The sequence below is a fragment of the Gadus macrocephalus genome, chromosome 23 (assembly GCF_031168955.1).
Source record: "Gadus macrocephalus chromosome 23, ASM3116895v1".
NCBI classification, from domain to species: Eukaryota; Metazoa; Chordata; class Actinopteri; order Gadiformes; family Gadidae; genus Gadus; species Gadus macrocephalus.
In genome coordinates this window covers 6034441-6159440 of record NC_082404.1, presented here as the reverse complement: position 1 = coordinate 6159440, position 125000 = coordinate 6034441, and the positions used below count along the sequence as shown (strand labels likewise).

General features: G+C 42.3%; 4 protein-coding genes and 3 long non-coding RNA genes across 15 annotated transcripts; 1 reads left to right on the top strand and 6 right to left on the bottom strand.

Annotated features, from left to right (window-relative positions):
* Positions 1–880: 880 nt before the first annotated feature.
* Positions 881–2812, bottom strand: LOC132452871 (uncharacterized). The gene is made up of 5 exons (XR_009524530.1): positions 2638–2812; positions 2283–2323; positions 1670–2072; positions 1304–1487; positions 881–1202 (listed from the first exon to the last, which is right to left on the bottom strand). It is a non-coding gene; the product is annotated as an uncharacterized LOC132452871 (long non-coding RNA).
* Positions 2813–10026: 7214 nt separating this feature from the next.
* On the bottom strand, positions 10027–18667 carry LOC132452860 (toll-like receptor 13). 2 transcript variants are annotated; one of them, XM_060045687.1, is made up of 4 exons: positions 18329–18667; positions 14590–17206; positions 12543–12660; positions 10027–11038 (listed from the first exon to the last, which is right to left on the bottom strand). In XM_060045687.1, the coding sequence occupies exons 2-4, from the start codon at positions 17075–17077 to the stop codon at positions 10777–10779; spliced, it is 2868 nt and encodes a 955-aa protein (XP_059901670.1). In that variant the 5' UTR covers positions 17078–17206; positions 18329–18667; the 3' UTR covers positions 10027–10776. The 2 variants fall into 2 exon arrangements, with proteins under 2 accessions (XP_059901670.1, XP_059901669.1); XM_060045686.1 differs by lacking the exon at positions 18329–18667 and adding an exon at positions 17907–18232.
* Positions 18668–34363: 15696 nt separating this feature from the next.
* On the bottom strand, positions 34364–36526 carry LOC132452873 (uncharacterized). Its single transcript, XR_009524534.1, has 4 exons — positions 36272–36526; positions 34723–34977; positions 34515–34605; positions 34364–34437 (listed from the first exon to the last, which is right to left on the bottom strand). It is a non-coding gene; the product is annotated as an uncharacterized LOC132452873 (long non-coding RNA).
* Positions 36527–41889: 5363 nt separating this feature from the next.
* LOC132452868 (B-cell receptor CD22-like) lies at positions 41890–50592 on the bottom strand. 2 transcript variants are annotated; one of them, XM_060045702.1, is made up of 7 exons: positions 49845–50592; positions 48612–48872; positions 48137–48391; positions 47463–47556; positions 47320–47380; positions 43114–43349; positions 41890–43004 (listed from the first exon to the last, which is right to left on the bottom strand). In XM_060045702.1, the coding sequence occupies exons 1-7, from the start codon at positions 49897–49899 to the stop codon at positions 42944–42946; spliced, it is 1023 nt and encodes a 340-aa protein (XP_059901685.1). In that variant the 5' UTR covers positions 49900–50592; the 3' UTR covers positions 41890–42943. The 2 variants fall into 2 exon arrangements, with proteins under 2 accessions (XP_059901685.1, XP_059901686.1); XM_060045703.1 differs by lacking the exons at positions 41890–43004; positions 43114–43349 and adding an exon at positions 45941–46459.
* A 3587-nt stretch (positions 50593–54179) lies between these two features.
* On the bottom strand, positions 54180–60868 carry LOC132452872 (uncharacterized). Of its 3 annotated transcripts, none has more exons than XR_009524533.1 (8): positions 60494–60868; positions 59308–59670; positions 57400–57604; positions 56983–57243; positions 56311–56774; positions 56198–56258; positions 54464–54700; positions 54180–54357 (listed from the first exon to the last, which is right to left on the bottom strand). It is a non-coding gene; the product is annotated as an uncharacterized LOC132452872 (long non-coding RNA). The 3 variants fall into 3 exon arrangements; XR_009524532.1 differs by having other exon boundaries at positions 56520–56774; XR_009524531.1 differs by having other exon boundaries at positions 56198–56774.
* Positions 60869–68142: 7274 nt separating this feature from the next.
* On the top strand, positions 68143–115318 carry LOC132452857 (toll-like receptor 13). Of its 4 annotated transcripts, none has more exons than XM_060045681.1 (5): positions 68144–68392; positions 72697–75307; positions 78029–78146; positions 80513–80777; positions 114726–115318. In XM_060045681.1, the coding sequence occupies exons 2-5, from the start codon at positions 72817–72819 to the stop codon at positions 114729–114731; spliced, it is 2880 nt and encodes a 959-aa protein (XP_059901664.1). In that variant the 5' UTR covers positions 68144–68392; positions 72697–72816; the 3' UTR covers positions 114732–115318. The 4 variants fall into 4 exon arrangements, with proteins under 4 accessions (XP_059901666.1, XP_059901664.1, XP_059901665.1 ...); XM_060045682.1 differs by lacking the exon at positions 68144–68392 and adding an exon at positions 70369–70487; XM_060045683.1 differs by lacking the exon at positions 114726–115318 and having other exon boundaries at positions 68143–68392; positions 80513–80783.
* On the bottom strand, positions 85439–121494 carry LOC132452867 (B-cell receptor CD22-like). Of its 2 annotated transcripts, XM_060045699.1 has the most exons (9): positions 120789–121494; positions 99213–99319; positions 92761–93141; positions 92310–92525; positions 90315–90569; positions 90145–90235; positions 89989–90049; positions 88230–88465; positions 85439–88120 (listed from the first exon to the last, which is right to left on the bottom strand). In XM_060045699.1, exons 2-9 carry the CDS (start codon positions 99265–99267, stop codon positions 88060–88062), a joined length of 1356 nt encoding a protein of 451 aa, XP_059901682.1. In that variant the 5' UTR covers positions 99268–99319; positions 120789–121494; the 3' UTR covers positions 85439–88059. The 2 variants fall into 2 exon arrangements, with proteins under 2 accessions (XP_059901682.1, XP_059901683.1); XM_060045700.1 differs by having other exon boundaries at positions 92310–93141.
* Between the last annotated feature and the right edge of the window lie 3506 nt (positions 121495–125000).

Sequence of the window (125000 nt, the reverse complement as noted above, 5' to 3'; positions counted from 1 at the left end):
CTCTCTCTCTCTCTCTCTCTCAAAACCTCCCCTTCTCTCCACGCAACAGCCCCGTGATTCCGCGAGGTGCATGCAGGTCCGTGGCACTGATGACGCTCTCGCAAAGGATGGAAAAGTCACCACCGAGAGGACCACTTCAGCATCCCCGGTGTCTTCCCTCTCTCTCTTCTCCCCCCCCCCCTCCACTAGCAAGGAGCGAGAGTGAGAGTGTGAGGTACGATTAAATCGAGCACGCGCCCCGTGGGTGGTACTCCGCGGGAGCGTGTTTCCCCTCGTGAGTAGAAGGCGGAATAAAAAAGTACACTAATGCACCACACTGAAAAAATTCTATAGTTTACTATAGTAAATAAACTATAGTATACCCTATATATACTATAGTAAATATTGTTGTGTTTTTGAACCTTACTATAGTAGTTTTACTACAGTAAACTATAGTATACTACAGAAAATTCTATAGTTTACTATAGTAAATAAACTATAGTATACCCTATATATACTATAGTAAATATTGTAGTGTTTTTGAACCTTACTATAGTAGTTTTACTACAGTAAACTATAGTATACTACAGAAAACTGCAGTTTTATTACTACAGTATACCACATATATACTACTACAGTAAACTATAGTATACTACAGAAAACTGCAGTTTTATTGCTACAGTATACCACATATATACTACTACAGTAAACTATAGTATACTACAGAAAACTGCAGTTTTATTACTACAGTATACTACATTATATACTACTACAGTTTACTTCCTAAACTACAATCTACTGAAGTAAATTACAGAACTTTTATTATACTTTTATTTTACTATAGAATACTACAATTACGATACCATAGTACTATAGATACTGCATTACAATAACTGCATTATGCAGTATTTTGTTGTTCTTTTAACTATGTCATTGTACTTTACCTAATGGATATTTTCAACTGCATCACTTTTTGTTGTTGCCATTTTTAACCATAGTGCTGTAACAATAATTCACTGCACATAAATTAGGCTTACAACCACCATTAACACAGTGTTTTCTACAGACTGCTAAAATACAAAAAAAATAGAACAAAAGTTTAACTTTCTTTAAACAGTTGATAATTTATTGTTTCTGAAATTTGGCAGCATTGTTTAGCTTTTGTCGTATAAATGCTTTTATGTTCGTATCAGTTACGTAGGTGAACTTCAACTTTGCAGCATCTGTGGGAATACACACACACACACAAACACATACACGAAAGATGAGCATGAGAATGAGGGTATCACTCAACCAACATCTTTTCTCATTTCTATATACCTACTTGTTATTTCAACAAGGTCCTGTTTGGCTAGGCCAGGTTTTCCTTCTGTGCAGCTGCTGGATGACTGGCCAGTCACTGAATGGCCTGCCATATATTTCCTGGTATACATCCCATGTAGGAGATCATTTATGAACTTCTGGGGGCTTTGGAAGGAGCAGCGCTCCACAAGTCCTTTTGGAATGACCTTTAATGCAAGTAGATAACATTACCACAAATCTACTTCAACATACAGCAGACTAGCGTCTTACCTCAATGATATATATATGCATTTAGATTAACCAAGTGTACGGCTGATGCATGTAGAAAAACAGTGCAACTGAAACTAAGTAACTTAACCTATACAAATAAAGTCAAACCGATTCTTACAGAGTGGCCCAGGGCCTCTGTTGCTGTTGCTGATGATTGACCTGGTGCTGGTGATGGGTCTTCTGTTGCTGGTGGTGGAACTGCTGTTGGTGCTGGTGATAGTGTTGGTTCTGGTCTTGGTCTTGGTCTTGGTGTTGGTGTTGGTATTGGTGTTGTCGTTGGTCTTGGTGCTGAGCGAAGAAACTCCTCCATCTTCTGCAAAACGTCTGGTAGCACTGAGCAAAGGATTCATAATAGCCTTTTAGCTAACATGTAAAACAGAAAAACCCTTGCGTAAAAAAAAAACTAAGTTTTCAACAATAGCATTACATTTCAATGTTGCTATTTTTGCCTTGAGAGAATCATTTTCCCTCTGCAGCCTGTCGTTGTTCTCCCTCAACAGCTCACAAGATGGGTGATGGCACTGAAAATAAAAATTCCATTAAAAAAACCAAACTGACTCGCATACACCTGGGCAAATACAGAAGCCAGTTAGAGGGTACAAAGCTTAAAGCTGATAGATTACAGGAAAATATTGCTGTATCTATCCCTATACTATAGAGTTAGGAAATAAAAACTTTAATTGTAGGTAGAACATTAAGTGCAGACAGTTTATTGCATTAGTGGATCTTACTTCATTCCTGGTTTCATTAATTGAGTTCAGCTGACATGATCCTATGACAAACAGAAGATGTACATGGAGTTAAGGGTTACATCAAGACTGTACAACAGAGGTCAGCAGGGGGGATGAGCCTGAGCGAGTAGACAATGCAGGCGGAACAGGAGATGACTACTCAAATCAAATCTTGTTAATATGCTTAATAAGTTGACAGAAAGCAAAAAGTCAAAATGATCTGACAGCAGGCCAGTTGGCGACCCCATGGTGTACAATATGACAGACAACATTAGGCTACATCACATTACAATAATTCACTGATGTTAAGAAGCACTTCCATACGGTGAATATTTGTACATCACTGCACCAATACCTTGCTTTTCCAGTTCCATTAAGACGTTAAGACCTGTGTTTTTTCTCTTCTTCTTCTTCTTACATTGACTTAACTGAGGATCCTTTAAATCATAATGAAGTTTAGTTTTTCAACGATTTTAATTTAACTCATCCACAAGGCCTATAGATGACATTTCTGTAATAAAACTTTAGTTACCTACCAGCGATACTACGTCGTCGTCGTCGTCGTCGTCAGAATATCGACCACTTCAGTTTCTTCCTTTTCCCCTTCCCTTTCTCCTCCGGGCTCGACAGTTTGTCTCCACCATCAAGATAATGCCTCCTCTTGCAAACCAACTCCTCTCTCCTTTCTGTCAAAATTATGACGTTTTCATAATGTGTGTTTAAAATGCTAGTATTATTTTGGGGAAAATAAAGTTTCTCTCTATAAATCCAGGCCGGGCACCCCACACTACCCCCCCACTTCCCGCGCCTCACATTATAGGCCGCGAGCTAGGGGGCCTTACCGTGCCTTACCGTTGCGAGCTTAACAATTAACGTTTTTGAAATGAAAACGTTTACCATTATATTTGAAATATTACCATATGTATGTAGTTATGCACATATTTTATATAAACATAGTCAAAGGAGAAAAAAACTTGTGTTCCTAAGTTGGTACCAAAACTGACTGATATAATCCGTCCTGGACATGACACAATCCTTCCCTTGTTTGGCCAATTAACTTTATACGTTACAAAAGGATCTTCCCCTACCACCCATGATATTTCGCCTCTGTCCACAGCCCCTTCATCCGGAAAGTCAAATAGTGCATATTTTGCCATTTTCTTTATTTTTTCCGTAGCAAACTCACGACTAAAACTCACGACTCGACTGTCAAATATTCAACGGACGTCTCATGCGCTGCGAATGCGTAGCATATTACAACCGCATTCGCAGCGCGTGAGACGCTCGCGGGTTTACAGTTGTCTTTTTCAGTTGTTCAGTTGTTGTTTTCAGTTTACATTTGTCTGCATTGACAGTCGTCTAACTGCAAAATGTCACGAAATTATAAACGATATTTGTCCGATTTTTCTATACCTGTGCCAAAAACTACAAGATGGTACAGAAGTCAATTGAGAACAGAGGAACGGCCAGCAAGTTTGACCGAGGAGGTAAGAAAAACTGGAATAAGAGCGCTTCCTTGGGACACTTTGTCGAAGTAATTCCCTACAGCTAGGCTAACCTCTATTTGTCCACTGGATTCCAGATTGATTCAAGGCCTTCATTTGAAGCTGAATTCTCTGATGACGGAGACCTTGACGATCAAATGAATACATGAATACTCCTCCAGGATCATATCCAAAAAGCTGATCTTTTGCATGCTTCCTCTTGTCTTACGCGTTTTGTTGTCGAGGTACAAGAGCTTTATGGAAAATGTTATGTATCTTATAATGTTCACTGCTTAACCCATTTTAGCAACGTAGTTGACATGTGGGGTCCGCTGTGGGCCAACTCTTCATTTGTTTATGAAGACACAATTGGCACTCTTCTTGAAATGTTCAATGGTACACAGGCAGTCCCTGAACACATTTTTAAGAGATTTTTTAACACAAAAACACTAATGCACCACACTGAATTATTCAACAATGCCAGTGATGATGTCTGTGATCTTTTCAACAAACTAGTTAACAAAGACAATACAGTGTTAAAATCATACAAAGTAGGTAGTGGTGCTCGGGTTGTCGGGAATTACACAACAAGAGTAATTACAGCGGGGGAGTCCATTCTCTTTGGAAATTATATAGAGGCCAGTGTCAAAGAATTCAAGAGATGTTTCATCCACCACACTTTATACACCACTGAAATGTATGCAGCAAATTTTAAACGCAATAATTCTTGTGTGGCTCTAAAAAACGGAGAGCATGGTAGCATTAAATCCATACTACTTTGTAAGCTCAATTGTGGTTGCTTATCAGCATGCAAGTGTGAAGAGGTGTACCTACAAATTTTTAGATTCAAAAAGGATTCCAGACAATTAAGAATCTATGATGATTTCGCTAAGGTGAATACTGCTAAGCAATTGTGAAGTTCAGAAAGACCCATGAAATACTTCTTTGCAAACCTAATGATATTTTGTGCAAATGCTTTTGCTACGTACACGATGAGTCAATTATTCTTATCAAGATGCCTGTATTAGAAAATGTTTAAAGTTAGTAAGGCTTCAATTGTACTCTCTTTCATTGTTATTATATTCTGGCTGTTGTAGCCTATGCATGTTGTGCATTATGTTTTATATTTATGTGTGGTTTATGTTTCTAAAATAAAATCTCCACATAATACAAATATTTGGCTTATGTTTCACATATTCATTTTAGGACAAATTACAGAATAATGAAAATATATATTAAAAAAAGTATATTATAGTTAACTATAGTAATCTATACTGTACTACACTTTGTAGTGACTTACTATAGTATTTACCATAGTACACTACAATGTCTGGAAAATTACTATAGTAAATCCCACACTATATTGTAGTATATTATAGTATACTATAGTAATATATAGTATACTGTAGTAAACTATAGTATTCTTTCCCCTGGGTGGTCTTCCTCCATAAATGGATTCATTTTGACAATCAATGTAAACCGAGGTTGATCAATGCAGCAGCTGAGCACTTTGCTAACGTCTTTCCCAACGTAACGTAACGTCCTCCCCCCCCCCCCCACACTCACACACATTGGAAAATGATTAACAAAAATCATAAATTTAATCCAAGTAAACGTGTGGCTGAGGGGGCGCCCTCGGATGATAATGTTTTATAAACATGTTTTATTTCGCTTGTTGTTCCAATTCTATGATTGGTGGAAATTATGTTGTGCTCTTGTCCTGCACTTTAGCATTAAAAAAGTAATAAAAATTAAGGGCGCCACTAGAGGGAGCCCCCCCAACTCCTTTGTCGCCTTTCGCTTATAGCAATCACCGGCCTGTGTGTGTGTGTGTGTGTGTGTGTGTGTGTGTGTGTATGTGTGTATGTGTGTGTGTGTGTGTGTGTGTGTGTGTGTGTGAGAGTGTGAGTGTCTGAGTGTCTGAGTGTCTGAGTGTCTGAGTGAGTGAGTGAGTGAGTGAGTGAGTGAGTGAGTGAGTGAGTGAGTGAGTGAGTGAGTGAGTGTCTGAGTGAGTGAGTGAGTGAGTGAGTGAGTGAGTGAGTGAGTGAGTGAGTGAGTGAGTGAGTGAGTGTCTGAGTGTGTGAGTGAGTGAGTGAGTGAGTGAGTGAGTGAGTGAGTGAGTGAGTGAGTGAGTGTGTGAGTGAGTGTGTGAGTGTAAGGTATAAGGTGCCAATCTTATTGGCAATGGTCCAGCAGGGCCCAGTTTCCCGATAACGATGGATCTTCGCTCGTACGATCATTCTTAAGATGGATCTTTCGAACCATCGTTAATTTCTTTGGAGCGTTTCCCGAAACTCCTCTTAACATGAACGCGCATTCGCTGCACTCACGACGTTCGTAGGATTGTACCTGTCCACTGACATGGTGCTGAAACGGGCTATGACGCAGGGGGAGACGCAGGAATGACGCAGGAAAATGGGGTTAAAAAGGGTTAAAATATCTCCCTATCAAGGCCAACCGCAGAGTAGCCTACGAAAAGAATAGATTGCAATAATATGAATGCTAAAGATATTAAAACACAATTGATTAGGCCTAGGCCGACATATATATCAGTCCTAATCCTGAACACACTGTGAATACATTTATTCACGGCATTTCCCCCCCTGAAATAATTCCATATTACAAAAATCCAAAATAGCTTGTGTGACAACTATATTTATCTTAATGTGCTGATTTTTTAAACATATATTTTGCGCAGCAATTGAGAGCCGACTTTATCTGATTCCGCATAAGGTTGCATTGATTGGCTCTCTAGTAGGCCTATAGAATATTTTTAGACATTAAAAATGCAACGTTCCATTCATACATTATCATTCAAACGCGGCTATTGCTGACCCGATTAGGAGAGCTTGGTCTAGATTATGCCCATATTGTTGGGCAGGATGAAGTAGGCTATAGAAAGGATTCGAGTTATGATTCCATCTCTGTGGGGGTCTCTTAAAGTTGTTGACGGTGGGGGGAGACCGTACCGCCCTTGCGCTGAATTTTGCCGGGGGGGATATAGGACGTAAATATGGGCAATTATGACACGGCTCTTCTCAATGCCATGTTACACTCCGTTCACTTGCATGGGCCCTTCACAACAACGCCAGCATCTTCGGTTGCTAAGCAACGTCAACGTCTTTGGCTAACTATTTCTCTGCTGATCAACACTACGTATGGTAAGTTGGTACCAAATAAATTGTAAAAAAACACCTTGTGAAGTTATTTTTCCGATTGGCATGTAGCCGCTCATTATCGAAAATAAGCCCCTTCAGGTTGGAAGCACATCCGTTTCGCGTCGGTGTCCGGTTCGCCCTGTCTGGGCTTATTTTCCCGATAATGACCGGCGTTCTATTATCCCACTTAACGTCAATATAACTCTGCATGTGTAAGGGAAAATAGCTTTATTTGTAATTACAATATTATGCTGCTGTATTTTCAGAGACCCCCACAGATAGCCTATTTGAGTTTGCTGCTTTCATGGGAGCCAGACCTCTCTCGGAGCTCAGTTCCTACTGGCTCCCACCTAACTCGAACCCTGGCTATAGGTCTTTCTAGACTGCCGAGCCGGTTCGGTCGCAGCTTGGCACGCCCGGCGATTTCACCTTCTTATCTCAAGTTTCCTGTGTAAAACCGAGGGGGTCAAATCCCCTGTTCGTCACGGCGCGGGGTTTCTTGGTTCACTGGGGAAGGCGGGGCTGTGCACGGAGTCTCTGACCTCTTTAGAATAATTTGTATTATTGCATACTCCCGAATGTTTTCATTTTTTATGAATGAATACACCCGCATGCAATAATGAGTTCACTCTATAGTAGGCTAACAATAACCTTAGCGTGCATTAATGCATTAATTAGCGTGCATCGACCCCGAGTCGATCTGGCAGCCGAGTCAATCCGACACCCACACCGGCGGTGAATTATTTTTTCCTTCTGCCGGGGCTTACTACTTTCCCGATATTGACCTGCTGAAAGTTTTTTTAAATTTGTTAAATAAAATAACATCATTACACAGTTACATAAAATAAGCTAATCAGCAAAGCAAAGCCATGATTTAAACGGTGATCTGCTGGTTTCAGCGTCCATAGCAACCATCATAGCGACCATGTTATTATATTTCTGTCGAGACCTGAAATATTCCTCATCATATCTATCAAACCAAACATCCTTCACATTCACCAAGCGAAGATTATGAAAGTAAAAGGCACACTTTTAATGGAGTAACTATACTAAAATATCATATTTTCCACCCAGAATAAAAAGTATTTCCGCCATCATCCCAGAAAAATATCCTAAAAACTATCACATAAGAAAGATGCTCACAGCGTCTATTGGTGCCGTAGTCAGGTTAATACAGGAGTAGTCTCGCAAAGCCAGACCAAACTACAGCAAGTAGAATGGTCTGGAGCCACGCTACCTCGAGCCGTCTATCCGTGGGGAAACTGGGCGGGCCTGTTTTTATTTCTTTAAACCAATCACAATCGTCTAGGGCGGGGCTAAGCCCGGGAAGCAGTAGCGGTGTCCATGCAAAATAGAACATCTTTCTTCCTCAGCAAATGCTGTAAGCAAATCTTTTGCAGTTCTTTGCAATTTTCGACGGAAAGAGCCAAACATGCCAACTTTACAGCGTCGTCAAAGTCCTCTTCAAAACTCGCCATACTGCCTAGTTTCCGAGTTTGAGGGGGAGCACAATACGGGAACGCCAGCAACCGGAAGGGGAGGAGTCGCGGCCAAATCCGACGCTAGGCAATAGACGCTGTCCACTTACGTTCAGCCAGACTAATACAGGAGTGAATGGGCTGCTGGAGCACCCGCTCTAAACGTCAAACATCGCCAGGGATGGCATTACATTGTAGTAACCATTACATGGTTAGTTCCTATGTTGTAGGTAGGACCTAAACCAACTTAAGACTGTGCCTGAAATCCTCACCCAGATTTCTGACCTGGCCAAAAGAATTGTATTGTCTGCAGTGTGGAATGAAGCACTGATTTCGTTTACAACTTTAATAAGGGCGAAGTGCTGTGAAGAGGTCGAAATCCTTATTGGAAGATTTCATTGCAACCAATTGAAGCCAGGAAGTGAAGTTGCTGGGGGACAACTTTCTCAATGCTTTAACTTATGACAGGTAGATTTGATATTGGTCTGTAGTTGTTAATAATAGAGGCATCTAGGCTCCACTTTTTTATATAATATGTATAAACTATAACATCAATACTAAGGTTCTTTCCTCAACTTCCCTCCCTCTCCATCCTCCCTCTCTCCTCACAGTAACGACCTCGTTCTTACTTGACATCATCATTTTTTAATTTTAAATTTGATGATGTGACGTGGTAGCAATATTAACCATTTTTCTACCGTACACGCACACGCTGCCTGTGCATTGACACAGCCACAGAACATTTATGTTTAGTTCATGAGCTAATGTATATATAATATTTCATAGTTTTTAAGGAATTCTACTTTTAAATACCACTTTTTTTACCATGGGAGTCAATGGGAGGACGGCGGAACCGTTTAAGACATAGGCCTAACTAAATCAAATTTCAACCATTCATCTTCGTTCAAACCATTAAAAAAATCGACACTTGTATCTTCAATAATGTCCAATTTCGATATCATTTAAACTTTAATCAGAATCACAGTTTTAGTTTCGTACCGGCTTTGTTTTCAGTTTGTCTCATTGATTTACGTTGACGCTGGAGCATGAGGACGTTCAACAGTGTTGCCAAATTTGGCGTTTTTTCCCGCTGGATTGGGCTACTTTTGTAGGACGTTCAGGCGGTGTTGCCAGATGGGCGGTTTTTCCCACTCTATTGAGCAAATTTTAATCACACATAGCTTTTCTCTTAACACACACACACACACACACACACACACACACACACACACACACACACACACACACACACACACACACACACACACACACACACACACACACACACACACACACACACACACACGGCAATACATTTGACCTTTCAGATTCTTCAGTTCAATTCATTTTAAATTTCTGCATTTTTAGCAATACTTCGCGCTTTTCATTCAGCTGTCACTTTATTTGTTTCCAACCATTTACATGTTCTTAAATGGTGTGCATGTTTACATTGTTTATTCCATTTGGCTTTTGAACTTTTGTTCAAATCCCTTCACTTGATTTAAGCCATGTTTCTTTATGTCTTCATCTATGTGGCTGTATTAAAAAATATATATTTTCAACCTCACTTTATACTACAGCACTTACCACATTTTCTGCAGGAAATTCATTTTCTGGTTATTAATTATCCATCATAAAACTTGATTCTTATACAAACCATTCGATTAATATAAACTTTTATCAATGATGCTATATACATGGCAGCCCTCTAGGGGTCACTACACAGCAATGTGCACGGGCAAAGTCAGGCTTAGAAATACTCAACTTTTTACAGATGGTAAAGTTGCAGTCTTTGATTTGTGTTTTGGAAATGATGATAGTTTCCTCTTTTAAGTAAGGCCTTGATACAATAATAAGCTATAGAGTTACGCAAAAAAAACAAGTGATAACATTGTTTGGTACACAGACAAGTGTCACGGACAGGCTTTGCACACCAGATCTGTAACATATCTTGGTGGAATACAGAATGCTTAGAGAACTTCACTCTTGTCATAGTGATGGTGGTCTACATACCTTTGCATGCTAATGATTGGTAAGCACTTGAGCTAATTAGCTCATCGATTGCGATTCAGAACTCCCACCCTGAAGGAGTCTTCATTGTCGAAGACAATGAAGATTTCATCAGAAGTAGAAATGCCCAACCGCACACATTGGAACACATAAGACAATGTTTACACAAATGTCGGCAATGCATACAAATACAAATCAACACCAGAGGTACCCATTAACCAGATTAAGAAGGTATTTTACAATACACCAAAAACGAACAAAGCTGGCAAGGAGAACTATTTCACTTTCCCTCCAAATACAGACCTCGGATGCCTCTAGTATAATCCCCCCCCCCCCCTCCCTCCCCCCAGCATTTCTAAACCTTTTACTGGTCTTGTCTCTCTCCAGTGGGTCCGTCCTCCACGGTGAGCCGTAGATGCTCACCCATTGGGTGCTCCTGGGTGTCCAGGGCCTGCCGGAGCTTCTCCCAGAACAGGTCTGGGTGTGCGTCTGCGCGGGACCAGCTCAGGTAGGTTTTTCTCTTCAGGAGCCTCCTCATGCGGTAGTACGGAGACAGCTGCTGCATGGGTATGTCCTCCAGAAACACCAGGATCAGCACGTCCTTCTGCTCGTCAAACAGACGGAAGCTGGGGAATGGAAACAGGGAGAGTTGTTTTTTCCTGTATGTGAGCTGATTAACCTTCAGGGGAAGGTTGGCCTGGGCTCATGCCCCTATGAAGACCTCATTGTGCCCCTGGGCACCCACCCTCACCCAGCACCACACCAACCATACCTAGTATCCACATGGTTGCATTGGTCCTTGAGTAGAAATACTTTCTGACTATACCCAAGTACTTGACTTGAATATATTTGTTGACACATTTTCAACTTGGTAAATTGTCTATGCATTGATGTAGCCAATCATTGATCAGCAAGTCAGTTATGAGAAAATAACCACGTGGCGATGTGGTGATTTAATCGTTTAACCTCCTGTGGTTATTTTAGATTACATACATGTTGTAGACAATTGGGTGCCCTGCTCAAACAGGGTAAATGCAGGACTCTTTTCACAGACAGCACAGGCACCATGGGCAGTCAATCAGACACATTGCGGGAAGATAAGTTACAGCATCATTGTTTTGGCCACTTGTCCTTATGCACTGTATTATTGCCATACCATATTTTTCCTTATCCAAACTAACTTGGTTGGCCGGTTGCAAACATCTGGCTTAGGCCACGTTTATACATAGCAGGGTATTTAGAGAAACAAATATTTCCCCCCCTTCGTTTTCAAAAATAACATCTTGCACACATCGTTTTCAAAAAAGTTGTTATTTACCTCAACCCGCATAAATACGCTGTCTAGCGCCATTATAACTATGCCAAACCTATGGGCGGCAGTGTAGGGAGAAGGATAAAGCCATGCAAGCTAATCAGAATCCTCTGAATCAACAACAACGAATAACACGAGGGACTTCCTGTTCCTTTCAAACAACAGTTTAATTCATTTTTCACAATTTAACGTCCCTCCATACTTCATTATAATTTGAAAATTCGTCCCAGCCTTTATACCACAGATACTATAGGGTCTATAGCATCTAACTGCGTTTTCTGATTACAGTTTAATGCAACAGTAAGCTGACAACATTGCTAAATAACACCGCAACTGCAAATTAACCACACAGAGATAACCAAATTTTCTTTTTGAGATTATTCTGCGAGCCATCCGCCGTGTTGACAAACAAATAATCCCCCTAAATGGCGCAAGGTTCGTTCGTGTGGACAGACAGCGGGTACTCACATGACGTTAAGCATTTTCTGGCGCATAATGTGACGCTTGAGAACCTAAAACCCTGTTTCTCCCAGTTGACATGACAGCACATAACCGGCGTTATCAGAAATCTGGGATTTCGTGAAAATGAGACCGCGTGGAAATATCAGAGTTTTCCCTTCGTGTAAACGGTGGGAAAACGTAGTGGTTAGAGCGTTATAGCATGTCTGTAAATGTGTCATTTAGGCTTTGGTCTGTTGCACTTTACATTTTGAGGCAGGATGTATGAGGGTCATAGAATAATCCGAAGAAGTACACATCTGAAGCTGAATTAATGATCAACCATATTCTGGTCATGCATGTAAACTCCGGGTTCTTACCTGGCAACCTGGATCTCTCTGGAGCACCATTCACTCTCCAGGTAATCAGCACTGACCACACAGATGGTTTTCCGGCTGCCATAGATGGCGTCTGTTATGTTTTCCATGATTGGTTTACCTGAAAAGCATTGGTCAGTCAAAATACATGAAAATTGCATACAAGTAAAACAACAAACAAATGTAGCTTTGTTACGTCACAACGCTACAGAATGAAGGGCTAACATCAATAATAATTTATAAGGCAAAATAACATGAATAAACTTCTTAATTGCGACAATTCCATCCACTATCCATTACGTTCTTCTGAAAAGTTATTGTGCTGTCACTCTCTCGGAGCTAGAAATCCTATGAATTAGTAGGCCATGATCGCATGGCCCCGAAATACATTAATTATATCAATTTCAATAATTTAGATTAGTCCTTATTCGCAACTCTGTATAGAATATATACATATACATATATATATATATATATATATATATATATATATATATACTTATATAGCTTTTCCAGACACGTGGGTCCATTCTCACACCAGCCAAACTGATCTTAGTGGACTAAGACCAGTTGGCTATTCAGGCATCTCAGGTCCAGCAGTCCGACCGTTATAGCAGAGCATCTTGGGTGAGACGGCACAGAGTCTGGGCCAGAATCAAACTATCTAGATACGCCCTGCTTCCTCTTTCGTTATGGTTATGAAATTCTACCGAGTTTGTGTTGGTCACTCGCCTACAGATCCCCACCTCATGAAACATGATTAAATTAAACAAATGAATCGAAAGAAAGAGAAACGCATCTTTTAGAGCTAATCAGATTTACGATATATATAAAAAGTCTGACTAGAGACAAGTGAGTCACTCAATGTTAGCCATCTTTGACCCATTCATTAGCTTAGATGCTAACGCATCTGTTTTGTTTAACACTTGAGTTCTGAGGCCAACAACACTGATTTTAAATTATAAAAAAATAATTGAGCTAAGTAGATATAATGAAACCAGATTGCATTCATGATATGAGTGAGTTTTAAGTGATTTTCATAGCAGTTTTTTCTGTCGCTTGTTTCATGTGTCCCGTCCTCTGCATTTTAGCTGCTCAGTTGTTAGACCAAGTGCCCATCATACGGGCGCCTCTGTACGATGCCATTCCATGTTGTGAATCTCAAACACAACAAGTGTTGAACAGCCATTTCCATTGATTTGATATTAGAACTATTTCGTATTTCTTTGACATGTTTTACAGTCTGAATACTAAACTCTTAACACATTTTCTTGCTTTGAAGATTAACCTATATTATTGTTTCTCATGTTGTTAAGGCACAATTTGCTATTTATATTATTTATCTATACAACCCATAATATTTTGTGTATCAAAGATTTATTTTTCTTATTTTGAAACTTACCATTGCTTATAGCTTTCTAGTTTTATGTTGCATTCATATATGTTCTTGCCCAATCATCTGTGTATAGGTCACAAATTTAAGAGACAGACAAAAAACATTGATATATAAAATTTAAAACCTACCAACAAATTAAGCAAATGCAGAAACCGTTGCTGTAAATTGAAACAAAACATGCAAGGACTAGGCACTGTGCCTCAAGTCTCTGTGTACATGATTATGTCTTTGTAAATTGCTCCTGCAATACCACGCAAATACTTGTCTTTTGCCTTCAATGTGTTTGTCATACACAATGTTAGAAAGGCTCAAACACAATTTAATAATCTGCACGTGTGCGGATTCAAACTAAATCAGTTGCAATTTAGTCTGTTTAGCGGCACATTGGATTTTTTTTATATTTCACATGGGGAAGAGATGAGTGTGAATAAGCAGGATATAATCAGTGGGCATTAGACAGGATTCGAAAAGAAATTATATTTTGATTCAAAGCCAAGATTAAAAAAAAACTCATTCTGAGCCAGGAAAATCCCCCTACTAAATTCATGAGCATATCTAATAGCATATCCACTGGCATGTACAATATATGAAATAGTGTAGGCTAGCATGCATGCTAATGGCAGTGAAGAGGATGTTCAGGATAGGGCTCCTCACCTGGCTGGAAGTCTCGGTGGTGCAGACACAGTGTCCAGCCCTGCTCGTCCTCCAGCTTGGGCAGCAGCTCCCCCAGCACCCAGCCCTCGTCGTTTGCGTTGTAGGAGACGAAGGCGTCGTATTGATGAGCACGCTTGTTCTTGTGCTTTGAGTTGTAGAGGAACGCCAGCATGAGGTAGTACCCGTAGACCAGATGCCATTGTAGGAAATGGTGGGTGAAGGCGACTGCTATGGTCATGATGACCGCGCATGCCGTGGAAATATAACAGATGAAGTCTGTGTCTACTTTACAAGAATGGACATCAAACTGCAACAGTTTTTTTCCTTTGAGTTCTGGAGGGTAGTTGCATTCAAAGTTGTACGCATCAAACACTTGTGTTTGCTTGTTCATGATTACCCATTTGAGGAACCATGCGTTGTCACAGTTACAGGTGAAGCTATTACCCTGCATATTCAGGTAATTAAGTGCTGACAGAGACAGTATCACTTGCTCTCTAATCACAGAAAAAGAATTATTCCCCACCTGCAAGAACTCCAGCTCCGAGAAGTTAGCATGGAGCAGAAAATCTAGAGACCTCAGGTTTATATGTGAAATGTAAAGACTTTTTAGTTTTTGAATTGGGGAAAACAAATTGTCTGGAATGTCTGTTAAATAATTACCAGACAAATCAATCTTATTCAAATTAGGAGTATCGATGAAGGTGAGTGGGTGCAGGGATGTAAGCTTGTTACCCTTGATATTGAGTACCGAGAGATTTTTCAGGCCTTTCAGAAAGTTTTGAGGGAGGTTGAACCTATGGTGTCTGCGTTGAGATGAAATGAGCAATGTATCCAGGTTGGAAAGCTCAGCAAATGGTGGATAATCAATAGGCTCTTCCGATTCATATATAATGTGATTGCTCATCAAATTCAATGTCTTTAAAGCTTTCAAGTCACCAAAAGTCCCGTTTGTAATTTCAGTTATTTCATTTGATTCGAGATTAAGATATGTAAGACTGGACAGTCCAAAAAAAGTCCCATTTTTAAGTTGTTCTAATTTATTCCCCTGTAATGACAGATTCTGGAGGTTATCCAGAGCTTTAAATTCTCCATAATCTAGAACAGCGAGTTGATTGTTAAATAAAGTAAGCACTTCAAGATTTGGCATGTCTTTTTTGAAGGTGCTGTTTAAGTGACTAATACGGCTGTTTTGCAACATTAATATCTTTAAATTGACCAAATCTTTGGAAACACAATTGTTGAGAGCCAAAAGAGGATTATTGTTTAGATGGAGAATTATGAGACGGGTCATATTGGCAAAATCATCACAGTCAAGGCCATTGATGTTATTGGAGCTGAGATCCAGTGTTGAGATTCTGGTGTTCCTTATGGCATAGGGGACCGATGTTAGACGGTTAGACTTTATGATTAAAACTTTAAGCTGCCAAAGAGATTGAAACGAATTGTCAGAGATTTTAGTCATCTCATTTTTCCCTAAATCCAAAAAATACAGATTAGTACACAGGTTCAGCATGTCTGAACCTAGAACTTTGATGCCGTTATTTCGTATTTCCAAAGTGCTCAGCGATGGGTTTTTGCAGGAAAAATCAATGAGATCCCGCAGGTTGTTATTCATATGGTTCAACCTCAGATACCTCAGTGAGGAGTTAATTGTCCCTAGAACTTCCTGCAGTTCATGTAATGAGGAGCGAACCGCACTGATATCTAGTTTGGACACACCACTAAGGTACGATGTGTCATTCACTTCCCAGACGATACCATTCTTTAAACCATCCTCAAGGTTCAAGCTTGTGAGGTTGGGAAATATATCTGCAGTGAGCCTAAAGGCCATAAGCTCATTTTTAGACAAATCAAGTGTAACAAGCTCTGTAGACTTATTTGATAGCTCCCATGAATGAAAAGTGGAAATGTGGTTTGCTGTAATGTACAGGGTTTGTAAATGTGGTGTATGATGTAAGATATTTCCTAAGTTGCGCAGTTTGTTATGGCCTAGGTCCAAAAACCTAAGTTTGCTCAGAGACTTGAAAGAGGCCGGTGCTATTGTGTCGATGTTATTGAAAGTCAGACTCAATTCTGTGAGATTGACTAAGCCATCAAACATACCCTCCTCTAGCTTACAAAGCATATTGTTGTTTATAATCAATACCTCTAGAGACATTTGAACCACAAAAGTGCCAGATTCAATCTTGGAGATCAAGTTGTGTCTCAGGTCTAAGCGCAACAGATTTGATAAATTTGCCAAAGGTGTTTTATTTAGTATAGAAATTCTGTTTTGAGACAGGTCTATTATTGTGACTCTTGCTGGAATGTCCTTTGGAAATACTTTGAAACTGTTCTTCTGACAAATGGCCTGTGTGTTCAGTGTGACCAAGCAGTTCTTCAGCACGTAGCCAGTAGTGGGACAAAAATAACTGTTCAAAAATAAATATAATATTCCAAATGAACAGAAAAAAAATCCCCTTAATGGCATAGCAATTATCGTTTCCATTCCAGCACACAAAGAAATTTGTTGAATTTGGTAATTTCCAAGACAATGGATCTCAAGTCCTACAAAGGGGATCTTTGGTTCCGTTCGTTAATTTCTTTCAGTCCAGGTTAAAACAGCCACTCCCAAAAACTGTCAAATAGACACACAAAGATAAACAGAGAACTTTCATTACAATCTGGTATCGAAACCACTTTTCTGAGTACATGTCTAATTTGCTTCACACTTATCTGTTAGCCCTGATGATAACAGATAAGATGCATAGACTTTTCATGTCCGGGTCGTGGTCTTCCCTTGAACAAACTAAAACAAGATTTATCTTGTTTTAGTTTGTTCAAGGGAATAATGCCTTGAGTCCCATTAATTCAGCTTGGTGCTTTGCTTACGGAGATGGTCCAGAACTAGAGAACTCAACCACATGAGAGGTCAGATCAAGATCAAAGCAGCAGTTAATAGGCCTTCTCTACATTATTTTTAGTCAGCTAGTATGCCTACTTTATATATTTATTCAGGCAGTTAGAAGGCCTCATTTATCTAAAGTGACTTTCAGGTGAGGCTGAGAACCATTCAAGCATGAAATTAATATTGACACAATTCCAAAATGTGACATGTTGCACAACACAAATGTTGCAAAGTTTTTTTAAAGAACAACTGAACTCTACATTCTATGATTTGATTTAATTTCAGACAAATAGCTCCTTTACAATCAATATAGGAATAACACATACTTGAAATGGTAATATATTAATTGCCTTTTTGCAGAAAAATAGTGTACTTGAGTTTTAGCTATATTGTAGTGAAACAAGTGGGTTATATTAAGTTGAATACTTACTGTAGATATTTCTATGATTACAAAAAAAGGGACAATCCAAATTCCACAAAGACAAATGTTTCTCAATGTGGTCTCCTTCCCGATGCGTATTGTAAATCAAAATAATGTGTTACTGAAAAGCTGGTTGGAAATGGCCTTTTTGTGTTGATGACGAAGCAAAAGGAAGTGGACAAATGATGTAAGAAAAGGGGAATTTTCAGGGAACTGACACTATCTTTTTTCCTAAATAAAATACTATAAATGACAATGTCTATATGCAACCAGGATCAATACAATGAACTCATCATCCTTGATGATTAAACTCATTGATTTAAATGATTGATGATTAATCGAATTTGTTGTTTTGTTATGGACATTTTATTTATTAATGTTAAACATAACACTCCTCTATAATGACATAAAAACAAACAATTCTAACTTACCAGTCCGCATTTGTTTGTAAGGCCCATGTGGGTAGTATATGGGCAATAAAACGGGCCCTGTATGGGATAACCACGGTTTCGATAATGGCTCCATGTCAATGGCCAATCTGGCCTTCATGCAGGACTCAACTGGCTGTTAGGTGGGGCCTAAGTAGGCCACATACATGTCAGGTGTTTGTGAAATCTGAACCCAAAAGCTTCAAATTCAAATGTATTGGAAGCAGAGCAAGGCTTCAGCTCAAACAATAACAGAAATCGACCCGTTTCTCAAGAGGAAATGCAAGAACACAAAATGTGCAAAGAACTGTCTTTGACAAAAACAGGAACAAAAACCAAACAAGGAAGAGCCAGGTCAGCGTTCCAAAGACAAGTTGGCAGGCAAAAACAGGAAAGAGATGACTAACTAGGCGAGATAAGAAACAGCATAAAACAACCTGACAAGGGGGCACTAACAATACAGGGGATACATTGTCTGAGTAGTAACCACACAAAGAGGAACATTTACACAGGAAAAAAGGCAGGAAACAGACAAAGGCAGGATGTACAGGTGAGAGGTGGAATCAGAGGCACGACAAACAGGCACATGGTGGACCAAAAACACAGAAAATCCAGCAGGACGCCAAAGAGTCAATGGGCCCTATTTTAACGGTCTGAAACGCAAGTGGGAAGCGCAAAGCGCAAGTAGCTTTGTGGGCGGTTCTACGGCGCTATCGCTATTTTACAGGCGGATAAATGACACTTGTGTCGCGGCGCAAGTGTCAAAAGGGTTGGTCTGAAGCAGCCTAGTTACCTGTAGGTGTGGTTTGGGCGTAACATCCAACAAACCAATGAGAGTGCCAGCTCCCATCCCCTTTAAGAGCCATGAGCGCATTTGAATCGGACGAGTTGATATTTTTCGTCTGCAGTCTCCGATGAGACAGATGCACATGAATTTCAAACTGCAAATGGCTCAGTTTATTGCCAAATAATATGGCCTAATCCACACATGGAATAAGGGGTTTTCTTCCACAACTTCAGAAATACTGAGTCCTCAAATAAATTTCGGCAAAGAAACGTATATGATATAACATATGATACGCGGTAACTGTGGTTCTATTTAATGATATACGCAATACATTATAAACATTGTTTCTTATCAGTATTGTATGCTATCCTAATATGCATGTGTCCCCGCGGTAATAGACATTGATTGTATAATGCGTTACGTGTTTAGTTTGCGTGTTTTTAACAGAGCACACACGCACGCCCGCATTCATTCATTCTTTTTAACACTCACTCGCGGTAAAACAATGTTTTTCACAATCAAATACTCATCAATCCTAAAAGTTATGGGCATGTAGGCCTACACGATGTCTCTGTCAAGAAAATATGTGTTTGCTGTACGGTGTTTGCAGATGCATTGATTTAAAAGTACAACTTATTACCGCTGCATCAGCTGTTCTTTCCCAAATAATTTACCAAGAATGTGCGGCTAGGTAGATGGGAGAAGCAAAGTGTATGCGTGAGGTGCACAAGCAATCCGTATGCATCGCATGCGCATGTATGCATGCGCCCTTAAAATAGCATCTGAACAACGCGCCACTGACTTTAAACCAGGTATTTCCTGGTCAGTAGCGCAATGGTATTCAGAAACGGCAAAATACCGTTTGCGCCAGAACACGCCTCCTCCTTCCGCCGAACCGCCCCTTGGGGCGCATGATCAATCCCTAATTTACCGGCGAGTGGCGGTTGTGGGAAAAGAACGCTCTGCGCCAGTTGTAAACTAGCAACGACACATGCGCCAGTGACTAAGTCACTTGCGCCGGATGCAAGATAGGGCCCAATGAGTCCAAAACAGAGGTGCTGACATACAAAAGCCACCGGGGTCCCATCTTTAAGCTTCATGTCCCATTCCCACTTGTTACATGTTGCATGTTGGCTGGGAGCTATTGTTTGCCCAGTTTTTGTTTTGCTGTTTAAGAGAGAATATGACCTAAAACAAATTGTTTGACATTGTTAAGATACGTCATTATTATTCAGGTTGACGTGTGGCAAGGGGGAATGGTGAGGGGTACAACAGTTTAGATCTAAAGGTAGGCATACAAGTGCCTGGTTTAAGAGGTAGCCGTGCTTTTAGTTTGTGCTAAGCATTGTTCACAATAACCCTTTCTCTAGATCTTCGGCGAAGCTCACGTCTCGGACTCATAGTCGTATTTACATAAACATTACACATTTATTTTCCTTTATTTTACCATCTTCATGGTAGCATTGCCGATATGAATAATGAACGGGAACAAGTTACCGATAACACCAAGTCTATTCCTCCATTTGAGCAATTGAAATGGGGCCATTATTGAACCTGTGGACAATCCAATGAAGGGTCCGTTTTTCAGCCCACATACGGCCCATATGTTACAGTGAACAAACAAATCACAGTTTTCAATAATCTGAAACCATGGATGACAGCTGAGGTGAGGACACTGCTGAAAGCCCGAGACTTAGCCTTCAAGGCTGGCGACCAGGACCAGTACAGGATGGCAAGAGCAAACCTGAGGAGAGGGATCAAAGCAGCCAAAGTGGACTACAAGAGGAAGGTGGAGAACCATCTGGCTGACAACAACCCGAGGAAAGTGTGGCAGGGTCTACAACACCTGACGAACTACAAGGGCACCCCTTCGGATGCAGTAACTGCCAACACTTCGCTGGTGGAAGAACTGAGTAACTTTTTCACCCGTTTTGAAGTTCAAAAACCCCACCTTGCTCCTGCTCCTCCTCTGTCCTCCCAGCCCCTGAGCACCCACCAGCTTGAGCTGCAGGAACATCAGGTGAGAAGAGTCCTGAAGGCCGTAAACCCACACAAGGCAGCAGGACCAGACGGAGTACTGGGAAAAGTACTGAAGGCCTGCGCGGACCAACTGTCAGGGGTCCTAACAAGGATATTCAACACCTCTCTGGAACAGGCTATGGTCCCACCCTGCCTCAAAGCAGCCACCATTGTCCCAGTTCCAAAGAAATCCACCATAGGCAGCCTAAATGACTATAGACCAGTGGCACTAACATCTGTCGTCATGAAGTGCTTCGAGAAGCTCGTCCTCCCCCACCTCAAGTCCTGCATCCCTCAAAACTTTGACCAGCATCAGTTTGCTTATAAAGCAAACAGGTCGACAGCTGATGCAATCGCCACTGTCCACCACACTGGAGCAAGTCACCTGGAAAAACAGGGGAATTATGTCAGGATGCTTTTTGTTGACTTTAGTTCGGCGTTTAACACAATCTTGCCGAACATTCTCATCAGGAAGCTGACTGACCTGGATTTCCTTGCCCCAACCTGTAAATGGATTTACAGCTTCCTGACGGACCGTCCACAGACAGTGAGGATGGGGACACAAACATCTTCCACCCTGACACTCAGCACGGGCTCCCCTCAGGGCTGTGTGCTGAGCCCCTTCCTGTATTCTCTTTACACGCATGACTGCGTCCCCGCCCATCACTCCAATGTCATCGTCAAATTTGCGGATGACCAACGGTGACGAGACAGCATACAGGGAGGAAGGTGTGGTACGCAAACTGCACAGCCAAAGACAGGAAAACCCTGCAGGGGGTTATTAAGACGGCAGGAAAAATCATCGGCTGCCCCCTGCCCTCCCTGGAGAACATTACCACCTCCCGGGGGCTGAATAGGGCAAAAAGAATTATGAGTGACCCATCACACCCCGGCCATGGCTTCTTCCAACTCCTCCCTTCGGGTAGGAGATACAGGTCCCTTGGGAGCCGGACAAAAAGGCTGAGGAATACCTTCTACCCCTGGGCAATTCGTCTACTTAACGCCTGACCCCCCCCCCCCAATGGACATGTGAAATCCTCTACCATATTTATTTATTTAAAAAAAAGACACTTATATGTTATGACTGCATATTTATATTTATTGTGCCTATTGCTGTTGTTTGTGTTTGTATTTTTGCACTGTTTTATTTTGCACTATGGGTAGTGAGCACCACCCCCTATTTCATTGTACAAGTTTGCACAATGACAATAAAGTATGAATCTGAATATGGGCCCCACATTGGCCCAGTTGGTCTGGAACTGTAGAGAATGTTCAGTAAAGGTTTCAATCTGCATTGTGTTGACTGGCCACTGTAGAAATGCACTTATTAAAACCCCCTTCTAGAGTTGTCATCGCTGTACTTGTTATTTCCCCAAAAATTAAAACAACAGTATCATGCGTTGCACGATTAAAGCATCTTCATTATAACCATTTTAAAATGGCGCAACACCTACCACTATCTACTTTATTGCATGATTGTGTCTCTGTATTTTGTTTCTTTGTTCTTTGTTACCCAATTCCTTTAGCAATATTTTGTGGTATATGTGGTAAACAAATTTTCCCTTATTGTAAGTATGTTTATCTTTTAATTTATGGAATTATATGGGAGAGCTATGTTTAACATTCATAAATAAAATTGAATCAAACCAGAATATAAAGATCCATATCCAAAAATGTGAATAAATGTGTGCAAGGTTTGTCTTGTTGAACTGAACTGTTGCAAGATGGTTGAGGGTCATCATATTACTCTTGGTCCTAGGTTCCTTCAACATGCTCAAATTTAGGATTGACAAAGAACTATTTTCAGAAATAAGGAAAATTAATTAGTATTTAAACATGACGAGTATAAGACACTTAGGGCCCTATTTTAACGGTCTGAAACGCAAGTGGAAAGCGCAAAGCGCAAGTAGCTTTGTGGGCGGTTCTACGGCGCTATCGCTATTTTACAGGCGGATAAATGACACTTGCGTCGCGGCGCAAGTGTCAAAAGGGTTGGTCTGAAGCAGCCTAATTACCCGTAGGTGTGGTTTGGGCGTAACGTCCAACAAACCAATGAGAGTGCCAGCACCCATCCCCTTTAAGAGCCATGAGCGCATTTGAATCGGACGAGTTGATATTTTGACAGCGCGTCTGCAGTCTCCGATGAGACAGATGCACATGAATTTCAAACTGCAAATGGCTCAGTTTATTGAAAAATAATATGGCCTAATTCACACATGGAATAAGGGGTTTTCTTCCACAACTTCAGAAATACTGAGTCCTCAAATAAATTTCGCCAAAGAAAACGTAAATAATATAACATATGATATGCGGTAACTGATCTATTTAATGAAATACGCAATACATTATAAACATTGTTTCTTATCAGTATTGTATGCTATCCTAATATGCATGTGTCTCCGCGGTAATAGACATTGCCATTGATTGTATTATGCGTTACGTGTTTAGTTTGCGTGTGTTTAAACAGAGCACACACGCGCGCCCGCATTCATTCATTCTTTTTAACACTCACTCGCGGTAAAACAATGTTTTTCACGATCAAATACTCATCAATCCTAAAAGTTATGGGCATGTAGGCCTATACGATGTCTGTGTCAAGAAAATATGTGTTTGCTGTACGGTGTTTGCAGATGCATTGATTTAAAAGTACAACTTATTACCGCTGCATCAGCTGTTCTTTCCCAAATAATTTACCAAGAATGTGCGGCTAGGTAGATGAGAGAAGCAAAGTGTATGCGCGAGGTGCACAAGCAATCCGTATGCATCGCATGCGCATGTAGGCTATGCATCCGCCCTTAAAATAGCATCTGAACAACGCACCACTGACTTTAAACCAGGTATTTCCTGGTCAGTAGCGCAATGGTATTCAGCAACGGCAAAATAGCATTTGCGCCAGAACACGCCTCCTCCTTCCGCCGAACCGCCCCTTGGGGCGCATGATCAATCCCTAATTTACCGGCGAGTGGCGCTGGTGGGAAAAGAACGCTCTGCGCCAGTTGTAAACTAGCAACGACACATGCGCCAGTGACTAAGTCACTTGCGCCGGATGCAAGATAGGGCCCTTAAACTTCCAGAATTAACTCAGCATTTAGAAAGATATTTTAAAAGTTTTAAAACAATATGGAACAAATATTAGTATAAATAGATACATTATTGAAACCACTGTGAAAAGTAAGAAGGGGGTTGGGGATTAAAATTAAACTAAGGTATTCCCCGGACTGAGATATCTTATCTTGAGGGGTTTAATTCATAGACACGGCCAATTTTAGGGCCGGAAATAATTGAAACTATCATGTTATGTAATTTGGACCAACGCTATTAGACAATGTGAACTGAGACCGGGTTAAGAATAGCGTTTCTTTTGGTACCAGCTATCACCAGCAGAGGGCAGTGTAAACACAAGGGAACCCCCGTCAGTTGAGTCAAAGGTCCCATGGCATGCTACTTTATGGATGCTTTTATATAGCTGCTAGTGGGCTCCTAATATAGATGTTCAAGAAATTCAGCCATGGTGCAGAATTACAGCCACTACGAGCCAGTCCCACAATGAGCTTACCACAAACGTGCCGTTTTTTAGAGGCGGGTCAAGGTGGGGGGTGGGGGTGCGGCCCTAAGCAGTTTGCGGCGGAGTCCTAAAGCTCTATATCTAAATAATATCATGATATCTATATCATCTAAAATATATATTCACGGCCAAAAGCTGTGTGCGCCTCCAGATGATATTATGAATCTCATCCGACTGCGTCGGGTTCTCCAACGTCTCCGACTTCCACATCAATCTGAAGTAGACTGAACCACGACATGGAGAAAGGGATTGTTGCCCGCGATTGTCTCCCGCCAGAGCCCTGCTACCCACTGCCAAGGCAGCACCGGCAGCGGTGCGGGCAAAGCAGAGAAAGGGAAAGTAACATGTCCCCGTATGACGACATACTGGGAAAATTCCAAATCGGTGAGTCTGAGCCTTTCTTTTTCGAAGGCAGAGCAGAATACCTAGCGCTTGTTTTACACCTAACGCCATTTTTAGCTATGGGGAACATAGGCAGGCTAGGGGAACTCATATTAATGTTAGAAAACCTCATAAAGGGATTTTTCATGCCATGGGACCTTTAACCGATCAAAAAAGAACATAGAACCTAAGATCAATCGTGCCAAATACACAGTACTCCTCTAGGGTGCACTACATAGCAATGTGAGCTTTCTTGCGGCATTCGCGTAGGCACGTCCCCTTTTGGTCGTAGTAGCTTTCCCGTTTCTCATGGCTAGTCATTGTTATTGTTAGTTTCATTAGCCTCTTTAGCAAACCAGCTCGATAACAAACAACACAACTTTACATTGTATTGCACACAGAAAGACTGTAAAATGCATAATTTGTTGACCGGCATAAAGTAGCAATGTAATCAAGTGTTTAAGAGTATTTAAAATCTACATTACAATGACCAACGTGATGCAAATACAAAGAATATAATTCTCTTAAAGGGCACAGCCATTTTTGTTGACGAGTAGTACGGTCGGCCTCACTGAACTCGCTCTACTTTCAGAATAGTGAGCATGACCGACCAAAAGGGGCCGTGCCTCAGTGAAATGCCGCAAGAAAGCTGGGAAATTTGCAACTTCTGACTTGCACGTAACGGCGTACCATCCACATGGATTACATCATTAGTCAAGGGTAAAGATAATGCCAGACTATAGTGGCAAACACATGTGAGGCGCGTTTTTTTATTTTTTACTGCTCGTGGCCCCCCCCATGTGATTTGGCGCCCCCCACAAATATGGCGCCCCGGGCGGCTGCCTGGTTTGCCTGTGCCTAAAACTGCCACTGGGTATAAAGGCCTATTCAGATACCTCACGTCATTAAGGAGCAGTTATGGGTTGGACCTCTTACTCTACCAATAAGGAGGTGAGGTAAAACATACACCATCTAGTGGTAGCAGCCCGAAGCCCAGCGAGTAACACATTCAATTCCCTGTTGAATGTTTTAAGAATAGAAAACAAATTTAATTCAGAAATAACAATGACAATAGCTTAGAAACCGCCTAGATAAAATAATAAGACCTTAAACCGAAAAGGGGATACAGTTGTTTGGTACACAAATGTCAGGGACAGGCTTTTCACATCCCATCTGGAAAATATCATGGTGAAATACAGGCCCACCCATACACCTAGGGAACTGCACCATTGTTATAGTGATGGTGCTCAACATACCTTTGCATGATAATGCTGGGTAAGCACTAGAGCTAAAACACTCTTGTCTCATTAGCACTATTGGCAAATAACAGAACTCCCACCCTGAAGCAGTCTTCACCTCATTGTCGCAGGGTACTTGAGTCAGACAAACCTCAGGTCAGTTGTCCTCTGATTTCATCAGAAGTTGAAATGCCCAACCGGGGTTCAAAACACATGAGACAATGTTTACACCAGTGTCGACAATGCATACAAATACAAATCAACACCTGCTGCACCCATTTAACCCGAAAAATAAGTTGTTTCGCAATACAGCGTATAATGAGAGTTTATAAAGTGGCGAAGTCACGCCCCTTCCGGTAGAGTACATGGAACCTATGAGATTGAAAATTATGAATGGGTTTCAATGGAGAAAAAGTGATCATTTTCTGGTCCCAGTCTTATTAATATGCCCCGGATTACACATATGTTGTTTCTGGATTTAAATGATAATTTTTCATGCCAAGAGTTTGACCGTTTATTGTGCAATTGTTCAGTTAAAAGCTGTAGAGAAAACACAATGAGAAAGACTACACGGCTCGTATGTGAAAAATTATCATTTAAATCCACAAACAACATATATGTAGTCCAGGGCATATTAAGGCCCCGTCCACACAAAGCCGAAACAGGCAAAACCGTTACGGTTTCGATCTATCCGGTTTCGGAGTATCTCCGTAAAGACAGAGTCAAGCGAAACCGGGTAGATCTGTAGAAACGCTGTAGTACACATTCCAGGCCCATAAGAGGCGCTGCTTCTGCTACGGAAATCCAGAAGAAAAATAAATAAGAAGAGGAGGCGAGCATGCGCATAAAGGCTGAGACTCCGCGGGCTCAACAGTCATTGGCTAGAGGGTCGAGGGGTGGGGCGATGACGTCATGGTTTGCGGTTTCTGTCGGTTTCAGGCGTCAACACAAATCCACGTGTGTGTGTGTTGACGGTGGTTTCAAATCTACCCGGTTTCGTTTTGGATTCGTGTTGACGCCTGAAACCGACTGAAACCGTAAACCATGACGTAATCGCCCCACCCCTCGACCCTCTAGCCAATGACTGTTAAGCCCGCGGAGTCACAACAAAAAAAAACTCACAACAAAAAAGATGATGGCGGACTACAGGCTTGTAATCGCTCTGCAGCAGATCATGTCCCTTGTCGGGTTGCTAAGCCATTATTTATTGAGACTGTTGACTGATTGTTCGTTTGTGTTGTTAGTGGTTCGGGGGGCAGCCTTTATGCGCATGCTCGCCTCTTCTTATTTAATCTTCTTCTGGATTTCTGTAGCAGAAGCAGCGCCCCTTATGGGCCTGGCATGTGTACTACAGCGTTTCTACAGATCTACCCGGTTTCGCTTGACTCCGTCTTTACGGAGATACTCCGAAACCGGATAGATCGAAACCGGAACGGTTTCGGCTTCGTGTGGACGGGGCCTAAGACTGGGACCAGAAAATAATGACTTTCTCTCCATTGAAACCGATTCATATTTTTCGATCTCATAGGTCCCATGGGCTCTACCGGAAGGGGCATGACTCCCCCACTCAGTGGCGGACTCAGACTGTTTGAAGGGCAGGGGCGAAGAAATAAAAAGGGCACATTCTGGACAACATGGGGCCCCACCAGCGGACACAGTGGCATTTCTAACTTGTTTTGATCCCCCAACGGAGCCTTAAAGGCAGCGCTGCCTGGAAGGTCCTATCCCCTAACCTTAGCAAGCGCTGCCTTGAAGGTCCCATTCAGTGCACTTGTTACATCTCCATGTAGCACTTAAAAGAATAGTTGGGGTCATAATTTAAACGGGGGGTCTGGGGGTCCTCCCCCAGAAAAAATTTGCTTCAAAGACACTTTTTCCCCTTATTCTAGCGACTTTATAAACACCAAAATGAGTTGTTCACGTCATTGTGCACTTTCACATTTTAGCCAAAGAAAGGAGGATGCCTTACTGCTTTCATCTTTACTAACATTAAAGTAAAAATTAGACCGGAGAAAATTCAATGTGCCGCTACCATACAGTCTTTGACCGCTGACAGCCAGCTACGGAAACATTTAAGGAAGTTTTCCTTCATGTTGAGCTGATAGCTGACCATTATAGTCTCTCTTGCATGAAATGACCTACACTTGAATGATCTTGAACGCTCAGAAAATGTATATACATTTTAAACGGATTATACAAACGTTTTTCTAACTTGGCATCTCATTGCGCTTTTCCACTATGGGTACTGACATACTCTTTTGCTTTTGCTTCGTTATCCAGTGGAGATTTAAGTACCACTCGAATGCCTCGCATTCCCCGTTCGTCAGCAACCAAAGAGAGGAACGTCTGCACCTCAATAGCTAACCACAACATGTCTTTTTCGGTTTGCCATATTCTTGCTCCAGAGGGCACATCATCATCATCAGGGGCAACCTAGGGCACTCATTAATTTTCGTTCACGTGTAAAGGGCAGCCAATAAGGCACTTTCTCTCATTTTCACCACCATAGAGGGCACTTAAGCACACTTTTTCAACCATGGGGGCACCAGACGGGCAGAAGGGCACTAGAAGGGCACCAGACGGGCAGAAGAGCACTAGAAGGGCACGATAAGGACCAGACGAGCAGAAGGGCACTATCAGGGCACTAGAAGGGCACTGGAAGGGCACTAGAAGGACCAGACGGGCAGAAGGGCACTATCAGGGTACTAGAAGGGCACTAGAAGGGCACTAGAAGGGCACTAGAAGGACCAGACGGGCAGAAGGGCACTATCAGGGTACTAGAAGGGCACTAGAAGGGCACTGGAAGGGCACTAGAAGGACCAGACAGGCAGAAGGGCACTATCAGGGTACTAGAAGGGCACCAGACGGGCAGAAGGACACTATCAGGGTACTAAAGGGGGCACTAAAAGGGCACCAGACGGGCAGAAGGGGACTATAAGGGCACTCATTAAGGCACGTCATTGAATTTTCTTGTCCTAGAGGGCACATCATCATAATTTATTGTATGAAGGAGGGCCCTAGCGGGCACCTAATCATGTTTTGCACGTGAAAAGGGCAGCCAATAAGGCATTTCCTCTCGTTTTCGACACTCTTGAAGGGCACTTTAGCGCGCTTTTTCAACCATTGAGCCACGAGGGGGGGCGGTCATTTCGGGAGAAACCTCTTGTCCCGCTAGAAGGGCAGAGGACTACAACACACTTTTGGTGGCTGATTTTTCCACCAATAAGGAATCAGAGGGGCCGGGAGATCGCGTACTGAGGGGGAATGAGGGGGACGGGAGACCGACAGGTGGGCGGGGCATCGAGCGCAATGCACTGTGGTAGTTGGAGGTTTTCTTACTTTGAGCCAGAGAGACCATGAAAACACTCTTTCTGCCTTTTTTCAATTTTTTCTTCACATTCATAATACATTGAATTACTTAATTCATAAAACCTTCATATTCCCACCGGTGAAGTATCTCTTTAAAGTTAAAAGTGAGTGTTACGACTACCTCAGGCTGGCTCAGAAAATAAAAAGTCTGCATTTGAATGACACATAAGCAAAAAACACTACTGTAGGCCTACTTATGAACTATACAACATATCTCCTATTTAGAGCCACATACCCCAAAATCTATTCATTCAGTATACAATTGTTCTGTTTGGGTCTGACTGGGTGTGGTTGAACTTTTCTTTTTAAAATGTAGAAAGTTATAAACAGAGGCAATTCTAGGTAATTCTATGCAATAATCGAAGTATCTAAGTACATCCTGGTAACCAGCAGGAGGGATAGATGAAGTAGAGCTAAATCCACCAGAGCAACAGGCCCTGGATAAGATGTGGCCTCGTTGGGGCCATCACAAGTGGAACGTACAAAATCAAGTAAATAAGTCAAATAAACTCAAGTGTCATCAGATCATGTACAGTGGTGGCAAGTATTCAGTACAGGTTATTAAGCGCCATATGATGCAGCTGGTGCAACTGGTTCAATATCTGAGGTTTTTTTTGACGGCGCTGTACAATGCTGAGGTTTCTGCCGTCTCTGTCTGGTCACTCTCTCTGAAAATAAGACAGAACTTCAGTCAACCTGTCAAGCAGATCCATTGGGTTGATAAAGTCCCAAAAAGTAGTTTCTATTTCCTCTTTAGAAAAACCAAGAGAAGCTTACCCAGGGACCGCATTGGGTCTCTTACTTTTGACCACAGAGTAAAAGACTGCCTCTGCCTGTTCTGATTGGACACGAGAGCCAGCCAAATAACGAGGTGCTTTCTGGTTCTCTGGGAGAGAGGTGTGGATGCTGGCACAGTGAAGGTCCTCCTGCTCTTCTATTGGTTCTCTCTGTGCTCCAGGAGCCAACCGATTTGTCAGAGAAACAGGAAGTTGCTGATGGAGAGCGAGGACAGAAGAGAAGATTTAGAAAACACTTTACACTTCCTGAACACAGTCCTGAAGGTCATGTGTTCTGGTTAATCTCTAGAGACCCTTGGTGGTGACTAGCAGTCCCCCCATGCAGGCTGCTGTAGGCCTTACTTCAAGACCTTCCTGCAAGGTTTCCTCTAACCGCTGAGCTCCTAAAAACGTTTTATCTTTGAACAACATATTAATTTGCTTCTATTAAACAATATTAGGAATCATTAGAATGGATCACATTAGCGCATTAAAGTATACTGTATTATCTCATATATCATTGACATATCAAATATAAAAAAGGGCTAAGAATAGACCCCTGCGGGATCCCACAATTAAACTCTCTGACATCTGATACTATCTTTATTAACTTGCACACCATCATCTATCCATCAAACAGGATTTAAAACACTCTATTGATGTGTCACTTAGCCTTAAAGGGGACATATTATGAAGACCACACTCTTCCTGGGATTTGGGGGGTTGTTTTGGGTCTCTGGTGCTCCCACACGCATGCAAACTTTGAAAAAAGTTCATACATGATTTTTTGAGTAAGATATGCATTTCTGAAAGTACCCCGCCTACAGGGTGCCATGCCGTAATTCCGACACCTCATTGTTCCGACGTCTCAATGGTCCGAAATATTTCCCATTAGATCGACATGCCACTATGCTGACGGTTCAATGTTACGAAAACTGAACCTATTGTTCCGAAGGGCCGTTTGTCCGATAAGTCAAACAAGAGGCACATATAGGCCGACGGTTCAATACGCCGAATGGGCCTACATATAAAGAGTTTTATACCTCTCTCTCTCTCTGTGACCACGGGCCAGCGGGGGGAGTGGGGAGGAGGGGAATCGTGCTGAATCTTCCTGCAGCACGGAACAGGCAAACGGCCCTAGTGTGAGTGGCCCTTAGTGTCCTCCGCAGGCTCAAAACCTGGCTCCGGTCCACAATGTCTCAAAACAGACTCAACCATGTTGCTGTCTGTCATGTCCTTCAGGATAGACTTGACTTACTGGACACAAAGTCAATTTGCAAGCAATTTGTGGCTGCAAATGACAACAGGAGAAAACATTTTGGCTCTTTTGCCTAGGCCAGTGTTTTTCAACCTTTTGTGTGCCACGGCACGTTTGACACTGTTGGATAACACTACAGTGCTATCTAGCTTTTATTTGTATCAAAACTACACAGTAATTGATATTTGTCAGTTCAGTTTACCTTTACCTTCACACACCAATTAGTTAGTGGAAATGTGGAAGAATATCACACACTCAAGAGTAAAAACAAGTTGGTGTATATGTTAAAATTCTTGATCCTGTTTTTCCCTTTAACCTTAACCTTTGCCTGTGTCTGTTCATTGAGGCATAAGATACAACTAAGAAAAGAAAAGGTATTCAGAAAATACAAATTCAAATTTAGATCAATATTCTTCGGATGTTATTTATCAGTCTACAAAACTGTATGATTAGGCCTGCAATTAAAGAATTGATTTGATATGTATCAGTTCAATACTGCCATTCAAAATGTGTTTTCCTTTACAAATGTATCTTTTAAGACGAATAAAATACATTTGTGAATGTTTTGCAGTGTAGTCCATTTATGACATATTTCTGTTCTAACCATTAATGGATCTGTCAGGTTTCCGATATGTGTCCCCTCCAATGTTAAACTCGTTCCTACGCCCCTGGTTCAGACTATAAACATTGTGAATCTGCACAAACCCTCCATACATAGAACCGTGGCGCCCTCTACTGTAATAGGCCGGTACTATACAACAATTCGGTTCATATATTTGTAAATCTGACTCTGAAAAAGTCAGTGCCTCACTTGCAACGGACCTCACCGCACGTCTCTGGTTCCTACCTCTCTGTCGTTTGCGGAGACCTCCGGCGGCGGAGCAGCGGCAGGGGTCCAGCCGGAGGAGTCCGCATACGACCGAGAGGTCGGAACAATGGAGCGTCGGAGAAATGACATGGACCCGAAGTGAAATGACAGCTGTCCCGCAAACGGCAACAATCCCTTTCTCATCCCGTATCCATCTTGACTTCAGAATCAAAGCCAAAGTTACTTTCCCTTCTCCACCATGGTCGAGATAACCCCCACTACGAGTCTTTGTTGTGGATGTAGCCTACCGAGAGTCGGAGAACCCGACGCAGTCTTTAAGATTCATAATATCTGAGAATATCCCCTTCAGTTCGGTCGCGGCGGAATTAATGAATAAAGATCGTTTACACGTCAGAAGAAAAAATATCGTTTATTTTGACTGATGTGACCTAAGTTATGCTACTACTTTACAACCTCGTTGATGACCGACATTTAGGAAAACATGTACTTTTAATTCAGCCTTGGATGAAATCGAAGCATAGTGTGTACTGAATGCATGTTGATGATAGGGGGTTTCACTTTATATGGGGTTATGGCATGACACCGGCTTCCTCCATCTTCTGCTTCACCTTATTAAATAAATCGCTGTTTCACGTTTTCCGACGTCGACAACCATTAAACATATAAAGAGATAATTAAATATTTATATATATATAAAGAAATAGGCATTGTTTATATGTCTATGGCGACAACAACACGAATACCGTCTCCTTCTACTTCCGGCTCAAGTCCCCCGGCCGCATCCGACGCGGGTTTACATGCAGGTAGAAACCGGGCTATGTTCGAGTTATCTAGTGCCGCTTTTCCACTGCATGGTACCAGCTCGACACGACTCGACACGACTCGACTCAGCTCGCATTTTTTGCGTTTCCACCGCGGTACCATGGTATCTGGTACCTGAAGTGGCTGCTTTTTCTAGTACCGCCTCGCTCTAGGTTCCAAGCGAGCTGAGCCGATGCTAAAAGGTGACGTCGGCAGACGGCCGGCGACTGATTGGCCAGAGAGTGTGACGAAGTCACGAGAGCGACATGGCAACCATGCTGGTAACATCCATAGCAGCGCCGCAGCCAACATGTTCCACTTCTCCAACTTCTTCAACATGCCAGCTAATAATAGTAATGTGATCGATGTCCTCCATTGTTGTTATGTGGGTTCTGTCCATGTGTGGGTTGCGTATGTGTTGTTTGCGTCGCGTACACAAATACGTCACTGCCCTTTCGCGCAGCCGACCCCGCCCACGTCCAGGAGGTACTATTTGCGGTGGAAAAGCACCCGTGCTGCTACCGTGTCGAGTCGTGTCGTGTCGAGTCGTGTCGAGTCGAGCTACATGTGCGGTGGAAAAGCGGCATTAGTGTTCTTATCCGATCTCGCTTGTCCATTCATGTACCGATTTTGGTCCGAAGTAGATCGGGTAAAGGTGTTACATTACATACATTTTAAAGGTCTGGTTGAGGTCTTATTCGTTTCTTTATCCGATAATGACTCTGCATGTAAACGCACTGACTGTCACAACATAGTACACCTGACCAATCCTGCTACCTTAATGTGTGAATTAAGCTATCTTAACAACAATTCATGAAACATTATACAGATGTTTCCCTGTTCCAGCAGCACTTTCAGGATTTTCGAGGTGCCATAATGAGCAAGTGATCTCTAATAGTAGAAAACTTACTAAGAAAACAACTAAAAGTGTCTTGTGTGTTCTTGTGTTGTTGCCTCAGGTAATTTCCTTTATGTGTCTTAGTAAAGGAATAGGATGGGTTAGTAATATAAGGCTTCCTGTGTCTCACCTCCTCCACGGTATCTGGCCTTCCTCCCTGTCCACATTCTTTTCTGGAGGCCCTCTTTCTTCTGGAGAAGAGAACAGAGAGATGAAATAACAGGAGAATATAAGGAATGGAAAACGAGAAAGAGTGAGAATATCTCACCTCATCAAGAGGAAGACGATGAGGAGTATGGTGACCACAAAGACACCAATGGTTGTTACAGCTACCATTGCTATATGCGATGATGATATCACTGGAAAATAGTCAGTGGATTACAAACACTGTAATACAAACTCTAACATAAATAGGCCATTGTTTAACTGGGTGCCTGTGACCGGAAGGTGTGGGTGTCTTTTAAATGAACAATTACCTTTAATAAACAAAAAGGTGGAATAAGTAAGTCCGATTGCATTATGAGCTTGGCAGTAATAGTTTCCTCCATGCTCAGATGTGATATTAGTGATGGTGTAGTTCTGTCCTGATTCTTTCACTGAGTCTTCATGTTCCCTGAACCAGGTGTAGTTAGCTGCTGGGTTGGCATCACTGCTGCAGCTCAGAGTCACTGAACTGCCCCACTCTATTTCACCAGAGGGACTCACGGTCACTGAGGGGGTCTTTGGAAAGTCTGTAATGAAAATGATCAATTTTCATCCTTAAAAGGCACCCAGTGCAACTTTCGAGGCTTAAAAATAAACATTCAATTTCTAGTCTTTTTTACACGTAGTAAGTTTCAATAACTCCATACCATTACATACCGACATTTAAGCAGCAAAGATGAGACGTCGTTGTGTGGTGAGAACTGATAGAAAATCGTAAACAACAACAATCGCCAGTGGGGAGAAGCCATTTTTCCATTGACTGGAAGCCTGCTTTATTTATTGTAGGTTACAAAAAATAAAGAAAATGGCGGCATTGTTGTTATCGATTTTGTATCAGTTCTCACCACACAACAACGTCTCATCTTTGCTGCTTAAATGTCGGTATGTAATGGTATGGAGTTATTGAAACTTATTACGTGTAAAAAAGACTAGAAATTGAATGTTTATTTTTAAGCCTCGAAAGTTGCACTGGGTGCCTTTAAGTTATGAAACTGTGTAAAGCAGTCGTTCTCAAACTGTGTTACGATGCGCTATTTAGTGGTCGGCAGAGATATTTCCGTTTTTTTTTTTTATAAAATTCAAAACATAATATCAAAATACTAGTAAAAATGAAAATACATTCACTTTGAGATCATTAAAAAGGGAGTTTGAAATATGTTTTTCCTTTAGACGATTACAAGCTAAACTGAGGGAAAGATATAAGTGCTTTAATTATGAATGGTTCAAAAACACTGTGATCGTGGGTCCAAGCGGGAATTATTTGGAAGTTAACTGCAGACAGAAGGAGAACATTAAAAAACTGTAAAAAAAAATATGAGAGTGAACAAAGCACAGCAGGTATGTGGTGGAACGTGGTCGTGTTCTTAGAAATGAATCCATGAAACCATCGCATCTCACGTCATCCTACAACCGAACACGCAGCCTTCTCAATAGTCTTATTTTAGAATAATTAGGCTTTTTCAAAAAAGGTTGTTTGTATACAACCGTTAAATGTGCCCCCTGTGTGAGCTGTGCGTAGCTGAATAGGGCGGCAGGCCTACAGTACTGTATTTTGTTATATTTTATAACATCGCTCATAATCGTTGTACTCTGGGATACTAATGTTTGCTGAGGTGGTGCCCGGAATGAAAAGTCTGAGAACCACTGTGGTATGGCATGCAACTGTGATGCCAGTATGATACAGAATAACGTTTACATTAATAAAATATATTACTTATTAATGAGTAATATTTTTTTACAGGCATACAGCAATACAGGAATACCAGCTAAATATTCGGATACAGGTAAGATTTTTCCATATTGGACAGATTTTGAACTCACACTGGACATCCATGAATATTGAGTTAGAGCTCAGTTGTCCATATTTGTTCTCTGCGTGACAGCGGTACGTTCCTCTGTCTTCAGGGCGGACTGAGGGGAAGGTATGAGGTTGACTTGGTTCCCAGAGCAGAGGTTGGTTGTTCTTGAACCAGGTGTAGTTAGCTGCTGGGTTGGCATCACTGCTGCAGCTCAGAGTCACTGAACTGCCCTCCTCTATTTCACCAGAGGGACTTGAATACACAGATGTGTGTTGAGGCCCATCTGGAGACAAATAGAGACATGTTAAAAGTGCATGCAAACTTATATTCATCGCTGATTAATGATAATGAAAATCACAATGTCGAGAAGTTTTGGGGTTTATTGCACGATGAATTTACTGATAACGAATGTGGACTCAAGATTCAATAAAGATTAAATCAGATTTTGTCCATAGCTCAATCAAAACTAGACAGTATTATTGTCCAAAGTCTGAAAACAGGATGCTTCCAAAGACGAGCTGTGGTCCCTGGTTAATTTCAGTGAATAAACTTCATTCAACTTGAACCAGGTGGAGTTAGCTGCCGAGTTCAGCTCAGAGTCACTGAACTGCCCTCCTCTATTTCACCAGAGGGACTCACTTTACATTTCAGTCATTATATAAAATAGCGGCAATGTGGATCCCTGTACCAATAAAGCAGGGAATGTGTGTGTGTGTGTGTGTGTGTGTGTGTGTGTGTACGTATGTCTCTCTAGGACCGTTCATCAAATTTACTTCACACTTGGCTTGTGTACTGCTGAGAGCAGAGGAAGTGCAGTGTTGGCTTATTTGGACACACGACACGACTTGGAACTGCATTAGCGGGGCGGGGCTTCAGGGCACTGCAGTTCCCCTGGTCACTTGGATGCTGGATACACAACCGTTATATTAGTCTAACAATAATTAGAAGAGTCTCTGTATGTCTGCATGTCATTTGATCTACTTCACATGGCGCGGCGGGCGTTTTACTGTGAACACAGGAAGTGCCGAGTGTGAAGTTTTTTAAAGGAGAGACTCTCGAGAAAGTTGCAAGCAGCAATACAGGAGGCCAAGCCATCGGCCCCTCTTGGACAGGGCACGTTTTGAATGGACTCTGCACTCGTAGTTGATGGTAACATGTAGATCTGTACCCTGAAAGGTCCATTACATCTGGTATCATGTCAATTTACCGTGGAATGGACTTACACACTAAAGGAGAGCGGAGTTCGTATCCTTCAACAGCACAAGAGAAGCTGTCTCCAGACTGAATGTAGGCCCTGTAGTTTACTCCCTGTCCTACATTCTGTCCATTCCTGAACCAGAGGTAGGGAGGGTCACCAGCTAGACCACATATACTGTGACACTCCAACTCTGCCCTGGTAGGATCGGTAGGGTGAGGAAAGGACACCTTCACCTGGAGATCTGGGAGGGCGAACAAACAGACACACACACACACTCATTGGTCATCGAGATCTCGGTGTAACAACAAGCTACTCACAATTATTCAATAACAATAATTAAGATAACACAAACTTTCTAGACCCCACAGTCAGTCACACACACACACACACACACACACACACACACACACACACACACACACACACACACACACACACACACACACACACACACACACACACACACACACACACACAATCCAAGTTTACCTGTTACAGATAACGTCACTCCAGGGTCACCAGTATATTCCCCACCTGCTTGATTTGTTGTGAACCTAAACTTGTAGACAGCAGAGTCACTCTGTCTCAGGTCTTTGATTCTCAGCGTACATGTTCCATGACATCCGGACCTGATACATCTGACCGATCCACAGCTGTATTCAAAACGACCTGTGTAGTCTGCATCGTGTTCCAGATCAACTGGCTGCTTGTTGGATGCTTTAGTATACCACAGTGTTCTGACTGGGTTAGGGGCAGGGCGGTACTGTACGTTGTCAGGGTATTCATAAGTGCAGCTGAGGTAAACCATTTCTCCCCTTAAAGCGCAGACATTACTAGATGAGTACGTAACTCTCCAGTCACCATTACCCTGAAGAACTGTGAAAAAACAAAGACATCTCAATGAGAATGAACAAGACACAGAGGTTCACCTGATGAACAGACCCGAAGATACATAAAGAAATGGAGGCTGATGGGTGGAGATGGAAACTATAGATACATGCTGACCACTGAGCTGTGAGAGGAACGTTCCAGAACATCATGTGACACTAGTGTAGTAGCCAGGGGAGGCTCAAGTTCAACCTCCCCCTGAAATACAAATGTGTACACGACACTAACTGAACAACATACACTAACAGTTAATGAATTATGCTAGTGTAGGCTGCTAGGCTGTGTTTAGTGACTATAGGCCTTGTTATTTCTTAGATGTGGAGACAAGGAATGTAGAGTAGAGGAGGAGAGGAGAGGAGACAAGGAAAGTATTGGAGACATGGAGAGGAAGTGGAATTAGTGGCGAGGAGACAAGGAAAGGAGAGGAGAAGAGGAAAAGTAAAGAGGAAATTAGCAGAGCCAAGGAGGAAGAGATGAAACAAATAGAGGAAAAGAAAGGAGAGGAGACATGAAGGTGAGAGAAGAAAAGGAGAGGAGAGGAAAGCAGGAGATCTATCTATATGCCATGTCTACATCATAATGTATGAAATAAATACGGGAAAACTTTTGACATTGATCTTTCTTCAAAAAGTGTAAAAATAACTAAATTAACCAAATGATGTTGTCCGTAGTTACTGTTTGTAATCTCAAATGCAAATATATATTCATTCAAATACGAAATGTGAGTATTGTGATGTAAAAACCAACACCGTTTATTCAAGAGGCTGTATACAACTTACAAGTAAAGTGGTCATTTCCAATGTCTTATGAACCATAACTGAAATTTACTTTTACTATACTATTATTCTATCTTCAACGTTCAACTAAATGTTAAAATTATAATTGAACCAACCTGGTCCTGACAGAAGGAAAGTTAGAAATCCTCTTGCAGCTGATCTTAAATTCATAGCGAGTCCTATCCTCTCTCACTCTGTTGTTCTGGGGACTTCTGCAGGTCAAAAACACGATAAAAAAGTGAAGAAGGGAAGACTCAATTAATTAGATTAGTTAACTATATAAGTAAAAGTTAAAAGTTACTTGATAGGAGGAAGCCGGTCTGACTTCTAGTCTGTGGTTCCAGTTCATGCAGTGAGCTGAACAGAAACCAGAAACATTGAAAGTCCTCCTTCCTCTTTAAACCATGATTTGCAGAAGAAGTAACAGCGTGTGAACTACTGGGCCTATCGTATAATAGGTGAGACCGAGAGAAGCCGAGAAGGACGTCTGTCGCCGGGTTCAAGAAGCAGTTCGACAGACGACTGCGTTAGTCTACCACAGGCTAGACTTTTTGGAGGGAAGACACCTGGAGGGCATTGGTCCCTCCCTGGCCAGTTAGTGCCGGTTTAAAACTCTGTCATCAATAGAAGACAAGTGTGTTCCACTGTCGATTGGGTGTAACAATCAACATCACTGCCGCCGAGTCTCTTTCATTCTTCAAACAGGCTGAAAAGAGAGGAGGATGTCAAACACCAATGGGAAGCAGAAGGATATTCAAGACATCAGGAGTCTCATTGAAAAACATGTTTGAAGGAGTGAAAACATTCTTGGAATTCTCACAAGGGGAATTAGATGAAAAGCAAGATAAGCATTGAAATGGTGTTTGGTTTCATGAAGAGGGTTGATGAGCTAGAACGACAGAATAAGGATAACGACAAAAAAATCGTAATCATGGAGGGCAGGATCAATGATCTAAAGCAGTACTCCAGAATAAACTACACAGTAGTGATAGGGTTGAAAACAAAGCCCCAGTCCAGGGCCGGCCCTGTTCACCTGGGGGCCCTAAACAGGATCATTTTGGGGCCCTGCTTTGTGGTTGATAGAGTAATTTTGCCACAGAGAACAAGGAACTGTATGCATTCATAACCCTTACGTTTTTTATCCGTACCTCTTTTAACGTGATTAGTCACAATTATTTTACTACTTATTAAGTATACTCACTGAAATAGTCAAAGTAAAGCATACACACTTCATATTCGTCAAGCTTGACATACATAATATTGATTCTCAAAATGAAGAGGTCTAAGCACTCTGGTGTGCAGGGACGAAAGCGCAAAAAAGAAGAAAGAAAACCCAGTAAAGGGGTAAGAGACCTCAGCCATTATAGTTTTAACGTCATGGTCTGTCTGTTTCCTTGTCTTGTTTTGGTGTGTTTCCTGTTTTACTTTGGTATCTGTCTTGTTTCTCCCCATGTACTGTCAAGTTTCCCTCCTGTGTGATTACTGCTCCCTCCCCTAATGTGTTTCAGCTGTTACTCGTTGTTTGCCCTGTGTTTGGTATTTAAGCCCTTGTCTTTCCTTTGTTCCTTGTCGGATCATTGTAGTTCGTGGTGAGTTGTGTCCTGTGTGTGTTCCCTGCGTTACCCATGTCCTCGGTGTTCCTTGCCTTTTGCGTTAATAAATTATCCTTTACCCAAACTGTCTGCTATTGGGTCCTAGCTGCCTGCCTGCCACCCGCTAACCGTGACATTCAAACTAAATAGTATTGTGCTTCACCTAATATTGCTGCCACTCAGCTATCGCTAGCTAGCGACTTATCCTATTTTTCTAGCTTGCTACGTGTTACTAGCAAACATAACTTCACTAATAACCTACATGAATTGTAAATGTAAAATGACCAGTGTTTTTTTATTTGGCCAGATGCACTCAGGCAATAATTGCAGAGCCCGGCACCTGCAGGAGAAAGGACACCTGATCCTTCATGTTCACCTCTCTCTGAACTTTAGTGAAACTATTACTATTGTTGCTGTTTTTACCATTAGGAAGTCTAGACGAGTCAAATTCTAATGCTATTCAATTTGGTGAATAGAAATGCCAGATACAATACATTCTTTGTAGCATTTTTGTATGTGCAATTTATTAGACTTGATCCTTTTTGCTTATTTATTAAGTTAATTTCATGTAATATATTCTTGAGCATCTTTAATTTATGTATGGAGGTTGTTTATGTATGAATTTATGTTATTGAAAAGAAAATGTTCTGAAACTTTTTCGTTTGTTGCATCACATATTGTTTAATTGCAACGTAGTATAGTAGAGCTATAAGTGGGTGAAAAAAATGCTAAGCAAAGTAAAGGTCAATCAGTTAATGTGTCTTCAGTGATGCTTAGTAAAGTAAAGTCAATTAACAGGGCAACGCTCCGCTCGCTATGGGGGGGGGGGGGGCAAAACTCAATCTCGTCTAGGGCTACCAAAGGGCTAGGACAGCCCTGGGGGAGAGAAGTTATGGAACGCATTACCAGATGAATTAAAACACAATAGGAATGTCTTAAAAAATTAAAAAAGGTTAAAAGACGTGACACTAAATACTTACAGACATTAAGTAGTATCACTCTTTGAGAATTTGGATAATGGTAATGATGAACATTGTTATTCTCATTATGGTTCTCATCATTATTTAGGACATTATCCATCTAATGGTGGAAGTGTACTGGATATAAGCCTTGACCCTTATGGGTATATATAGGTGTGTATGTATGTATGTATTAACAGTTTACTTATGATCTATTGGTAGTTATAACGGAGAGTTATTATAAAGTGTTACCAGCTCAGGAATGAAAAGATCCCATTTGAATGAAATAGAACCAAACAACACACCTATTTAAAGCCGCATGCCCCCCAAATCCCTTGTTTACTTGAAAACACTCCTGTTTGGGTCTCACTAATAGTCCTTTCTCACATGAACTCCGGGTCATCCCCGGAGAATCGGGCCAGGAGATGATCCGGAGTGGCCCCTTCACACATACAACACACAGCCGGATATAAGCCCCATCAGACATGTTCACACATATCGGAGATACTCTGTATACCTTCGGCGAGGGCTGGCACCTGGGTAGAGCATGTAGGAGGCAGCATGTGATGCATTAAGTATTCAGCAGTAGTTGCAGTGTTTAATGAACAGCACATTGAAGATCGTGGGTGAGGCTTCCAACCCAGTAATGCTGACTCTTTTTGCGGTGATATATACATTGCATTTATTTACATATCCGCATGTCAACAGAAGAGTGGAAAGTAGAACGCAAAATACAGGCAAGAAAAGAGAATTAGATGTTATTAGATGGAGGAAATTCTATGTAAATAATAACATGCAATAACGTTATAGTGCAGGCAGGAGATGGCTAAGATGGTTAGCTAATCAACCAAGACAGGTATAGTCCCTAAAGACCTCCCCTAACAGGTGCAGTTAATTTAGGTAACCCGAAGGTGCTACCGTTAAGACCGCCCCTCACAGGTGCAGTACACCCTGGTAACCAGCAGGTGGTACCGTTAAGACCTCCCCTCACAGGTGCAGTACATTCAGGTACCCAGCAGGTGGGAGTGATGAAGCAGAGCTACATCCACCACAGCAAGAGGCCCTGGATAAGATGTGGCCTCGCTGGGGCCATCACAAGTGGAACATACACAATCCAGTAAATAAGTCAAAATAAATTCAAAAGTCATCAGATCATGTATTAACAGTGGTGGCAAGTATATGCAGCCAGCATATTGTTCTGTTAAACTAAATGGATGAGACACACAATCTAACTAGACTCACTATTTAAATCCTGCTGCCACAACTGGTTCAATCTCCGGGTTATTTTTTGACGGTGCTATACAACTCTGAGGTTTCTGCTGCCTCCGTCTGCTCACGCTCTCTGAAAAGAAGACAGTACTTCAGTGACCCTGTAAAGCAGATCCATTCGGTTGATAAGGTCCCAAAACGTAGAGTCTATTTCCTCTTTAGAAATACAGAGAGAAGCTTACCCAGGGACAGTGTTGGGTCTCTTAATGTTGACCACAGAGTAAAGGACTGCATCTGTCTGGTCTGATTTGAGACGAAAGCCAGCCAACCAGCGAGGCATTTCCTGGTTCTCTGAGAGAGAGGTGTGGATGCTGGGATAATGAAGATTATCCTGCTCTTCTATTGGTTCTCTCTGTGCTGCAGGAGCCAAGCGATTGGTCAAAGCTAAGATGTTTTCATACTCAGCAACAGAAGGTGGCTGATGGAGAGTCAGGACAGAAGAGAACATTTAGAAAACACTTTACACTTCCGGAAGACAGACCTGAAGGTCATGCGTTTCTGGTTCATTTAGAGACTCTCGTGATGAATAGTGGTCCCACCATGCAGGCTGCTGTAGGCCTCACTTCAAGTCCTTGAAGTGAGCTAAACCTACAATGGTTTAGCTCCTAAAACCGTTCCTCGCTTCTTTCAAATAATACTAGCCATCAGTATTTCAATTCACCAATCTTTTCATTATATTCACTGGCAGATGGCACTGACACTGCAAGTTTGTCTTCTAGATCTCACCCTACTTCTCACTCTTTTGAAATCTTCACCTTGATAAATCTCTTAAATCCCAGACTGATAATGAATTAAACAGAAGTTTGTGTTCTCAGATGACCCCACCATAACATAGTGTCATGTGCTATGGCAATATTCCCGCAATGTAATTATACAAACAAGACTGCCGACCATGGGGCACTGGTTGGGTTTGGTTTGATTTCATGTTACAAAACATAAAACAGCTGAAAGTTTATCACCTCATATATATCATTGACCTATATCAAATCTAAAACAGAGCCAATAATATATCCCTGTGGGATCCCACAAGTCAACTCTCTGAAATCCAGTCTTGGGCAAGTAACTTTAAAAAATAAATAAGTTACAGCTAATAGTTACTTCTCCCGAAAATTACTCAGTTACAAATTATAAAAGTTACTAGTTACTGTGGTAACTAGTAGCTATTGCGTAAATCCTCAAATGTGTCAAAGAATTTGGACCCCACCTCCACCCTCCTTTAACGGAATTTAAAATACATTTGTATGTTGAATTATTCTCTTTTGGATTATTTGGGTTTGCCAATCCTGTTTCTCATTGACTCACTTGTGTCATTATGTGTCAGACTATGGGCCCTATCTTGCATCCGGCGCAATTGACTTAATCACTAGCGCATGTGTCGTTGCTAGTTTGCAACTGCCGCAGAGCGTTCTTTTCCCTCCTGCGCCACGCGTCGGTAAATTAGGGAATGATCTTGCGCCCCAAGGGGCGGTTGGGCGAAAGGAAGGCGTGTTCTGGCGCAAACGTACCCTGGTGCTATTTTGACGTTTCAGAAACCACTTGCGCCACAAACTAGGAAATACCTGGTTTAAAGTCAGTGGCGCGTTGTTCAGATGCTATTTTAAGGACGCATGCCCAATGTTGCTTGTGCACCTCGCGCATACACTTTGCTTCTCTCATCTACCTAGCCACACATTCTTGGTAAATTATTTGGGAAAGAACAGCTGATACAGTGGTAATAATTTGTACTTTTAAATCAATGCATCTGCAAACACCGTACAGCAAACACATATTTTCTTGACACAGACATCGTGTACATGCCCATAACTTTTAGGATTGATGGGTATTTGATCGTGAGAAAACATTGTTTTACCGCGAGTGTTAAAAAGAATGAATGAATGCGGGCGCGCGTGTGTGTATGTGTGTCCATCTGTTTAAACACACGCAAACTAAACACATAACGCAATACAGTCCATGGCAATGTATATTAACGGGGGGACACATGCATACTAGGAACACAAGTCGATAACGATAATGCATACAATACTGATAAGAAACAATGTTTATAATGTATTGCGTACATCATTAAATAGAACCACAGTTACCGCATATCATATGTTATATCATATACGTTTTCTTTGCCGAAATTTATTTGACGACTCAGCATTTCTGAAGTTATGGAAGAAAACCTTATTCCATGTATGAATTAGGCCATATTATTTGGCCATAAACTAAGCCATTTGCAGTTTGAAATTCCTGTGCATCTGTCTCATCGGAGACTGCAGTCGCGCTGTCAAAATATCAACTCGTCAGATTCAAAAATGTGAGCACCTCTCATAATACGTTAATGTTTGTCTTCCTCTATATAGATCCCCTAAGGGTTGTATGGCTGTATGGTTATATGTCTTATGTTTTAATGTTTTAATGGAGCCAGTCCTATGGCATTATGTTTTATTATTGTATATCAATTGCTGTGTGATTTAATATGTTATTTTATTTTCAGCCACCATGTGCCTAGTATAACATCTTGCCAAAGGACTACAGTTGAAAATTAGCCTGCTGGCTAACACTGGCGCATTTACAGAAATGTTAATCAATGTGTACTGTCCTTTAAATAAATGAATAAATACAAATACAAAATACAAATGCGCTCATGGCTCTTAAAGGGGATGGGAGATGGCACTCTCATTGGTTTGTTGCCCGTTACGCCCAAACCACACCTACGGGTAATTATGCTACTTCAGACCAACCCTTTTTAGATATGCGCAAGGCGCAAGTAATTTTTCGCAAAATCGCTGTAGAACCGCCCACAAAGTTACTTGCGCTTGGTGCTTCTCACTTGCGTTTCAGACCGTTAAAATAGGGCCCTATGCGTGCTTTCGAACATGTGTTAACAACACCCGCCCAACTCTACATCTGATTGGCTTACCATGAAATTTGACTCTACCTCAGCCCATCTTAATCATTAATGTGTTTGTCTCGTGCCCACTAACCAAAGAAAAACAGTAAAGATAGAGAGAGATCTTGATGGTCTAATGAAAAAGACAGCTTAAATTACAGTAATGCACCAAATTTTTTGGAAGTAACGGTAACAGCGTAATAATGATGGGAAGAGTAGTCAAGAAAGGAATGCCTTTAGTAACACCATTATTTTTAACTATGTTATTCCCATCACTGCTGACATCTTATACTATCTCTACTACCTTGCACACCATCATCTATCCGTCAAACAGGATTTAACTCAGATTTAATGTTGGACTTAGCCTTAAACATTCTAAGTGAATCAGCAAAATGATGCGGCCCACTGTATCAGAAGCCTTCTGTAGGTCTAAAAGGGCCATTCCAGTGGGATTGCTTTGAGCAGTGATTTCCGTACTGTCCCAATCCGCCTAGCAGGAAGTCCATCTAGGACAATGGCCTTGTCTAGGCTCATTGAGCGTAACAAGCTGGCAAGTTCATTATCAGCTGTTTCACCCAGCTCAAAGCCTTTTCTTCTGTCCTGGTAGAAACTCTCAATGCCAGAGTGTTCATATTTGTGGCTTATGGGCAACTCTGAGACAAAGGGAAAACCGCATTAGTGAAGAAAAGTGATGAGCCACCATTGTAATATTTACATTTATCGGGAGATGTCAGGGTGTGGTAAGCAGTAAACCTGCTCTACCTCTGAGCTACTGCGACCCGAAACTAATCCTGCCCCCTTAATGTGTGAATTTCTCAATCTTTTGGGGAGCTCTTCAAGGAACATTATACTGATTTTTCTTTGTTCCTGCAGCTCTTTTTTTTTTTTTAATGGGGCCAAAAGTGATCTCTGATGCTAACGCTAAAAAATATGCTTTATCTGTACACAACAGTGTTGGCTCGTTAATCAGTTGTTGAACTCAAACAACTGAATGAACTTCACAAGGGCAACTACCAGAGAGCTTGCTGGAGTTTTCACATTTGTAACAAAATCCCCAGGTAAGATACACAAGCTTCCTGTAAGAACATTAGGATCGCTAAGTAAGATAAACTCTTCCTGTTAAAATACATTATGACTGCAGCAATCGGACTCTTACCACTTTTATAAGTCAGTGTGTTTGGGAGCTGTTTAGAACACTCATACTGTTTGGGAGGTCTATATCAAACTCCTACTAAAATAGGATTTGTTTAAAGCTGCAAAATGTAAATATATGTTTTATCCAGTTCAGAATTGTCCAAACTAGGCAGAGGGTTTAACTTCACATTATTTATGAAAGAAACAGACACTAGGATGTACAGTCTCTTCTGACATCAGGTCTTGAGCAACAGAGGATGACACTTACAAAGAAATAACGAGAAGTTTCTTGTGTGGTCTTGTGTTGTGGCCTCAGGTAAGTTCCTCTGTGTGTCTTAGTAAAGGATGGGTTAGTAATAAATGGCTTCCTGTTCCTCACCTCCTCCACGGTATCTGGCCTTCCTCCCTGTCCACATGCTTTTCTAGAGGCCCTCTTTCTTCTGGAGAAGAGAACAGAGAGATGAAGAAGCAACCAGAGGAGAGAAGGAATTTGAAATGAGAAACAGAGAGAGAATATCTCACCTCATCCAGAGGAAGATGATGAGGTGTATGGTCACCACGAAGACACCAATGGATGCTACAGCTACTATTGCTTTCTGTGATGATGAGGATGTCACTGGAATATAGTCAGTGGATTACAAACACTGATAACAAACTGCAACATAAATTGTCCAATGTTTAACTGTGTGACTGTCTGGAAGGTGTCTGTGCCTTTTAAATGAACACTTACTGAAATCAGTAAGTGTTCAATCAGTAACCCCATCCTGAAATCACTGCACTGGCTCCCTGTCCCACTCAGAATTGAGTACAAGGTCTCCCTCCTCACCCACCAGTGCCTTCTCGGACTTGCCCCCCTCTACCTTCAGGAACTCCTCACCCCCCCCGACAACCTCACGTACACTCCGTTCAGGATCCACTCACACCCTCCAAACCCGACATACGAAGCTGTGCACCATGGGTGATCGGGCCTTTTCTGCTGCTGCCCCTAGACTATGGAACGCCCTCCCTGACCACCTGAGGGCTCCACAGACTACAGCTCTTTTTAAACGGAACCTCAAAACCCATCTCTTTAAAAGAGCATTTAGCTAAACTTTCTTTGAGGTTCCCCCTTTTAATAGTTTTTTTTCTCTGAAGCACTTTGAGATTCTTGAATATAAAGTGCATTATAAATAAAATGTATTATTATTATTACTTACCTTTAATAAACAAAAAGGTGGAATTATGCTGTCCAATTGCGTTATGAGCTTGGCAGTAATAGTTTCCTCCAAGATCCGAAATGATGAAAGTGAAAGTGTAGTTCTGTCCTGATAACTTCACAGAGATGTCATGTTCCTTGAACCAGGTATAGTTAGCTGCTGGGTTAGCATTACTGCTGCAGCTCAGAGTCACTGAACTGCCCTCCTCTAATTCACCTGAGGGACTCACGGTCACTGTCGGGGAATTTGGAGCGTCTGTAATGCACCCAAATGATCAATATTCATCCTCAAGTTACGAAACTGTGTATAGCATACAACTGCAATGCCATTATAATACAGCATACTGTTTAAACTAACAAAATACAATAGTTATTACTGAGTAATAGTGTTTTACAGGCATACAGCAATACAGGAACATCAGCTAAATATTCGGATAAGCAAAGATGTTTACATATTAGACAGATTTTCAACTCACAGTGGACATCCATGAATATCGAGTTAGAGCTCTGATGTCCATATTTGTTCTCTGCATGACAGTGGTACGTTCCTCTGTCTTCAGGGTGGACTGAGGGGAAGGTATGAGGTTGACTTGGTTCCCAGAGCAGAGGTTGGTTGTTCTTGAACCAGGTGTACTTAGCTGCTGGGTTGGCATCAATGCTGCAACTCAGAGTCACTGAACTGCCCTCCTCTATTTCAGCAGAGGGACTTGAATACACATATGTGTGTTGAGGCCCATCTGGAGACACATAGAAAGATGTAAAAACAGCATGAACATTTTTATTCATCACAGATTATTGATAACGAAAATCACAAAATGGAGAAGTTTTGGGGTTCATTGCACAATGAATTCACTGGTGACTAATTTGGACAAGATTCAATAAAGATCAAACTAGATGTTTTCCATAGCTCAGTCTAAATTAGACAGTTTAATTGTCCATAGTCTGTAGACAGGATACTTCGAAAGACGAACTGTGGTCCCTGGTTAATTTCAGGGAATATTAAAAAAAACAATATCGTGAGTGTGTATGCCCGCTATAGGTCAAGTTGAGGATAAAGGTGTGCCGAAATGAGGACTGGAGAACGAGGGGTTCCGGTGCTTGCGCATACCGTCATTGACCACAAACGCAAACGCAAACATGAACGTGAAGCCTGGCGTGATCCTGAACTAACAATACAGAATAGTTTCATACCTTTTACCTTTTTAACAAGGTAAAAGGTAAAGGTAGAGCAGAGAGCAGACAAGGAAACCAGAGGAGACAAGAAGATGAGAGAAGACAAGGAGAGGAGAGGTAAGCAGGAGATAGGAGAGAGGACAGGAAATGGCATGCCGTGTCTACAATTACATTGAAAAGTAATTCCAACATCACAGCAGAAGATCGATATGTGTCTGAATCATCATTTACAGAATAAATAGGGGAAAACTGTGGCTTTTGACATTTATCTTTTTTCAAAAAGGGTTAAAGTAACTAAATTAACTCTCCGATGTTGTAAATATCGGTTTGCAGAGGAACACGGAAACGGTCAACAAATCTCAGATGCAAATATATATTCATTCAAATATGAAATACGAGTATTGTGATCTTAAAATCAGTTCAGTGAAGTGGTATTTTCCAATGACTAATGAACAATAACTGAAAAATACTTTTATATTTACACTATACTATTATTCTATCTTCAACATAAATCTTCACAATGTAAATTAACCAACCTTGTACTGACAGAAGGAAAGCTAGAAATTCTCTTGCTGCTGATGTTAAATTCATAGTGAGTCCACAAAATAAAACACATCTGCAGGTCGAAAACACGATTAAAAAGTTGATAGAAGGAAAACTCTATGAATTTGATTAGATAACAATATAAATAACAGTAAAGCGTTACTGTAGAGGAGGAAGCTGGTCTGACTTCAAATCTGTGGTTCCATTTCCTGCAGTGAGCTGAACAGACACCAAACAACATTGACAGACTTCCTTCCTCTTCCCTCCTTGATTCGCAGCAGAATGAACAGAAGGGAACTACAGGGCCTATCGTAGAAAAACGTTATTTTATTCTTATATTTTATCTTCAGCTATTTTATTATCTTTTTGTTAATCTTCTGTCCTTCTTCTCCTTACTCTCACACACGAAGGCAGGCAGGTTAACATACGCACACACAAACACAGACAGACAGACAGACACACACACGCACACACACACACACACACACACATACCATAGTGTTTCATATATTCCCCATTAGTATAGTCTGGTTCAATTCATATAACTTTATTTTTCCATTAGGAACTATATATGTGGAGGAGCAGCAGGGTGTATCCATACTCAACAGTACATACAATAAACAAACACATGCACACACGCACACACACCATCAGCCCACACTAGACATGGTAGATAAAAAAAAATCCTTGCTAAGCCTAGTGAATAAATAGTAGTAACTCCATAGTGGAGGATAAATAAATAAAGAACAAAAAAAGATTAAAGACTAAAGGTACGGCCACACTGAACGCGTTACGTGCGTAACGCTTGATCATTGTGTCACAAAAATGGTTCGACGCACCTAATGGTGCGGCCACACTGAACGCGTTACGCGGATTATGTGAGTAACGCGCCTAACCTGACGCTTGTTCATTGTGTGTCACAAAAATGGTTCAACCCGCCTTGCACGGAAGCACATGGCGGACATCTTACTCTTTATTCTGGGTTGAAATAGTAACATAGAAACGCCATTAAAAGTGTTTATGTAAACATTTTTTGCGAGAAATGTGCATTTTACTTTCATAAGGTTTGCACGCTAAATGTGAAGGATGTTTGGTTTGATAGTTATGACGAAGGGAAGGTAGAGGGGGCCTTACGGAAGTCTATTATTAGTTATTTTGTTTTGGTGATGTTGAGATCAAGGCAGTTCCGCCTGCACCAGTCTGGTGGCCAGCTCAGACTCTAACTGATCTGATGAGGTGGTATTGTCCATATAAAGAATACTTGTATGTATGTATGTAATGTCTGTGTTTGTGCTTCTGCAGTCGTTGGTGTAGACTCTACACCAACGACTGTCTATTATCTATAGTATATATAGATAATAGATTTATTGTGTACAGTTGAGGGGTAATCAGCTCAGACTCTATTGTTTAGAAATTTGAGGAGGAAGCTAATCGTTTCCAGTTCATCATGCAGTAAACTGAGCCAAATAAATGGAAAGAACAAACAAAGAAAAGGCATCAGAATTAACATAATGCCTGGGAACTAAGTCAAAAAAGTTCATATAATATATATACTTGTACGTTCATGCAAACAGACTAGTAATCATTTGTTTGTACCTGACATGTTTCGACCACTTCCTGCAGTCTTCTTAAGAAGCGTCAGCTGTTGCATGAACATACAAGTTAATGCCTGGAAACTACTGTGACTAGAACATTCAACAACATGTTTGTGGTTATACTACGTGCACCATAGTGTTTCATAGTTTCCTCTTAGGTCTAGTCTGGTAACTTGAGTCTTACCTCTCATAGGGTTGCTGTCCCCAGGGTGTGGTACAGCACAATTCTAATGGTTTATTCTTTTACAAAAAATGTTTGTAACCCTAACCCATTTAATTTTTTGTCTGTTTATTATTGCATACCTAAACCCAACTTAATGTAGAAGTGTGTTATGACTAGGCCTGCCTCAGGCAAACATGACCATAGATGGAGACAACACAGTAATGTATCTGAATAAGTCGATGAAGTGAGTTTTTTTATTGATAATGTAAGCATCACGCAAGATCCAATGTGATTGGCTACTTTCATATTCACGTCATCAATTGATTAATTGATTAATTAATTGATTAATTGATGTCTGTGGCATGTGCCACCGCGAACACTGACATACCATGGAATATGGTATTAAAAACAGTGTTACCCACTCCACAGTACACCCGAGGTAAATCAATTATAACGCCAGACTATAGATTTAAATGTCTGTGTTGATAGAATAATGTTAGAAATAAAACTAACCTTGCATCGCATGAATCATCGAGGGACTACTTTCTCAGCAGAAGCGGAATTTTACTATGCGCCGGTTGGTTTTGTAACCGAATCACGACACAAGAACGTAAACAGAGAAGCGTGGGACAGAAGCGCAATTGAACGACTAGGCAACATGGTGGTTCAGTGTGCTTTTAGAAATTGTAGAAATATACGCTACAGATGGGCACCACAAAGTTTCCACCAATTTCCAGTGCGAGATCCAGAAAGGACTCAACTGTGGCTTGTTGCTACTGGCTTGGACATCAAAACACCGGCTCGTACATGTACGGTTCGTTGGATACAACAAATTCCTCATAATCGTCTTCAAAAGCAGATGCATCGCTAAGTCCTCCAAACGTGGCCATATCTTGTTAATTGAATACGCTAATAGAATTCCTTCGTTCACTGTACTCTGCGTTTGTAGCAATGACAGCGGCAGGTAAACAAACTAGAGCCGGTAACCTAGGTATCAGTCCGCCGCTGCCGTAGCCTACTACCATGGAGCCTACTACAAGGAATATAACACTGCTGCTGTGACCCAGCAATTCCCTCAAAATGCAATGCAATGCAGGGTTGGTTTTATTTCTAACATTATTCTATAAACAGACATTTAAATTTATAGTCTGTCGTTATAATTGATTTACCTCGGGTGTACTGTGGAGTGGGTAACACTGTTTTTAATAGCAGGCTAGCATTGCCCGTTGACGTGCGCTAGCCTAGCACGAGCGAACTCTGCAACTAGAAGGACTGAATGAAATGTGTTGAAAACTGTCTCCAGTGATAAAGAATACCAAAGCTCACTTGGGAATCAGGCCCTATGTCCAAAATTCCGAACTACCCCTTTAAACTAGGTAACATGGTAACTATGGTAACACAGAAGGGCCAAAACACAACTCACTCAAGTAAATGCCATTATCAACCACTAGTCGTCTAGAGCAAAAACAAATTGTGGGGGCAGAACAAACAGACATTGCTACATACAGTCAAATAATGTAATAATAATTAAATTGGTTCTCAAATATCTGTTGTGTTAGCTTCTCATACATAGCTTCGGTGGCACATTTTAGAGAAATTAATCAGAGAAGGAGGAGACATTGGACATAAAATAATACAATTTCTGCTTGGGCTCATACTTCTCAGATTTGTCTCATGAAAGTTTCAGACTGGTCACACATGCTTCTCTCTGCAATAACCACGACCTGACTGAGATCATTAATATACATATTCATCTCTTGATCTCTTGTCAAGCTCTGACTTATATAACCAAGACATGAATGAGATCAGGGGAATTCAATGATGAAATCTACTGTTTATCCTACTTCTCAAACATTGATACAATACAGTGTTTCCCACAGACCAAGGACCAATGTGTGGTGCGCGGGGGGGGGGGGGGGGGGTGGCGGCGCAGCATGGCGGCGCAGGCGCAGCACGGCGACGCGGCCGTCAGTGAGTGTGCATGTAACTCCGCGTTTACATGCGGACACATCTGATTCGCATAGATGTGGAAGGACAGCTCAATCGGAAAAGTATCATATATACACGCCTCAATCGGTTCGGAATACAATTCTATGCGGAATAGAATAGGTGGTGTAGTCCGCTATAAATACTTCCGATTAGTTTGGGGTTTAACTTGGAGCAGCTGCAGTAGTTCGCAATTGGTCCACTCCGTCTGTACTTTAATGCACACCGAACATTACCGCTGTCAAGGAAATTGGATTTATTGCCTGATTCACGTCTTTGATATTATCACTCCGTAGTAGTTACAGTAGTCCGGTAACTTATCAACCCCAGCGTGTCCGGTTGCTAAGCGACGGGTGACATCGGTGGGTTCATGTGTTAGCATCGTCGCTCTCGCTCCGTGTGTGTGTGTGTGTGTGAATGACAGGGAGAACGAGTGCTATGCAGAGATGAATGGACGGAACGATTTTTTGATTTCCAAATCGCGTTATTGAGAAAAAAAAAGACAGAATCAATTCGTGGCGCTCGATGTTGATTCTGTGGCGCCGCGCCACACAATGGTCTATGTATGGGAAACACTGCAATAAAAATCTCAATTCAGTCCAGGTAATAAAGTCCAATAGGATATTCAGCCAGCGTATTGTCCTGTTAAACTATCTAGTCCCACAATTTAAATCTTTCTGCCACAACTGGTTCAATCTCTGGGGTGCTTTTTGAAGGTGCTGTACAACCCTGAGGTTTGTGCTGCCTCTGTCTGGTCACACTCTCTGAAAAGAAGAAAGAACTTCAGTCGCCCTGTGAAACAGACTGATTGATGAAGTCCCACATCGTCGATTATGTTGCCTCTTTAGAAATACCAAGAGAAGCTTACCCACGGACAGCGTTGGGTCGTTTAATTTTTGACCTCAGAGTAAAAGACTGCATCTGTCTGGTCTGATTGGGGACGAGAGCCAACCCAACAGCGAGGCACTTCCTGGTTCTCTGAGACAGAGTGGTGGATGATCGCATAGTGAAGGTCATCCTGCACTTCTATTGGTTCTCTCTGTGCTGCAGGAACCATTCGATTGTTCAAATCTGAGAGGTTTTCATACACGGGACCAGGAAGTGGCTATCGGGGAGTGAGGTCAGAAGAGAATGTTTAGAAAACACCTAACACTTCTTGAAGACAGTCCTGAAAGTCATGTATTTCTGGTTCATCTGAAATCCTTGGTGGTTACTAGTGGTTCCACCATGCAGGTCTCTGTAGGCCTCACTTAAAGTCATTCCTGCAAGGTTTCCTCCGACCGTTGAGCACTTAAAACAGTTTTATCTTTGAACAACATCAACTTCTTTGAAACAAAATTACACAGCATTACCTCCACTCTCCAATCTTCTCTTTCAGCTCACTTGCAGAAGTCTCACCAGAACCCAGTTTGTCCTGTAGATCTCACCCTAGATCTCACCCTAGATCTCACCTTTTTGGCAAACGTCACCTTATCAAGTATTTACTCTTATATCCAAGACTGATAATTAATTAAACTAAAGTTTTGTTTTGCAGATGATCACACCATAACAAAGTGTCAGGTTTCAACAAAGTGAAAGCATACAAACAATACAAATGATGAAGGAGCACGTTGATGATGATATAGCTTTCATCATCAACGCTATGGTATAGCTTTGTTTTGTACCATGTTTGATCCATCAACGTTTTGTATTTGCTACTACTAATCTTTTAAAAGTTTCAAATGTTGTCAGAGAACTGTCAAAAATCTGCTTGGTAATCAATTTTGCTGTCTGCCATTAAATCCTAATCTGTAAGAATCGATTTTACCAAATAGGATTAAACAGCAGACAGCAAAATTGATTACCAGAGAGATTCTCCCTTCCAGGATTGGACGGTCGAAAGAAATTAGCAGGTGACCACAAACGCCAACATTTTAAAACACATATTTTGACTTTATCCGATACCATCATATCATGATCTAGAAATTATGCTTTATCAACAATGTTGGCTCCTAAATCAGTTGATAAACCGAAACAACTGATTGACCTCAGGGCATTTCCAACGTGTGTCTAAGGCCCCGTTCACACGAAGCCGATTTCATGGCGAAACCGCAAAGGTCTTGTACGGTTCGGCCTTCCGTACACACGAAGCCGGCGAATCTGCTGACCGAAAAACCGCAAACTTCTGAAACCACCCTCGGAGGTAGTTTCAAATCTACCCGGTTTCGTTTTGGATTCGTGTGTACGCCTGAAACCGACTGAAACCGCAAACCATGACGTCATCGCCCCACCCCTCGACCTCCTAGCCAATAGCTCTTAAGCCCGCGTTGTCTCAGAAATCACATGCGAGCATGCGCATAAGGGCAGCCTTTATACGCATGCTCGCCTCTTCTTCTTATTTAATTTCTTCTGGATTTCTGTACCAGAAGCAGCGCCCCTTATGGGCCTGGAATGTGTACTACAGCGTTTCTACAGATCTACCCGGTTTCGCTTGGCTTCGTCTTTACGGAGATACTTCGAAACCGGATAGATCGAAACCGTAACGGTTTTGCCCGTTTCGGCTTCGTGTGAACGGGGCCTTAGTTAAGGATGGGTTTGTAATAAATGACTTCCTGTGTCTCACCTCCTCAACGGTATATGGCCTTTCTCCCTGTCTACATGATTTTCTGGAGGCCCTCTTTCTTCTGGAGAAGAGAACAGAGATGAAGAGGCAATAGGGGAATTTAAATATTTCACCTCATCCAGAAGACGAGGAGGAGTAGGGTGGCCAGTAAGACACCAATCGTTGTTACAGCTACAATTGTTGTCTCTGATAATACGGATATCACAAGAACATATGAGAATTATTTCAAACACTAATAACACACTGCAGTATAAGTAGCACAATGTTTAACTATATTCTTTTGACGGTATGGAAGCTGTGTGTGCCTTAAATAAATCATTACCTTTAATGAGCAAAAAAGTGGAATTATGATGTCCAATTGCATTATGAGCTTGGCAGTAATAGTTTCCTCCAAGCTCAGATGTGATATTAATGATGGTGTAGTTCTGTCCTAATTCCTTCACTGAGTCTTGATGTTCCTTGAACCAGGTATAGTTAGCTGCTGGGTTGGCATCACTGCTGCAGCTTAGTGTCACTGATCTGCCAACCTCCATTTCACCAGTTGGAAACCGGGTCACTGAGGGGGTCTTTGGAGCATCTGTCATGAACACAAAATAAAAATGTATCCATCCTAAAGTTATGAGACCGAGTTTAGCAGCAACCGCAATGCCAGTATGATAAGTTAGTCAGTGTTGTTTACAGGGCCAGCAGTAATACATGAATATGTAGTAATCATGCATTACTGTGAGGTATGAAGTTCTACATTTTAAAGTAATTTTTACATATAATTCAGATATTGAACTCACACTGGACATCAAAGAATAGCGAATGAGAGCTCATATGTCCATATTGGTTCTCTGCGTGACAGAGGTATGTTCCTCTGTCTTCAGGGCGGACCGAGGGGAAGGTATGAGGTTGATTTGTTTCCCAGAGCAGAGGTTGGTTGTTCTTGAACCAGGTGTAGTTAGCTGCAGGGTTTGCATCACGGCTGCAGTTCATAGTCACTGAACTGCCCTCCCCTATTTCAGCAGAGGGACTCGCAGTCAATGAGGGGGTCTTCGGAGCGTCTGTTGACAGTTGCATCACATTAATTACATAAAATACCGGCAGTTTGGGTCCATTCATAGTAATTCAACATGTAGTTCATACACTCATGTAATTCATACATATACTGATGGAATTTCCAATACATCTGGCAACATGTCAGTTTGGAGTGGACTTACACACTGAAGGAGATCGGAGATCGGATCCTTCAACGGCACATGAGAAGCAGTCTCCAGACTGAATGTAGACCCTGTATTTCATTCCCTGTCCTACATTATGTCCATTTCTGAACCAGATGTAGGGAGTGTCACTAGCTAGATCACACATACTGCTCTGCCCTGGTAGGATCAGTTGGGTAAGGAAAGGACACCTTCACCTGGAGGTCTGGGTGTGAGAACAAATGACACACAATTATAAAATAAACAAAGGTAACAAACACATAGGGCCCTATCTTGCATCCGGCGCAATTGACTTACTCACTGGCGCATGTGTCGTTGCTAGTTTGCAACTGGCGCAGAGCGTTCTTTTGCCTCCTGTGCCATGCGTCGGTAAATTAGGGAATGATCTTGCGCCCCAAGGGGCGGCACGGCGAAGGAGGAGGCGTGTTCTGCTGCAAACGTTCCCTGGTGCTATTTTGCAGTTCAGAAACCACTTGCGCCACAAATCAGGAAACACCTGGTTTAAAGTCAGTGGCGCGTTGTTCAGATGCTAAGGGCGCATGCATAATGTTGCTTTTGCACCTCGCGCATACCCTTTGCTTCTCTCATCTACCTAGCCACACATTCTTGGTAAATTATTTGGGAAAGAACAGCTGATACAGTGGTAATAAGTTGTACTTTTAAATCAATGCATCTGCAAACACCGTACAGCAAACACATATTTTCTTGACACAGACATCATGTACATGCCCATAACTTTTAGGATTGATGAGTATTTGATCGTGAGAAAACATTGTTTTACTGCGAGTGAGTGTTAAAAAGAATGAATGAATGCGGGTGCGCATGTGTAACACACCCACGCGCGCGCGTGCGTGCGTGTGTTTGTGTGCATCCATCTGCTTAAACACACGCAAACTAAACACGTAACGCATAATACAGTCCATGGCAATGTATATTAACGGGGGGACACATGCATATTAGGAACACAAGTCGATAACGATAATGCATACAATACTGATAAGAAACAATCTTTATAATGTATTGCATACATCATTAAATAGAACCACAGTTACCACATATCATATGTTATATCATATACGTTTCTTTGCCGAAATTTATTTGAGGACTCAGTATTTCTGAAGTTGAGGAAGAAAACCTTATTCCATGTGTGAATTAGGCCATATTATTTGGCCATTAACTGAGACATTTGCAGTTTGAAATTCATGTGCATCTGTCTCATCGGAGACTGCATACGCGCTGTCAAAATACGGCATCAACTCGTCAGATTCAAATGCGCTCATGGCTCTTAAAGGGGACGGGAGCTGGCACTCTCATTGGTTTATTGCACGTTATGCCCAAACCACACCTACGGGTAATTAGGCTATTTCAGACCAACCCTTTTTAGATATGCACCGGGCGCAAGAGTCATCTTTCGCGCCGGTAAACTAGCGACATCGCCGTAGAACCACCCACAAAGCTACTTGCGCTTGGCGCTTCTCACTTGTGTTTCAGACCGTTAAAATAGGGCCCATAGACTGGAACTGTCAGGGCCCTCTAAGATATTCTATATATATTCTTATCTTTTTAATTTATTCTATATTTTACAATCAACACATAAGCAACTTAATGTTTCTACCCTTCGAAAGGGATAGATTGCTATTGCTGGACTAGCATATTATTGTTTTAGAGCTGGAATTGTCGTAGCTTACTTTTGCAGTGCTATAGAGAGAGAGCACACAGTAAGATAACCCAGTGGTCTCCTCTTTTCGCGATGGGGAAGGGGGTCAGAGGGGCAAGGTTCACGGTCCTCTGCACAAAAACACGCAGATTTTCACACGCATGCATACACACACTTTATGCACACACACACCAGCACACACACACACACACACACGCACACAGACATTCACTAGACTCATCATAGTTTACCTGTTACAGATAACGTCACTCCAGGGTCACCAGTATATTCCCCACCTGGTTGGTTTGTTGTGAACCTAACCTTGTAGACAGCAGAGTCACTCTGTCTCAGATCTTTGATTCTCAGGGTACATGTTCCATGACATCTGGACCGGGTACATCTGTCCTCTCTACAGCTGGACTCAACACGACCTGTATAGTCTGCATTGTGTTCTAGATCAACTAGCTGCTTGTTGGATAATTTCGTAAACCACAGTGTATTATCTGTGGTAGGCTGGTGCTGTACATAACTGCGGAGGTAAACCATTGCTCCCCTTAAAGCGCAGACATTACTAGATGAGTACGTAACTCTCCAGTCACCATTACCCTGAAGTGCTGTGAAAAAACAAAGACATCTCATTGAGAATAAACAAGACACAGAGATTCACCTGATGAACAGAGCAGAAGATACATAAAGAGATGGAGGCTGGTGGGTGGGGATGGAAACTACAGATACATGCTGACCACTGAGCTGTTACAGGAATGTTCCAGAACATCATAATATTTTTCTTTTCAAATAAGTTTTGGTATTAAGTAAAAATACTTTTTATATTTTGGAAGGAGGAGAGGAAAGGAGACAAATAGAGGAGAGAAGTCAAGGAGAGGAGAGGAGAGGAGGCATAAAAGAGGAGATAAGACAAGGAGAATAGAGGGTAGAAGGAGAGAGGAGAGAGAACAGGAGATGTCATGCAGTGTCTACCATACAACTGAATCAGAATTCCAACATTTCAGCAGAAGATTGATATGCCATTTCTAAATCATGATGCATGTGATTCATGGGAGAAAAGCTGTAGCTTTAGCAACTATGTTTTCCAAAAAAGAAAAAAATAACCCTTTGATCTTGTAAATAGTTCAGGTCTGCCTAGCAACAAGCAAAGGGGCAAAAATATAAAATGCAGATATATATTCTGTAAAATAATTCACAGTGTACTGTGATCCAAAACCAGTGCAGTACTTACCCTACGATAGGCTTTTTATAACTTGAAGTTAAGTGGTACTTTCCAATGACTAATGAACCATAACTGAATAAAGTGGAGTGTTCTCCAAGTTAGTGGACTGTTTAACCAAACACATCGTTAATCTAGAGGGTGATTCTTTAATGTTCTATTTACTATCAAATGATAGTAAATATCTTCAACATGCTGTAAATAACCCTAACCCTCGAACCCTAACCTGTTCTGAAAACAAGGCTGGGGTTCCAGGTCATCTTAAAGCTGGCTGAACAACCCAAAATAATATGAAAGACTTCTTTCCTCTTTATAGAATCAAATTTGTAGACCACAGTGAACGGTCCCTTCTGTCCTTCTGCTTCCTACTCACACCCACACACAGGCAGGCAAACACACACACACACTCATAAACACACACACACACACACACACACACACACACACACACACACACACTCATAAACACACACACACACACACACACACACACACACACACACACACACACACACACACACACACACACACACACACACACACACACACACACACACACACACACACACACACACACACACACACACACCATTTAGTCCAGTCTGGTAAATTGTTACTTACTTTTCATACGGTTGAACACATGAGCTGTGATTAACTTTTTTTCAAATAGCATAGGCAAAAGTAGCATAGATTAATTATAATACTTGTAAGGTGTAGTTTTTAGCTCTAATTGAGACACACCAACAAATGCATATTTTATCAGTCCCGGAATGTGCTTTTTTCAAATTCTTTTTTGTCTTTGTTTTACTCTGAAGACTTATTTCCTTAGTTTTGTGTAAACTCAATTTTATCATTATTTATTCCCTAATGTCCTGTTTGTAATAGGAAGTCAAGTCCATCTTATTGTATAGCTCATGAACAAATTCCATCTCAAAAGGGCTTTTTAGATCGAGTGCTACGAACCCCCTGAGCAGCGTGAATTGCAGAATTGAAAACATCATAGCTTTTTATTAACTTGGAAGCTCAATCTGTACATTTTTCAACAGAACTAACCATTTAAAGGCCCACTATGCAACTTTTTTAGCCAAAATTACATTAAGTATGCAGGTTGAGAGTTATGCTGATGGTTCTGCATCCATTTCTGGGTCGATTGGTGGGTGTGTCATTTACCCATGTCGCCTCTCCAGTGAAAAAGCGCATATGCAACTTGCTCTGTTCGGACCAACACAATCCGGATGTGACGCAGCGGAAGTATCCTCGAAAATGTAGTCAGATTGTAGTTTCGAAAATACTTTACGGCACAGACACACACCCAAACATGGCACTGGCTAGATATAAACAGCCAGTTGCGAGGCAATTGTTGCATTCATCATGGATCAATCGACTGATGAGGGACCCAAGAGGCGACCGTCGGTGGAACAAAAGAAGAATGGACCAGAAAAGAGATCAGACACGAGTGAAAGGGGAACTATGCAACTTTTTTGGCTTGATTTACCTTAATATAACAGGCTAAGAGTCATTGCGATGGTTCTATTATACATTTTTGTTCGATTGTTCGTTGTTTCGACTCACCCTTGCGCATCTTGGCGGAGAAAAGGAATATGTTTCTGCCGGCGACCCGCCGCCCACTCTCGCGGGAGTCTCGGGTCTCGCGAAGTAGGCGCAGACCCCCAAACACGGAACCGGCTCGATATAAACACAAGTCACTAGGGGATTGTTATATTCATCATAGATCAGCCGACTAAAAAGAGACAGAGAAACCCAATGTCGGAGGAACAGAAGAAGAGAAAAGGGAGACTGACCGGCAGAGAGGCCAGACACGAGTAAACGTTGGGCAAGCTTTTCAGGAATAGCGTGAACTGAAAGAAAAAGAAGACTGCAAATCAGACGCCGACTCGGCCGTGTTGCTTTTGAAATTGAAAGTACCCTTGGGTGGCCTTTGTCTTCGTGGTATTCTTGATGTTGATAGTCTCTGTACAAATGTGTTTGCTCAACCATTTTGTTGTGAGCCCTGTAAAAATTGTTTTCTCGACCGTTTTGTTGTGAGCCCTGTATGTTTCTAGCTTGCTTGGTTGCAACCATATAAACACCTTTGTTTCCATGGGTGTTTTGCTGTTCGTCTGTCTCGTCCCCCAGATACAGACTGAATCCCCGAATCCAGGTTCTTGTTTATTTCGATTATTATGTTGGCCAAACCTCTTACACTGATTGTTCTGTTCAACCTTAGATAAAACATTTCTAATCTAGGATATAAATTCTCCCCGCCAACTATAAAAAAGGATGGATTTATGTTTATTGCAAAACAAATACACCCTTTTAAAAATGTATAACCTTGCCTACACTTTATGAACATCTACTTCGGACATGGCTGCACGCATTCGCCGGCTTCTTTGAAAACAAATGCACATGGCCCGCGTAGAAGTGCATGGGGAAGGGTCGTCAACGAGTTGTTACGACAGTGTTGTGAAATATCTACTACGAAGCTGTAGGGGGCGCTGTGTAGAGAAATGTGCGTGCCAAAACCAAGAAAACAGCGAAGAAATTATTTTTCACTTTTTTTTTTACGGGGGGGGGCGCATGCCCCCGGACCCCCCTAGCGTTGCTGGGATACCATCTCACAGGACCACTGCACTGCTCCAAAAATATATAGGGGAAATACCGTTTGTTATATTTATATTCCGTCAGTTCTCTTTAGAGAACCCGTTTTTTTATTTTAACTGACAACTTCCTTTCACTTCCTCATTTAGTCCCCAAAAAACAGACATTAAAAATAAATTATTTAAAGAAGCTATTGTCTCCTATATGTTCACACCGAGAAAGAAGCCACATCGAGAAACGAAACATCGTCTGGTGAGATTTGGATTGATGGGTTTTCTGAAATAAATAACAGTAGTTTTACAATACAGCTAAAAGTGCAATCCATTATCTTTCTGCAATCAGGGAATGAACAAATTAACATTTTAATCATGGGTTCATGTTGTTCCATTTCTATCACAGTTGGGCATGCTTTTCTTTCTTTTTTTTTTTACCAAGTATTTACTTGTTAGGATTGGGAATTTTTAGGCTATAGCATAGACTTCAGTACAGGCTACCAGTGGAAAAAAAGACGAGTGATATAGTTTGCATCTTAAATATCAGATGAAGACGAAGGAGATACATATACAGCTGTATATTTATTGAAATATTGAATTACATTTATGTTATCATATTTTGTATTCATATATGACGATGTGTCTATATGCAACCAGGATTTAACACAATTCGCCTATTGAAGATTAATCTGTTTATTCTGATTTGTTGTTTTATTATGGACATTTTATTACATTTTTAACACAGCTTTCGCTACGAGACATTTCCTCTCTGGTAGAGTCGTGGAGGAAGTCTGAGGCTTTCGGATCTACTCTTGGTAACATGGCGCTGCGATGCGTGGTCAGGTTTTAAGCAGTGCTGGAAGTTATAGCATGGCTGTATGGCAGTACCGGTGTCTCATTGGAAACATAACCTATTTAAAGGACAATTCCGGTCTGAAAATGGATTTGGGATATGTTTGGCATGATAACGAGTTGGAACGTTAGTATTGGAGCACAAAAAACGCATATAGACACATTCTTCAGTTGGCTGTTTTTAGCCGATTCTATCAAAACGCTATAAACTTGGAACGATAAGGGCATGTGTTTAGGTAAAAACTATGTATATTGTGTGTATAAAATGTCATTTTTTGATAAACATTCTGTACACTTACAATGTTATCAATGCTTCTTTTTATATTTTAAGACCGGGCTATAAGTATCGGGCTACTTATAGCCTTTCAAGTCGTTTAAAATTACGATTAAGTCTTTACCATAACAAATGCCCCCATCGTTCCAAATTTATAGCGTTTTGGTAGAATCGGCTAAAACAGCCACCTTAAGAATGCGTCTATACACACTTTTTGGCTCCAAACGAACATTTCAACTCATTATCATACTAAACATATAGCAGATCCATTTTACACCGGATTTGTCCTTTAAGTCTCAATGAAGAGACATTGCTTTGAATGTATGTGGGATACTTCAAATGATTAACGTGGTTTTTACATTATGAAAGTTAAAAAATAATTGCACCGCAGCACCATTGTTAATCACGAACATGCTAAGAAATGCACTATGGTAGATGACTGAAACCATCTAAGAAAATAAAAAAGAGGTTCCAACCCTATTGGATAGCAACGCAAGCTCCATGATTGACCTCAGTGCTGCCTTTGGCACACTTGACTACAGCAGTATTAATCATCGTGAACACAATGTTGGCATCAAAGCTTCTACTCTTCCCTGGTTACGATCTTGTCTTACAAATTGAACAGTATTTTTTCTCTTTCAATCAGAATCAAACCACTGCAACCTAAGCTTTGGTATACCTAATTCAAAATCCCGTCTGTTTTAGCGTGTACCGGTGACTGAGCCCGGATGCCTGGTCTGTTTGGGTGACTGTGACTGGAGGCCTGAGCCCTGTTTCAGGTAGCTGGTTTAACATACTCTGAGTTTAATCCTGCGCTCTGAGTTGGTTGACTAAGGCCCCATTTACACAAAGGGAAAACGCAGATATTTCCACGCGGTTTGGCCTCTCATTTACACGAAAACGCTGTTTTTGTCACAGAAAACGATCATTTCTAAAAACTCCGGCCAAAGTGGAGATTTCTGAAAACGCCGGTTACGTGTTGTCGTGTCAACGGGGGGAAACAGTAGCCTGGTTCTACCAGACTCTCGTACTTCACTTCATTTCATTTCATTTGTACAGAGAGTCTGGACCTAATCAATTGACAAACGTTAACTCACTTGAAGGCGGGTGTCTGTTGAAGTTTAAAATGATTGGATCTGCCCAGTGCCACTCTGGATCTGCCATAACCAATCGCTAACGTTTGGTTGTGACGCATGTCATGCGCCGGGAATCACGCGCAGGTTGTAGGCTACACAAACCAAACACCTTGCGCGTCTGCACGAAAATGTCCGTCAACGACAGCTGCAGGTTTTGTTCGTCGAATTTAATTTATCAGGGAAAAATTGCACATTGTAAATCAACTACCGACCTACAACAACAACTCAAACTGGCGTACGACTTTATCGTCATTGTTCTCAGACACGCCCTCTGTTCGCTGATTGGCGGCCGCTGTGGCGGCACCAGAAAACCAAATTACATACAGCAGGTCCAGACCTAGTACTGAAGGGAAATTCAAATTGAGCGGAAGTACTTAGGCGGGCGGAGCCAGGCTAGGGAAACAGGGTTTTAGGTTCTGAAGCGTCACATTATGCGCCAGGAAATGCTTAACGTCATATGAGCGCCCTATGTTTACAGTTTGTTTGTTACAGGAAGACGCTCGTGTTATTCGTTGTTGTTGATTCTGCGTATTCTGATTGGCTTGCATGGCTTTAATTGCGCTCAACGGCGTATTTATGCGTTTTGATGTAAACAACAACTTTTTTGAAAACGATAGTGTGCACAATGGTATTTTTGAAAACGGAGGGGGGGGAAATATTCGTTTCAATAAATACCCTGCTACGTATAAACGTGGCCTAAGAGTTCAGGGTTGAAAAGCAAATCTGTGTTTTCGGTTTCAGAACAGGTGATCAGCGTTGGGTTAATCAACTCTGAGTGTGTTCACTCTGGGTTGAGGGCGTGCCTGTTGACTATAAAGAGCCATCATCATTGGATCTCTGATAACATGATCAAACATGGACCAAAAGCGTAGATCCACTTACCTTTCCCCCACGGAATTGGAAACGGTGTGTGTGTGTGTGTGTGTGTGTGTGTGTGTGTGTGTGTGTGTGTGTGTGTGTGTGTGTGTGTGTGTGTGTGTGTGTGTGTGTGTGTGTGTGTAATCCACTCAATGCTCCACCGCACTGAGGAATTCATACAGTGGTCAAGATTGGAGGTAAAACACACCAAATGTGCTGCGTTCTATGAGAGGAGGAGCGGTGGAAATCGAGCCAAATCCGACAGACCCCCGTCCTTCACAATAATGCAGAACCCAATCCGCGTCTACTCAAGGCATGAAACATACCCATATCTAGGCCATAAATTCAATGTCGCTGGCGACTGGGAAGAACAGGTCAAAGAGCTGACTAATGACTACACTGTCAGACTCAACCTCATCGATTCATCCCCCCTCCCAATTCTAATGAAACTCCAGGCAATCAGAGAAGTCGCTCTCTCAAAAATCCAACACCTGTTTGCAAACATCCATATACCTCAGAACATTCTCACAGAGATGACAAACAAGACGGTGAGCCTGGTGAGGAAATGGCTTGGCTTAAACACCCACTCGACCCGTGACATCATCTTCCAAGCCCGCGGAGATGGAGGTCCCAGACATTGAGTGGGTCTACACCGCCACCAGAACCAACCACCTCCTCAAGATGCTCAACTGCGACGACGTGACTGTCCGGGAAATGGCCCGTGAATCACTCCTCCTGCATATGCAGCGACGCAAAATCCCACCTGCGAAGGAGAATGAGCGGCAATTCCTCGGATTCAAAATAAAAGATAATGGATAACTGGACATCATAATTGCAGGCTTGCAGTTATGATGGATCATAACTGCATAACTGCAGGTCAGACTGGATGGATCTCAATGACCTGTGCCACCGCTCAGGAATAAATCTGAAGTGGGCGGGGCCCGATGCTACACCTGTTGCACTGAACTCTGTTGTCATGGACCCGCTCATCAATGTATGCGCGACCTGTGAACAGGAAGATGGGCAACACGAGCTGTCAATCAAAACAGCGAGAGCCACAATGCTAAGAATGAAAGTAGAGAGTGCACAGCATTGGACTAGCTTAAGCCTGCAGGGCAAACTGGCACTGCTACCCTTTGCAAACCACTCTGTGTCCCACTCTATCCTCTCAAACACGACCATTGGAGAGGACGTCCTTATCTTTTGCATTAAGGCCCGCTTACAGGTATTGCCAACGAAATACAACCTGGCAATCTGGTATCCGTCACAACACAACCCACACTGCATCCTACATCCCACCCCAGACAATAAAGAGACAATCCAAATTCCCCAAAAACAAATGTTTCTCAATGTAGTCTCCTTCCTGATGCGTATGGCAACTCACATAATGTGTTTTTGCCAAAAGCTGGTTTGCAATGGCTTTTTTTGTGTGATATATTGGGCTATAAATGAGGAAGCAAAAGGGTGTAGTCAAATTAAGTAAGAAAAGGGTAATTATCTAAAGGGAACTGACACTACATATCGTTTCATATAGATGAATTTCTTTATGCAACCAGGATTCAACAAAATAACCTCATCATCCTTGAAGGTTAAACACGTTGATGATAAACGGGCCCTGTTTGGGAATGTCCACGCCGGGTTCGAAAATGGCCCCAATGATAACTGCCCACATGGGTGTTATACTTGGTGTTATAGGTAACTTATTCCCAAAACGTATTCCTGTGTGTTTACTTTAGAGTACAGGCTCCATTCTGTTTCTGCTCTCTACACAACCTGTGGACAGTCCCTTATAGGGCCCGTTTTTGTTTTTCAGATCCTACCAGGGTCTTTTCTGCCTTGCATTCTTAAAATTAGTTTCTTGACTTGCAGCAGTTATAGGTCCGTGGTAAGTCAGCTACTCTGATCATGGGAAAGCCACAACGTTAAAGTGACTGCAGTACAGAGCGGGTGGGATGCACGGGGCGGATCATTCTGCACATGCATTAATTGCGTTAACAAAAAAAAACTTAAACTTAAAGCATGCCCCCGGTGCGTTTGACAGTTAACATGGGGGCTGAGAAGGTGGTCTAAATAAATGATTGCGCTGAAAAACGATAGGGCCCGTTTATCATCAACGTGTTTAACCTTCAAGGATGATGAGGTTATTTTGTTGAATCCTGGTTGCATAAAGAAATTCATCTATATGAAACGATATGTAGTGTCAGTTCCCTTTAGATAATTACCCTTTTCTTACTTAATTTGACTACACCCTTTTGCTTCCTCATTTATAGCCCAATATATCACACAAAAAAAGCCATTGCAAACCAGCTTTTGGCAAAAACACATTATGCGAGTTGCCATACGCATCAGGAAGGAGACTACATCGAGAAACATTTGTTTTTGCGGAATTTGGATTGTTGGGTATGTAAGTGTTTAACTTAATCAAACTTTGGTTTGCACGAAAAGCTTTGTTTCACTACAATATAGTTAAAACTCTAGCATAACATACTATTCTGCAAAAGGGAAATTAACATATTAACATTTCAATCCTATGTTTAGTTTGGACTATATTGTTACAAATTTATCATGAAAATTTAAAGGCTTTTATAATGACGATTATAATCATCATTATAAGAAACCGTTGGAGAGGAGAGATCTGGGGTCTCATTTATAAAACCGTGCGCGGGATCGTTACTAAAAGTGTACGTACACCCAAAAGCCAAGTTTTGCGTGCGCCAAAAAATATTCAGACTTATAAAACCCTGCGTACGCACACCGTACGCAATCTTTGCTTTATAAATCACAGAGTGCCTACAAGTGTGCGCAGCTGAATCAGCTTTCCGCCCTGTACACGCCCCTTTTTAACCATAAATGGTCAATGCAAATGACCTCATGGATGCGATCTGCATATAAAACAGACTCAGATGCAAGTACTATGTCTTGTCGGAAACAATGGCAGAAGGACTCAGAAAAGCAAAAAAGCGAAATTTCACGGAGGTCGAAGTGGAGACACTTGTGGGTGTGTTGGAGGCCCGAAAAGTAGTTTTGTTCGGAGGTCACGGGATTGGGATCGCCAACAACAAAGAGCAGAGTGAGTGGCAACATGTTGCTGCAACAGTTAACTCTGTCAGTAGCACGGAGCGCACAGTCCCAGAATTAAAGTGGTATGACATAAAGGTACATATTTTATGTACAAATAAATTGTTATGGTCCCTAAAGACCCTCTCCCTCCGAATCCTGCCATTTGCATGGTCCGCCAGCAGTGCCATATGGTGCAGCATTACCACGGCGCTCACCTCTGTATTTATAGGGTTACGGTAATAAGACTGACCGAGAACACCTTGGATAATCAGTTTGTAGTCACCCACGTCAAATGTTCTTGAACATAACCCCTTTTTAAAGCCTGATTTGTCATGAAAAGCATCAAGAGTAACGGACAACGATTGTGATGAGGAGTGTGGCTTGGTTTTCCACACTTGGGATTTAATTGACATTTGATTATGCGTTTACAGTGTCACATAAAAATATTATGTTATTGACACATGTTGGACAGATGCTTTATTCCATGCAGTCGCGCCGTCAGTGGACTGTATGGAGTGACGGGATTAAATATAGAGATTTTTTATTTTATTTATATTCTAAGGAGATGTTTCTGGAGTTATAACTGAGAAATAACGCAGTTGACTTAAATTATTCTGATTACATAGATTTAACGCATGATACGGGTTGAAATTAAATTTATGAAGGGCGATGATAAAACATAATCGTTCTTCTCACTCTACAATGCTTCTGTCTGACTTCAGTTCACCACCACACCATCTGTGTCGCCAATTCTCCTTTTCCTCCAAACCATGCGTACGCATGGGTCAGAGTTTGCTTAGGGCTGCTCACATTCTCCCGTCAAGTTGGTTTTTTATAGATCACAACCTTGGCGTGGAAAGTCACGTACGGCAATTTCAGCCCCGTTTTGTGCGTACGCAACGGTTATAAATGAGACCCCAGACCAGTTGAAAATCATATATTTATTTATATATATATATATATATATATGTGCGGTCAAGCGATTAAAATATTTAATCGCAGCATTGTCATAGTTAACTCGCGCTTAACCGCAATTTTTTTGTTTTGTTTACACAAGGACGCTTGCGGGTAAAAACGACAAAATATTTGATCGGAAGTGCCTTTCGTTTAGATGGTGATGCCGTTTTTGGGGCCTAAAAACGCAAAAAAGCTGAAACCACCCTCCAGTGTGGAAAACTTGCTCCGCCGTAGCGTTTCCGTCTACACTGCCAAGACGCAAATCTCTGCTCAGATCTGATCACGCCTTTAGATGATTACCATTTTCTTACTTAATTTGACGACACCCTTTTGCTTCCTAATTTATAACCCAATATATCACACAAAAAAAGCCATTGCAAACCAGCTTTTGCCAATAACACATTATGTGAGTTGCCATACGCATCAGGAAGAAGACCACATCGAGAAACATTTGTTTTTGCGGAATTTGGATTGTTGGGTATGTAAGTGTTTAACTTAATCAAACTTTGGTTTGCACGAAAAGTTTTGTTTCACTACAATATAGTTAAAACTCTAGCATAACATACTTTTCTGCAAAAGGGAAATGAACATATTAACATTTCAATCCTATGTTGAGTTTGGACTATATTGTTACAAATTTATCATGAAAATTTAAAGGCTTTTATAATGACGATTATAATCATCATTATAAGAAACCGTTGGAGAGGAGAGATCAGACCAGTTGAAAATCATATATTTATTTATATATATATATATATATATATATGTGCGGTCAAGCGATTAAAATATTTAATCATGATTAATCGCATCATTGTCATAGTTAACTCGCGATTAACCGCAATTAATCGTTTTGTTTTTTTTGGTTTACAAAAGGACGCTTGCGGGTAAAAACGACAAAATATTTGATCGGAAGTGCCTTTCGTTTAGATGGTGATGCCATTATTGGGGCCTAAAAACGCAAAAAAACTGAAACCACCCTCCAGTATTATTTGATTATTCCCATGCGTCGGACCTTCAAGCTGCTCTGGCTGCTCTAATAAAATTACAGGAGTCTTTCCACGAAATGTACAGGATATGTACAGATAGTATTACTGAACAGAGAAGGATCTTTTTTGGTTTTCGCGGCGCGGATAAGAGAAGCAGGAAGATTCTACGCATGCGCTCAGACATGGCATGCATACCCAATCGAATTACACACACTTTTGCGTCACCGTATGCACGCAGATTTCCTCCCGAAAACGCTTGTCTAAACGCGGATTAAAAAGTGAAGACGCAACGCCACTTTTGCGTCTTCTGTTCAGACCATCATCATGTAAACGTAGCCTAAATATCCCTTGATTTCGTGCTGCTAGCATTTTAGTGAGATCAGAGAGTGTTGAGAAGGACAGTAATAGAATATATTTGGTAGAAAACGTTTGACCAATGAGGAAACACTTTCCTTGCGCACAGCTTATGTTTACATGACAACCGAGCCAAGATGCAGGAACAACAGTCGAAGTATGTATGGTAAACTGCAAATTTAGCTCAAAGGTGCGTGCTTGTAGATTAGACATGCAGTCTAACATACTTTCATGCTTTACATGGTTATAAAACGTACTGTATGTATCCCAGATCCTTTAACATAGAGGAAGGTAAAAGCATCTTTAACTCTGCTCTATTGTTTTATACTACCATTTTATATCTGCCCATTTCGCACCTTGCACTCCAAACCGTCCTTTGAATTGGTAACCCTCTCCTGTAGGGTATTCTTTCTCAAGGTTTCTTCCCTCTGGGTTTGGGGAGTTCCTTTCTTTCATTCTAGATATTTTTATACGTTTCATAATTATTTTTTTTTGATGAATGTCCCTCTCTCTCTTCTCTCTCTCGTTTTGTTCTGTGGAGCACGAAAATTGTCTGGGAAACGCTTCCATTCAAAATGCGTTGGTTTGCATTTTGTTTTGTGGAGCACAAATAATTTGTTTGTTATTGAGGAGGTCTGTGTAAAAAATCGGAAATATTGACACATACAGTATATAACTAGAGGGTGCACTGTACTGTCTGCGCACACCCCAACTGAAGCCCACCCCCCCCCCCCTCCCTCTCTCTCTCTCTCCTGAGAAACGCTCCCATTCAAAATACATGGGTTGACATTTCGTTCTGTGTAGCACGAAAAAGTCAGAGAAACGCTCCCATTTAGAATGCATTGGTTTACATTTTGTTCTGTGTATAACGAAACAAGTCGGACAATCGTGCTCTGGGACACGATTCAATAGATCGTGTGATACCGAGTTGTAGCCTGGCTACAAACCGGCATCTGGCTATTGCCAGACCAAGCTCAATCGTAGTAAGCACGTTGGTCTGGGGAGGCTGCTTTCATTTTCTTCAGCACAAGAGGCGTGATCGACGGGCCTATAATGAATCTGTACACAATTGGCTGCCTGCCGTCGCTTCCCTGTCATCATTGTGTTAAACCAGCCAATAGTGCACCAGGGGGAAAAGCCAGCTTGGTGATTGGCTCCCACAAAAGCGTATCAGAAGCAGAAAGAATTGCTCTTCTCATCTGCAGGGCGAATTCATATCGCCGGTAGAATGGGCTGGGGGAACCCATTCTAACCGGGTTGGATATAAGACGCATGTTTTAATTCCAGAATATCGAAAGCAGATTGTAATGACCGCTGTCTGTGTACCTTTGTGTGTCTGTTTGACAGATTTTTCGGATCCCTCGGACTGAAAGAAATAAACGAACAAAATCAAAGATCCACTTGGTAGGACTGGAGATCCATTGCCTTGGAAATGACCAACATTAAGAAAGTTCTTTGTGTGCTGGAATGAAAACGGAAATGGCGATGCCAATAAGGGGAATTAGTTTGTGTTCATTTGGAATATTATGTTTCCTTTTGAATCTGAACAGTTTTATTTCTCCAGCTGCTGGTTACAGGCTGAAGGATTGCAGGGTCACAAGGACCACACAGGCCATCTGTCAGAAGAATAGTTTTAATGCATTTCCAAAGGACATTCCACTAATAGTCACAAGTATAGACCTGTCTCAAAACAAAATTTCTGAACTAAATAATGCAGATTTGAAAGATTTACCAAATCTGTTGCGCTTAAACCTGAAACGCAACTCTATCTCCATAATTGAATCTGGCACTTTTGTTGTTCAAATGTCTCTAGAGGTGTTGAATTTAAACAGCAATAGGCTTTGTAAGCTAGAGGAGGGTATGTTTGATGGCTTAGTCAATCTCACAGAATTGCGTCTGTCTTTCAATAACATCCAAACATTAGCACCGGCCTCTTTCAAGTCTCTGAGCAAGCTTACATTTTTGGACCTAGGCCATAACAAACTGCGGAACTTAGCGAACATCTTTAATCATACACCACATTTACAAATCCTGAACATTCCAGCAAACAAAATTAGCAATTTTCATTCATGGGAGCTGTCAAATACGTCTACAGAACTTGTTTCACTTGATTTGTCTCAAAATCAGCTTATGGTCTTTAGCCTCACTGCACATATCTTTCCCAACCTCAAATTATTGAACCTTGATGGTGGTATGAAGAATGGTATCGTCTGGGAGGTGAACAACACATCGTACCTTAGTGGCGTGTCCAACCTAGATATCAGTGGGGTTCACTCCTCCTTAGGACTTCAGGAAGTTCTAGAGACATTTAACTCCTCACTGATGTATCTGAAGTTAAACCATATGAATAACAACCTGCGGGTTCTCATCAATATTTCCTGCAAAATCCCATCGCTGACCTCTCTTGAAGTCCGAAATAACCGCATCAAAGTTATTAGATCAGACATGCTGCACTTGTGTACTAATCTTAACATATTGGACTTGGCGAAAAATGAGATAACTGACATCTCTGACAATTCATTTCAATCTCTTAGGAAGCTTAACATTTTAATATTGAAGTCTAACCGTCTAACATCGGTCCCCTATGCCATAAGGAAAACTGAAATCTCAAAACTGGATCTCAGCTTCAATAACATCAATGTTCTTGGCTGTTATGATTTGGCCAATATGACCTGTCTCAGAATTCTTCAGCTAAATCATAATCATCTCTTGAATCTAAAGGACTGTGTTTTCAAAGATTTGGTCAATTTAAAGCACTTATGGTTGCAAAACAACAACATTTATCAATTAAACGGTGCCTTCCAAAAAAACATGCCAAAACTCCAAGTGCTTTACTTGTTTAACAATCAACTCATAGATCTAGATCAGGGAGAATTTAAAGATTTGAATTCCCTCAAGATGCTGTCATTACAAGGAAATAAATTAAAAAAACTTAAAAAGGGGAATTTTAATGGATTGTCCAATCTTACAAATCTTAATCTTGAATCAAATGAAATAGATGAAATTCACAACGGTACTTTTATTGACTTGAAAGCTTTGCAGAAATTGAATTTGATGACCAATCACCTTAAATATACATCGGAAAAGCCTATGGAATATCCACCATTTGCTGAGCTTTCACAACTGGAATCATTGCTTATTTCAGCTCAACGCAGGCGACTTAAGAGCGCCCTACATCAAAACTTTCTCAAAGGCCTGACAAATCTTTCGGTACTCAATATCAGAAGTATGCAACTTACATCCCTACACCCACTCACCTTCAACTATACTCCTAATTTGAATAAGCTTTATATGAGCTCAAATGATTTCACAGACCTTCCAGACAATTTATTTTCCCCGATTCAAAAACTTAAAAGTCTTTACATTTCACGGTTAAACCTGAGGTCTCTCGATTTTCTGCTCCTTGCTAACCTCAAAGAGCTGGAGTTCTTGCAGGTGAGGAAGAATGCATTTTCTGTGATTAGAGAACCAGTGATGCAGTCTCTGCCAGCACTTGTATACCTGGATATGCAGGGTAATAGCTTCACCTGTAACTGTGACAACGCATGGTTCCTCAAATGGGTTAAAAACAACAAGCAAACACAAGTATATGATGCGGACAACTTTGAATGCAACTACCCTCCAGACCTCAAAGGAAAAAAACTTTTGGAGATTGACGTTGAATCCTGTACAGTAGACATAGGCTACATCTGTTATATTTCCACGGCATGCACGGTCATCATGACCATAGCAGTCTCCTACACCCACCATTTCCTACAATGGCATCTGGTCTACGGGTACAACCTCATGCTGGCATTCCTCTACAACTCAAAGCACAAGGACAAGCGTGCTCATCAATACGACGCCTTCGTCTCCTACAACGCAAACGACGAGAGCTGGGTGCTGGGGGAGCTGCTGCCCAAGCTGGAGGACGAGCAGGGCTGGAGACTGTGTCTGCACCACCGAGACTTCCAGCCAGGTGAGGAGCCCTATCCTGAACACCCTCTGCACCTCCATTAGCATACATGGTAGCCTACACTATTTCATATATCGTACATGCCAGTGGATATGCTATTAGATGTAGTGGCGGCTGGTGATCAAAAATGATGGTGGGGCACAGTAATAGACAGGGGGTGTGTGGTTATCCCCCCCAATAAAAAAAATTGAATTCAACAGATTTGATTTCCTGTATTCTGGTGCATTTTGGGGATGGCCACTACCTATTTACCTACTATTCATTCAGATTCATAGCCTACATCCTGACTTTCAGGGCCTGGACAAGCTTACACTGCATATACAGACCTACTTTATGGCAATTCCACCAGCCATTGCTATTTGACCCATTGTTGTTATTCTGATATTGAGACAAATCATGATCACTGTCCTATAGCGTCAATCTTTAGAAAGTTTGCAAAAAAGAAATTCAATTAGGTGCATTTCTATCAAGTGGTTGGAGCGGAAAACTACACACATTCCAGGGCTTGTCGTATCATTTTGATAACATCCTCTCTTAGGTTCTGATATATTGTGGAATTGCGTTGTTTTCCATCTAAAATAATGTTTTTTTCTTTGATGAGAGCAAGGAAAAGTTTTGCCTCTTCAGCGGTCCACATGTATCTATTATTATCGCAGCCTTTATAACACTGATACTCCAGGGTCTATAGCATATAACCACGTTGTCTGATTACAGTTTAATTCATTTTTAACAATTTACCAGCTCTCGTTTTGAAGGCTGGACAGACAATTGACTGGAATTACATCGTAGGTGTCCATATATCAGGGATTAATGGACACGGTTTAATGAAAGGATATGCAAACATAGACATCCTATATCATATATATAGATGATATAGGATGTCTATGTATACAAATGCTTAAAATATATACAAGTTGTCGTCGGCAGGGTTGCTATGGCCGGTCGTTATGCGGAAATCTGAAGGACGTTGTCAGTCCTGTTTGTTCAATGTTCGCTACATCACAGCTGTTTCGAAAAGTGTGTTTCCATCTCCCATTTTGAGCATTTACTCTCTTTCGCATTCCTCAAAAACCAACTCAAGTGAGCGGATAAACTTTTTTGCGAATTAGAGGATTTTTGTTAGAATTTTTGTGTTTCCATCACCGTTTACTGAATCGATACCTCAAAATTTGCAAAAAATCAGGGGGATGGAAGTGCAGCTAATGTCTACTTCAAATGCATTTAGAAATATGGGACAGTTGCTTCATTTTGTTTAAAATGAAGCCGAAAGACTATATTTATATGTAACTTACTTGCTCCTTTAAATTGCTCCTTTATTGCATTGGTGGCATTGGTGGACAGGTCAATTGACTGGTCCATACTATCAAAACCACAAATAAAATAACAAGACAAATGAATCCTATCATCCTTCCTCCCACTTCTTTTCCTCCCATTCTTCATCCTTAAATTCTTGCCTCTCCCCATCACATTTATCCATTTCAAAATCTCATTCCTGACTTGATGCCGTTTTTCGCCCTGTAAGAGTAGGAGTGGTCTGTGTAACCTGTCTGTGTAACCTGTCCAACTAGAGGATTGTGGGGCTTTGTATCTTGTCTCCTGTCAACTGGTTATGATCTACTCACTCGCACTCTTCTGTAGGTCCAATATAAAAAATGGAATGTGGCGCAAAACAGGGTTCTAATTTGAACAGATTTATTTTGAATCCGCACTACTCACAGATTATTATATTATCATATATATACCCTTTCTGACATTGTGTATTTGACCTATTTGTATTCATTCCAAGGCTGCTCTGGCTTTATATTTATAATTTCTTTGCAGATTGAAAGACAACCGCATTGCATTGTGTAGTTCAATGCAGGAGCAGTTTCAAAAGAAAGATAATCTTATTTTTTTGTACCAACAGCGACGGCTCCTGCATTTTCTTAGTTTGTTGGTAGGTTTTATATTTTATGAATCTTTCTCACAAACTTGTGACCTATACACGGATAATTGGGCAAGAACTTACATTCATGAAATATAAAACTATAAGCAATGGTTAGTTTGAACACATTCAAAGTAAATCTCTTAGATTCACAGAATATTATGATTTGTTGAAATATAAATAATTTAAACGACATTTTGCATTATTCACATGAAAACCAATTTTATACGTATATTTTTAACTCATTATCAAAGCACGAAAATGTCAGTTTAGTGTTTAGACCGTCATTATATCTAGTTTTATCCACATATATTTTTAATCAGTGGTTTTGGCTCCAGAAGAAAAATGCTTACAGAACAGAAGGGCTAATGACAGTAACAATGTTACAGTCGTTAGCATGTAAACTATGGTTAAAAAATGGCTAACACTGACTGACTCAGTGGTCTCACTAATCAGACTTTTTACTTATATTGTAAGTCTGATGGAAGACGAGATCAAGAACGGTGTGTTTCACTTTCTTTAGATTAATTTGTTTCAACCAATCGTGTTGCTTGAGGAAGCATTTGGTTTCTGGCCAAGGCTCTGTGCTGTCTCATCCAAGAAGCTCTGAAAAAAAAGTCGCTCTGCTGGATCTGAGCTAACTGACTAACCTACCTGATCTTAAGCAACGGCCGTTTGGCTATTGTGAGAATGGACCCACATGGCTGGAAAAGCTAAATATATTATAACAGAGTTTAGACAATGTATAATAATAATATAAAATAATGAATAATGTATTGTAAATAACCAATGCTTTTCAGGCAAACCAATCATGGAAAACATTACAGACTCCATCTATGGCAGCCGGAAAACCATCTGTGTGGTCAGTCGCGATTACCTTCAGAGTGAATGGTGCTCCAGAGAGATCCAGGTGGCAAGGTAAGAACCCGGAGTTTACATGCATCCATTGCCCCAGTTTACATGCATAGGGAGTGGTTTAGGGCACTCCCGGCTTATTTCTGACCAATTGGGGTATCTTTGTCGCGACTGGTTTTGGGAATCCATATTGGCTATGAATCACAGGTACTTCAAATGCAACACCTTTGGTGGAGAAATGTAGGAAGGCGGGGGGAGAAGAATATTGCTTCAAAATCTTTTTTTCTGCTCTCTCTTTGTAACTCTCAAATCATATTTACACCAGCTTTAAAGGGCAACTTCACCCATTTCACATAAGCTTTGTATTTTTAGAACCCCCCGCATATTTTTGAATGGTCTAGCATCATTTCCTTATTTTCTGGAGAGACTGGAGAGATCCGTATCGATCTCCAACACTTCCTGTTTTTTATGACGCAATATGACGATTTTTGCGTACAAGAAAACAGGAAGTGTAAGAGGGGATGATTCTCGTACGACTACAACCACTAGTCCCACCCCCCTCTAGGGGGTGGGACCCACTGACGCTACAGACCTATTAGAGCAGTGCCAGTGGGTGGGACTTCACCAGCAGAAACTAACATCCACAGCGTCTGAAGCTAAGATAACAGAGGCTGTTGATAAAACTGAAGTACATTGGCGGAGGGTACTGGATCTGACATAGAAGATGGCTCCATGCAAAAGTTCACCATTTCGAAAGAAATACAAACGAGGGCTACCGTATTTTCCGCACTATACGGCACACCGGATTATCAAGCGCACCTTCAATGAATGGCCTATTTTAGAACTGTTTTCATGTATAGGGCGCACCGGATTATAAGGCGCATAGAATAGAAGATACTGCAGTCAAACGTTTGACTGGGGTTGCGTTATGCATCGACTAGACCGAGCTGTGCTAAAGGGAATGTCAACAAAACAGTCAGATAAAGTCAAACTTTATTAAGCGTTCTGACAACTCCGGTCACTCCCATGGTAACGATGTTCAAACGTTAATGTGCATATTAACAATATCTGATCAATATCAATATCTCTTAACAATAAGCTCACTTTTTCAGTTCATTCCCCGTCTACGAATCCCTCGAATTCTTGTGTGTCCGAATTGAACAGTTGGGCGAGTACGGCATCCAACATGCCCGGATCCCTCTCGTCATTATCCGAGTCAGTGTCGCTGCTGTTGCCTGGCAGTTCAGTGATTATTCCTGCCTTCGTGAAAGCTTAGACCACAGTTGAGACTGTTATATCAGCCCAGGCATCCACGATCCATTGGCAGATAGTGGCGTAAGTCGCCTGGCGCCGTCTCCTCGTCTTGGTGACGTGTGTTCGCCTTCTTGGCCCCGTCCACACAAAGCCGATTTTTTGGGTGAAACCGCATAAAAAAACGCTTTTGGTGGACACGGGCTACTACCTGTGGCTGCGCTGGATTTAGGAGTCCGAGGTAGGAAACCCAAACGCAATAATCGGGTTAAATAACACACCAGACACACTGTGTCTGGTGTGTTTCCAGCATTCGTAGTGTTGATCAGCAGATAGTCCACCAAGACGTTGAGGTTGCTTAGCAACCAGAGACGCTGTCCATGCAAGTGAATGGAGCGTTCCCTCTTCGTCATAACTATCAAACCAAACATCCTTCACATTCAACGAGCGAACATTATGAAATTAAAATGCACATTTCTCGCTAAAAATGTTTACATAAACGCATTTAATTGCGTAACTATGTTACTATTTCCACCCAGAATAAAGAAAGATGTCGGCCGTATGCTTCTGTGCAAGCGTCACTACTCTAGTGACGTCGGTTCAAGCTCCACGCTGATTTGTTCCATTAGTAGATGGAACAAGGAGGTGTCCGATAGGCGGAGATGATCAGCGGGAGTGGCCGCCAGCGAAGCTGCGCATGGTGGGAGTTGTTGTCTTCAATCCACAAGCGCCAAAAAGTCACTTTCTGCCTTTTCTCGGTCAAGACTGCGCCAAATTAGAATTTTATTTTATTATTCGACTACATATAGGACCCAATTTCAATACATATTCATGCCTCCACCGGTGAAATGCTCCTTTAAGGCCTCAGTAGTGAGGTAAACCCATCGGGCATCTGGCACTCTATTACACTAGCAGTCCAATTCAACAGTGGAAACATGCTCCCTGCTACAGCACTCAGCTCCATTAAAGTCCAGATGATCAGAAGGAATACTTGAGTATGGTAAGCAAGTATGGACCAATACAACCATGTGGATGCTAGGTATGGTTGATGCAGTGTTGGGTGAGGGTGGGTGCCCAGGGGTACAATGAGGTCTTCATAGGGGCATGAGCCCAGGCCAACCTTCCCCTGAAGGTTAATCCGCTCACATTCAACCATTCTCCCTGTTTCCATTCCCCAGCTTCCGTCTGTTTGACGAGCAGAAGGACGTGCTGATCCTGGTGTTTCTGGAGGACATACCCATGCAGCAGCTGTCTCCATACTACCGCATGAGGAGGCTCCTGAAGAGAAAAACCTACCTGAGCTGGTCCCGCGCAGAGGCACACCCAAACCTGTTCTGGGAGAAGCTCCGGCAGGCCCTGGAGACACGGGAGCACCCAATGGGAGAGCATCTACGGCTCACCGTGGAGGACGGCCCCCCTGGAGAGAGACAAGACCAGTCAAAAGTTTAGAAATGCTTTGGGGGGGGAGTGAAACAGTTCCCCTTGCTGGCTTTGTTAGTTTAAACTCATTATTGGCTGTGTCTTCTTATTCTGGTTATTTGTACATCTGGTGTTTTTTTTTGTATTTGTATGCATTGTGATTCTGGATCCATCGGTCGCACCAAACTATGGAAAACTAAAGGCATTTATTTACTTTGGATGTTTTCAAATTATTTAGAGATTATTAACCTGTTGTATAACGATATTGACACTATGTCATTCTGGATGGTGAGGGGGGGGGGGGGACTTCTCAGAAGTCCACTGTCATCTCCACAGTCTTCTTGTGGTTTAACACCAGGTGGTGCTGACTGCACCAATGGACCAGCTGTACCATCTCCTGTCTGTAGACTCATCACCATCCTGGATCAAACCAATGACGGTGGAGTCATCTGCAAATTTCCGACGTTTAACCGACGGGTTCTTTGAGGTGTAGTCATTAGTGTAGACGGAGAAGCGCAGCGGGGAGAGGACACACTCCTGTGGGGCGCCAGTGCTGATGACCGGCTATTGGATGAGATGCTCCCCAGACTGACATGATGCTGCCTGTCAATCAGGAAGCTGATGATCCACTGAAAGGTGGTGGCAGGCACTGCAAACTGGGTGAGCTACTGATGAAGGATTTCAGGGATGATGGTGTTGAACGCCGAGCTGAAGTCCACCAACAGGATCCTGCCATACGTCCCTGGGTGGTCGAGGTGGTGCAGTATGTACTGCAGTCCAGTGGCGGCTGGTGGTATTTAAAGTGAGGGAGGAAGGACTGCGCACTTGGTTGCCATTGGCCTGCTTGCACTGTTGGTGTATGGCGGCATAAGAATGTGAGACTCAAGTTGTTTCAGGGTTTTTTGGTGAACTACAAAATAGTAGGGAGGGATAGTTATGTGAATAAAATTGATACAAAGCCACCAGTGGCATCATTGTTATTTGAAAGCTGGTGGGCAGCATGTCTTTGAAATGGACTACAAGGGCAGAAGGAAAGGATGCAAAGCCTATTAGTCAAATCAGGCCTACTCTTGATTTGTAAAAGTAAAAAGAAAAATCTGGGCATATTGTTGCCCTCAATGACTGAAGTTACTGGTTTTAATTTAGCTATGTTTATTTTCAGTTACAATTGTTTTAAGAAAGGATTCAAGACAAAAAGTGATGCCATTTAAAATGCTTCATGCTCTGAATCATTCACCCTTTCGACACCCTTTCCACAATATCAAACAGAACGGTCTGAGTATCAAACTAGTAAAAGAACAAGAACATAATTTCAAACAACCTGATCTATAGCATGGTGCCTAGCAAGGAAAGCAGCATAGCAGCACCAACATGATCTTGACACTTGTCTTGTCATTTGGTTGCCCTATCAATATTTTTCACATCAGTGAAACCATGAACAGCCCACGTTGGAGATTTGCAATTATTCACTCATAGCAAACGGGGCCAGCAATACAGTCGATTGCTAGTAATGCTACCAGTAAGCCATGAGTACCTAGAAAACCATGTAGCACCCACAACATTGACGTTGCCATTACTTTAGGTGATCTCGATTTTGGGAAATGGTCTACCTTTTTCTTTGGTCGCTAACTTAGCAATGTAACTCAATGAAAATGCGTTGTGTAATAAAATATGAACAATGTCCAGTGTTTCCAATGTTTCCATTGCACACTTTATTCGCAAATGTTAGAATCTCGCTATCGTCCAGATGATTTCACCTGCTTTGCGTCTCTCCTTACGCCAGCCTTCCGAGTTGCACGTTTGACGTCACTTCCGGTCTCGGAGCATTCATAACGTTCCTGTTTGTCTTTGTGATTGTGTCATGAAATTGGGGGGGCGTGTCTACGTTCCCCGGGTCCTACGTTCCCCGGGTCCTACTTTCCCCGGGTCCTACTTTCCCCGGGTCCTACGTTCCCCGGGTCCTATGATCCCCGGGTCCATGATCCCCTCTTTGTATGAGACTGGGGAACATAGGACCCTTTTTTTTTTAAAAAGGGTGCTATGTTCCCCGGTCTGTTACTTTTTCCACCATTACTGCCAAATTCCGGCCAAGATAACCACCATTGCATGTCTTTCCCTTTTGTGGAAGAGGGAGAGACGTCGGAGAACCCGACGCAGTCTATTCACAATATTGTAATGACCACGGAAGAGGCAGTGAATGAAGTATTGATTAGACAGAGATGTATTATATAGGCCTACTTAATAAACCGTTGGAACACACAAGGCCGGAAACCATAGCAACGCCGGTAAACAAACCCCGAGAAGCTCAATCCCTCCGAGAGCTCCCCGCGCTACGGACATCCGGAAGCGCACAGAGCTAGCTTTTTCTGCTCACTGTTAGAGGAAACCCAAATCAACGGCAACGGAAATCCCGGTCAGATCCATCCATCGTGTGTGTGTGTGTGTGTGTGTGTGTGTGTGTCAGCGGGTGGTTTTTAAAGAGAGGGAGGAAGGAGTGCTCGCTTGGTTGCCATTGGCCTGCTTGCACTGTTAATGGCGGATGGTTGGCATTAGTGAGACTCAAGTTGTTTCAGGGTGTTTTGGTGAACTACAAAATAGAAGGGAGGGATAATTATGTGAATTGAAACATCCGGATCCGGCCTGCGAGGGAATATTTACTGGCCCTTTTAGTGGAATCCTATAGGTAATTAAAAAGGTTTGGCTGTCATACAAAATATTGTATAACAGTCAATGTTTAACATATTTACCTTCAATGGGCAAAAACTGTTGGTTTATTTTTATTAATCCCCTTCGAGAATATGTGTGGAGAGGGATGGGTCTAGGGCGGGCTATATTTTCGCGTTTCTCCTTTGTTGAGCGCATTTTATTTGCCTTTGAAAAGATTTGCATGCGCAATAAACCATACAAAGAAATGGGTATATACTCTGGGCTAAGTCCCGGAGATTTCAGAAACCTAGAAACGCCCCTGCCCCTTTCCACACAAATTCTCGAAGGCGATCAATAAAAATAAACAAACAGTTTTTGGCTGGATCTCTCTGTGTGTGTGTGTGTGTGTGTGTGTGTGTGTGTGTGTGTGTGTGTGTGTGTGTGTGTGTGTGTGTGTGTGTGTGTGTGTGTGTGTGTGTGTGTGTGTGTGTGTGCGTGCGCGCGAGACGTCAACCTCGTCAATCCAAGTATTGTTCATGATGGAATAAAGTTCAACGGGAGCATTAGTGCCAGGCAGACGCACGGCAAATCATGCATTTATTTTTGTCTTGTAATCTCCCCGCTTCTGAAATGAGCGAACATCTCCGCCCAGCACTCGTCCGCCCAGTGGACGAGCGCTTTCCACTGTGCAGATTAAATCGTGCAGTAGTCCATTGTGTCATTATCCCTGCTGCGTATGCCCTTACACATTGTTGAAATCACATGCTGGATGCTTTAATCTTTCGATGTGCTTTATAGTTAACGATCGGGCTATAATAACACCACGATGGCTATGTAATCGTGGTCTTAACAAAAGGGGACGCATTCATAGTGGATGGTGGGAAACCAGGACATTTTAGCATCCCAACAGGCTTTTGTTGGGACTCGGGACATGCAACTCATAATCGGGACTGTCACCAATCACCAATGACGAATGTCAGTGTAGGACACTACAGCGCATGAAACTAAGAAATAATCATATTAATTAATTAAAGTACAATGATAATAGTAGGCTAATGCAATATATATTAATGAGCTCATGTCGGAATGGCGGGACGTTTGGAAAAAAGTATAGTATCGGCACTCTGACCATGGAAAAATAAATTGTCGGAGTGGTGGGACGTTTGAAAACAATGTGCCGCCACTACGACAATTAGACGTCAATGTCGGAGTGGGGGTATGTCTGAATGGAAGGCGGTCCCCACAGAAATGGAGTTTACAGCTGAAACATGCACCTGCAAGGACTGGGGGGATGGGATTTTGGTCCCAATAAGTATTATTTTCATTTTGTTGATTAATCAGCATTTTCAGATATGCTGATTAATGATGTTACTATTAATTTCTGAATCGACACTGGTGCACGTAAGCAGCATTTTCAAGTCCTGGTGGAGAGCATGTTTGCAAAGGCAAATTTCGGACTGATTGTGCGAGAAATGGACAGAAATACATCTGGGTATATGTGATGACTGGCCCATTCATAAACAACCTGCTTGGAGGAGACACAGCAACCAAAATTGGGCTAGTGCACAGAGTGAATGGAGTTGAAACATTTGAGGATGTGTTTGGAGAAATTTGACTTTTGACTGTGACCCAGTGATAATAGAGCTGCAGCCAGATGCTAGGCCTTACAGTATCGCCACACCACGCCGTATACCTTTTCCCAACCTGCCCCAAGTGGAAGAGGAACTGAAACGCATGCAGTCCTTAGGCTTCATTGAAGAGGTTAAAGAGGTTACAGACTGGTGTGCGCCGATGGTGCCGGTGATTAAAAAGAACACGAAACCGAGAATCTGTCTGGACCTAACTAAGCTTAACAAGGCTGTGAAAAGGGAGAGGTTCATGTTGCCCATGTCTTCTCCACTGTTGATGCCTCAAGTGGATTTTGGCAGACGCCACTTCATGGCTGCACACGACTTTCATTACACCAGTGGGTCGGTTCTGTTTCCGGAGGCTTCCCTTTGGCATTACGTCAGCACGGAAATATTCCAGCAAAAGATGAGCACCCTGTTGAGAGATCATTCTGGCACCGTAGTGGTAATGGATGACATCCTGATTTTTGGTAAGGACCGAGAAGAGCAAGACCACAACCTCAGAGCAGTAATGCAGACGGTCAGGGCTTCAGGGCTCAAACTGAATAAAGAAAAGTGCCAGTTTGGAAAATCAGAGATCAATTATTTTGGACTCATCTTTGGAAAAATTGCATCAAAACCAGCACTGAAAAAGTCAGAGCCATCTCAGATATGCCCTGTCCAACCAACATCACAGAGCTACGCCAGTGCATTGGGATGATCAACTACCTGGGCCGGTTTCTCCCAGATCTTTCTTCCATCATGCACCCCATTAACAGCTTATTGAAAAAGTAGACTGCGTGGTTATGGAGAAAAGCACAGGAAGAAGCTTTCAAACAGGTAAAGACTATGGTAACGACTGCACCGGTCCTGGCATATTACAACCCCTCCAAGCCAACAGTGGTTAGTGCAGACGCCGGCAGCTTCGGTTTTGTTCAAGATCACTGACTGAGACAGAGCGGCGGTATTCTCAGACCGAAAAAGAATGCCTTGATTTGTTTGGGGTATGAGTGGTTTGTGAGGTACCTACAGGGCATGGAAAAGTTCTGTTTGCAAACAGACCATAAGCCACTCGTCCCCCTAATGAACTCATACGACCCTGACAAAGCGCCTGTAAGATGTCAGTGGTTATTAATGCGTCTGATGAAGTTTAATGTTGAAGCTGTTCATGTTCCAGGGAAGCAGCTCATTGTGCCTGACACCTTGTCCCGCAACCCTCTGCAAGAATTTGGTGAGTCCGACACAGAACACGAGGTCAAAGCTGATGTAAAGAGGGTGATATTAACATGAGTAAAGAGTAGCAGGCTATCTGCCCGTGTTAAGTAGGCAGGGATGGTTATGCATCAAAATATATTGCATGCCCCTACGTTTTTTTTCTTCTAATAGCAGCTATCGTGAAATGAGGAAAGAACAGTACAACAGGGACGTTTTTTAACATGGATGACCACAGTATCTCCACACTGAAACTGATAAGAGTAATAGGAAATGGCACATTGTTTTGCACTTCGTTGTACCCTGGAGTTTTTTTCACATTGACAGACTGTATTTGTACCCTGTACTGTATCTATATATTTTTTTATGGCCCTACCTCTCTTGCAAGCTTGTACAGAAAAATGTTTATATGATTTTGATGATTTAGGGCATAAGCTCCATCAATTTAAGATAGTTTGACAGAAAAATATAGACTGGTAAAATTAAAACTCTTAAATGTTTGATGATTTTAAAGTAAAATAAAGTCATAATTATAATCTTTAAATATAATTTTTTGCCATTTTTTTGTGCCCCTCTGGTTAAACACTGACCTTTCCTTGGCCCCCCTAGTAAAATTGGTCTACAACCGCCACTGGTTCAAAGTACTTTCCTTCGAGCTTAAAGTCCGAACCTCCCGGAAACTGAGCTTTTTGAAGGCGGCATCAGCCCCTCAACTAGACGTTGCATCGACCTCTATGACCAACGTCGTTTAGACTTCTTATCAACGTAAAAATTTCTGCTGGGCAAGGAGGAGGTGAAGGGCAGTGATCCCGAAAATGGCGATAAGAGGACGGCAGGAAGGAAAGCATACGGACGGGAGAAGCCGCGATCACGAGCCGCCAGCCAAACCAAGAAGAAGTAGAGCCATAACAACAGAGTTTTCTATGATAGGAATAAAGCTCTTACGACGATGGATTTCAGATCCAAGTGAGAGATGCTAAATCCAAGTGAGCTCCGTCCAATATTTAATTGAGAGATCTCATTCACTCATCTAGCAGTCATTACATGGAGAATTCATCAAGCAAATGACTCAACGATTTAGCAGTGATGGTGAGGTTTAATTAATGTGAGGTTGATATTGTGCTTGGAATAAACTGAGTAGAAGGATATGTGCTCCTTTCCTCAGAGAATTACTTTATTTGTGGATGCATGTTCTGATTATCTGTATAATATACTTTTGAGATCAATAGTCTCCCTGTAAACACTGGAAATCAATTTATTTGTATTGCTCTCATCACATTTACAGACTCAAAGGACTTTACAGGCCCACATTATAGGAATCGAAATACTGGCTGTCTATTGAAAACTCATACCTAAACATCTACCATCTACCTCAGGCTGGCTCAGATAATAAAAAATCCCCATTAGAATGACACATAAGCAAAAAACAGTATTGTAGGCCTACTTATGAACCACCCAACATATTTCCGACTGGGTGTGGTTGAACATTTCTTTTTCAAATGTAGAAAGTTAACAGAGGCAATTCTAGGTAATTCTATGCAATTCTCAGTACATCCTGGTCACAAGCAGGTGGTAGCGATGATGCAGAGCTACATCCACCAGAGCAAGAGGCCCTGGATAAGATGTGGTCTCGCTGGAGTCATCACAAGTGGAACATACACAATCAAGTAAATAAGTAAAATAAACTAAAATGCCATCAGATCATGTATTAGCACTGGTGGCAAGTGTTATTAAGCGCCATATATGCAGCCAGCATATTGTCCTGTTAAACTAAATGGATGAGACACTCTACCTAGTCCCACTATTTAAATCTTCCTGCCGCAACTGGTTCAATATCAGAGTTATTTTTTGACAGTGCTGTACAACTCTGAGGTTTCTGCCGTCTCTTTCTGGTCACTCTCTCTGAAAAGAAGACAGAACTTCAGTCACCCTGTAAACAAGATCCATTGGGTTGATAAAGTCCCAAAATGTAGTGTCTATTTCCTCTTTAGAAATACCAAGAGAAGCTTACCCAGGGACAGCATTGGGTCTCTTATTTTTGACAACAGAGTAAAAGACTGCATCTGCCTGCTCTGATTGGCCAATAGAGCCAGCCAAACAGCAAGGCACTTCCTGATTCTCTGAGAGAGAGGTGTAGATGCTGGCACAGTCAAAGACATCCTGCTCTTCTATTGGTTCTCTCTGTGCTGCAGGAGCCAATCGATTGGCCAGTTCTGAGGCGTTTTCATACACAGGAACAGGAAGTAGCTGATGGAGAACATTTAGAAAACACTTTACACTTCCTGGAGACAGTCCTGAAGGTCATGTATTTCTGGTTAATTTCTCGAGACCCTTGCAGCCCTTGCACTAGCAGTCCCCCCATGCAGGCTGCTGTAGGCCTCACTTCAAGTCCTTCCTGCAAGGTTTCCTCCAACCGCTGAGCTCCCAAAGACGTTTTATCTTTGACCAACATATTAATTAGCTTCTTTTGAACAAAAAAGGAATCATTAGATTAGATCAGATTAGTGCATGAAAGTATATCAAATCATATCATTGAAGTATCAAATATAAAACAGGGCCAAGAATAGACCCCAGGGGGATCCCACAATTATCTCTCTGACATCTGATACCATCTTTATTAACTTGCAGACCATCATCTATTTGTCAAACAGGATTTAAAACACTATTTATGGGTCACTTAGCCTTTAACAATAAGGTCTGGTCTCTTGTATTAAAAGCCTTCTGTAGATCTAACAGGGCTATTCCAGTGGGAATAAACCTAGCAGTCCATCCAGGCCAGTAGCATTGTTTAGGCTCATGGAGCGCAACAAGCTGGCAAGTTCATTATCAGCTGTTTTACCCATCTGAAAGCTCTCTCTTCTGTCCTGGTAGAAACTCTCAATGATAGAGTGTTTATATCAGAGCTAATGGGAAACTCTGAGACAAAGGGAAAACCACAGTAAGAAAGTGATGAGCTACCTTTGTAATATGATACTGAATGCCATACATTTTTAAACTGACATTTTTTTGATTTCATCTTTATCTGCTTCAACCCTTTCCATAATTTCCGGGGCAGATTATAATGTTCAACAACTGCATCTTTATAATATTCAGCTTTGTTATAGCTTTGTTTTATATCTTGCCTGATTTATAAAGGTTTTGCACTGATCATATTATTGCAAATGTCTGATATAAATCATAATACTTAGTGTTACGTAGTGTTTTGTTTGGCAAGCATGGATACAAAAATTTGTCTCTATCCGATGCATCACAACATTTAGAAATTATGCTCTATCTGTACACAACCGTTTTTGGCTCCTTGATTAGTTGTTTAACTCCAAAAACTTCCAAAGTTCATCCAGTTTGCATGAAAATCCCCCTGTAAGATACACTAGCTCCCTGTAAGAATATTAGGATCAATAAGTAAGATACAATCTTCATGTAAAAATACATTATGACTGCAGCAATCAGTCTCTTCCCACTTATAAAAGTCATCGTCAAGCTCGAGGTCTATAGAAAACTAGTATTAAAATGGGATTTTTTTAAAGATGCAAAATGTAAATATAAGTTTCACCTGTTCTGAATTATCCAAAGCAGGCTGAGGGTTTAACCTCACATTATTTCTGAAAGATAGCGACAGTTACTCCTATAGTCACTCCTGCTACTTGGCTAAAGCAACAGGGATGGACATTAAGGAAACAACTAGATGTCTTGTGTTTTGGAGTCGGGGCATTTCCACCGTGTGTCTCAGTAAAGGATGGGTTAGTAGTAAATGGCTTCCTGTGTCTCACCTCATCCACGGTATCTGGCCTTCCTGCCTGTCCACATGCTTTTCTGGAGGCCCTCTTTCTTCTGGAGAAGAGAACAGAGAGATGAAGAAGACACAGGAGAGAGAAGGAATGTGAAACGATAAAGAGAGAGGGATATATCTCTCCCTCATATCTCACCTCATGCAGAAGAAGACGAGGAGGAGTATGGTGAGCACAAAGACACCAATGGTTCTTACAGCTACCGTTGCTGTATGTGATGATGATGATACTGGAAAATAGTCAGTCCATTACAAACACCGAAAAACAAAATGCAACATAAATACGCCAATGTTTAACTGTGCAATTACCTTTGATAAACAAAAAGGTGGAATTATAAAGTCCGATTGCATTATGAGCTTGGCAGTAATAGTTTCCTCCGAGATCAGATGTGATATGAGTGATGGTGTAGTTCTGTCCTGATTCTTTCACTGAGACTTCATGTTCCCTGAACCAGGTGTAGTTAGCTGCTGGGTTGGCATCACTGCTGCAGCTCAGAGTCACTGAACTGCCCACCTCCAATTCACCAGAGGGACTTGAATACACAGATGGTTGTTGAGGCCCATCTGGAGACAAATAGAGACATGTAAAAAGAGCATGTAAATTTATATCCCTGATTAATGATAACAAAAAACACGTTAAAAAAAATCCCGTTCAAGTTTTTGGGTATCTGTAGGACCGTATATCTGATCTACTTCATAATTGGCGTGTGTATTGCTGAGAGCTGAGGAAGTGCAGTGTTGACTTATTTGGACACACGACACGTTCAATATTACAATTACAATTAGGGCATTTCGCAGACGCTTTTATCCAAAGCGATTTACATCGGTTAATACACACACTGACACACCGACGGCAGAGTCAACCTTGCAAGGCGACAGCCATCTCGTCAGGAGCATTTAGGGTTAAGTGTCTTGTTCAGGTACACATCAACACTCAGCTAGGAGGAGCTAGGAGGAGCTGGGGATCGAACTAGCAACCTTTCGGTTAAAAGACAACTGCTCTACCTCCTGAGCTAAGCCGACCAATATTAACACACTTTGAACTAAACTGTGCAGCAGCGGGCGGGACTTCAGGACTCTGCAGTTCAGCAGTTCACTAGGTCAGTGTACTTGGATGCTTGATACACAACCGTTATATTAGCAGGGCACTCAAGTTTAGAACTGAGTTCAGAGTGAGATTTTTTCGGCGGGGGGGGGGGGGGGGGGGGGGGGGGGGGGGGTTATTAACATGTGACTGCATACAAATGTGTCCAGAGACATGGTGACTAATGTATGATAGTAAGCATTATTGGCCCTTAACACTTATATTCAGAAACAACACTGCCTCAAACGGCTATTGGCCTAAGCAACACCAGTAGAGGCATGTACTTTTCCCTGATTCAATTTTAAACGTTGCAAACGTGCAAAAACATACATTTATATTATGTGGCATTCAGTCCAAAGCTTAACATACATCTGTCGCATTCCGTAGGCCAATGCTGTGGTAAAGTATGACCAAGTTTTTACTTCTGTTCAATAGATAGAACTTTATCAATCCCCTGTAGGAGAAATTAGTTAATGTTTGTCCCAATAAAACAATAATGGTAAGAAAATGAATACAAAACATGACGGCAACTCTAAAGTCAAACCGTCCAATCTGAAGGCTCTACTTAACCTCTCCCCTACGCACTTCCACCAATGCAAAGCGAACAGAACTGAGTAGGGGAGGGTGTAGCCTAACTACGACCGGAGAAACGCAACGCAAATTCAATGTGAACATGTATGAGGCTTTGTAATAAAACCTAGGACGATTTTGAAATTCCGCCCGGAAACTTTTTTTTAAAAGTGTCTCAAAAAGAGGGCATGTCCGGGCAAAAGAGGACGTCTGGTTACCTTACGTACGGGGAACCCATTTGATTCCTACCTGTTCCACTGTTAAATAGCAGCGCAAATTGGTGGGCGCTATACTGGTAATTTCTCTGAGTGAGAAATACGAAGTGTGTCGTGTGAGCGTGTGCATGGGTTGAATTGCGTGTGTCTCAAGTCGAATGCGTGAGACTTGAGAGCCCTGTATTATTCTAACAATAATTAGAAGACTCTGTATGTCTGCATGTCATTTGATCTACTTCACATGTGGCAGGCGTATTACTGTAAACACGTGACGTGCAGTGTGTCGAGTGTGAAGTATTTTAAAGGAGAGACTCTCGAGAAACCTGCAGGCTGCAGTGCAAAGAAAGCTGCACTCGTTCATAGTAACATGTAGTTCTGTACCCTAAAAGGTCCATTACTTCTGGTATCATGTCAGTGTACCGTGGATGGGCTTACACACTAAAGGAGATCGGAGATTGTGTCCATCGACAGAACACGAAAAGCTGTCTGCAGACTGAATGTCGGCCCTGTAGTTCACTCCCTTTCCTACATTCTGTCCATTCCTGAACCAGATGTAGGGAGGGTCATCAGCTAGACCACATCTACTGCGACACTCCAGTTCTGCATGGGTAGGATCCGTAGGGTGAGGAAAGGACACCTTCACCTGGAGATCTTGTGTATTATTAATACACAATAGACACACACACACAATACTCATTGGTCATCGAGATCTTGTTGTAACAAGTTACCCACAATTATTCTTTGAAAATAATTAAGATAACATTCTAGAACCCAGAGAGCCACAGACACACACACACACACACACCCACATACACAAACACACACGCACACACAAACAATATCAACAAACCCACACACACTGCACTCACTGGTAATCCAAGTTTACCTTGAACAGATAACTTCACTCCAGGATCACCAGTATTTTCCCCACCTGGTTGATTTGTATTGAACCTAAACTTGTAGAAGGCAGAGTCAGTCTGTCTCAGGTCTCTGATTCTCAGCTTACATGTTCCATGGCATCTTGACCCGGTACATTTGACCAGTCCACAGCTGGATTCAACACGACCTGTATAGTCTGCATCGTGTTCCAGATCAACTGGCTGCTTGTTGGATACTTTAGTAAACCACAGTGTATTGAATGTGGTAGGGCCGTACTGTACGTTGTTTGGGTATTCATAAGTGCAGCTAAGGTAAACTATTTCTCCCCTTAAACTGCAGACATTACTAGATGAGTAAGTAACTCTCCATCCACCATTAACCTGAAGCGCTGTGAAAAAAGAAACACTTGAGAATAAACAAGACACAGAGGTTCACCTGATAATTAGATCAGAAGTTCTCTATCGTATCGAGACCATCTCTCCGCTCCGTTACATATTCTATATGTACAGGGTATAACCCCCATGTCTGCTAAGGACCGTGGATAGGCTTTAAGACACACCGGCACGCCCGGTCACGCCTACAACCAAACTTATAAAGCACCTGTGTAGACGTGCAATCAGTGATTGTTTGATCTCCACTGTGAAAGGTGTGGGGTTGTCAATTAGTTGAACATGTGTGGGTTACAGCATTGGTATCCGCTTACCTGTGTAAGCTTTGGGAGTCTGCCTGCGGGCAACCTCCTTGGATCGCGTGGCCTAACCCAGATAAGGTGAAAAGAAAGATCCTTTTTGGCTTGTTAGTGACACCAACGTATTGTACGTGCAACCCACGACTCACGCGTTGGCTTCAGGTCCCTCGCCTGGCGTTGGCTTCAGGTCCCTCGCCTGGCGTTGGCTTCAGGTCCCTCGCCTGGCAGTGTCTTCGGTCCACTAGAGGCGAGGCGACAAACATTTCTGTGGAGTCACAGATGTCCTACCAAGGCCGGTGTCCCACTTCTTATCGGTGTGTCGCTGCTATTGACCTCATTAGGAGCTCTCGCCTACGCAGGCGGCGAGTGTGATTGTCCGACACCTTTTCCATAGCCATATCTCGTTAAGTCCACTCCCTGGCTGAAAGTAGAGCTGTGAGAGCCTTCAAATTGTATTTTACGTGAAACCAAACCACGCACTGTGCGGCGGCCTGCCGGACAGTAGGCTGTGCTTTGGCGAGCTGAAGGCAGGTGAACATTGTTCCAGCTTGCCACCAATCCCGTAAAGTCCAGCACTTTGCTCGGAACTGGGTCGGCAGCAATTTCTCAAAATGTAAACTGGGTAACTAAAAAAAATAAACCAAAATGAATAAATAATAAATAAAAGTGGGTTTTCCGTGAAACGCTGCTTTTTACACCACGTGAGTGAGCTATAGCAGAGCTGTGTGGCCAATTTGACTCCTCCCAGTAGTATGGAGGGCACTTAGGGCCATCTCTGGGTTGGTTGTAACCAATGCCATGCCCCACGAAGAATGCGTGCTATGTTTAGGCCACCAGCATGCAACGCTGGCCAGGGATACACCCCAGTCGTGTATGAACTGTTTCATCATGCCGATGCATACAAGGGAAGCTAGCTACCGTTTTTTCACATCAAAACGGGAAGGGTTACCTATCTTGGAAGGGCCAGCAATAAAGAAAGGGAAAGTTTCCAGGGGGCCAGGGGAGTGCTCAAGGTGTCCCTCAGTGTTCCTAGGGCCCCAGTCTCTCTCAGCATGGGTCCCTCTCCTCCTCCCAGTCTTTTCTCTGACAGGGTGTATGATGGTTCTGAGGAGGAGGACTTGGATGTGGAGACAGTATTCTCTTTGGAGAGTGGGGAGTTTCCCCACTCTCCAAAGCAGCCTCCAAAGCAGCCTCCCTCAGCCAACCCTTCCGGGCGAGAGCTGGCTCACCTGTTTGGGGAGATTATTGGTAGGGGGGAACCAAGGCCCTGAACATTGTTCTCCCCGAAAGGCGCTTCCAGCTGTGGACCAAGACCTGGCGCCACTCTCTCGCTCCCCAGGTTCATTGTTTGTGGGTCCCGCTTGACTGAACAAAGACAGTAAGGCGATTGAGAGACTGTTGGGTAAGCTGCACAGGTTCACGGCAATGTAAGCCTGACTGGTTAATACTGCGGCCATCCTGACTCTGTACACCCGCCACCTCTCTGGTCTCATGCAGAAGCAGCCGGTGGATGCCTCTCTGGCAAGAGAGTTCCAGTCAGCCAAGATGTGCCTGGCTTCGGTGTCCAAGGAGCAGGCAGTGGCATCAGGTATCAGGTATCAGTGCTCGTTGGCTCAGCTCTGGGTGGTGAGACGTCGCTGTGCAGAGGAGGTGTCAGAGTCCCTCGGCAGTCGGGGGTAGCGGGCAAGGCCCCCGCAGCGCCTGCAACTCGGGCGCCGTCTCAGTCAGTAGATCAGGCCTAGGGCCCGGGAGACGCCAGACCAAGCGCCCTGGGGGCATGGTGAATTCCCAAGAGGTGGTCGGAGGAGGCCATCTGCTAGCAGACGGGGGCCCCCCAGACGCCCGCATCGTTCCTGACGGTTTGCGGGCCAGTCGGAGGGCTTGGCTCACTCTGGCGGTATACCCATGGGTGGTCTCTACCATGACACAGGGGTACCGCCTGCAGTTCAGGCGCAGGCCCAGGGTAGTGAGATCTCCGATCTTTACCACGGTGGCCAACCAACTACAAGCCCAGACTCTGCAAATGGAATCGTCTACCCTCTTAGAGAAGGGGAAGATCGGGGAGGTTGAGCGCTCTGACCGCCAAGCTGGGTTCTTCTCTCGATATTTCCTCATCCCAAAGAAGGATGGGGGGCTTTGCCCCATCTTAGACCACAGGGGGCTCAACAAGTACCTCCGCCCCCTAAGATGCAGGTTCTTGACGGTTCTACGGGTTCGGCAGACCATCAAGGCAGGGGATTGGTTCGCGACCATAGATCTGAAAGATGCCTATTTTCATATTCCGATCTGACCAGGGCATTGGTATTTCCTGAGATTTGCTTTCGAGGGTCGGATCTTGCTGGGGGATGCTGAGGGCGGTTTGTCTAGCCCTAAAGCACTTTCTGCCGCCGCTCATGGGTCAGCATGTCATAGTCAGAACCGACAGCACAGTGACAGCTGCGTACATCAATAGGCAGGGGGGTTTGGGCTCCCCAACCCACTGCAAGCTGGCAACACCTCTGTGGCTATGGGCTCATCCACAGTTGAGTTAATTTAGGGCCGTTCATGTGCCAGGGCCCCTTAACGTGTCGGCGGACATGTTGTCCAGAGGGGGACCGAGTCCAGGTGAGTGGAGACTCCACCCCCAGGTGGTTTAGGGAATCTGTTCCCGATTTGGCAGGTCGGAAGTCGTTTCTTCTCCCTGAGGAAAGACGATCCTCCCCTGGATCGGATGCACTGGCACACCCTTGGCCGCGGACCCTGCTCTACGCCTTCCCCCCATTAACCCTCCTTCAAGCCCTTCTGTACAGGGTACAAATGGAGCAGGTGAGGCTAATCCTGGTTGCACCGTTCACATGTCTTGGTTCTCGACGATTCGTACCCTACTAGAGGGTCAGCCATGGATGCTTCCTCTCAGGGGGGACCTCCTGTCTCAGGCAGGCGGGAAATTGTTCCACTCCTTCCCAGCAGGGCTTAGGCTGGTAGCCTAGCCCCTGAGAGGGGCCGCCTCCTGGCCCTAGGGATACCAGAGGCGGTGGTGCGGACGATGCAGGAGGCCTGAGCGCCATCAACTAGGGCAGCCTACACTTATCCATGGCGAGTATTCACAGGGTGGTGTCAGGCACACCAGACAGACCCCTTCTTGGCCTCAACCCAGGACATCCTGCTCTTCCTGCAGTCACGGTTGGAGGCCCGTAAATCCGCAATCAATCTGAGAGGCATGCTAGCAGCTATCAAGGCATTATCGGAGAGTTTGCCATTAGTGAGGATGGTTGCTCCATGATCTCCTGATACCTAAGAGGGGCACGAAGGCTTAAAGCGCCCAGTAGGGGTCCTCAGGTACCACCCTGGGACTTGGATCTTGTCCTTGAGGCTTTACGGTATCCACCTATTGAGCCCCTCGGCAATGTGGACCGAAAGTGGCTCTCTCTTAAAACGTCTTTCCTCTTGGCAATCACTTCGGCTAGAAGGATAAGCGAGCTCCATGCTGTGTCCGACCACAGGGACTGCTGTACTTTTTCTCCGTAAGGGTTGAAGGTGGTTCTTCTCCCCAACCAAGCCTTCTTGCCAAGGTGCTGTCTGATTTCCAACTGTCCCTGACCATAGAGCCGCAGTTCCTTCCTGTCTCAGCAGCGGACCAGCTAGCACTCTGCCCTGTAAGGGCCCTGTCAGAGTGTATCAGCGCACTAAGCCGCTAAGAAAGTCAGACCAGCTCTTTGTATGTTTTCACACTAGTTGTTTGGGTTCTTTCTCACTGAGTTGTGGACACCCTCCAGCAAGGTTACACCCTTTCGGGCGCTCCTGCCTCCTCCAGGAATCAAGCACACTCCCGCAGCGTGTCGACTTTTTGGGCTTTGTGGCGGGGAGCCTCTCTTGCCATCATATGCGTGGCAGCCACTTGGTCCTCCCACTCCCCGTTCACCAGATTTTACCGTCTGAATGTGGCAGCAGGACCCTCACGGAGCAGGACGTGGCTAGGACTCAGAGGTAACTCTGAGCCCTAAATTGGTCAGCCTTGCGTCTTGCGGGCTGACCTGGACTGCTTATCTGCATAGAGTTGGCCCTTGCGCCTGGCGGGGCTATACCTGTGTTCCGGCGTTGGGTCTTGGGTCTGGCAGACCCGCCGGAGCAGCCTTCTGCCTTTCGGGCTTGGCCTTTGCGCCTTGCGGGGCATCGACCCGATTGGCATGTAAAGAGTGTACATTTGTAAATAGCTCTTTGGGTTCACATGGTGTTGGGTATGCTTCACATCCCTCAGGATGCATAAAGAATCTATCTATCTATCTATCTATCTATCTATCTATCTATCTATCTATCTATCTATCTATCTATCTATCTATCTATCTATCTATCTATCTATCTATCTATCTATCTATCTATCTATCTATCTATCTATCCATCCATCCATCCATCCATCCATCCATCCATTAGGTGTCACTGTCTCCTGGCGGGGTGTCTTAACGAGTTACCCCGTACATATGGAATAAGTAACGGAGTGGTCTCAATACGATAGAGAATGTTTGGGTTTACCTGGTAACTCTGGATCTCTGAGTGAAGACACCCTCTCTCCAATCCAGAGGCCGCCCGGACACAGTACGCCCGGAAACACCGGGTGTGCCGGTGTGTCTTAAAGCCTATCCACGGTCCTTAGCAGACATGGGGATTATACCCCGTACACATGGAATATGTAACGGAGTGGAGAGTTGGTCTCTTCACTCAGAGAACCAGGGTTACCACGTAACCCAAACAATACAGATGGAGGCTAGTGGGTGGAGATGGAAACTACAGATAGATGCTGATCACTGAGATGTAAGAGGAACGTTCCAGAACATCATGTGACACAAGTGGAGAAGCCGGCGGAGGCTCAAGTTCAACCCTCCTTCCCCGAAATGAAAACTTCACTAACTGAACAACATACACTGACAGTTAATAATAATAATAATAATAATAATGCATTTTATTTAGAAAAGCGCCTTTCAAGTCACTCAAGGACACTGTACATCACACACAATAAAACACACAATGAAATATACAAAAAACGTGATAAAATAGACATAGAAAGGACAACATAATAAGTTAAAATACATAGGGCAGAATGGCAGCAAGCATGGAGGTTAATGAATTATGGTAGTGTAGGCTTCTAGGTTGTCTTAAGTGATTATAGGCTTTTTTATTACTTAGATGTGGAGACAAGGAATTTAGAGTAGAGGAGGAGAGGAGATGAGAAAAGGAAAGGATTCGAGACATGGAGAGGAGGCGGGATTAGTGGTGAAAAAACAAGGTAAGGAGAGGAGAAGAGACAAATAGAGGGAGCAGTCAAGGAAATAAGAGAAGATAAAAATATGAGAGAAGAAAAGGAGGGGAGAGGAAAGCAGGTGATAGGAGATGACAGGGAATAGCATGCCGTGTCTCTTATTACACAGAAAAATTATTCCAACATTGCAGCAGAAGATTGATATACAATGTCTACATCACAATGTATAAAATAAATCGGGGAAAAGCTTTTGACATTATTTTTTTTCAAAAAATGTAAAAGTAACTAAATTAAGCCTCTGATGTGTTTGACAAGCCACACGGAAATGGCCAACAAATCTCAAATCCAAATATATTCATTCAAATATGAAATACGAGTATTGTGATCTAAAAACCAACATAGTACATTCAAGAGGCGGTATACAACAGTGAAGTGGTAATTTCCAATGACTAATGAACCATAACTGAAATATACTTTTACTGTACCATTATTCTATCTTCAACGTTCAACTAAACGTTAACAATGTAAATTAACCAACCTGGTACTGACAGAAGGACAGCTAGAAATCCTCTTGCTGCTGATCTTAAATTCATAGTGAGTCCTCTCCTTTCTCACTTTGTTGTTCTGGGAGATATTTAAACACACCTGCAGGTAAAAACAGAGGAAATCAAGGAAAGCTCTTTGAATTACATTTTTTTAAGCATAACAGTTAAGAAAGTACAACATCTTACTTTAGAAGAGAAAGCTGTTCTGAAAACGAGTCTGCAGTTCCAGGTCATCTTAAAGTTAGCTGAAATGAAACCCTAATTTTTTTAAGGACTTCCTTCCTGTTTACACCTCACACGATTATCAGAATAATGAACAAAATCCTGGAAGCTTGTTTTATCTTCTGCTTTTTTTTTTTAGACAGACAGACAGACAGACAGACAGACAGACAGACAGACAGACAGACAGACAGACAGACAGACAGACAGACAGACAGACAGACAGACAGACAGACAATAGTGTTTCACATCCCCAGGATTTGCGACCAGACAACTTTAGAGAACATCACTCACATGAGTTTTGATTAACTTTTTTCAAACAATAATTTCTCCTTTTAATTCTCGGACATTTTATCATGTAAAAAGGAAGGCTCATATTTTTCACATCAATGTGAACCATCGGATTTTCCTTTCTACAGTCACTTATTCTATGACTCGTTCTTTTCTTGATTACTTTCTGGAAATTGCACGAATTATCCCATATCTTACTAAACTTATTTGGCTTTCCTCTCACCTCATAGGCTAGCTTCTCTAGTTGCAGGCTGGATGACTTACAACACTCACATACCAGGAAAAGGTCGATCCATACTTTACCACATCAATCCAATTATGCTTGGAAGATACAGGTTAATAAGGGTTTCTTAAGAACAATCATGTATTTACTGCTGAAATTATGAATTTGGATGTATCAAATTAGGAAAGATTTAATAGGAATTATAATAATTCTTATACTCACTTGAGAACAAGCGTTATCCTCAGAAGCAGTGTTCATAATGCATTACGAGATATTAATTAAATGTATCATAACTAATGATATTACCAGATTATTTCACTGCGTCCAAGAACCTCAGATCATATTTCCAGGGCTCTCGGGTTTAGAACTGAGTTCAGAGTGAGATTTTGTTGGCGAGAGCGGCGGCAGGGGTTTGGTTAGGGTTGTGACGGGGGTCTGATATGATAAATTAGGGTGACCTGATTGGGTGGGGGGTATGATACAAATGTGTATCAACCCTAACCAAAGGGGTTTGGTTAGGGTTGTGACGGGGGTCTGATATGATAAATTAGGGTGACCTGATTGGGTGGGGGGTATAATACAAATGTGTCAACAGACATGGTGACTAATGTATAATAATGTGCTTTATTGGCCCTTAGCAACACTTATATGCAGAAACAACGCTGCATAGGCTATTGGCCGAAGTAACACCAGTAGAGGAATATGCTTTTCCCTGGACTTTTGAATGTTGCAAACGTGCAAAAACATCATTATATATTTATGTGGCAACAATGCTCAAAATATGTCTGTGGCATTCAGTAGGCTAATACTGTGGTAAAGTGTGTAAAGTAAAGTGTGGTTCTTTCTTTCTGATGACCAAGTGTTTCTTTATGTTCAATAGATAGGCTACACCTTTATTAATCCCCCGTAGGAGAAATGTTTTAATGTTTGTCCCTATGAAACAATAACACAAAAAAAAGAAATACAAAACATGAGGATAACTCTACAATCAAACCATGCAATCCGAAGGCTCTTCTTCACCACTCCCCCTTCTCACTTCCACCAATGCAAAACCAATATAACTGAGTACGGGATCGAGGGCGTAGCCTAACTAGTTTGTGAACGACCCAGAGAAACGCAACACAAATTCAATGTGAACATGTATGAGGTTTTAATAAATCCCGGACAATTTTGAAATTCCGCCCGGACACATTTTTAGGTCTCAAAAAGAGGACATGTCCGGCAAAAGAGGACGTCTGATGACCCTACTGTACGGGGAACCCACTTGCAAGGGTGTAGGAACCGGGGGGGACGGAGGGGACGTGTCCCCACCAATTTTCGAGACAGGCAGATTTGTCCCACCCAAAAATTATACCGCAAAATATCGGATGTTTTTATTTTGAAAGTAGAGGTAGAGGTACTATTTTGGCAGGTGGAAAACCTGGTCAGGTTGCTTCTGGTAGTCCCTGTTTCATCCTGTGAGGCAGAGAGAAGTTTCAGTGTCCTCCGCACTCCGCAGGCTCAAAACCTGGCTCCGGTCCACAATGTCTCAAAACAGACTCAACCATGTTGCTGTCTGTCATAGGGATGCAAATTATCGAGTAATTCATTAATCAATAGTTGTTTCATCTTATCGATCGATGATCGATTAATTGATAAGCTGCAATTCTTCTGAGAAGCTGAATTTCCTTCTGAATGTGACACATTTAGGTGGTAATTCAACGAAGTAGTTTAGTTGAGGTACTTTAAAATACTTCCACATATTGTGCATTTGGCGTCTTTGTCGTCATTAACCAACTTAAAGTGGCTCCATACTGCACTCCGTTATGCCCTCTTCATCGTGTCAGTGTCCTGCTTTTCGTTTGTCTTGTCCTGCTTCGCTTGTGTTCCCGCTTGTGTTCCCGCGCGTGCGTCAAGTACGTCTGGCGTCAAGCGCGCCCTCACGTGGACGGTTGGGGAATTACGGGTTAAAAATGTGATTAATTGCAAGTAATTTATTTTAATCGAGTAATCTCTTATCGACAATTAATCGATAATCGATTAATTGTTTGCATCCCTCTGTCATGTCCATCAGTATAGACTTGACTCACTGGACATGAAGTCAATTTGCAAGCAATTTGTGGCTGCAAATGACAGGAGGAGAAACATTTTGTCTCTTTTGCCTAGGCCAGTGTTTTTCATCCTTTTGTGTGCCACGGCACGTTTGACACTGTTGGATGACACTACAGTGCTATCTAGCTTTTATTTGTATCAAAACGACACAGTAATTGATATTTATCAGTTCATTACATCCATTCTAATGTCGTTTTTGTTTACCTTTACCTTCACACACCAATTAGTTAGTGGAAATGTGGAAGAATATCACACACTCAAGAGTAAAAACAAGTTGGTGTATATGTTAAAATTCTTGAGTCTGTTTTTCCCTTTAACCTTTATCTTTGCCTGTTCACAGGCATAACTGTCCGTCCACACCAGAAGCGAATTGAGCGACCAAATCGCCGGAAGTCATTCACTTTCTATGGGCAAGAGCGACCAAAGCGACCAAAGCGACCAACGCTACCAGCGGCCAAAGTTGAGCGACCAGAGCGTCAAAAAGAAGTTGAAAACTTTTTAACTTTATGCAAATGACTATTATTCGCTTCAGCGACCAAACACTGACAGCCAATCGGAATGTAGACGCTCTTCGCTTGCGTGGATCCCAGGGAACATCGGCAGGCACTTTGGTTCCTACCTACCTTTATTCACTCACTGAACAAAATGTCGGCTGAAGTATTAATAGCGGCTGTAACTGGGCACCCGGTGTTGTACGAACCCACCCTTTTTCAGTTCAGAGATCGAAACGCCATAGTGGTTTGGATATCAAGTGATGATAAGCGGGAGAATTTATAGGCTACATCTAGAACGTTCGTATTTAAGCGGGAATCATTATAATTTGCTCTACATGCCACCAATCTCCAAGAGTGTAGCATGCTTTAAACAAAACCGTCACATAAACAAACTAATCGACAAGACGAGGGATAAATGACAAGGGATATATCTCTTGTCTTTTATCCCTCTATTCCCCACTATTCACGGAGCCTGAGGTGAATAATTTTTAATTAAATAGTCAGATAGATAGATAGTCTAGTCTTTATTAATACCAAACGACACAAATCGTCGGGAATCCATTTAGGTGGTTCGTCCCACACAGGACAGTAGCCTACAAGACCACACAGAACAAGTCTGACTGGACATACACACAATACATCACATTAAAACTAGACACACGTTGATAGATAGATAGACAGAAAGACCTAGATAGATAGATATGTTCCATTATTTGCCTTGCGGAGCCAACCAGTCCTGTGCACGTATGCAAATTAGCCATGTGCGCTAACGTCTATTTGTTTTGAATGCGACGAATGAGTGCAGATCATGATTTGCAGATCCAGATCAGTGAAACATATTTCAACTACTACAGCACGCAGGGTTTTTTGTTCTCGGTTGTAATTAGCCTACATTTTAGGATTTTTATATTGGGGGGAATCACTGTCCTACTTGTTGTCGAAGCACTTTATCGAACAAGCAAAACCGTCTCGGCAATATGGCCAAGGTGTATGGGAGAGTTCAATATTTGATATGGCTGTCTGTAGGGCCTACTAAACGCATACGGCTCCTTTAAATGCGTCTGCATAATTGAATTGTACGTCATGAGCGACTTGAGCGACCAAAGCGAACAGAAAAATTCGCAGCGAAAATTCGCAGCGACCAAAGCGTCTTCGACGCTTTGGTCGCTCCTGGTGTGGACGTACAGTAAGATACAACTAAGAAAGGAAAAGGTACTTCGAAAATACGAATTCAAATTTAGATCAATATTCTTCCCATGTTATTTATCAGGCTACACAACTGTATGATAAGGCCTGCAATTAAAGAATTGATTTGATAGGTATCAGTTCAATACTGCCATTCAAAATGTGTTTTCCTTAACAAATGTTTTGCAGTGTAGTTCATTTATGACATATTTCTGTTCGAACCATTAATGGATCTGTCAGGTTTCCAATAGGGCCCGACCGATATTGATTTTTGAGCGCCGATGCCGATTATTTTCAGAGAAAAATTACGATTACGATTTAATCGGCCGATTAAAAACAAAACAAAAAAAAGCATATAAAACGTAGTTTTAATATACTTTAAACACTTTTGACGAATATGTGAATTGAATGCAGAACCTTTGATTGTTTTAGAATACATTTACAGTCAAAAATGAGTGTAATGTAAAATGTAAAATAAATAACTAACTCCCAATGTGCTGCGCTCGTGAGCAGTGACTAACATGTGCGTGCTGAGCAGTATGGTCGCACCGTTAGAGTCTACAGTATAACAAATTATCATGGCCTGGGACCTAAAGAAAAACAGGCACAACATGCTCAAACAACGCGTTTTGTGTACATTGGTGAGGTGAGCGCGCAGCTGCCTGAGCGAGCGTGCTTTGATGTTGTACGGTAAAATTCAATCTCCTCTTTTTTACTCCAGCTAAAGTTGTTAGTTAGCAAGGCGAGTAGGAGCACAATCTGCAGGATACTAAGCGCAATAACATTTCTAAAAAATAGATTAAAAAAATTAAAATAAAATCGGTTGTAATCTGCGTCTTTTTGGCAGATGTTGATTATTTTCAAAAAGGCTATAATCGGCCGATTAAATCGGCAGGCCGATGAATCGGTCGGGCCCTTGTTTCCAATATGTGTCCCCTCCAATGTTAAACTCGTTCCTACGCCCCTGCCCACTTGAATCTGACATGTTCTACTGTTATGAAGAATACATAGTGTGGCGTGTGAGCGTGTGAATGGGTTGAAATTAGGGCTGTAACGATACGCGTATCGGAACCGAAATCGCGACACTCAAAGCCACGAACCTGTCTCGCGGTGTGAGAAGGCAGAAGCGCGATACGCCCTTTCTAACTCTCCGGTCAAAATGTCAGATTGAAATGTGCTAATAATATGTCTAAATAATAGTCTGCTGACACCGCTCCTCTTATCGATGCCGCAAGTCTGCGACAAGATGCCCTCTCTGTGATGACAGCTCTCCGTGGCTACGGAGGATTGCATTTCTCCACAGCCGTCGAAGTCCTCACATGCGATATGAACGACTTTTATCCAGAGTGGGCCAAGCGCGAAAAAAATAGCCTGTGTGATCCCTGTCTCTATTGTTTTGTGTGATTTGACCGGCAGTTGGTCTGCTTATGGGTCGGAATGAAGCGGCCACCGATTATTGACAGGATGGGTAATTTATTCTACCGGACTCGTTAGTTTCTTCTAGGGATGCAAACAATTAATCGATTATCGATTAATTGTCGATAAGAGATTACTCGATTAAAATAAATTACTTGCAATTAATCGCATTTTTAACCCGTAATTCCCCAACCGTCCACGTGAGGGCGCGCTTGACGCCAGACGTACTTGACGCACACGCGGGAACACAAGCGGGAACACAAGCGGGAACACAAGCGAAGCAGGACAAGACAAACGAAAAGCGGGACACTGACACCGGGATCCCACCGGACGCGTACGCGCCGCGGAACGGCTGCGCCGCGGAACGGCTGCGTCCATCTGCCCTGCGTCCATTCCTACCGGGCGCGTAACGGCAGCGTAGCGCTGCCTTGCGAGCCAGCCGTATTCACGCGAGATCACGAGATCACGCGATAATCCTAAACCTAATGTACTCACCTTCCACTCCCAAAACTATTGCAATTAAATGCCACGCTTTGTCCTTTCTGACATTTTCCTTATAAAAAGGATGTTTTGGTACATAAATGACTTCATGTTGCTGAACTTCGACAATGAGTCTCTCGTCGTCCATGTTGCCGACCCTCTTGAGACCCACCGGTCATGACGTAATTATGTTGATGTGAAGTTACATGAGCTGAGTATTGTGTTTTATTTTTAAATTTGACCGGATGCTCTATGGCTTTTACTTTTCACTTCCTGCCCGGCTCGACCTGCTCTGTCGAAATTGACGCGGTTTAGCAGCGGCTCGCGGCAAAAATAGAATTGGACGGAAAGATAGCGCCGCAGCGCGGCACCCCGCTCCTGGGACGCTGCTGAAACGTTCCGCGGCGCGCCTGGTGGAAATGGTCTCATTGATTATAGTGGAAGCGATCAGCAGCGGTGACCGCGGCGCAGCAGTCCCGCGGTGCGGGAAAAAAAATCGTGGGATGTATCGAATCGTGGGTCAAAAATCGTGATACGCACCGAATCGTGAGTTGGTGTATCGTTACAGCCCGAGACTTGAGAGTCCTGTATAGGCCATTATAACCACCGACCCTGCCTAGTCATAAATAAACATTGGTCACTTTGCTGATGCATTTGAATAATGATTGATGGAAATGTCCATACCAGTATAAAATAGCATAGGAAACAGTCTAGATTAATTATAGAACTTGTAAGCTTTATTTGTTAGCTCTAATTGAGGCATACCAAAAAATTCACTTTTTTTCACAGTCACGGAATGTGCATTTTTTTTTGCCCTCCCCCTCTCCCCCACCCCCTCCCCCTCCCTCTCATACAACATAGGCCTACATATCACGTTCACGATGAATATTGGAGAGCAAAGTGACAAAAGAGAGAGAGAGGGAGAGCGCGAGCGAGGTATAAAACTCTCCATATGTAGGCCTATTCGGCATATTGAACCGTCTGCCTAATGCCCCTCCTTTTTGAAGTCGGACCAATGGGTTCCGTTTTCGTAACATTGAACCGTCGGCATACTGGCATGTCGATCGAATGGGAAATATTTCGGACCATTGAGACGTCGGAACAATGAGGTGTCGGAATTACGGGCAGGCCCCGATTCTACAGCCCAGCAAACATTTTCTCAACCTGCATAGAGGTGAACAAGTAGACGTCGAGTCACAACGTGACTTCATTTCGTGCATGCCCGAAATCAATCAAACCAACTGAATCTTAGAGGAATGGTGATTTCAACTAAACCTTATTTTAGAATGGTGTAACCAAATAAACAATCCCAGCTAACGTTTCTGCATTCAACCAGTCTAATATGCTCCTGACTTAGAACATATAGGCCTATTCTGGGTATACCCATGCTGCCTTGCATGTGATTGCTTTTCATGCTGCTAGGCAGCCTGGATTCCATGGATCCGAATTTCGCCTGAGAAAAAATTAAATAACCTGAGACGTTTCCTCTCTGAAACAGTCGTGGAGGAAGTCTGCGGCTTTCGGATCCACTCTTGGTATGGCGCTGCGATGCGTGGCCAGGTTTTGAGCAGCAGTGATGTTGCTAGGTACGCGTCCTGCGTCCCTGACGCATTAGAATCTGAAAGGACGCACTAAACTCACTATCCATGCGTCCCGGGGACGCATCTCATTTTCCCCATGAAAAACGATACATTGTGAACATTAAACAACTCGTGTTTAATCACAGTAACTGGCCAAAGAAACCTTCTTGTGAGCAGATCGGACAAGCGCTGTTTCAACCCTCTGCGCATCTACTCGGCGCAGACGTGATCCCCTGTACAAAGTATCGCGACATGCTAATTTAGCCGCTACCAAAACAACTAGCTCGTCACCGCTGATTTCATTTCAACAATTAAAAATACGAACTTCATAGAAAATAAACCCACGTTTCCACTACTCGATGCTGTGCTCATTCGTGTCGAATGAGCAAATCAAACAGGATTTTTTTGCAATCCTTCTGATTGAATATATGTACATTTACGACAAAATCGTGAGGACTAGGCTTGTGACCCTTGTGACACACACACACACACACACACACACACACACACACACACACACACACACACACACACACACACACACACACACACACACACACACACACACACACACACACACACACACACACACACACACACACCGCTCGCGAGATAATAGCTCATTGGCGCCACCTAGTGATCATTATGTGCAAATGCACAGCCTCTCATTAAAATGACTTAGGGGTCATTTGACCCCTCTTGCGGCGCTAGGAGTAAGTAAAAATGGCCCGGCGTTTCTAGTGTTAAACATGAACGGTTGAGTACTCCAGCTCTAACCATATCATACCACCATCAAGGAGTTTAACACTATTAATTTAATTTAAGAAATAGAATAATAATAAAAAAGAAACACATTTTTTAAACTGGGGAGTCGGGACCCATTGAATTTCTCAGGGACCCACCCAACTCGCCACCTGTGGGTCCCGGGGACTCACTACATTGAAAACCTATCAACATCACTGGAGCAGTGCTAGAAGTTATAGCGTGGCTGTACGGCGGTGCCGGTGTTCTGTCTCATTGGAAACACAACCTACTTAAGTCTCAATGAAGAGACACTGCTTTGAATGTATGTGGGATACTTCAAATGATCAACGTGGTTTTTACATTGTGCAAAGTTTCAATAAAATTGCACCGCAGCACCATTGATATTCACGAACGTGCTAAGAAATGCACGATTGTAGACAGTGTTGGGAAAGTTCACTTTCTACGTGAACTAGTTCAAAGTTCAGTTCACAAATTTTAAAATGAACTAGCTCACGTTCATAATTAAAAATTTTGAACTAAGTTCACAGTTCCAAAAAATGAACTAGTTCATAGTTCTTTTTTTCAATATGTTGCTGTGAGCTATAATTTTTTCCGGTATTTTGAACATTGAGTCCACTCAAGCATCAAAATACAGTTTCAATCGTCTTTTATTGCACATTTAGCGCATTTTGTAAATCCCATTGATTTCTGTTGGAAGACTCATTGCTTGTTGGCCGGAAGCGGAAAGGGGGGGTGTTCACATTTGGTTGTAGTCTTTTCGCTCGGTTCTAGCCCTACTGTTGATTCGGAGAACCGAGCGAAAAGACTACAACCAAACGTAAACAGCCCCCCTTTCCGTTTCCGGCCGACAAGCAATGACTCTAGGAGGTATTCTAGTCCGCTGAGCTATGAGCCATGTAACATAATTCACACATTCATACCAACAGGCCACATATGTCCTTGGCGACTAGAGAGGTCTCGTTCCCATCCTAGGGAGGGATCCGGCTCCTTGGGAGGCGTCCGGCCCGTACAAGAAGCCATTCATTCACGTACCAATTCTAGAGATACGAGCGGCCCAGGTGTTCGACGAACTCAGAAGTTCAGGGCCACGAAGCAAGTTGCAATGCCAACACATAGCCACAAGGGAGCAGCATGGAGACACATACAACATCCAGAGAGGCGGGAGTTCAGCAACATGCTTAGCCAATCAGAGCACATAACTAAGTCCATACCTGCCCAGTATTAAAGTTACAACCCATAGCCCAGGGGGCAAGAACGCTCCAGGTAACGCATCCTTCTGATGCCCTACTAAGTGTATCTCCACGCGTGCTTATACAATTCCCCTCCTTTTGCTTCATGTATTGTAGTCAAAAACATTACCAAATAAAGTGAGTTAAAGCGATCCTGACTCGGCAGACTTTTTTCCAAAAGAACACGGCAGCCAGAGAGCTAACGTTAGGGATTGTACATATTTATAATTCGAAATTCGTCTCAGCCTTTATACCACAGATACTCTAGGGCGGGGGTCGGCAATAGGCGGACCGCGGTCCGGGTCCGGACCCAACTGACGTCCTCTCCGGACCGAGACACAATTGCAACAATAATATTAATAATGCGATTTTTTTTTTATATACCGTATTGGTCCGAATATAAGACGGCCTTTTTTCCAATCGAAATAGGTCCGAAAAAGTCGGGTCGTCTTATATTCGGGGTCTAGTATTCAGAGCGCAGTTTCTCTTCTTCGCCTCTCCCTTTAAATGTCAATACACATTCGCGGCCGCAGGTTGCGCCAGAAATTGGTTCCGGGAAGAAGTAGTCCAGCGTCCTTAACAACCAGACCGTTACCGGTGTTTAAAGACAGGCTGACCATTAGAGACAAGTGGCTCAAAAGTGGGTCAGGTCAATCAACAACAGCGGAGGAGCTATGATGCCAATTTTAAAATAATGGTCGTCAATAAGGCAGAGTCAAGTAACAACTGCCAAGCTGCCAAGATGTTTGGGGTCACGGAGTGTAACGTAAGAAGATGGCGAGCACCAAAATAACGTCTCAAAGACGTCAACAGTCAGCGCAAATCCTACCGTGGTCCTCAAAGTGGCAGTTTCAGTGAGGTTGACCGGAGAGTTTTTGAAAACGTCAGAGAAAACGCGCTTTGGGCGGTGCCGGTGGAAGCGGAGCAGCTGGGGAGCGATGACAGCGAGACCAAACACAGCGGGGCAGAGGACGTGTGTGAGCGATAGACAGAGATCGGAGGAGAAGTTTGGCGAATTTTGGTTAAGTTTAGTTAAATATGTGGCCTGTATTTTTCTATGTTATTTAAAAATGTTCCCAATGTTGCTTGATATTAATTTTGAATCATACTGTACATATTTTGCCTTGAAAGTGCCGTGGCCTTTACTGGCATTATTATTATTGTCATTGATATAACAAGTGTTTAATTCACTGTGCTTTGTTCTGCAAATCTGGTCTGCAAATCTGTTTGTGTTGAAAAACGGGGGGTCGTCTTATAATCAGGGTCGTCTTATATTCAGACCAATACGGGTATATATAATTTTGACCAAGAGATTTTAACAACTAATGTTTGGGTGACTTTTATAAACCCGTTAAATACATTAAATTAACTATAACTTTATGGTAGGCTATGTTTTTGTTTAAACCTTATAATGCCAGTAGCCAATCAGATGATAGCCTGCCCTACGAGCTGTGCGACTGGTGCACGCAAGCACGGCAAAATTGACAGAAGAAAAGAGTGCCTTCAGTTGAGAGAGAAAGCTTCATTGCAGTTGAAGAGAAAGGTAGATTGTGAGAACAGAGCTTTTAAAGAGGAGTGTTCATTCTGCCTGCATGCAGCTCTAAGCCTGTGTGCCTGATCTGCTCCGAGACGGTGGCGGATAGTCAGTTGTTGACCAAACTGATACTACTAGCGCCTTAAGTACTTATATTGGCTAAATATGCCTCTGAATCATAATGCACACCTTGACTGTTGGTACATAAAACACATGCAGTCCTATATCAGTGAAAACAACGGTCATAAAAAATGTGTGATAGACCCCCGGACCCAAGCTTGAGGATTTTTTTTGAAACTGGACCCATTAGGATTTTAATTGCCTACCCCTGCTCTAGGGTCTATAGCATATAACCCTGTTGTCTGATCAGTTTAATTATTTTTTCACAATTTAACAGATCTCCTTTTGAAGAATAATCACCGTCCCATTCATTTCAATGGGAATCGGGACGGTCTATTCTTTCAACATAGTGTACATATTTATAATTTTTAATTCGTCCCAGCCTTTACACCACAGACACTATAGGGTCTATAGCAGATAACCGCATTTTCTGATTACAGTTTAATGTAACAGTAAGCTGACCACACCGCAACTGCAAATGAACCACACAGAGATAACCATGGCAACCGGTCAAACAAATATTCTCATTCTGCGCGCGCATCGGCCGTGTTGATCAACAAATAACCCCCCAATTAGGGATGGGAATTGATAAGAATTTCCCGATTCCGATTCTGCTTATCGATTCTTTTATCGATTCTCATTCGGTGAGAAAATAAGTACAAACGTGTTTGTTTGTATTAAATCTCTTTAATATCTGATCAGAAGTGCGTCTAGCATTAGGAAATTGTACATTTTCAAATCAATTGGTCTAGACGGAAAAACTTATGTTTGGCTTTTTAAGCCCAAATGCCATCATTATGTGCCATAAACACAGACTGAAAACAGTCAAGTAAGAGCTTGTGCCTTTTGGAATGCTAACAGTGCTCATTTGCATTGAACTTGTAACAAAATTCAACTGACATAAACAAAATGAAGTATTGATTAGACAGAGATTTATTAGATGGGCCTACCTAATATCTATCTGCTTCCCTGGCAGGCGATACAGTTCAATGAAATCACGCACCACCAGACTAACCAACAGCTTCTTCCCCTGGGCCATACGTACGCTAAACAAAAAATAACCCCTGTGCAATACATAGACAACCACATGAACGATCACCACTACCTCTGGACATTCCTCATTATGCTTACCTTCCTGGACCTGCTGCTATTTAGATATATGTGGGCAGAAGGGGTTGTTGTCTGGGAGGGAGGGGAGGGTGTAGGACACTTAAATGTGCCTAAAGTGGAAGGCAGGGGGAGGGGTTATTGGGGTTATTGTTGTTATATATTTATTAATATTTCGTACTGTATTCTATTTATTCTTTTTATAAATGTATTTTAAAAAAGCACTGAACAAGATCTGCACCTTAATTTTGTTGTGTAAATACACTGTATTTAACCCAATGACAAATAGAGATTCTATTCTAATAAACCGTTGGAACACACAAGACCGGAAACCATAGCAACGCCGGTAAACAAACCCCGAGAAGCCCAATCCCTATGAGAGCTCCCCACGCTACAGCCATCCGGAGGCGCACAGAGCTGTTGGCCGTGATATTATCTATACAATTATATACAATTATATTATATACTATTATATATAGAGCTCCGGGAGTCGCAAACTGCAACAATCACTTTCTCTTCCATGCTGCAGCAGTTCACCCCAGACTGCTTGTTTGAGTTTGACGGTTGAACGATGATTGGCTGTTACGTTACACATGTCACTCAGTTGTCACGCTGTTGAACGCTGATTGGCTCTCATCACGCGGAATTCGCGTCAAAGTTGAAATTTGTCGCGGCACAACTCCTCGTGAGCGCGCTCGCCTGTGCACGGCGAAAGCAATACTTTGTATGGGATCTTGTCGCCCCGTTGCATTTGGTGTGAACGCACAATGCACTTCCTCCTCGGCGGCGCCATGTTTGCTGCGTTCTGAACCAAAATAAAGCAGAGTGTGTGTGACGTCATGACGCATTTGCCGCGACCGGAACCGATAAGCGGAATTGTTAAGCAGGCTTGCTAATGATTCCAAGGAATCGGTTGACTCGGCACCGGTTCTGAACAAGAACCGGTTCTCGATTCCCATTCCTACCCCCAATTGAACCAAGTTAAACCGAGTGAGCATGCCGTTCACAGACACCAGAATGAACAAGTTCACAGTAACGTTCATCAGGCATTAATACGTTCAGTTCACGTTCGCCGAAAATATGAATGAGTTCATGAACTATTGTCCAATGAACGCGTTCAGGCACAACACTGATTGTAGATGACTGAAAACCATATGAGAAAATAAAAAAAGAGGTTCCAACCCTATTGGATAGCAACGCAAGCTCCATGATTGACCTCAGTGTACACTTGACCACAGCAGTATTCATCGTCTTGACTACAATGTTTGCATCAAAGGTTCTACCCGTCGCTGGTTTGGATCTTGTCTCACAAATTGAACAGTATTTTTTCTCTTTCAATCAGAATCTTGACATTGCAACCTAAGCTTTGGTATCCCCCCGTCTAATTCAAAATTCCGTCTTTTTTAGCGTGTACCGGTGACTGAGCCCGGATGCCCAGTCAAAAACACAGAGAAAGAGAGCCTATTAAAACGGGAGCTGACTGAATGTAGCCTGTACTCTAAAGTGAACAGGTTATTTTGTTGAATCCTGGTTGCATATGGACAGTCCATTATTCGGAAAAAAAAAGATTTGTAGCATTAGTTCCCTTTAGTTTAGGTAATTACCCTTTTCTTACATAACTACTAGCTTTTGCTTCCTCATTTCTAACCCAATGGATCACATAAAAAGGTCATTTCCAGCCAGCTTTTGGCAAAAACACCTTATTTTGAGTTACCATATGCATCGGGAAGGAGACCACATTGAGAAACATTTGTTTTTGCGGAATTTGGTTTGTTGGGTAAGTACATTATAATACACTTCTAAATGCTAATTTCTGTGTGTTTATTATATTATATTTCTGTGTGTTTATTATAGGCCGATATATTATATTTAGTGTGTTTATTATATTAACATATTACACTAAATAATGTTTTTTCTTCATTGTGTATCTGGATTTGTTTATTGTATTAACAACAAGCAATTACAAGTATTTTGTCGATTGTTAACAGTCAAGGGAACTCGCAGGGCATTATACATTTAGCATGCATCCACACATTGGTTTTGAACAAAATGTGCTGAACATAGTTGGAACACTGGTACATCAACTAGGGACTCGCGATCAGTGTTGGTCAAGTTACTGATTACTTATCCAAGAAAGTAATCCAGTTACTTTACTGATTACTTATTTTCTAATTACTAATAATTTTACTAATTACTTGACTTGGTTACCTTTCAAAAACACACTAGCTATACACAACCTGAATACGCTTTTTTAAAACTTGTTTTTATTAGTCTCAATCTTTTTAACTATGCACATTGCGAACAAAAAAAATAATTAAATGCAACAGTCTCATTTAAATAAAATCGTTTTGGTGTGTATACACACCTTCATTCGAATAGATGTAAATAAAATACAGCAATAAAATAATTAAAACCAAAGTCTCTATTAACATTTACATCTTTTAACAGTTGCAGTGCAGAGAGGAGTAATGCGTTTACCAAAGCAGAAAATGCTGTTGCATGCCACATTTAGGCTGTGCTAAAAAAAGAGTATGTGTTTGAACTGTGTGTGTGTGGAAGGATGTGTTTCTCTGAGTGTGTGGATGTGAATGTCACTGTGTTTGTGTGTATGGAGGGGACTGCCTCTATGTTTGTGTGGGATTGAGGTTTGCTTCTACGTGTATGTGATCTGTGTGTATGTATGTAGAGTGTATGTGTATGTGTATGTGTATGTGTGTGTGTGTGTGTGTGTGTGTGTACGTTCATGTTTGTGTGAGAATATGTGTTTAAAAGGTTTAGAAATGCTGTGGGGGGGTTTACCTTGAGACACCCGGGGTCTGTCTCTATGGAGGGAAAGTGAAACAGTTCCCCTTGCTGGCTTTGTTAGTTTAAACTCATTATTGGCTGTATCTTCTTATTCTGGTTATTTGTACATCTGGTGTTGATTTGAGACCGGTGGACCGGATCCACCGGTCTCACCGAACTATGGAAAACTAAAGGTTTTTATTTACTTTGGATGTTTTCAAATTATTTAGAGATTATTAACCTGTTGTATAACGATATTGACTCTGGGGCACGCGCCTGCTCCGAGGTAGAGTAGGCGTGGCCTATATGACGTAGTACATGCTCTGGTGGATATGATCTGAGAGCCTGCTTCCGGCTTCCTCATGTGTGATGATGCTGCCATCTTGTGGCCATGAGCAGTTATTACAGTTTATATGTTTGGGCCTGCTCCCTTGTGGCTATGTGCAAGTATTACAGCTTACGTGTTTATTTTCATGACACCTGCGGCACCCTGAAGTCAGCGACCACGCCCACGGTCACCACAATATTAATAACAACAATATTGGAATTGAAAAATTGAAACATACATGAAGTAGATGCAGAACAGTGTTGATAGACCTTGTTCAGTGAAAGGGTGGGGAAAGAAGCTGACTTTGTGTCGGCTGGTTCGGCGAACAGTGCCCTGCATCGCCTACCACAGCGAAGGAGGTTGAAACAGTTTATATATCGGCCGATATATCGGCATATCGGATTTTTAAATCACAAAATATTCGTATCGGTATCGGCCTTAAAAATTCTATATCGGTCGGGCTCTAGTTGGAACACACAAGGCCGGAAACCATAGCAACGCCGGTAAATAAACCCTGAGAAGCTCAATCGCTATGAGAGCTCCCCGCGCTACGGCCATCCGGAAGCGCACAGAGCTTTTGGCTCATATATAGTAGGAATGCGCGATATAAACGATATACGATATAAACGATAAAAAATGGCCTACGATAGAGATTTTAGTTATATTGCTCTATCGCGATAATGCATGTTTGACGCGATCTATCCATGACCCGCGAAATCAAAGAGCGGGTCATGGATAGAGCTACGAGCTGCAACCTCTGCAACGCATCGTCCGCGACCCGCGAATTTTAAAAAGAGCCACGAGCTGCAACCAGCTGCATTGCATCATCCGCGACCCGCAAAATGTAAAGAGCCACGAGCTGCAACCGGCTGCAACGCATCGTCCGCGACCCGCAAAATTTAAAGAGCCACGTGCTGCAACCGGCTGCAACACATCATCCGCGACCCGCAAAATTTAAAGAGCCACGAGCTGCAACCGGCTTCAACGCATCATCGTCATCTAAGCAAATATGGCTGAAAGCGAAACGGAGGAGCTGGTGATTGCGCTCATTTCATGTTCATTTTAAAATTGTATGCGTTCACTTTGCACTTTTATATTTTAATATCAAGTATCTGTGCACACACTTGGAAGATTTTTCTTTATTTAAAATAGCCATGCCTAATACTGGACGTATTTCCCTAATTCACAGTATCCGTTTCTTTATTAACAAGACACCACCAGTTTTAATTTAATTAAGAGAAGTATACGTCATTACACAGAAGATTTTTTTCTTTGTTAAAGTCTCTGCAGCTACAACATTATGTTGTATGATTACACTTTTGCACAATAAATGTTCTCAAAACGACATACTAAGTTTCTTTCTTTTGTTTTATACATTTACCAGTATGGCTTTCCTTAGAGTCTATGTAACCTGTTCTGAAATGGTTCTATTATGATTTATATATCGTGATATATATCGTTATCGCAATAGGTTGCAATGTTTATTGCAATATGGATTTTAGGCCATATCGCCCATCCCTAATATATAGAACTCCGGGATTCGCAAACGGCAACAATCACTTTCTCCTCCATGCAGTCCGGGGGTGTGGTTTACCCCGGACTGCACTGCAATGAGTTGGCCGGTTGAACACTGATTAGCTGTTACGTTACACATGTCATTCAGTGGCCACGCTGTTGAACACTGATTGGCTGTCATCACGCGAATGTCGCGTCAAAGTTTAAATATTTTTAAAGATTGATAGATTGCGGGGAACATAGGAGAGACATTCACACACCCATAATATAATTTTTTTGGTTTGGTGCGGTACCTTTTCACATTGCAATCGCAACAGTCTCAGAATTTGTCCACAATGCACATGTGAGCAAAGATCGATAAATCATTGAAAAAAAAGGTCTGGGGCGGGGTAAAGTGGTAAAGGTAAAAATATGGGAGAAAAGCGTCTGTGAAAATAAATAATCATGGATATCCAGCGGGCTGCACTCATTGTGCTGATATTGATTTGTTTCATACAGTTGTGGACCGGTCGAACTCCTTTTCCCTCATCCTGGTGCTGAATGTGTTAAAGGCAATTTTACGTGTGTTTTCAAGCATACGTTTTATGTTGGCGTCTGTCCAATTATCCAATAGACATTCCGTCTCCTCTTTGCTCCATGCAGAGCCGCGACTCGTTTTCACCCGACGGTCCGACAATGTGCTGATAGCCTTGGGGTAACCACTAATCAAACAATATTCCCATAATGTGCGCAGCTGAGTGGGTGCCTGTTACGTCCAAAGAGGCATTTTCTTTTTAGAATTGGATCAGACCGAGGTGCGTTCGCTTCCACATCTCATACATACACTTTAAGAGTGTATGTACAGTAGGGCTGGGCGATATATCGATATTTAAAATATATCGATATTTTTACAAACGCGATATGAAACGAGACCATATCGTCAATATCGATATAATTTAATTTGCGTTGAAATTACAGCACATTTGTTCCAAATAACACCAGTTTCGAACCGCGCCTGCCGCCTGCTATTTCTTAACTCTGCTTATGTCTCTCCCGCTCTGCCTCCGGCTCACACAGTCTCTGCCTGCCCCCCCCCCCCCCCCCTCCACTGACTCACGTCACTTTTTGAAACATGAGCCGTGTTCGAAATCGTTCACTATTCATTGGGTATTTTAAGTGCACTATATTGTGCATGAAATTAACCACTGAGAATTCGAACACCAATAAATCGCCAATGAGACACGACCGTGCAAGCGCCGGTCGTGTCACACACTGTAGGTAATTACCTTGTCATTCTTACATGTGAACACACACACTGTAACGCAAGTGTTTCTTGTCGGTTATTTGACGTATTTCCACAACGAGACTGTATTGGGGGTTATCTGAGCCATGGTTGAGCCATGGAATTGGGGGAAAGGAACTTTGGCTTTGACTCGCTGAAGTACATGAACTGCGACATGCCTCCCGTGTGTTCTAGAATATTTACAGAACACGGCTAAAGGCTATGTGCGCCTCGCCATTGCGATACATCCACTGTAAACAGAGCGCATGGTACCGTGGCTGCACGGCAGAATTTCGGGAACGTCTTTGAATACTGTGTTAGTTGCCCACTAATACCTATTAAAGAATACATAAAATAGCATGTCATGTCCGCCCCCCCCACGCAGTCGTTACGGTTCATAATATTTCGGAGGCGCACAAAGCTTTTGGCCGTGATGTTATATATTATAATGTTCTCTAATACGAGGCGGAGGCAGTGTCTAGTCCACGGTTTATTCAACCATCAAACTGTATTCAATTCCGAACGGTAGAAATAGTAATATCAAATCTGCGCACAGAGCGCGCCACCCCCCCTCCCTTCGACAAATATCGATATTTATCTTATATCGATATTCTGCTTGAAGATATCGAGATATGACTTTTGGTCCATATCGCCCAGCCCTAATGTACAGTATATAAATTCCTGGGTGTGACAATAGACCATAAGCTCAGCTGGAAACCTCACATGAAACATGTTAAATCTAAACTGTCACGAAGCATCTCAGTCCTGGGTAAAGCAAAGCATATATTGGATCACAACTCATTGCATATTCTTTACTGCTCAATGATCTTACCTTATTTAAATTACTGTGTGGAGGTCTGGGGGACCACTTACAAAAGCTCACTGCTACCACTAGTCACACTTCAAAAACGAGCCATAAGAATAATCAATAAAGCTGGATATTATGATCACACCAACCTCCTGTTTTTACATTCCCGTATCATAAAGTTCAATGACCTGGTTGAATATCAAGTTGCACAAATCATGTTCAAAGCTAGAAATAAACTGCTACTGGTAACATTCAAAAACTTTTTTTGACAGAGAGGGGGGTTACAATTTGAGGGAACGGTTAAACTTTAAGATACTGGCTGTACGCATGACTTTAAAATGTCATTGCATCTCAATTGGGGGTGTGAAACTGTGGAATGGGATGAGCAAGGAGCTAAAGCAATGTCCAAACATGATCCAGTTTAAAAAAAGGTTCAAAGCAAGGATTTTCAAAAGGTACAGGGATGAGGCACAGAAGTAAGAAGTAAGAATATATCAAATATAGTATAAAGAGAGATTATGAGGAATACAGGAAGTATATATTAAATAAATATTAATTATTGAACTGTGGAAAAGGGGTAGGATTAAATAAGTGTTACACTTCTTCCTACTCCTTTTCAGACATATCAATTGAATGTATGTAATTTTTTTTCTTTAGTGAAATAATTGGCACATCGCTTTCGTTTATTGTAGTGTCATGCTTTTTATTTTGTTTGGTGTTATTTGCGATGTTTGATTTGTATTTTGATATGTCTGAAATAAATGAAATCAATCAATCAATCAAAATCAAATCAAGCAAACCGCACCAGGGTTAATTTGGAAGCAAACCGAGACCAGGTCTTCAGGGAGGTCTCGGCCGGCTGATTTGGTGCGCATCAAAGTGAGGCGTTTGCATTCACACCACCGCAAACGTACCGAACCAAGGGACCAAACTCATTTAGTGCGCACTAAATGCTGTTGGTTTGAAAGCACGAATAAACTTTTGAAACAGAGAATTATCGTCATGTAATCCATTGATTTCAACAATATATCTGTACTCTAAATACCAAATATTTAAATTGTAACTGTAACGGAATACAGTTACTTATAATTTGTATTCTGAATATGTAACGCCGGTACATGTATTCAGTTACTCCCCAACAATGCAAACACATGCCCAAAAGAAGAATTCCACCCACCATCTCCGTCCCCTGACTACTAAGCTCCAAAATCATAGCTTTCTCATTGACATTATCACGCCTGTGTATGGGTTTGTGAAACAAGTATTAATAGTTCCCGCTGTGTTTTGCTTGAAGAAGGTGTGGTTATAATTTAAATTGTCTGTACCATATCATTTATTACTTTAATCTGGATCTCCTTATAAACTAATGCTAATCTTAATGAGGATGAGGACTATTTTATTATACTTCATTTCATTATACTTCATTTCTTTTTGCGAGCTGGTGGGGCCCCATGTTGTGCAGAATGTGCAGGTTTTTTTTTTCGCCCCTGCACTTCAAACAGTATGAGTCCGCCACTGCAGTACTATACTATAAAATACGAGCCTGCTTTGACTTGGCACGTAAGCTGACCGCCATTAGAATATTGGAGAATATATATATTTTTGCTTCCAGTAATCCATAGCTCATTGTTATTGCTTATTCACCCCTAGTGCTACACGATGCACATTTATATTAGGAACTAAATCAGCAATCAGTGGCGTAGCATAGTTGTGCTAGGCCTAGGGGCAAGATCGCACTGGGCCCCACCCCCCGACCCCCCACCAAACCCCCCCCCCCCCCCCACCAAAACCCCCCCCCCCCCCCCCCCACCCACCCACACACCCACACCCACACCCACACACACACACGGCCTAAGCCAACACAACGAGAGAACGCAAAATCATCATCAGAACCATGGACAGAGACTTAGCATCCCTAGATCACACGTCAAAATCCCGGAAACATCATTAGGACCACGTACACCGTATTTGCAACACACTGCCTACTATCAAAAACAAAACATAAATACTCCATTCAGCTGACCACACAACTACATTTCACAAACAGCGCAACTATGGCCTTATCAAAATGGCCAAAGGTAACATACTCCTACATGGCACAGCGGCCATAACCAATAATAAAATAACAACTGCTCTTACCCGTTCAGAAGTTAACTCTGCGTGCCTTCTGTTCAGCAAACTCGTTGATAATAGAGGTTGAAATCCAATTTTCTTGCGCTTTCATTCTCGATGGAGAGTATGGCCAATACACTCAATCGCTACTGTGCCATGGCGCTCCTTAGGGAAGACTTTATCAATTTTAACTTGGAAAATGACCGCTCTGCCGTGGCTACTGTCACTGGTATGGTGAGGTACAGCAAAAACGCTGTGCAAACATTCGAATTGCGCGCATCCAGGTCTTTCTTCTCTTTACGTTTTTAGCACCACTTCTTAGCTTGCTAAACATTGCATTGGTATGGCTTAGCTTTTAACAATATGTTAGAGTTGGAGACACAGCTGTGTTCGAAATCGTTCCCTATACACTCACTATTCCATATAGTGTTCATGATATAGTGCACTATATAGGGAACGAACAAACGAGAATTCGGACACTACGCTGAACATTTCAAATCGTCATGTGCGTCAGTAAATGCGCCGGGTATTTGTGTGACGCAGACAGATGCGCCCGCACTCACGAGGAAAGCTGGGGGTTGGATTGATGTTGAATGTTACATTTCCTTGTTCAAGTTTTTTTTAATTAATTTTGATTGTTACATTTTCTATGTTAGATTCCGAATAAATTGTTGACATTTCTAAACGAGACTCGATCATTAAATGTATTCGTTTTCGCGGTTAATCAGCTTCTTCTTCTTCGGAAAAATACAACCGCATTGCATTGTGGTATACGGGAGTAACGTCGTGTAGGGTACATCGTCTGTACACTCAAAACATCACGTTGATTGGTCGAACAGATTTCCGAGCAGGCCCTATTCTTTTGTAAATGTTGAAAATAAAATAAAATAAATGAAGTAGCCTAAGTGCGATTGTATATACTTTTTGATTCGTGTCCAAAATATCACTACTGTAACCAAATGACATACATTAAGGAAGAGGAAGAGAAAATATATGAGCCACCCTGACTGTGTTGTTATGAGAGAAGAGTCTATATAAAGCCGTCAGTTCCTTCCTATAATCACTTGTAGATATCTTGTAGATAGCTGCGTTAACACCCTGAAATATCATCCAATGTCTTCAGACCAAGACAAATCTGAAAGAAATCTTTCCTACTTTAACCAGCTACTTGGTTTTGTCAATTTATAGGAACAAACCAATAACAACAAATCAATGGTGAACTCCATCCATACTCTTCCTGCATGCTGATTCGTCACAGACACAAGAACACCTAGTTTAATGTATCTTTATAGGTGAATATATTCCTACAATTCAGGCGAAGACTTCTTGTGCCAAACAGCCAGCAGATGCTGTTTTATAGTCGACTATGTACCTGACACAGCCTCCATTTAGGCCTACAAATATTTTAGACCTATTTATATGAAAGCAGATACCAACAATATCATCAATAACAGCCCTGTATATAACAACTGGTCCCAAGATGGCCCTTCCATTAAAGCTTTTCTGGTTATGGAGAAATCGATGCAGGCACTGCCCTTCGAGGTGGAATAATTCCTTCTTGCTGACCTCGTGTTGATACGCGTTAGCGCCAGCGAGTGATGAGCGTGAGAGACTCATAAATAACGCACAGCGGGGCGGGGGCTGCCCGATTTGACGCACACAAGATCAATCGGACCGCTGTGGAGAGGTGGAGACATGAAGACTCAAATAAGGATCCAAAGCAAAAAAAAAGGAACAAGAGAGAAGTCAGCTCGCTTGGCACTCTATCAGAAAAATATGTATTGCCATGTAAGTTGGCACATATTGTGAATTTGTGCAAATGCACCTGGCAATGAATAAAAGTGGACTCGTCAAATCCTGAAAAGTAGGCCTACACCAGAGGGCGCCAGAGAATCTCAACCAAACATTTTTTCACTTCTCCGTTCACCTGCTGAATACTTTCACTTGTCTGATTGCAATGTTCTTGTTACTTTCCCAATCATGTAATCAGGCTTTTAATCTACACTTTTAGCATTTTCTGTTTTTCCCTCTATGCCGCTATCAGTTGTTCTCTTTATTTATTTCTGGGGGGAAATGATAACGTGAACACCGAAATTAACTTCTGTCTGCCTTTTAAAGGTTTTGACTTCATTTCCTCTGCAGACGTGGTACTCCTTAACAATTGATCGAGGCCCCGAAAAATCCCTGATATTTCTGCTTCCCTGACGTTTTTATCTGCTTCATGCTCCAACGGGAAGGCCTATGGGACTTTAGGAAATGAAGTTCAGCTTCATATCTGCTGCATCTGCCTACAGGGTGAGAAAAGGATTTAATGTTATGTAGAGAAATTGTTTGCTCTTGTTATTTTTAAGACACCCACATGTCCAACCAGCACCTGGGAGCAAAAAAAGGTAACATCTCAAGAGCACAGATTTTAGCGTGAAGGGAAATGTGTGAACGGAAAGGCAATTTAAGTGAAACAATTCAAGCAAACTAATCTTTGCCGTCTTTGTTTTATTCTGTCACTCAACCTATAATATGGAATTGGAAAAGTTTGAAACAGGATGTCTTGCAAACCTCATAAAAATGCTTACCAGTGAGAAGAAGAAAATACTTTTACTATAATAAGAATATGCACAATAAGTCATGGCGGCCTTGTCCTAGCTCTGGTTTTTAGTCCACTTTTGTCATCACTTGTTTTTTCAAACCCCCTGCTTTGCAGTCTTTCATTTTAAATTGTCTTGCTTTGGAATCCCCTCAGCGACCGAGCTGCAGATTATTTAAAATCCCACCATTCATTTTCAAACTTTTGCACACAAGGTGCATTGCATTTCGGATATTTAATGTTGCTCTTGCACAGTTGTTGCCTCACTTGTTTTGTATTCTGAACTCTGTTTAGGGGTCGTAGTCAACAACCTAAAGGTATTTACTTTGCACTGCACTGGTCTGGCAACACTATGAATTCACCTGCTGTTTTAAAATGCAGTTATTTATTCATTCAATCATTCAAATGCCTTACCGAGCTTGTCCCAAAATGTCTTGGGATTCAAGTGTTAAATATATTAATTAATAAATATGTTTCTTCAGACCGTGAGGAAATGGCGACCACTGCAGCGGGAACATCTGAAGATGCCCCTCGTCTAATGTCGTTGAAACCGGTCGCGAGGCACCACCGCAGCGGGCAGCGGGGCTCCGGCGGGACACAATCACGGTCAACAATCACGGGCAACAGTCCCTTTCTCCTCCATGTCGCGGTTCAGTATACTCCAGATTGATGTGGAAGTGGGAGAACCAGAGACGTTGGAGAACCCGACGCAGTCCTTTGAGATTCATAATATCGTCTGTAGGCGCACACAGCTTTTGGCCATGATAATATATTATATATTATATAGATATCTATGTATAATATGATATTATTTAGATATAGAGCTCCAGGACTCCTGCCAGAGCACCCAGAGTGTTCTCGAATATTTACAGAACATGGCCAAAAGCTGTGTGCGCCTCGCCATTGCGATACATCCACTGTAAACACGAGAGCATGTTACCGTGGCCGCAAGCTGCTCAGTGCCAAACCCCCACCCTTCACCTTGACCCGCCTCTAAAATACGGCACGTTTGTGCAAAGTTCATTGTGGGACTCGGTCGTAACGGCTTTTATTCTGCACCAAGGCTGAATATTTGAACTTCTTCAAATACTTTACTGTATTAAGGGCCCACTAACACCTCTATGCTTCCATAAAGTAGCATGCCATAGGACCTTAACTTTTGATCTTTGGATGGCTTGATATGTACTATGATGTGTGGGGAGCGTTTGACATACAAGGGGGGAAGCTCTCTTCTGAACTTCCGGAACAGAAGAGAACAAGGTGCTGGTGCCGTGTGCCACATGGCCATCATCATCCGACCAGCGTAAGAAGCCACTGCTGCCCAGCGGCTGGTGTTTGGATCAGGCCTGTGTTGCAGTCACACAGAGGACTGCGGAGCCGGCCCTTTCAAAGGCAGGTTTACAAAAGGATTAGGATGTGGGAGGGAGATAGGCGCCAGCCGGGAGCATGACGGAATGAAAGGGTTTTAGACAGAACACATTTCATATTCATTATTTGTGTTTCCTGTTCTTTAAACGCTACATTTGAGGATAGTATGGTTCAAGGTTTTATTCCAGTTCTGTACGATTTTCATTTCTGTTCCATAACTATGGGAGGTGCTGTGTCAAATGTGTACTGTTCTGCTACTGCCTGACGAATGCCGCCAGATGGTTTGG

Coding starts and splice junctions, on each gene's coding strand:
- LOC132452860 (XM_060045687.1), bottom strand. CDS start 17,077: ATGGAAACGATAATTGCTATGCCATTAAGGGGATTTTTTTTCTGTTCA. Junction 12,661..14,589: donor CCACCGAGACTTCCAGCCAG/GTGAGGAGCCCT, acceptor AATGCTTTTCAG/GTAAACCAATCATGGAAAAC. Junction 11,039..12,542: donor AGAGAGATCCAGGTTGCCAG/GTAAGAACCCGG, acceptor TCCATTCCCCAG/CTTCCGTCTGTTTGACGAGC.
- LOC132452868 (XM_060045702.1), bottom strand. CDS start 49,899: ATGAATTTAACATCAGCAGCAAGAGAATTTCTAGCTTTCCTTCTGTCA. Junction 47,381..47,462: donor ATCATCTTCCTCTGGATGAG/GTGAGATATTCT, acceptor TCTCTTCTCCAG/AAGAAAGAGGGCCTCTAGAA. Junction 43,350..47,319: donor GGCCAGATACCGTGGAGGAG/GTGAGGAACAGG, acceptor ACTCTCCATCAG/CCACCTTCTGTTGCTGAGTA.
- LOC132452857 (XM_060045681.1), top strand. CDS start 72,817: ATGAAAACGGAAATGGCGATGCCAATAAGGGGAATTAGTTTGTGTTCA. Junction 75,308..78,028: donor CCACCGAGACTTCCAGCCAG/GTGAGGAGCCCT, acceptor AATGCTTTTCAG/GCAAACCAATCATGGAAAAC. Junction 78,147..80,512: donor AGAGAGATCCAGGTGGCAAG/GTAAGAACCCGG, acceptor TCCATTCCCCAG/CTTCCGTCTGTTTGACGAGC.
- LOC132452867 (XM_060045699.1), bottom strand. CDS start 99,267: ATGAATTTAAGATCAGCAGCAAGAGGATTTCTAGCTGTCCTTCTGTCA. Junction 88,466..89,988: donor GGCCAGATACCGTGGATGAG/GTGAGACACAGG, acceptor GTTCTCCATCAG/CTACTTCCTGTTCCTGTGTA. Junction 88,121..88,229: donor AGACCCAATGCTGTCCCTGG/GTAAGCTTCTCT, acceptor TCTTCTTTTCAG/AGAGAGTGACCAGAAAGAGA.